A 144,179-nucleotide genomic window follows, 5' to 3' on the forward strand; every position below is an offset into this window, starting at 1 on the left:
TCTGACAATGTTTTTCCTTCATTTATTTTAAGATCGATTTACTATATTCTATTTTGATAGTGGCCTTATGGATTCATCGTGGTCAGTAGATACTCCAGAGTATTTTATCTAAGTCTTTGGCAGTCTAAGACAACTTTGGCATGGAATTAGGATTTCCTCCGATAGTTGCGGTTACAGAGCACTGGCTTGAAGTTAACGAGCCTTTTTTTGTAGAAAAATATACCACAATTGCCAGGTATGATCGTCCAAGTTCGGCTCATGGAGGCACCCTGATTCTCTCTAGAAATAATGATTTTTCTCTGGTAACAAAATATGACTTTTTGTTAAGTGAATCCTTCTTTGAGTTTTCCTTAGTTTATAATAAAAATCTTAATCTTTACATTATTTGCATTTATAGATCACCTGATTCTACCGTGGAACTATTTTTTCAGAACCTGCTAAATTTGTTAGATGACCTGCCTCATAAAAGCAGAAAAATTCTATGCGGTGATTTTAACATTAATTATGCTGCTGCTAGTGCTACCCAAGTGTCCCTGGCAAACATATTTGAATCGTATGGTCTCTCAATGCACGTTGATTCTCCTACAAGGATTACAAAAACTACATCTACCATAATCGATTATATTGTCTCAGATTTCTCACCCCTTGATGTCTGCTCTACAGTTATTAATGCGGGACTATCTGATCATGAAGCAGTGTATACGAAGTTTAACATCTTCAGCAAACCCTCCTCAAAAACCCGACGTTTAGGTAGGATATTTTCCGCCCGGAATTTTCGTAAATTCCAAAATTTATGCTTAACTTCTGAGTGGCAATTTCCTTCTATAGACGTGGACTATAATTTCAGTGTTTTTCTAGATAAGCTTCTCAACATCTTCAATAAGGCATTTCCTTTAATTCCTATTAAGCCAAAACATCGGAAACCTTGGGTTACGAAAGGTATTCGCATATCAGCTAAGAATATGCGTTCACTACTATATATCAAGAAATTTACTACCAATGTTGCTGTCACTGAATATATCATGAAGTACAGGACAACATATCTAAAACTTGTCAGGTCAGCTAAAAAAGCCTATTATCGAAATCGTTTGGGAAGCTCTAAAAGTGTTGCAAAAGAGACTTGGTCTATAATAAACGATCTTCGAAATAAAACTCACACAGCTCAATCATTTTCCCTTCGAAATCCTGAAAGTCTAAACAACTACTTCGTTAATGTGAGTAAAAATATAACATCAACAATTTTGCCGCAACAAAATCCTATTTCCTATCTTCCTAATTCAAGACAGGTCTCGAATTCATTCTTTTTACGACCAGTCGATAACTCTGAACTTATCCAAACAATCAATTGTATCAAAAGCAAATCATCCTGTAGTACTGATGGACTATCTATAAAAATTTTCTCTAATCTCACAGAAAATGTGTTGGAAATCCTCCTCTCACTAATTAATGATTCCTTCGAAAAAGGTAAATTTCCAGAGTGTCTAAAGACACCATTATTATTCCTCTTCATAAGGGTGGCGAAAAATCTGATGCCTGCAACTATAGACCTATTGCCTTACTACCGGTACTCTCCAAAATTATTGAGAGACTCATTAAAACTCGACTTATGTCCTTTATCGTTGATAACAACATTTTATCACAAAATCAGTTCGGCTTTTTAACAAATAAATGTACCACTGATGCCATGTTTTCTGTACTACATGAGGTTTACCAAGCACTAAACAATAATCTTTATACTGCCACTGTTTTCTGCGACTATGCCAAAGCTTTTGATTGTGTAAATCACGACATCTTGATTACAAAACTAAATTTCTATGGAATTCGAGGTATTTCTTTGAATTGGTTCCGATCCTACTTGAATAATCGGAAACAACTAGTTAGAGCAAATGATACAGACTCTAGTCTCAAAAACATCGTATGTGGAGTACCACAAGGTTCAGTATTGGGTCCTATACTGTTCCTTATCTTTATAAATAACATTACTAATTTAAAAATCAATGGGAAAATTTTTCTTTTTGCTGATGATACCAGTATCACTTGGAGCAACTCAACTATTGCATCTCTTCATGAAACTATAACTTCGGATCTACTGACGATAAAGACCTGGTCTGACTCTAATTTACTCTCTTTTAACGTAAATAAAACAGTAGCATTATCCTATAAAGGAGCTCTTCAACCTTTGCCACTTCATAACAGCCAGATCAGTACCGTTGATTCTGTAAAATTTCTTGGTATTTTTTTAGACAGCAACCTCAAATGGTCCCTTCATATCGATTCGTTAAGTAAGAAACTCGCCTCAGCTTGCTATGCAATACGATCTGTCTCAAGGGAACTCAATTTAGCATCTTCTAAAATAACATATTTTTCGTTGTTCGAGTCTCATCTTCGATATGGTCTTCCTTTTTGGGGTTCTAGTACAGCTGCTCAATTTGATGTCATTTTTAGATTGCAAAAAAGAGCAATAAGATATTTGTTTGGCCTCAGAAGATCTACACATTGCAGAAGTTACTTCAGAGATCACGAAATTTTAACACTTCCATCTTTATATATTCTAGAAACGGTTTGTTTAATTCGTAAACACCTTCATGTCTTTCCATCAAGGCCCAATCATCTTTACTCCACCAGAAATTCAATCTTTGATATTTATTTACCGATTCCATCCACTGAGTAAAGAAATCTATATTATATTCCGCAAAGAAACTGTACAATCATCTTCCGTTACAACTTAAATCTGCAACATCTTTCCCTAAGTTCCGAAAAATGACAAAAGCCTATCTATCCAAAAGACCATATTATTCAATAGAAGAATTTCTTAATGAATAACTAATAAAATTGGGTTCCATGCGCAGTAGCATAAACTTGTCAGTTCCTTATGTTGTACCTATTTTATTTTATTTGTTGTATGTTCAATTTGCAATTTATATATATTTTGCAATAAATTGTTTTTGTCTTGGCTTTTATATCTTATACTGTACATTATTGACGATTTATCTAATTTTAGTAAATTGTAGTTGTTATTTGTTATTTATATTATGTTTTTCTTTTGACTGTATGTAAGCTTTGTCCATAAAATTGTAAAAATTTTCAGTGGCAATAAAGCATATTTCTATTCTATTCTTATTCGTGTACAGCAACCCCAAAAACACAACAGTAATCCGCTTGCATCAATTTAATACCGAAAACTCTCGAAACCATAGAAGATGACGTGCCTTAGGCAGCAGGTACCATAAGCCAGAAGAGGCAAATACGACACCAGAAGTACATTAATATCCAATCAAACCAAAAACAACAAAAAAGTACCACAAGAGGTGGCCGTTACTTGTAACTGTTACTTATAGCTGTTACAACAAAAACTGTTACTAACAATAAAGAGAGGCTATTGCGAATATCTGGTGAGTTACAGGGTGAACTTCTGGACAGCTTCTTGGGTAGTGGTTTAGAGGCAGCTTGCTCCATAGATAGGTCGCGTGGGTCGTTGGCGCCTAACGAGTGCTAAAACTCTTCCTGTGAAGGACAAGACCTCTTCGAGCCTGACGAGGTTCTCTTCGTCGGTATTAGGTCTGCCACCGGCTAGCAGGAAAAGACAAAAAATATCCGTTTATTTAAACACATCCTCCCCATACATAGACGTACACCTCATGAGACAGTTCAGGCCCCTGAGATGGAGACTCCATCGTCTCAGGGGGCTATCCCTCTCAAATAGCCGATGAAACTGAGACAACCAGCGAGGAAGAACGATTCCTTAAAGATTTATCCGAATCCCTATCTACTGCATATGGGAAATATCCACTTATCATGCCACGCATTTTCAAAATGCTGCATCAGAATATTTCAACTCCTTCAGAAGCTGGACCATCATCTGATGAATCATCTATATCTACATCCACCACTACTGCCTTACAATTTAGATATGAGGAAACGTTTCCAGTCCTCTCTCCTATTCCAGAGGTCCTCTCTCCAACAAGAGAGGCCGCAACCTCCAAAGGAAAGTCAAAGGAAACTAGTCCTCTAGCCAAGGTCAAAACACCAACTAGACCTTGAACTCGTTCTAGGTCTAGAGCACCTTCTGGTTTGCCTAAGAAAACCAAACCAACCAAATCTCGCAACTCCATTCAGAAAGCCAAAAAGAGCACTCGGGCACAATTTGGCAAATCTGAACCATCCTCCACTAAATCAACAACACAATTAACCGTATCTACCTCTAAAATCTCAGCTCCTAATCCAGTCGCCGTGGAGGTCCCACAGACCTCAACGGCCACAAAGGACACCAGTTCGCCTCAGGAGATGCGGCCTTCGCACTTCTACTACAAAATATTGAATATTCCAGACACATATGACACCCAATGAAGCTCTTTCTACTGGTTAATACCCATGAGCTTCTAAGGGGTGTTATGATTAACATTAGAATGGTCCCTAAGGACAAACTGGCCTACCTTGAGACCAACCAATCGGTCAATCTCAAGGAAGTGACCAAAAGATTACAGGCTCGAACTGGTGAACCTACCATTTGCATCGAGTTGAAAACTCACCGCCCACTCGGTCCACCAAAAATCCATAGACGTCAACCAAACTGTCTGAATTTTAACAAGTAGTCACCGACATCGATCCGAGTATCTCCGATGAGGAACTAGGCCAAAGCCTTAAGGAAATTAATTTTCCCTACAACAAACTCCGTCGAATTGTCTCCAGACAGTTCGATAAACCTACTAGGCTAGTCCGGCTTTTCCTCTACTCCGAGGTGCACGTCAAAAGCGCTCTGGCCAGCGCTATCGTTATAGACGGACCAGACCTTGCGAGGCACCTAGGAACCCCACCATCGTCCGGCGAGACAAAAGAGTGTGACAAAAGACAGGTGACCTGCCCTTATTGCGGAAGTGGCGATCACAAGTATTTCGAGTGCAAAACACAATCTAACCCAACCTGCCCGAATTGCACGGGCAAACACCCTGACTGCCACCCGAGTTGCCCTAAAAGGCAGGAACCCGCGACTTCCTACAAGGAACTCAAACCTATTGTTGCTGAGAGGAAGAGTCCTCCAGGAACACTCACAGACGATGCTAAGCTGGTAATGGAATTCATCACCATGCTTTTGCTAAATGTTCTTCCTGGCAGAAGGGACACAATTGGCAAATATGCACCCGATCTCTGCTCAACCTTCTTTGGTCACCGTATGTTCAGGTTAGAAATAACCTTTGTTCCCGTTCACTAGTTGTGTCACATTCAACTGTGTATTGGGTACAGTCAACTGTCAGGGTATTGGCAGAAAAAAAATTAATAAAACTACTGCTCTTTGACAATAATAAAGAAATCCTTTCCCTCACCGATACCCTGTCAAAAACCACGCCTAATTTTACAGGCTACACCTCTTACCACCTTCCTAAAAGCCAGGTTAGTCATGGAAATACATAACAGCATATCTACCTCCACATGTCCAATTTCATGACCTGGATTTCATGGCAGTTGACATCTATGTACAAAATAACATCAAAATTAAGATAATCTCCTACTATAAACATCCAAATCAACCCCTCTCCGACATGCTTTTCAAGTATGTTTACACGCTCGATTCAGCAGTGTTAATGGGTGATTTCAATAGCAGGCATACCCAATTCGGTGATGCTCTTAACTAATCCAGCAGGCAGAACGCTCACAAACCTACTTCTTGATCTGCCAATATCCAGAATCACCAACTATGATGTCATGTTTTTCCGACCGGCTGGAATGTCCATTGTTGACCATATCCTTTGTACAGACGCTGTTCTGGGTATGTTCGATGATAAATGCTTCATAGCGGACTCGATTACCTCTGACCATCTCCCATTGTTAGTCAAAACTAACTTCACAGAACTTCCACCAATAAGACCTGTTATATATTAGACAATGGTGTGGCTGCACAGTAGAAGAATTATTTCGCGCAGCAGCCGATAGAGAGAGATTTCAGGAAATTGTAAACATGATGACGGCCAACGTCTGAATACAGACACGGCACCTAAAGAAGAAGAAGACTGCAGGTACTGCATACGGTAACTTCTAAGTGGATAAATAACTTCTTGTGGAGCTGAATTAGTTTTTTTAAGAACTTCAGCACATTCAAGTAAATCTTGTTTTTCAAACATTTTAAAAACAGTCGTTTTACTCCTCCTCAAAAATGCAGATGTATCACAGCCAGATTTTGCGTGTAAAAATAGTATATGATTTGCAAAAGTAGATAAAATTTTCGATGAATATATTTCCGATTGGTGTTGAGTTTTTCCAGGTTTAAAAAAAAGATAGTTTTTTTGATTGGAGTTCGACCAGTGAGTAATACGAGCAAGTCTATATCTTCACCTAAAACAATAGTTGTATTTGTTAAATTGATTTGCTCTATGGCTGTTTCAATTATCATTACGTCAGCATAATTATTTACCGATATATTTTCAGCAGTATTTTTTTTCAACAGCATATTTTCAACATTTTGCCTAGAAAGTTGGCTTGCATTATTATGTTCAAACTCTTCTGAGAAAAGAATAGGTAGGGTGCTTAGATTAGCCGACGTACCGATAGAACGAGTTTATTCCGACAAAACCCATCTTTAAAAATTGAATAAGATGCATAAGTAAGAAGAATTATTATGAGTTAATACTTTGTAAAATCAATTTACTACTTTTGTTAAGAATAAGCCGTAAAATTGAAATAATAATTCTTATTAATTTCGCGTTACATTCACTTTGTAAAGATTTTTTTGTTGGCACAGTAATATAATACAGCTTAGCATTGCATCCCTCGGTAGACCGCAAGCTGCATAGTAGAAACATCATATTTATAATATCTTATATTATTACGTGTAATATAAGTTAAGTTGACCGATAGAATATTATGTTTACTTGTATTACAGCTTCAGTGATGTATATACGTGGTGTACTAATACATATTATGTATGACGATTAAAACTCTTTCAACTCTTTGAATCGTTGTATCTCAAAAACGGTGGCTCTTACGAAAAAAAGTAATAAAATATTTTTTATAGATAATTATCTAATCTACATTTTGTGTTAGAACTAATTTTATGATAAAACTTTAAAAACCGTTTCGCTGAAAATCGCTAAAAACTATACTTAATGACCTTTTACCCTGCATAATTTTTTAGCTAGGGTCGGATTTATGAGGACTGTTTAGATTTCATTTATGATGGTATTTTAAACAATCCTGCCAATTTTTAGCTTGATGGTAAGTATTGTAACCTCACTCCTATTTTTGAGTCTAACTAGACCGGACTATGGCTGGTTTGGACAAGTTCACGGCAACTTTCTCTCCTTCACCTCTATAGCTTCTGTGCTAAAACTACCACCTTCTAAACCCCTGTTTCACTAGCAACTTTGCTCCTCCACTCTCTTCATCTAACATTTACAAACAAGTTTACTCTAATCGCCCTTACACTCCTGAAAATGAGTTTCCTACACCCTGAAGAGGCTCAGGCTTAAACGGGGTATAAATAACGTGTTTCGTTCGTACAAATAAACATTGCATTTCGCGTAAATTCAATGCTCAAGCCAGCTCCTGCCACCCACTTGCCTCTTGGAAGTTTGAACATTTAATTTAAGCGAAAAGAAATGATTTTTTTTTACTTTATTAACGCATCTATCACGCAGGGTCATTAGCGTATTTTGATTACTGTTACAGTTGATATAAATAATGTACATAAGTTTACAATATGTGTATTACAATGTGTGTTTGATCAATTGAAGTAGTTGGTAATTTATAAGTTAACACTAAAAGTAGAAAATATAAGGAAGTTGGAAGCCTTTGAGTGGTGGTGCTATAGAAGGATTTTGAAAATACCATGGATCCAACGAGTTACAAATGCAGAAGTGTTAAAAAGGCTGCAAAAAGGATTGCGAGGTGATAAAGAACGTCAAAACAAGAAAGCTAGAATATTTAGGCCGCATTACCAGAGGTGCGAAATATGAGATATTAAGGCTCATAGTCAAAGGTAAAATAAAGGGTAAATGATCTATAGTTAGAAGAAGAATTTCCTGGCTGAGAAACTTAAGAGAGTGGTATAATTGCAGCTCAGTAGATATTTTCAGAGCAGCCGCCAATAAGGTACGGATAGCTGTGATGATAGCCAACCTCTGATAGGAGAAGAAACTACAAGAAGAAGTTAAGAAAATATTTTGAGTAGGTATCTGTTTTCTTCTAGGGCATCATTTTTTAGGGAGTTGGGTATGTTATATTTCCGTCGTTCACTGTTTACTGTTCACTGTTTTACCGTTAGAACACTGTTGCACACTTCACACAATAGTCTGTTTTTGAGTTGTTTTCTTCTGTTTTTTATTTCTCTGTCTTCGTTCTTGACGTATCGGTGTATATGTTGTAGGTATTGCCGTGTTTGATATATTAATAAGTTTCGGTAGATGCGTCGCTATCTAAGTCTGTTTCTAGGTTGCTCTGTTTTAGTATTTTATTTTTTATTCGAGCGCATTTGACTTTAATTTTTCGGTCCTTCACGTAAGGGTTTATTTTATTTAACAGATCTGCGATCTCTGCTGTTTCTCCTGCATACGTTTTGGCGATACTCAATGGATCTGGTGAGACATCACAGTTTTCAATAAAATCTATTACCTGTTCGTAAGTTAGAGGGTAGTTAGAATTTGGGTTATCATATAATATTTTATTCTAACTTAGCATTTCTTCTATTGTTTTTCTTGTTTTCATATTTTGATCTGATTTGACTTTCTTATCTTTTTATTTTTTGGTGTTATGAAAGTACATATGTTCCTCTGTAGGTGTAGTAGCCGATGGAGAGGTTTGCGATATTGTAACGACATTGCAAATCTAAAGATTACATATTTTCGTCGTGTAAATTAAAACTTTTTTGTAAACAAAATATACTAACTGCTTTAGATATAGTTAAAAAAGAGGCCATGATTAATTACAATAATCAGGTTTTGGAGAATAGGATATATCGTCAAAATCGTGGATTTAATGTAAATTGGTATAATAAAAGTGACTGGTTAATCGGGTCTAAAATCGAGGAAAAAACTTTTTTGCTGGCCTTGTTTATTATTTTCAGCACAAACTGAATATACTGGTCTAAAATAGGATATTCAGATTTATAAAAATTACCTCGTTCAACTGAAAGACATTACAAATCTAAAGATAAATCTAAAGATCACATATTTTCGTCGTGTAACTTAAAACTTTTTGGTAAACAAATTATTGTAACCGCTTTAGATACAGCTCAAGAAGAGACCATAATTATGGGCCATTCCACGAACATACGCCTGTTTTGGATTACTTCGACAACGAATATTTTACTGGGCAAAATAAGAATAACGAAAGTAAATTGCAAATTACATTGTTGTTTATTGGAATAATTATTAGCGCCATTTACTTTCGTACTTCTTATGTTACACAGTAAAATATTCGTTGTCGAAGTAATCCAAAACAGGAGTATGTTCGTGGAATAGCCCATACTTACAATACTCAGGTTTTGAAGAACGGGATAAATTTAAAATGGCTTATCGATGTAACAATATATTTGGCTTCCCAAGAATTAGCTTTCCATTTTCCATGATTCCATGAATCGCGGCAATTAAAAGGAACTTTTAACGATGTAAGGTAAATATGACTCAAAATTCGAAAAATTTTTGAACGGTACTATTTTTTCAGAAACATCAAATACAATACAAAACTAGCTTATAGAAAGTGTCAAACATAACTCACGATAGCATAAATAATGAAATCCAACAAATTTATGTTTTTGTATGGGAGATTGATGAAACAACAGATATTTCTTGCAATTCCCAACTTTTAATCGTTTTCAGATATGTTAAAGATGGTAAAGTTGTAAAGCCATTAATGGTTTTTTGATGTTTCATATGGGCGAACTGAAGACGATTTATATGATTTTTTAGTCAATAAATCCGACAAATTTTAGGCAAAAACTAATTGCGCAAACCAATGATGGCGCTGCCGTCATGGCTGGTCATTTAAATGGTTTACAAACTGAAATAAAATCCATAGCACCTCATGCACATTGCCATGCCATGCCCCCATTAAGCAGAGCGTATAATTACAAAAGATTGCCGCATGTGCTTCTCAAGTTTGGTTGGCCTTACGGCTTTCTTTTCTAAACAGACTAAAAGAAGTCAGATTATAAGCATAGCAGCATAACTTTTGCTGCTACGTGTTGGAATTCTATATCTAGAACAGTATTTTCAGTGCACACATACAAAGCTAAATTAATCGATGCCTCTAATTTTATTTTAAATAGTGACGATTTTAAAAACAGCGATCGAAGTATCAGGGAGACAAAATGTTTCAAATGTCTTTTAAAAGATCACAAAATAGATCGACAGACATTGGTTACTCAAAACGACGATTAAATAATTTATCTGAATTTCGATCATTAAGAAAACAAGATCAATTTTTTGATAACGTTTTTGAGTTAATTGTTAAATGTTAAACCCCCTTTGAAAAAAAAAAGAAAACTATTTTGGCCTTACCCGATTTGAAACAATGTTATAAATATATTTACATAGAGATATTAGACACCATCAATAGGCGATTAAAGTTTGATTTGGCGATTTACAAAATCTAAACTATTTTGATTTATTATTATTGATTGATGAAACTATATAATGATTTATTGACTCAATGTCCATTTTTTGGTACTATTCAATTAAAAAATTAATTAACTGTATTGTACAGTGGCCCTCAAATGTTTGAAAATTGTAGGTCTCCTTCTGGTTTTTTAATGTTATGTTTAAAAATTATTTATATGAATGACTTATATTAAAATATCGGCTTCAGTAGAAAGAAAATTTTCAGCGTTAAAAAGTCGTAATTCGATGAGCCAAAGTAGCTGAATACTATCTCTTCTTTCAATCGAAAAAGAGTATATTAAAGAAATAATAAATAATTAAAAATCAACATTTTTTAATATTTTCAAAGTGCAACGACTAATAATAGTTCATGCCAGTGGGAACACGGGATTCATTAAAAATGGATTATTAATCTTCAAGTCAGGTACAAAATTAGGAGATTGCCACTCTGAAATGAATTCAGATAATTATGGAAAGTAGTTGCAAGAGCATTTAATACCTAATATTACCTGCTAACTCAGTCAAAAATGTGCGACAGAGATGATTCGATTCATTTTTTTAAGTAATAGATCTCGGTGCAGCATCCACGTCCTGTGACGTCACCGTCTATAGTGTAATCGGGTACAAAAACCACGTGGGAGTTAAAGTAACTGTATTTTATACATACTTTAAGAGCCCCCGTAAACTGCAGACTTTTTATCGGCTGATAGTTTAGTAGGGTTGGGCTGTTAGTGCGCATACCGAGTCAACTAAACAGTCGTGTTGGTGAAGGGGGCGCAGACTAGCAACAACTGTCGACCAACTATTCTCGAACGATTTACTAAAGTTCGTATTTGACTGTTGAAGTGAGTGGTTGGATAATGAAAAAATTGTCCAGAAATGTGATTATTACTCTCATACAACAGAGAAGAACCCCAAGAAAAGATTCCGAGAGTATTTGTGCATCAAATTCTCAGTGATAGATTATTGAGTGGAAAATTTAACACGTTGCATACTAAATTACTTGACTGCCCAAAAAGTTTTTCGCCTTTTATCGGATGAGCATAGCCAGCTTCAATGAACTGGGCATGCTAATTGGACCAGTTATAACCAAGGAGGATACCAATTTAAGATTATCTATACCTGTGGAAGAATGTCATCGATGCGGAATTTGAGAGAGTAGTTTGGCTGCACCACTAATGAACTTTTTAGGTCAGCTGTAAACAAAGTCAGGGTAGCCTTGATGATTTCCAATCTCCGATAGGAGTGGCACAAGAAGAAGATACCTGTGGAAGAGATTGAGCGTTACGATAAGGTAAGATAAACTAAGAATATTTCATTATTTATTTAAATTAGTTTATAAGTCACATGTCGGTCTTGACGGTCCAGTTAGCTGGGGCTCAGTCGATCGACAAGTTTAGTGGATTTGCGATTTGCGGTCGCTGGTTCGAGCCTCAGCTAGGTCATGAAATTTATAAAAGGCCAACGCCGTAGTATAAAACTCAATAGAGTCTACGGCTTGGTCTGGAATAAACTGGCGTCTGATCGGCCTATGGAGGAGCGGTACGGGAAGGGATAAGGGCTTCCGGCTTGGTGATACTCCTCCATAGATCCCTACCGAAGGGCGTTGACGCCTAAGAACGGTGTATACATATAAGTCACATAATGTTTGAGACTCATCTGAGAAGGGTACTCATTTGGATAATACGACTGGGATGCGTCGCTGAAGTTTCCTGGTGACGGATTATTTCGAATAGCCGTGATTGTCGGCAGCAAATTGGAGGATGGTGTAGACCTAAATATAGAAGCCTGAAAGTATTGCTGTGGTGGCATGTTGTTGGTCCCTCGATGATTAGGAACAGACGACAGCGGTTGTTGTACTTGGTTGTACATGAAAATAGGCTGAGAAGATTGGCCACACCTAGCTAGCCTTGTCTCTTTAAACACATTCAGTATGTTTATTTTAGCATCAAGTTTTTCATCTGGCGTTCAATTTTGCAGTGAAGGGACTAGAGACAAAGCAAAGTTTACATCTTCATCGGGGTTATTAGATTCATTTAATTCTTTTAATAAAGAATCATCCACGTCCGTAGTCTTCAATGCGTTAAGCCTCTTCTTCTGCTTACGAATAGGGGTGGTGGAATTAGATGGTCCAGCTTGATTATCATCCTCATCACTTTCTTGAGAATTATTGCCCTCTTCTTCCAGGTTACCCTCGCTATTTCGATTTTCCATACATGCAAGTCGAAACAATAATTGATCACAGTAGACGTATTTACGTCTCTTGGTCGCAGATTGTCCCGACTTGGTATTCTTTTGTGTGGTCAATTCTCGACGAAAGCAAGTCCTTAAAGTAGCCCATTTTTTGCACTTCGCGACCTGAAAATAAGAAAATAAACTGCTCGTCAAAAGTTAGGGATATAGAAAATTATGCTGATTTTCATAGTTGATTTTTTCGCGAACAGACGGATTCCGCTATTTTTTTATTTTAGCCTTTTCTTTAGTATTTACACAGTTGTGCAAAGGTTTACTCAAACTTATTTTTTGTACTTATACCGAGTGGAAGAAAAAATATGTTTTTCTTGTGTTAAGTTTGAGACACCCTGTAGGGAGAAAGCATTTGGAAAACTGAGAGAAACTTTTAAAAGTGAGTTACCCACATGTCTAAAGAGAAAGGTATTCGATCAGTGCGTCCTCCCAGTCTTGACGTACGGATCAGAAACACTTACCTTAACTAAAGCCTCGGCTACCAAACTAAGAGTCATGCAGAGAAGAATGGAGCGGTCAATGTTAGGAATAACTCTGCGAGACAAAATCAGAAACGAAGAAATCAGGAGAAGAACAAAGGTGACTGACGTCATCGAGAGGATAGCCAGGTTGAAGTGGAGATGGGCAGGACACGTAGCCAGAATGATAGATGGGCGATGGACAAAGAGGTTATTGGAATGGAGGCCAAGAGAAGACAAGAGAAGCGTCGGTCGACCGCCTACAAGATGGACTGACGACTTGAGAAAGGTAAATAAAAACTGGATGAGGGCGGCGCAGGATAGATGGGGTTGGAAACGAGGGGAGGAGGCCTATGTTCAGCAGTGGACTTTTGAGGCTGGATGATGATGATGATGTAGGGAGAAAGAGGTACAAATGTGAGTATACATCAGAATAATATTGTAGTCTTATGTTTTGTGAACATGCTGTTGTTTGAATGTCCCTGATATCTTTAGAAACAAAAAAAATAGACGGTTCTGTAATTTAACATGTGTTTTAACCGAAACAAAAGTTTGAGACACCGTGTAGGGAGAAAAAGGCACAAAGGTGAGTATACCCCGAAATTATGTAGTCTCATATTTTTTGAATATTTTATTTTTTAATTTTTCTGATATCTTTAATAACAAAGAAACTAGACGGTATTACACTTTAATATGTTTTTCTATGTTCCACATGTGTGATGTGACGCATATTGTCAGTTAAAACACATATTAAAGAGTAATATCGTCTAGTTTCTTTGTTATTAAAGATATCAGAGAAATTAAAAAAAAATAAAATATTCACAAAATATGAGACTACAACAAAATATCGAAGTATACTCACCTTTGTGCCTTTTTCTCCCTACAAGGTGTCTCAAACTTTTGTTTCGGTTAAAACACATGTTAAATTGCAAAACCATCTATTTTTTATTTCTAAAGATATCAGAGACATGCAAAAAGCAAAATGTTCACAAAACATAAGACTACAATACGATTTCGATATATACTCACATTTGTACCTCGTCCTCCCTACAGGGCGTCTCAAACTTAACATAAGAAAAACATTTCTTTTCTTCCACCCGGTATAAGTACAAAAAAAAGTTTTAGTAAACCTTTGCATAACTGAGTAAATCCTAAAGAAAAGTCTAAAATAATAAAAAAAAACATTAGCGGAATCCGTTAATCTGTTCACAAAAAAATCTACTATAAAAATTCAGCAGAATTTTCTATATCCCTAACTTTTGACGAGCAGTATATGGTATTTGGGTCGAGTCGAAGCAAGCGAGGAGGTCGCACGTATTGATGTGATTCGGCGGTAAACAACTCGGATTCGGGCTTTACCACGAAAACCATTTAGATATGTGATGTAAATTGATTTAAAAGTGATTTAGGATTGATTTAGGATTATTTAGTGTTGTGAATGTTGTTTGTGTACAAAGGACACAGAAGGATTTTGATTTAACATTTTGCGAGCGGTAAGTGTTTTTTTAATTAGTAATGGTTTTATAAATTTGACCTAGTTGAAATCGGTGTCAAATTCCTCGTGCATAAACAATTTGAATTAAACCTTTACTGTAAATAGCAAATTGATTGCAAAACATATATTTATTTTATAAATAAAAACAAACAACATTCAGATAGAAATAGGAATACCAGTAAAATACAGTCAAACAATTAATTATAATAGTAATTGAAATTAAGATGACGGACAGTGGCAGCGACACTTATTTATCAGAGGATGGTAAAAGGAAAGGAAATGAATTTCACGGAATCTTTAGTAAGAGCAGAAAAGTATATCGATCTCCCGATACAAAGAATGCTGGAGGTAGAGAGAATGAAATTACGGAACTGATGAAAACGTTAATAACTGATAATAAAAAGAAAGATAAGGAACTAGAGGATATAAAAAACATGGTAGGTGAGTTGGTAGGAGAAATGAAAGAACTCAGAAAAGAGAATAGCGAGTACAAAGAAAAGATTAAACAAATAATTCAAGAAAATGAAAATTTAAAAAAGGAAATGATGAGTATGAAACAAAAAATGGATAAATTAGAGCTAACTTTAGAAATCTGCCAAAAAGAAAGAAAGAAAAATAATTTAATAATGAAGGGTTTGCCAATAAGTACGTCTGATATGGAACAGCTTAAGAATGAAATAGGAAACTTTTTAAATAAAGAGCTACGAATAATGGCAGAGTTAAATAAGGTACAAAAGATCAACGACAATATGTGCATTATTGAGTTTAGTAAGTTTGAAGACAAACTAAGAGTACTAAAAGCAAAAAGTAATCTTAGAAGTTATAGACAACACCGCGTATACATTGAATGCGATTTAACACTTAAAGAGATTGATATGCAGAAAAATCTTAGACATATAGCAGCAAAAGAAAAGGCAAATGGCAAAAGAATAAAAATGGGTTATGGTTTTATCGTTATTGAAGACACCAAATGGAGATGGAACCATAGTACGAATAATATAGAAATAGTCAGAGATAATGTAGCAGCAACTGGTTTAAAAAACTACTAGTTAATGCAAATTCGAGGATGGATATGGATACGAACATGGCACAGATTATGGACATGAGAGAATATAACAAAATCGATGCGACTCTTGACAAAAATATGCAAAAACTAAACCGTAAAAATACAGACAATGAAAGAACTATGAATGCAAAAAATGAAAAACAAAATAAGTATTGGAAAATTGGGTTGTGGAATATACAAAGTCTAAATGGTAAAGAAGAGGAACTTATTGATGAGTTTGAAAACACAAAAATGGATTTTTTAGCATTAACTGAAACAAAGAGAAAAGGTAGTGGATGTATTAAAATGAGAAATGAGCACTACATGATTTTTGGAGGTGTTAATGAGTCAGAACGTGCGAGGGCAGGAGTTGCCCTAATGGTTCACAGAAATGAGCACAAAAATATCACTAGATGGAAAAATATTTCGGAAAGACTCCTTAGAATAGATATGAGTAAAAACGAGAAGACAACAATTATTGTTGGGTATGGACCATCGGAAAATGAAGCCAAGGAACTCAAAGATAGCTTCTGGGAACAATTGCAGGACGAAATGGACCAAATAAATCATAAGGTCATAATAGTAGGCGATTTTAATGGGCGAGTGGGGTCAAGCAATGAATATGACTACCCTATAGGACCTTATGGAGAAATGGTCAGGAATAATAATGGACAAAGAGTCATCGAGTTTTGCATCATGAATGATATGCAAGTTAGTAACACATTTTTTCAACACAAGGAGATTCATAAATACACACGAGTGATGGATTCGCGGAACGAAAAATACGTTATTGACCTAGTATTAGTACAGAACAGATACAAAAATGAAATAGCGGACGTGCGTGTTAAAAGAGGCTATGAGATCAGCTCGGATCATTTTCTCGTTGAAACTAAAGTAAAGACAAGGAGAGAACAGGCATTTAATATTAAAAATGAAGAAAATCGCTACGAACAACCAAGTATTAAAGTATACAAACTTCAGTCTGAAAATATTAGGAAAGAATACTGTCATAAATTAAATGAAGAAATACGAAAAACAAATTGGAAAAATGAGGAGGATATAGAAATATTATGGAACATTTTTAAGGAGCTGGTGTACGCAACTGGGAGTAAAGTATGTGGGGTAACGAAAGGAAGATATCTGAAAGGTACAGCTTGGTGGAATAATGACATAAAATTGGAAGTTTCGAAAAAGAAAAAATTGTGGAAAAAGTATATAAGCAATAAAAGTGAAAGTAATTATCAAGAATATAAGGAACAGATAATACTGGTTAAAAATAAAATTAAAGAAGCTAAGAATCGACAATGGGAAGAATTTGGAAATAAAATGGAAAGTGATAGTAAGGGGAATGCGAAGTTGCTTTATAGGACTTTAAAAAATCTAAGACAAAAGAAATCAAACGGATTAACAGGTTTAGAGGACAAAGATGGTAACATATTATTAAAAAATGAAAAGATTACCGAAAGATGGCGAGAACATTTTATGGAGTTATTAATGGGAGACAACAACGAAATAGAGAATGACAGGGAGGAGTACAATTTAAATGAACAACAAGATGATGATGACATAACATACGAAGAATACAGGGAAGCAATTTTAAAATTAAAAAATGGCAAGGCTGCAGGACACGATAATATTAAGGCTGAGCTAATTAAATATATGGAAGGAGAAGGATTACAATTACTATGGAAGATCATAAGGAGCTGTTGGCGTACCGGATGCATACCTAGAGATTGGACGCTTGCAACTATTCTACCATTACACAAAAAAGGCGATAAACATAAGTGTTCTAACTATAGAGGAATATCATTGTTGGTAGTTGCTAGTAAAATCTACGAAATAATACTAGAGAAAAAGCTGCGAGAAAAGATCGAGGCCACACTGGATGACAGCCAATGCGGCTTTAGGCCAGGGCGAGGTACAACCGATCTCATATTCACGGTGAGACAGTTATCAGAAAAAGCCCTAGAGCATAACAGTAAGTTGTATCTCTGTTTTGTGGACTTGGAAAAAGCATTTGATCGGGCGCCACGTAACAAGATCTGGGAAATATTAAACCGTAGAAATGTGAAACCGAAGTTAATCCAAGCAATAAAGAGTATATATAAATGTACACGTAATAATGTAAGAACGAACAATTGCTCAACTCTTGAATTCTACACAAGGACAGGTGTAAGACAAGGTGGTGTTCTGAGTCCTTTGTTATTTATCACTCTAATGGACGAAATTGCAAAAGAATGCAGGGGTAAGGTAAAAAGAACTAGGGTTGGGGTGTATAAACTTCAACAAGTTTGCGTGTCAGAGTTGATATATGCCGATGACCTGGTTATTGTGGCAAAATCAGAAAAAGACTTGCAAGTAAATGTGAATGTTTGGAATGAAGCCTTTAAGAAATTTGGGATGAGAATAAATATTGAAAAAACAGAAGCTTTAGTAATATCGAAAACACAAGAAAATATAAATGTTAAGTTGAATAATGAGACCATTACACAAGTTGAGGACTTCAAGTATCTAGGATCAACAATGAATGGGCAAGGAAATATAGAACCAGAAATAAACAGCAGGGTAATGAGTGCAACAAAATTATACTATGCACTAAATAAAAGTTTTATTAGGAAGAAAGAAGTAAGCCTGAAAACAAAAATGAAAGTATTTCAAACCGTATACGAGCCGGTGCTACTCTACGGTAGTGAAACGTGGACAGTGAACGACAACATCCGTAGTAAAATCCAAGCATGCGAAATGCGATATTTACGTGCGGTATCCGGGGTGACCAGACGTGATCGTATAAGAAATGAAGACATACGTGAAAGGTGCGGTGTTGGAAGGACCTTAGACAGACTTGAAACGAAACAGTTATCGTGGTTCGGACATATGGCGAGAATAAGTGAAGGTAGAACTGTAAAGAGGGTATGGAAAGCGGCATCTGACAACAAACGAAGAAGAGGCAGGCCAGCAAGAACGTGGAATGCAAATATTGGAAAGGCTTGCGGAAAAAGAAATATTGGGTGGAGAGAAGCAGAAAGACTAGCTACCGACCGAAAGGCATGGAGACGTCTCATTTCTCCACTTACCTCGACACCGTAAGGTACAAGAGGACGGCTTAAGTAAGTATGTTTTTCTATGTTCCACATGTGTGATGTGACGCATATTGTCAGTTAAAACACATATTAAAGAGTAATATCGTCTAGTTTCTTTGTTATTAAAGATATCAGAGAAATTAAAAAAAAAATAAAATATTCACAAAATATGAGACTACAACAAAATATCGAAGTATACTCACCTTTGTGCCTTTTTCTCCCTACAAGGTGTCTCAAACTTTTGTTTCGGTTAAAACACATGTTAAATTACAAAACCATCTATTTTTTATTTCTAAAGATATCAGAGACATGCAAAAAGCAAAATGTTCACAAAACATAAGACTACAATACGATTTCGATATATACTCACATTTGTACCTCGTCCTCCCTACAGGGCGTCTCAAACTTAACATAAGAAAAACATTTCTTTTCTTCCACCCGGTATAAGTACAAAAAAAAGTTTTAGTAAACCTTTGCATAACTGAGTAAATCCTAAAGAAAAGTCTAAAATAATAAAAAAAAACATTAGCGGAATCCGTTAATCTGTTCACAAAAAAATCTACTATAAAAATTCAGCAGAATTTTCTATATCCCTAACTTTTGACGAGCAGTTTATAATCATAAGAGGTCATAACCATAAATTGAAAGAGGAGGCTTTTAAAACTACTGTAAGGCAAAACTTTTTAGTTAAGGGGAAAGGTGCAAAATGTCGCCTGTCAAAATTTTCAACGCGTTTTAAATGTACATATTCATTTTTTTTTCAATAGAAAACTAATAAATATTTTTGAAAAATTTAAACGCAGTATGAAAGATTACCTTATTACTGAGAGCCGAAAGTCCCTGAAATCTTCTATAATGTTTATTTTAATAAGTTACAGTGGTGAAAATAAATGAAAAAAATCAGTGTAATTTTTAACCCCTAACTGGTAACCATACGTCTCACAGACTCCGCACGTTAATTAACGCGTCTGCGTTTCTCGAAACAAATACGTAGCAACCTGTAATTCGGTGTGCCTTCCTAGCTTTTAGAGTATATTCGAACGTGTTAATGAGAGGTACCTCGCTCGTCCCGTTTTCGAAATATTTACGTCGCGGAGTCTACTAAACGCAAGGTCACCATTAGTGTTATTTTAATATGGATAGTTCTCGTAAAGCTGTAAGAGTATTAGACAATGATTTCGAAGAAGTGTGCACAAAATGGTATAATGAGGCGAACAGTGACATTAGTGATGATGATGTGGAAGAAGGATATTATATAGAAAGTGATGATTTTACGGACAGTGAACAAGAACTAAGTGAAAATGAACAGCAACAAGACTCAGAAATGATATCTAGCGAAGATGAAGAAGAGTGTCAATTCCAGCAATTATTACTATGGAAAGAATAGGTATAAGTGGAGTAAAAGGAGCCAACTAGAAACGTCCGTATGCCTGCTCACAATAGTGTTCTACTCCCATCAATCCGTTCAAAAGTAGAAAAGTCAACGAGTCCCGTTTATTATTTTAATAAATTGTTTTCACCAGATATGTATAGTCTTGTTGTCAAGAGAACTAACGAAAAACTCACAACTTTTCGGTCAAAATATCAACAATATAAAAAAGACAAATCCGAGTTGGCTGATACTGACGAAATAGAATTGAGAGCTTTCTTGGGACTGCTTCTTTATACTTATATTTATAAGTCAAATCATGAGGATGTACGAAGTCTGTTTGCTACGAACGGGAAAGGACGGTCTATATTTAGAGCAGTTATGTTGCAGAAACGTTTCCTGGCCCTGATGGCCGCCTTAAGGTTTGACGATGTCTCGGACCGAGTACAAAGAGCAAGGGATAATTCAGCTGCTGCTATCCAAGAATTCTTTGACTTATTTGTAAGCAATTCAAAAGATGCATATACGGTTGGGAAAAATGTGTGTGTAAACGAAATACTGGTAAGCTTCAGAGGCAGATGTCGCTTTAAAATGCATATTCCCAGCAAACCCTGTAAATATGGGATAAAAATCTTATGTATGACTGATGCACGAACTGGGTATTTACATAATGCTTACATTTATGCTGGGAAAGGTTCAGATGGATTTAGCCTCACAAATGAAGAAAGAAGAATGAGCATACCTACTCAAGCAGTTATAAGATTAGTCAAACATCTTTACAATACCAATAGAAATTTAACTGGCGACAACTTGTTTAATTCAGTTGATTTAGTACATCATCTTGTAACGATGAGTGCCATCGTTACGATATTATTATATGTATTCCTATAAGCCACCTAATAAGTATGCAACCAGTTATGCGTTCGTGCTTAGAACGGGTTACCTAGATTTGTGACCAAATATAATATAAGGTTGGTACTCATCATCATCATCATCATCAACCCGTACGCGTCCACTGCTGGACATAGGTCTCCCTCAGCTCTTTCCATCTTTCTCTGTTTTGTGCGGCTTGCATCCAGTTGCCGACAATACGTTTCAGATCGTCAGCCCATCTGGTTGGTGGTCGTCCTCTGCTCCGTAGTGCTTCTTCTCGTGGCCTCCACTCGACAATACGTTTTGTCCATCGGTTGTCTGACAATCTGGCGACGTGCCCTGCCCAATTCCACTTAAGCGACGCGATTCTTTCGACGGCGTCCGCTGTTTTTGTTCTACGACGTATTTCTTCGTTTGGGATTCGGTCCCTCAGGGAGACACCCAACATCTGGCGCTCCATAGCCCTTTGAGTAATGCGAATCTTGTTCACTACCTTTTTTGTGAGTGTTAATGTTTCCGCTCCATAAGTGAGTACAGGCAATACACACTGGTCAAAGATTTTCCTTTTTAGGCATATGGGTAAGGTTGGTACTACGCTTGGGGAATTCTGGTCTTAGCTTGTGGCTGTACGGCTTCCGACGGAGGGGCATGTCATATCGCCCATCGGAGAGGATTGTCACTTCAATTTTCAATCTGGTTGGATGAACAAGTAAATTTTTCCGTGGTCACTGTTTCAAGAATACAATATTTAGTTAAAATATTCATTTATTATAAGATTGGTTTATTTTGGAAGGAGCTATTTTTTGTTTTGGATTTGTGCGGTGAGAGGAAGAGTTTTATTTCCAAGTTTCCTTTTGGAAAACAGTGGGTAAGTCGGCTATTAAGTATTCTTGTAAAAAAAAAACATGGTTCTCATTCTCAATACAATACTTATAGTAATATTATAATTGTTATTCTATGAATATAAAACATCAGGTCTTAACGAGTCAATCTCACTATCAAAATCATGTTTCTACAAGAAAAATTCTTTAAAATTAAATTTCCAGTTCAAAATAGTTTCTGAAGTAATGACACTTTTCATTTCCTTTTAGTATCTACGTCTATAAAGTAATCCCTTATTGCAATATATACATATCTTCTTGGTTCATATGTCCTTCCATTTCTTTACATTTCCATTTTTGTTCAAGGTTAATGACACTTACTTCTAAATGTCAATAGCTCCTCTTTTTTCGGTAATTTTTTCTAGAAATTTTTATAAGGTTTTTATACCTTTCTTATATGCCCTGTTTTTTGTGTACTTAAGGAACACCAGCTAATAGGAGATTCTTATGCTTTTAGCCACGGAAGAAAATAAGAAGATGGAAAATTAAGTCAATCATACTTTAATTTGTTTTTTTGGAATACATAATCATTTTGGGGATATTTTGGATGGAATGTGGATGTTTTGTTTGGTTTTTGTGGAATAAAAGTTGAGTTTTCCGATACTGGGCAGCTACCTGCTTGCCGTACCTTCCTGTTGGTGTGGAGTACCTCCCTAGGGTTGGGAACCAGAGGATACCTTATTTGGCTCTCCCCTCATCATCTTCACCGAAGGTTGGAAGAAGCAATCCGCCTACTTTTTGTAGGGACAGGTTTTTATATAACTAAATTTGCATGTCAATTTGTTTTAATAATAACTTCCAATTTTACTATTTTTTTTCTCTTCGTATCAATAACTTTCAAATCACTCTAATAATAATATACCCTCATTGTTTTTTCTTAACCATAATTAACATAATATTCAATATTTTTCAACAATTTTTATTATATTTCACCCTTATTTAATTTATTTAAAATAGCCTAGGATTTATAAACCATATGTAAGATAATGTGCACAGTATCTAGGTCATATCCTATTTAATAATAGTTATTCCAGTTGTCGGATGTTGTCACCTCCGATTAGATACGGTATTGTCAACCAATATTGTAACCCTCATTAATAATAAGTTGTTAAGGTAAATACCTATTCATACTAAATTCATTACATATTTTTTTTCTACTGTAAAACCTGCATTATCGACAGCAGTGTACTAGCCTAGTACGTCGGATAATTAGCTAGTGTAAAAATTGTATATAGGGTATATAGGTTTTTTTATTAAATGTGGTTGTACATACTTATATATGTTTTATTATCCTACCATTTTAATAGTACCATTTTAATAGTATCAGTTAGGTACAGCAATATAGGTCACGTGGAGAAGAATTTATAAAATCCTTCCCTGGCGCTCAACACTACTTCTGAATATCTTCTTGGTCAGTAGTTCCCTTTCTTTTCATTACTCCTTATATTCATTTATTTTCTTTATCATTCCAGTATTTCATTAGGTACCGTCTTACTAGGGCGTGCAAATACGGCCTGATCCTTCCCTGAGCCCTACTGTTTAGTCTCTTCAATTTCCAGCTAGCCTATTTTGAGGAAACTTCCATAAATAAGTAATTATCCTTTAAAGCTATATCTATTCTGCCACAACAAAACCTCGTTTTTGTTACAATTGACGCTCGCCAACGTGGAGCCCGATTTTCAGTAAGACAGTACCTTTCTTTATTTTGTTGCTTATTGTAAATTTTTCTAGTAAGTATCTTTCTGGTTCATTGTTGTATATTTTGTAATTATATAGAGATATTTTTTTTTGATTCCTTTTGTACGTTATTTGGAAAATACACTAGTGCACTTGTATTGCTGTATTGGTACTATTTTAATTTATTTAAAATAATAATTGTAAATCGTGAGTAGGATAATATTTGAACAGGTATATTGGTTGACATTTCGGTCTGGTCGGTTTGGTGATACCTGGATATTTATTTTGAAAAATTTTGAATGATTTATTTTTTTTTGATATCTAGGTACATTACTACTTTTGATTTAGGTGCAGCCACAATATACTACAGTTAGTTAAATTTTTGCTTACCATACCTATATATAATTTATAAAGTTTTCATTTTTTTTATATACATTTTCGTTTAAACAGTTACTTAAATTATTTTAAATATCTACCCCAAATATATATCTCGGTTATATTTGGTTTGTCGGTTTATTCGGTCGTTAGTTTAGCAGCTCGTCGGTTGAGCAGCTTGTTTAGTAGATAGTCGGTTAATTTAGTCGTTAGTTTGTTGGGTTGGGTTCGGTTTGTCGTTGTTGGGTTGGGTTTATTGTTACTAAATTTTTCCTACCACCATGTGTACCTTTCAGCCAGAGCATTTGTTAGTTAAGGAGGTAGATTATGAGCTGAGGATAAGGGAAATAGAGGTTGAAGAATCCGCTAAATGTGATAGAAAACGTAGTCTATTGCGTGGTGCTCTTAAACAAGAGCAAGGAAATAGGAGTTTCCGACAAATTTCAGCTGCAGCTATTCCTTTCCTGGAACAACAACAGGGAATAAATGAGACACTAGAGGATCTTACGCAAAAGATAAATAATTTTAGAGGGACTGTCCAGGATAGCATGTATTCTAGATACATTTCACGTCTTGCTCATATCTCTGGTCGTGTCCACTTATTATGTTGCTCAGATGAGGAGCAACAACTTTACAAACGCTCTATGTCCATTAGGATTCTCAGTCTAGAAGGTGAACTCGATTCTCGAGTAAATCCTCTAGCCACGTCCACTCCTGTTTCTTCGGTTCAAGCCTCTAATTCCTTGTTACATCCCCAGCCTGTGCAGGTACATAAGTGGGGAGTTTCGTTTTCTGGTGAAGGTCATTATGACCAAGTAATTTCATTTTTAGATAGGGTAGAATGTCTTCGTGTTTCGAGAGGTGTGAGTGAGGAAGATCTTTTTTCGGCTTCTGCCGAATTATTTACAGGCCATGCTTTTACGTGGTTTATGAACAACCGTGGTAGCTTTACCACTTGGACTGATTTGGCTCAGAAACTAAAATCTGACTTTCTGCCGTACTCTTTCCAAACTGATCTCTTAGACGAGATCAAGAACCGCAAGCAGAAACCGGGAGAATCAGTGACTATGTTTATTAACACCATGTTGGGTATGTGTAGTCGTTTAGATACTCCTTTAACAGATTATGCAAAAATAAAGATAATTTTAAAATGTTTGTTACCCTTTTACCATGCCCAATTGGCACTGGTTGATATAGCCACTATAGAAGACCTCACAGAAAAATGTAAACGCTTAGAGGAAACTCTATCTTGGTCTCTTAATTCCCCTACCACTTCGCAATTCAATTCTGGTCCTGTTGGTTTTAATTCTCAACCCTCAAGAAATCGTTCTTGGCAATCTAGACCCCATACACCGAATGTGTATGTGACTACTTCTTCTTTTTCTTGCTGGAATTGTCGGGAAGCTAATCACGCATTTCGTGATTGTACCAGACCCCAAACGCGGATTTTTTGCCACGGTTGTGGTTGAGACAACACATTAAAACGTAACTGTTTTAAGTGTTCGGGAAACGAGCATGTAGAGGCTCGTACCCTGAGCGTTCCTCAAGCAGCAGCACCATCAGGGAACATGACCGCAGCTGTAGACGAAGCTTCAGGTCCAATACCCGCCAGCAGCTCGAACACCTCTCAGGAAGGAAGAAACACTTCCAACCGGAGACCAGCACGCCAACCGAAATCAGGGAAAAAGTAATTGTTAGTAACACTTCAGTTGACTCGTACGGTTCGCTTGATCGTAGATTATCCCCTCCAGTCTTAAGCTGGAATTTTAGTAATAAGCATAATCAAGACGAGGAAACAGTTCCAAATTCTATACCAGGTTGTACGTTTGTAAATAATAATAATATGTCTATGTTAATACCAGATAATTTTGAAAATAAATCAGATATTTTGGATTTTGATATAAATTCGTTATTAGTTAGGAAACATAATGATAACCGACCTTATCTTGAAATTGAAATTTTAGGACAATCTTGTTTAGCTCTATTAGATAGTGGCTCGAACATTTCTTTAATAGGTTCGTATTCGCTGAAATTACTAGAAAATACTGATATTAATGTTGTGCCTATTTCTTCTTTACAAGTCTCTACTGCAGATGGTGCAATCCAGTCAATTACAGGTAAATTTGACACAGAAATCGTAGTTGCCAATATTCGGAAAATGATTACATTTTATGTTATCCCTTCAGTTAAAAATTCTATAATTCTTGGCATGGATTTCTTAAATGCATTTAATAGTACATTAAACTGTTCAGATTTTTCGTTATTTATATCTTCCTTTAATGTCGCAACTGTAAGTGCCATTCGTGAGTTCTCTAGTTTGTCTAGCTTAGAACAAAACCAGTTAGAGAATATTATCTCTAAATTTTCTTCTATCTCTTCCAAAGATAAATTAGGCCGTACACATTTAATATCTCATACTATCGAAGTGAACACTTCAACTCCGTTTAGACAATATCAATATCCCATACCTCAGGCATGGCAAGCAGATTTAGGTAAAGAAATTGATTCGATGCTCTCTCTAAACATTATCGAACAGTCAAATTCTTCGTATTGTTCGCCGTTATGGATGACAAATAAGAAGGATGGATCATTCCGAGTATGCTTCGATGGTCGCAAACTTAATAGTATCACTACTAATCGAGATGCTTATCCCATCCCTCGGATAGATATAATTCTTAGCAAACTTCAGAATGCCAAATATATCTCTTCGATCGATTTATCCAAAGCCTTCTTACAAATTCCGTTAAGCGAAGAGAGTAAGAAGTATACTGCTTTCGCTGTCAGTGGTAAAGGGTTATTTCAATTTGTCACAATGCCTTTCGGTCTAGTTTCAGCTCCACAAACAATGTGTCGTCTAATGGACTTGGTTATTGGTCCACAACTTGAACCATTTGTATTTTATTACTTAGATGACATTATAGTTGTTACTCCTGATTTTTCCTCACATATTGAGATATTAGAGAAGTTATTTTCACGCCTTAAAGAGGCTAATCTCACTGTTAATTTAGAGAAATGTAATTTTTGTCGTCCTAATTTGAAATTTCTAGGATATGTTGTTGATCATCAAGGTTTGAGAACAGACCCTGATAAAGTAACCGCTATTAAGGACTTCCCCATTCCTAAAACTACTACACAATTACGTAGGATCTTGGGCATGTGTGGTTACTATCGTCGATTTGTGCCTTCTTATTCTACTTTATTATCACCCCTTACTGACCTCCTTAAGAATAGGAAAAAGGGCCAGACTATCACCTGGACTCCTGAAGCCGATGATGCTTTTCATCGCATGAAGGAAGCTCTTACCAGTGCTCCGGTCATGACTTCACCTGATTTCAGTGAACACTTTTACCTCATGACGGATTGTTCAAACACCGCTTCAGGTGGCGTACTCTTTCAGATGAAAGATGGTTCTGAACACCCCATAGCATATACTAGTAAGAAGCTTAATAAGGCTCAGAAAAATTATTCCACTACAGAGCGTGAACTCCCTGCTATTATTCATGGCTTGGAGGCTTTCCGCTACTATTTAGAAGGTCGTAAGTGTACCCTTATTACTGATCATAGTTCTTTACTCTGGATGCATTCTATGCGTAACCCATCCCAACGTTTGTCTCGATGGATTTGTAAGTTGTCAGCCTTTGATTATAATATCGTCCATCGTAAGGCAAATGGGGTTGTAGTAGCTGATGCTTTGTCTCGAACGTTTGATGTCAATCTTCTTGACTTATCCACTTTAGTTCCGGATGCATGGTATCAGAAAATGGTGGAAAAGGTTACCCAAGAACCTGATCAGTATCCTGATTTTAAAGTAGAAAATAATATCCTTTATAAGCATGTTGTTAGTTCAGTAGAAGCTTTGTCTAATATGTCTGATTGGAAGATTGTTGTCCCAACAGCAAACCGGGATGAAATTCTTCGTACATTTCATGATAATGTGACATCTGGTCATTTTGGTTCTTATAAAACATTTAGTAGGATAGCAGAATTATATTATTGGCCTGGCATGCGCACCTATATCAAGAAATATATTTCTAGATGCAAAGTTTGTGCTACTTGCAAGCCAAGTACTATGCCACAAGCTGGATTAATGGGTACTTTTAGGAACATTGACTTCCCATGGCAGATGATATCCATGGATCTGATTGGACCATATCCTCGTAGCTACAATGGCTATACCTATTGTTTGGTGGTTGTGGACTACTTTACAAAATTTCCACTAGTTTTTCCTCTTCGGAATGCCACTGTCCCTGCCATTGTGAAATATTTGGAGGAACAAGTCTTTTTGTTGTTTGGTATTCCCCAAATTGTGTCTTGTGACAATGGTCCTCAATTTGTGTCTAAGGCTTTTAAAGACCTTCTAACTAAATACAAAGTTCAGAAGATCTTTTATAATGCTGCATACCATCCGCAAGCTAATCATAGTGAGCGAGTGAACCGCAGTATTGTAACAGCCCTTAGATCATACACATATCCAGATCACAGAGCTTGGGACCAGTATATTCACTCAATAGCTCAAGCCATAAGAACTTCGGTCCATGAAGTTACTCAATGTTCTCCAGCTTATTTAAATTTTGGTAGGAATATTGCTTTGTCTGGTGATTATTTTGGTTTAATTTCGGACAATTCCACAAATCTCCCTCAGATCTCTGAGAAGCTTCATCGTTTAGATGATATTCAGACTTTGCCTCCAATATTTGCAGACATCAGAAAGAAGTTAAAATCTTCTTACCTTAAGTCACAGAGTCAATACAATTTGAGGAAAAGAGATTTGCGATTCTTTGTTGGTGATCGGGTATTAAAACGTAATTTTGTTAAGTCAAGTAAAGGTGATGCTATTTCTGCCAAATTTTGTCAGAAATATGTCCCATGTGTTGTCAGTAAAGTAATCTCTCCTTTAATATATGAATTAAAAGATAGTTCGTCCAACAGGAAACTTGGTCGATTTCATATAAAGGACTTATTACCAGATAATACTGTCAACGACTTAGAAACTTCGTCATCAGAAGAAGAAGATTAACTTAACAATATTGATCAAGTTAATTCCTCTTTCTAAACTTTAGAAATACTCGATTGTTCAATGAATAGGTTAACGATTGGATTTTGATTTTAGTCACCAGATAGGGACTCTATGTTTTATCTATTATAGTAGTCTTTCTAGCTTTCCATATTCTATGTATCTGAGATGTCATTAGTTTATTATTGAGATTTAGCTTAGATGGGCTTAATATTGAACTGGTATGGAACTGTTAACACCTTGTATGTGATTATGCTTATATATGTCATCACTTGTAGATTAGTGTATCTACCAAATAGGTTTAGTTTTGTGTTTGATTTTGTAGTTTCTACTGGAAAGTTAATGGAACAGTGCTTAGCATGATTCCTTGGTACATTAGCTTAATTTGTCTAAAGAAGTCATTGTGATATTTGTTTGGGTAAATGCAATTTTAGTATACAGTGTGATTCCAAAGTCATACTTCATGTGTCCAAATTTTGATAAAGTTAATTGAGATTAAATTTATGACAAAGACTATGAAACCATTTCATTATTTCTTGTAGTGAACATTTCTTAGGAAAGTGGTTTGCCTAGCTTGGCTATGCAAATACGTGGGTTCGAGACTTGTTGCTTATCGACTGTGCACCTGATAGGAAGCAGATTTCATTGCTCACAGTTGTCTAGTTCCAAGCCATACCTCAATTAGTTCAGATGCGGAATCTTTATGATAGAATGTTTAATCATCATTTTAATCATGCACTAGGCATTCTTATTCGATTTTCAGTTTACATTCATTCTGAAGAAACTTAGTCTTAACTTGTATGTTTATCTATCCTTCTTAAGTTTTACTATTTTATTATTCTGATAATGATGGTAACTTCTTTACTATATTGAAATATTGTAGCTTTTGTATTCACCGAGGGATTATTTTGTTCAAGCATCATCTTTCCGAGGAACTAAATTTTTTTTTGTTCATATGTACCTTAGGGTCAGGATCAATATCCTGTTCTCTGTGAGTAACTAGGGAACATTTTCTTAATCTGCCGTTTCTTTAGAAATTGATTTACCTGTTCTCTAGTATTTCCATAATTGGATTTATTTATAAGAGTTATTAATATGTGACTTCTTGAATTCTTTCATGAGAGATGACTTCGAAATATTGGTTAGCTTCTTCTGGCCATTCTTATCAATCTGTTGTAGCTATAGCTATAGTTAGAGAATCCCAGAGTAAGCTAACTTCTGTTAGGTCAACTATTCGATTAGTTACCCTTAGATAGATCTCCCATTGAATCTGATACAAATCTGATGATCAGTTGAGTTAGGGTCATGGTAACAAATATGTAATCATCATTAGTACATTTAGCGCTAAGTGTAGCATTGCTCAATTAAATCTGCCTGATTGTTCCACCTTGGATATGCTTCCCTATAAATCTGTTGTCCACTGTCGGATCAATTTAGGATAAAAGTCTTGCTACAATAAATTTTCCCCTTTCTTGTTAATGACTCTTATATTTAGGTTAGGTTATACTGTGGTCTATTTTTTTTGCATGTTGAGAATTGGCTACGAGATTTCTACGGACTGTTCACTTTGGATATGCTCTATTTAAATCTGTTGTCCATCGATAGAACAGTTTGTACTACTCGTCCCATTCGACATTTTTTTGATTAGAATTTATCTGAATTATGAAATTTAGCAAAGGGTTATAATAAACCTTAACTATGTATGTTGGTACCATATGTGATATATTGGTCATTAAGACAACCCCATTTACATGACTCATAATTTGCGGTTAGGTATAATCGATCGAGTCAGCTGTAAGTGTGAGTAAGTTAGTCGTCGTATAGGTTATATTAAGTTTTGTATTCGAATATTGTGGTTATGGTGTTCTTGTTGACTATAATTTGGGGTTTTATATAAATCTACTAAATCAACTGGAACACAATTTGGTCTTTAGGATATATATCAGAGGACTGGTCCTACGAGTTTGGACGATGTCCTACGATAGGTTAGTTTAGAGTAGTGAAGTAATCATAGGTTCGCACTATATTTTTGCTATTTGGTTTGTTCACGCCTGTGTTGGATCCCACAGCGTGTGATTTTTCTCTATGAATACTTGCATTAAGTATTTATAAGTATATATGGAAAAAAATTGTTCCTAAGATCAATTTTTTTCCGAGTAATGGGGGAATGTAACGATGAGTGCCATCGTTACGATATTATTATATGTATTCCTATAAGCCACCTAATAAGTATGCAACCAGTTATGCGTTCGTGCTTAGAACGGGTTACCTAGATTTGTGACCAAATATAATAGAAGGTTGGTACTACGCTTGGGGAATTCTGGTCTTAGCTTGTGGCTGTACGGCTTCCGACGGAGGGGCATGTCATATCGCCCATCGGAGAGGATTGTCACTTCAATTTTCAAACTGGTTGGATGAACAAGTAAATTTTTCCGTGGTCACTGTTTCAAGAATACAATATTTAGTTAAAATATTCATTTATTATAAGATTGGTTTATTTTGGAAGGAGCTATTTTTTGTTTTGGATTTGTGCGGTGAGAGGAAGAGTTTTATTTCCAAGTTTCCTTTTGGAAAACAGTGGGTAAGTCGGCTATTAAGTATTCTTGTAAAAAAAACATGGTTCTCATTCTCAATACAATACTTATAGTAATATTATAATTGTTATTCTATGAATATAAAACATCAGGTCTTAACGAGTCAATCTCACTATCAAATTCATGTTTCTACAAGAAAAATTCTTTAAAATTAAATTTCCAGTTCAAAATAGTTTCTGAAGTAATGACACTTTTCATTTCCTTTTAGTATCTACGTCTATAAAGTAATCCCTTATTGCAATATATACATATCTTCTTGGTTCATATGTCCTTCCATTTCTTTACATTTCCATTTTTGTTCAAGGTTAATGACACTTACTTATAAATGTCAATAGCTCCTCTTTTTTCGGTAATTTTTTCTAGAAATTTTTATAAGGTTTTTCTTATATGCCCTGTTTTTTGTGTACTTAAGGAACACCAGCTAATAGGAGATTCTTATGCTTTTAGCCACGGAAGAAAATAAGAAGATGGAAAATTAAGTCAATCATACTTTAATTTGTTTTTTTGGAATACATAATCATTTTGGGGATATTTTGGATGGAATGTGGATGTTTTGTTTGGTTTTTGTGGAATAAAAGTTGAGTTTTCCGATACTGGGCAGCTACCTGCTTGCCGTACCTTCCTGTTGGTGTGGAGTACCTCCCTAGGGTTGGGAACCAGAGGATACCTTATTTGGCTCTCCCCTCATCATCTTCACCGAAGGTTGGAAGAAGCAATCCGCCTACTTTTTGTAGGGACAGGTTTTTATATAACTAAATTTGCATGTCAATTTGTTTTAATAATAACTTCCAATTTTACTATTTTTTTTTCTCTTCGTATCAATAACTTTCAAATCACTCTAATAATAATATACCCTCATTGTTTTTTCTTAACCATAATTAACGTAATATTCAATATTTTTCAACAATTTTTATTATATTTCACCCTTATTTAATTTATTTAAAATAGCCTGGGATTTATAAACCATATGTAAGATAATGTGCACAGTATCTAGGTCATATCCTATTTAATAATAGTTATTCCAGTTGTCGGATGTTGTCACCTCCGATTAGATACGGTATTGTCAACCAATATTGTAACCCTCATTAATAATAAGTTGTTAAGGTAAATACCTATTCATACTAAATTCATTACATATTTTTTTTCTACTGTAAAACCTGCATTATCGACAGCAGTGTACTAGCCTAGTACGTCGGATAATTAGCTAGTGTAAAAATTGTATATAGGGTATATAGGTTTTTTTATTAAATGTGGTTGTACATACTTATATGTTTTATTATCCTACCATTTTAATAGTACCATTTTAATAGTATCAGTTAGGTACAGCAATATAGGTCACGTGGAGAAGAATTCTTCCCTGGCGCTCAACACTACTTCTGAATATCTTCTTGGTCAGTAGTTCCCTTTCTTTTCATTACTCCTTATATTCATTTATTTTCTTTATCATTCCAGTATTTCATTAGGTACCGTCTTACTAGGGCGTGCAAATACGGCCTGATCCTTCCCTGAGCCCTACTGTTTAGTCTCTTCAATTTCCAGCTAGCCTATTTTGAGGAAACTTCCATAAATAAGTAATTATAATTTAAAGCTATATCTATTCTGCCACAACAAAACCTCGTTTTTGTTACAATCTACAACAACATAAACTCACTTACATTGGCACAATGCGAAGAAATAAAAAAAATTCCTCCACAGTTCCTTCCGCGACCAAATCGTAATGAAGGCGACACTTTGTATGGATTTACCAAAGACCTAACACTTTTATCCCGTACAACTAAGAAAAATAAAGCTGTGATATTAATTTCTTCCGTGCATCATTCCATAGAAGTAGATGCAAATAATGGACTACCAGAAATAAATTATTTTTACAACTTGACCAAAGGGGGTGTAGACGCGTTGGATGAAAAGTGTGTAAAATATTCCTGTAGCCGCAGAACACGTAGATGGCCCGTGGCTATTTTCTATAAAATAGTAGACGTACGTGGAGTAAATTCATACATTGTTTACTTCGATTCCCGAAAATAATTGGACTAGATTCAAATTTACAGAAACCCTGGCCGATGAACTCGTTTCCTCACATTTGCATAGAAGATATGAAATGCCAACATTACAAAGGCAGCTGAAGGAAATGATCGGAAGTATCCTTGATATTCCCGAAAATAAGGCTAACGAAGAAAAAAAGCTTGAAATAAGAAAATATTGCTAGATCTGTCCATCCAAACTAAGAAGAAAGACTGCATATTTATGCACAACGTGTCAAAAACCCATATGTTTGCAATGTTCTCGAAAAATTTGTATAAATTGTACCAGGGTAGAATAGATTTTTAACGTTTTTTGAGATTTGCAGGTTTTGTGCAGAATTGCAATTATGTTGTTTTTAATAATTTTTTATATAAAATGTACCTATTTTTAAACATACATATACACACACCCAAACTTATATGGAATCACCATGTATTTCAAAGTAATATTTATTTCTTTTGAAAAAACTTGTTATTGTTGCGAAGATTAAAGGTTTTTATTGAAAATAAACAAATATATAAGACAATCGGATAGTACAGCCCGGTACGGTATAGATTACTTGCTTGAGTTGCAAGTTGAACGAAAATAAATAAACTAACTTTTGCGTCCAAAAACGAAAATATGCCTCATGTAGGGTTATAGACTTACAACGAGGAAATATTATTGGTCTTGTGGAGAAAGTAATGTTCTCAGATGGACATAGCTGCAGAGCTAGGCGCAATACAGGGCGTTCTGTCCAAAACATATGCTAGGTAACAGGAACTAGGAAAGCTCAAAAATAAACCAAGGGAAAGTCGCCAAAAGTAATAACGGCTCTCCACAATCGTTTAATTGTCTAATCAGCTGGAAGACACCCAACCATTTCTCACCAGCAGCTTTTGGAAGGTACAGGTGTAACTGTTTCACTTGAAACGATAAGAAGAAGAGTTCGTACCAAGAAGTATACACCAGGAGACAGTTATGAGGTCCCGAGTTATCCAGGCAGCACAAGATTGATCGCCTAAATTGGTGTCTTCACCACCAAAACTGGAACATTGAGAAATTACAAAATGTGCTATTCTCAAAAACAGTCAGGATTTAATGTAATCAGATGGAAAATCAGATGACCCACGAAATCGTGTACTTAGAGGTCGAGGAAGACAAGCAAGAACAAAAACTGTCAGATCTGTTCACAAATATACAAGGGGAAGTGTAATGTTCTGGAAAGGAATTGTGATCCGTAAAAAAACTCCTTTAATTTTCATCCAATCAACTTTAACTGCTCACAGGTATGTTGATAACCTGTAGTCAGGCTCTTGAGAGGTGCAACAGGAGAAAATTTAATTTTATTGCATGATAATGGACCTCTACATACCATTAGAGTGACTAAAGGCATCATTGAAGCAGAAGGTATCCCTTGTTTGTAGTGGTCTGCTTGCTCACCCGAGCTTAATCCTATAGAGTATTTGTGGAATATGCTTAAAAGAAAAATTAAAGCTCGCAGGGATAATCCAGAAAACACCGCACGGCTAGTACAAGCTGCTTTTAAAGGATGGAGCAACCTACCACAACAAAATGTTGATAATTTGATTAGGAGCGTACCCACGCAAACTGAAGCTTGCATAAGGACTAGAGGTGATAACACTGACTACCACAAAATACAAAAAAAAAAAAATAAAACAAGTTAAACATCATTCGTTTTACATTGAAATTTTGTATGCGATTGACTTTAAAACAACCACTTTCAATTTGTTTGTTAAATACTTTATTGTTTTATTTAATTGTTATGTATTTGTTATTAAATTGCTTTAAAATAAATATTGTTTGACTTCGTTTGTTCGTTTTTTCAAAATCGCACGGAATACTAAGAAATATCAGATGATTCCATATAAGTTTGGGTGTGTATATTATATTTGTTTGTATATGTTTAATTTTTTTTGGAATATGACTTTAAAATTTTTGTGTAATACAGCTTTTTTAGCCAGGAGGCTATCAGACTCATGGTCACCATTTATGTAATTAAAAATAGAGTCACCAGTTAAGGGTTAATTGCAAATATTTCATCAAAAAAACTTCTTATTTATTCTAAGGGACTATCGACACTTGGAAATAACGTAGTCTTTCATTCTGCATTTAAATTTTTCAAAAATACTTATTAGGTTTCTCAGGATTCAAAAAAATAATACATTTAAAACACATTAAAAATTTTGACAGGTGACATTTTGCGCCTTTCCCCTTAATCGAGAATTTGACAAATGAAACAGTTTAAGTAATGACATAGTAGAAGCTACTAGTTTAAATAGTTTCAAAAACAAGTTTCATGAAAACTAACTGGATATTGTTGTGGTATAATGTTTGATTTTTTTTTTATAAAAACGGTTATAAAATGTAAGGATATATTTTATGTTTTCTCTTCATGAGAATAAATTTTGTAATCTTATTTATACTTTCTACTTTTTGAATCTTTTTGTAATTTGCTATTCTTATAAGAACTTTTTCTAAAAACCAATTCTTTTGGACCAATTCACAAACCATAAGACTACAATACGCTTCCGATGTATATACATTTGTACCTGGTCCTCCCTACAGGGTGTCACAAACTTAACATAAGAAAAACATTTCATTTCTTCCACCCGGTATAAGTACAAAAATGAAGTTTGATACAACCTTTGCACAACTGTGTAAATACTGAAGAAAAATCTAAAATAATAAAAAAAATACGAGGAATCGTTTAATATATTCACGAAACAATCAACTTGAAAATGAGCATAGTTTTCTATACCCCTAACTTTTGACGAGCGGTTTATTTTTAAGTTTGGGCCACATAAGCTTTGCTTTGACTCGGTATCATTTTATAGTAATAATAATTGATAATAATTTATAATAGATTTTAAAATTTATTTCTTTGCAGATATCTAGCTACCGGAGCTAGTTTCAATGCATTGTCTTTTGACTATCTGATGGGAGCTTCTACAATACGAGATATTACTAAAACTACATGTGAGCAAATATGGAATAGGCTTCAACCATTGTACATGTCAGCCAAGCAAGAAGGCGACTGGATTAAAATAGCAGACGAATTCTATAGTCGCACAAATTTTCCCAACATCATTCGAGCAACAGATGGCAAACATATCCGGATTAACATGAAGAGAAGTATCCATATTAGAGTGAGCTGGGTGTTATTGCGGTATTGTTAAACTATTTTATTGAAGCAAAAAACTGTGATTTATATTTTATAGTTTACATTTACATCTCTTGACTGCGATAGCTAATTCTGAATGATTATTTTAATGTAATTTATATGGTGCTACCTTAATATGTTTTTGTCCTAATTGAATCTTTTTTAAACTATCCTACCTCTATTTAAACTTTGCTTGGTCTCGTCCACCTCAGTAGTTACTTATCAAATAATAACGGTTATTGCTATTCATCATTGTTTTTAGACATTTCCTCGTCGTTTCAATCCCCTTCGCATTTTAATATAGTTTCAGTTTTATCTTTTCTCGGTTCAATCATCTTAAAAATTAAATTTGACGTTTAATCTTCTTTTTTCTTTCCTTAGTCTGTGCGGTCTTCTAGTTACAAAGTTTACCACCTTTAATGACACTTCATCCTAGAGTACTACATGTTATGTCATCACTGACAGTAATTTGACATTTCACCGGAAAGTTCCTACACCTGATCTGTCCACAAGATGGTTCCTCCCAATGTGGAAGTTTTACAAAAATAATTTTATAGTCAAATTATAACATATTGCTAAAAAATCTTAAAAAACACGTAATAATGAAGTTTATAGAACAATAGATAATGTAAACTAGTGGATTCTTCCTCCTTCCTGGTCTAGTAAGTTCATTAACTGAGGTGGGCGCTGTCACCACATGCTTATAATTCTCATATTACATTGTGGGTCAGTCCTTTGCCTTTGTTCCTGTATTTTAAGCTGATGATGGCTCGTGATGAGCCGAAAGGCGTCTTTGTATGACTTTTTAACATAAAAAAATTTTGTGGTACTTCTTCGAGTTTTTTGTACTTCGATATCCGATTAAACAGCCAAAACATTCCGGTTCATCATATTTTAACTACAAAAAGTTCTTTTCTTGCGTGTTAATGGCTTGGACAGACGCAGATTATAAATTTGTATACATTGACGTTGGTTCTTATGGAACAGCTAGTGATTCGGAAATATTTAAAACATCAGAAATAGTTAAAAGGCTTTCCAAAAACCGATTAAATATTCCCTCCGGAAGGTAATTGCCTAATGATGACGACGGAGATGTTATTCCATTCTCTGTCGTAGGGGATGAAGAGTTTGGACTTGGGAATCATATATTAAATCCTTATGCAAAACGAAATTTAAACTACACCAAACGAATTTTCAACTATAGATATACAAGAGCTCGACGAATAGTTGAGTGTACTTTTGGGATTCTCGCTAACAAATGGCGTAGTTTTCATCGGCCAATTGAGGTCAATATCGATTTTTGTGTCCGAATTATTCAAGCTTACTGTATCCTGCATAACTATCTAAGAATCAAAGATGGAATAAATTTCGCAGAAACTCTCTACAGTGGTACCATGAATAACTTAACTATAAATGAACACAACTGGGGAAGAAATAATATGAATAACGTGCGACAGTACATGTCGTCATACTTTATTTCTCCTGGAGGTGCAATTCCGTGTCAATATAACAAAGTGTAACAATGTAATAATATATAAATGTAGTATGTAATATATATATAATCAGTATGACGTGAATAAAATAAAAATTAAAAGCAATAGTTGCATACCTTTCTTTATGTTGTCCGCGGCACTAAGCTCATTCCAATCAACGAAAACTGCTTCACAAACTTCCTCCCAAAAATTTTTCTTCATATTCGCGTCCGAGTACTCTTTCAAACTTTTTTTTATAAAGCGCAGGTCTTTGCTAGACTTCTTCTATTAATTTCACAACGCAGTTTTCTACAATCAACGATTGTGAATTAAACGCCATTTTGTCTCAAAATAATCCAAAAATATTCGCACAGCACCAGTATCTTACACCAAAGCTGGGAGCAAACTGAACTAATGATATGTACTAACTAAATGGCTGCATCTATTATTTTCAACTACTTTTTAACCCCTTCCAAATTTTAGGTAATTAATCTGGAAATACCAAGCAGTAATTTACAAAAGTATCCCTAAACCAGTGCTGCAAAAGGTTGCAAAGGTATAATTGTATAATGCATCGTTAGATTTTCGATACGATATTATGATTTCGAGTATAGAAATATAAAATATGAATACCTCGTTGTATCGATACATATCGAACATCTCTGTTTCTTATACGTTGTTCTGGAAACGAGTTATTTATTTTGTCTCACTAAAAGTTTTATATTTTCATTTTTCTAGTTTCTATATCGGTAGATTTTTGTTTCATTTCGGTATATCGTTAAACTGGAGCCAACTGGAATCAAAGAGCACAAAATGTAATAGATAACGAGCCCCGTCCAGAAATTGAAATCAGGAGAGGAGTTAGGCAGGGATGTATTATGTCTCCATTACTCTTTAATGCATATAGTGAAGCCATTTTTGAAGAAGCATTACTATTTCAAAGTGAAGGAATAATAATTAACGGAAGATCTATTAACAACACAAGATATGCAGATGACACCGTGATTATGGCAGGCTCTGGTCAACAACTCCAATTACTACTAAACAAAACAGTTTCCGTGAATAATATGGACTAAAGATGACCATATAACAAACATATAAAATAAACCAAATACATCAAACCAAAATAAACCAAATACATCAAACCAAAATAAACCAAACAGACCAAATACATGATAATATCTAAGAATAAAACAAACATACAAACAAGCATACATTTGGGAAATGTGCCGATATAAAGGGTGTTACGGTTTTTTTTTTGTTTAACCTCCACAATTCATTTATATGTGTTGGACTGAAAGATATTTAAATGCTTTAAAACCCCTGGTTACGCCTATGGTAGATATTTTAAAACAGATGCTTCGTTCGCAACAGGTTGTGTTCTGTTGATTTGATTTAGGAATGTCTGAGAACATAGAACAGTGTGTGTCTTTTTCTGGCTCACGGTCTTTGTGTAGGTTCTTGTCTCGTAACTGAGTCAATCTTGGTGTACTTCGATGTTCGTTTGGGGATCGAATGACATTGAGGTAAGACGGATGACATTCGGTCTGTCCATCTTGGTTTTTGGTCTTGACGACAGTGCTCGGTGTGTTGGCTAATTCTGTTTCCATCGGTTAGAAAATACGGTCCAAGTTTGTGAAAAAATTAGCGTCTGGAAGAGTTTTGCCAGTGACGGATTTGGGGCCGTATATTTTGTAGTGCCGGTGGAAATTTTAATCAGTTACGAGCATAACCTCAACAACCTTCTCTGTTGGCCGCATAACAACCTCAGGTAAATAACTTTAAAGCTATATTAGGCTTATAGCCTCTATTATTTCTTCTGTCTCGTACAGTCCCTGCTGACAGTGTATTTTCTCTCCTGGGTAGGCCAACTTCCTGGGGACACATTTGGGGGACCAGTGGCTGTCCAAGCACCAGTATCCAGTATCAGTAACCAGCGCCAGTAATCAGCACCAGTAGCCAGTCCTAGTAACCGACACCTACAAGTACCAGAGTAAGCAAGGACAGAGAAAGTCAGTACCCTTAATATATCTTTCTTTTATACATACCATATTTTTTTATACTCCATACTGTGTCTGTACCTACCATCTCTGTACAGATCTAGGTCCTCCCTCTACCCTCATTTGTACACCTGGATATAGCTATAACCAAGTATTTACAGGGTGTATATTAAACTGTACTTTGTTAATTCCACGGGTAGACCTACAGAAGTAGGTATTTGACACTATTGTTTGTTTTTTTACCAAGAGGAGTGATTCAAATTTACCGCGCCGTAATGCTTGTTTCTAATTGGTCCAACGGCAGGCGAGTTTACTCCACTAAATTATGACATTGACATTTCTGAAATTGACACTATTATTTAAAATTCAAAAATTATATCGAGTTTTTGTGTTTTTGCGTTATTCCTATAATTTTTTGATTTTTCGTCTGCATTTATATAAAAAAGTTCTTTTTAGAACTATTTAGCGTCATATTAGTGTCATTACGATAAAAATATGGATTCAATGCCGAGTACTAGTGGTAATGGCCCTTCTCCACCTAAAAAACGCGGAGTGAATTTGGGTAGACATTTATCATCAAATGAAAAACAATTCATTATAAATATGTACAAACAAATAAAAATTGATGATCCTGGAATGAAAATAACAGCCATGGTAGCAAAAATAAAGCAGGGAACAGGTAAGTTTTTCAGAATACCGATTGTTAAAATCAAAGACTTACTAAGTAATGTTCTAATTTTAGGTGTTGCGAATTCAACGATTTACAGAACCATTAAGGAATATAAGCAAACTGGAACTGTAAGATGTCCTTAAAATATTGGCGGTAGACCTGCTGTACTTTCAAGATATGATGAAAAAGTTAAAATATCTGTACGACAGATAGTACACAGCTTCTTTTTCAAGAACGAAATGCCCACTTTAAATAAAATTTTAAGTGAAGTTAACAACCGCCCAGATCTTCCAAACATGTGTCGTTCAACATTATATAAATTCTTGAAGTAAATAAATTTTAAGTAAGTAAATATGGGTTAGCCACAATTAATAGTAAATAATAAGTGCAACCCAAAAAATATTCATATTATGTCTGAGTTAGGCAATCAATTAGATTATATTTTTTCCTATGTTGTAGACGCTCTAAATGCAAATTGTTTCATTTGAAAGCTGTATAATTATTTAAACAATCTTTATTTAATTAAATAGTCTTTATTTCATCAAGGAAATAAAAACACAGATGACATAATATATTCTTCGGAAGCGAAATCAGAGCCGCTAAAACCGATCAGTCCCCGCCTGGTAAAAAAATCAACAAAAATTTTTAATTTGTTTATACAAAGATTGTCTAAAGAATTAGACAACATTCAAATAAGAATATTTGTATTTATAACGTTAATAAGGTACACATGTGGTAAGTTTTTCTAAAAAACATTCTACAACATAGGAAAAAATGTGGTTTTATTGTTATAAATAAATTAATTTATTATAACAAAACTAAAGCATATTTTGGATTTAATTATGCACTATTTAGGTGGCTCTACTCGAGTTACCTCAAATTAAAAAAAAATGAAGAAAATTGCTCGATTGGAAGTCGAGAAAATGCATTTTTTTATATATACCGATTTTGAACTTTGAAATTCACCTTTCTTCAACCTACATTTTTTTGTATTTTTATACCAAATAATCGCGGAATATCAATTGTTTTTATTATAATAATATACCTATTTTATGAGTGTTTTAAACATGAAAATTTGTATGGAGAAAGATAAAGGTAAGGTCAAAATATACATTTTATTATCTTGTAGGTACTTGAAGAGAAGTCGAAGAAGTCATCTTATCGAACGTGATGATATCATAAGATGGAGACGTCGTTACCTAACTTCTATAAAAGAATACAGAAGTCAAGGTAAACCAATTTATTACCTTGACGAAACATGGGTAAATGACGGTCACACCAAAGAGAAAGTGTGGGTAGACAGCGATATAAAAAACCGTAGACAGGCTTTTATTGAGGGTTGTCTACTGGTTTGAGAAATCCATCAGGAAAAGGAAAACGCCTCATAGTTTTACATATTGGATCAGAGTTAGGTTTTGTTAATGAAGCACTTTTACTTTTTGAGGGAAGAAAGACAGAAGATTACCATGAAGAAATGAATGCATCTGTTTTCGAAAATTGGTTTAGTAATATCCTGAAAAAATTACCAAAAAACGCTGTTATTGTAATGGATAATGCAGCATACCACACCCGAAAATTAGAAAAATTTCCGACATCATCAAAAAAGAAAGATATGCAGGAATGGTTAAAAATAAAAAATATTCCTTTCAATTTGGAGATGGTTAGGTCAGAATTATTACATCTGATACGATTAAATAAAAATGAGTATAATATGTATGTAACTGATGAGATGGCTAAAAAAAATGGTCAAATTGTATTGCGGTTGCCTACATATCATTGTGAGTTGAATCCCATTGAGAAAATTTGGGCTCAAGTGAAAAATGAAGTGGCATTAAAAAACACAACATATAAACTGAAAGAAGTAAAAAATCTTCTGTTACAAGCTCTGGACAATGTAACTCCAACACATTGGCAAAATTGTGTTAAGCACATCCTGAAAGTAGAGGAAAAAATGTGTAAACTAGATGGTGTCATGGATGGTGTCATAGAACCACTAATAATTTCAATTGGCAATGATGACAGTGACACCAGTTCCTCAGAAGATGAATAATTGTATGTTCAATACAATTTATTCATCTTTTCAGGAACTTCGCTTCAATGTAATTTTGATTTATTTGAATTTTAACCACAATTTAAGTTTAAAGTTAAATTTATTTGAGATTTAAATTTTTAAAAACAAATCACATGGTATGATTTTTTTGATGGATATTCTTAAGTTGATTTTATGTTTTCGAATGAACTATCTTTCAATAAAGTCGTCCCAGGAACGCAACTCATAGATAAGTATTGGCAACATCGTTTATTTAAAGTTATTTACTTTAAAATGGATAATATAATGTCTGAATTGAGGCCATGAGAGCCAGAGTGGCCTAACTGATATTTACATTACTTTACATAAACAAAGAAAACGATCAGAAGCTGACAATGTTCGATTGTTTTAGTAATTGTATGTTGACCAAGAATCATTATTGGTCAACATACAATTACTAAAACAGTCGAACATTGTTAGTTTCTTATCATTTTCTTTGAATGTAAATATCAGTTAGGCCACTCTGGCTCTCATGGCCTCAATTGTTAATATAAATGAGTCAGATAAAATTAAATTAGAAGTTTTTTTTACCAAGCACCAAAAACAAAATGTTTTGCATTTTGATAACGACTTGCGAAGTGGAAATCGAACGTATCGAAATCAAAAATAAATTTAATTGCAAACTAAAATTGTGGCTTTATTCCCACCTAAAATAGTAAATTGCATCAGATGCCACAAAAAAAATACTCTCTATCTCTGCTGGACATTAACTCTCTCCCTCCAATTCTGCACTTCTATACCTACCATCCAAATCTGCACTTTTATACCTACCATCCAAATCTGCTTATTACTTTGAACCACATCTTTCATGATATTTCTGGTCTGATTTTCCATATTATTTGTTATTCTTTTTCCACTCCTAACTCCACTAAAAATTCCCTGCAGTACTTTCGTTTTCTAGATGTCTATTTTCATTTCATCTTTCTTATTCATTGTCCAAGTGTAACAAGCATACAATGCCACTGGTCAAATAACTTTCATTATCCCATTGCTCTGCTTCCTTTTAGTAGTATCTTTTCTATTTATTTTTCCTCTTCCCCTTTATCAATTATTGTCACTCCCAAATATTTGAATTTGCTATATTCTGTTCTCCTTTGTTTATGATCATCCTTTGAAGTTTTGTTGTTTGGTGCAATGACAATTGGTTTCTAATAAGCATTCATCAACTACGAAATCTAAGTTCCATAACTTTCCTTCCTCCTTTTTTGCATGCTCTATAATGTACATAGTTTCCAATTTTCTGCAGTGGCTTTCGATAAAGCTTCCTGTAAAATTCTTCTCACATCAACTAAGTTGTATGCATTGTTGTTTCTGGCTACGTCACCCTTTACTTGTGCCCATATTAACTCTTTAGGTTAGTTAAGTTGACAATTATATGAGGGTAAACGAAGTACAGTTATTCCACCATCTTTAGCTTTTTCATCGATTACATATTTTTATACTTTTGTTTGTGTTGTTGAACGCTATTCATGAGTTCTTTTTTAACCATCGTATTATCAAATGTCATCTCTTTTCATTTTAACTAATTAAGTATCTAATGCCTACATAAATCCAAAGTTGGTAGTTTTTCAATTAAACGAGAATGGTTACTAGCATTATCCATTACTATGACAGAATTTTGTGGTATGTTACTAACCATCTGAAAGAAATATTCTTGAAATAGCTCTATTTCCTCGTGATAATCTTCGGTGGATCTTGTAGTAAATTTTAATAAACCACCATTTATAAATCCTCTTTCAGATCCAATATGAATAATTATTGGTCTACCTTTTCCAATAGGTGGGTTCAAACCAAACGAATATCCTTCCATAAAATCCTGTCACGAATTGGTAATATTGTTATCAGCCCAATATTTTGAAACAGTTGTATTGTAATGTAATAGTTGTATTCTTGTGTACTTTTATGCAGGTACCTCAGCGTTGATTAAATTTTATTCTGAGATGAGTACTATCATTATTTTATTACTTATTTTGTTTTTATATATATCCTAAAATACTTAATATGTATCAGACCAAATTTTGTAGCTACCATTACTTAACACTTGCAAATATCTAAATTGACGAGGGGTAATATTACTTTTCGAAATTGATGTAAAAGTAATTTTATTACTTCACCTTTCAAATTCCTAAACAGCTTCACTTTTTTTATTTGTTAAGAGGACTATGTCATCTGCATAAATAGTATATTATGTATTGCTGTTTACATGTGTAATTAATTTTATATTGCTTTGTCAAATAAACACTTATTTAAAAGGAGAAAAACTCGTACTCATTTATTTTAACATCAAATATAAAAAATACATGTTGAGAAGTAAACTAAAAAAGAAACTACATATATCCCACATTATACAAGGATTCAATAATGTATTCTCAGAATAAATAAACAAATTCTAGTTGAATATAGATAGAAGAGAAAGACAGATTACTATATAAATTCAAAACATATATAGTGAAAGTACAATAATAGACTAGCAGTAGACAAGTAGTGTTACTTGGCGAAAATAACAGAAATTGTTGCCAACAGGGGATCATTTTCTCTCTACTTCACAAGTACCGGGTGGTCCAATAAGCCGATCTCTCGGCTATATATCAGACACTATTCATGTTATAACTTTAGGAGAAAAAATTTCCTAGTAAAAGTGGCCAAGTGAAATCGCTGGAAATAACTTTCAAGTTTCTGGGTTAACCGCTAGGGGGCGTAACCTGTGAAGAAAAATTCGAAAACCAGTTTTTTGTGAAATATGCCCAATTATACCAAGTGTTAAATAAGTAAACTAGAAAGAGGCCTAAATCTGCACAAAGTTGTTCAAGTACTTTTTTTTATTTTTTTCAAATAAAGGGTGGGGGTGAGTGGGAAAGTATTTGTGGATAAATACCTATAACTTTGGTTTGGATCAACCGATTTTAACGAAATTAGTGTCATTAGAAATGAGTGTGGATGAATTAATTTACATCTACTATAAAACAATTGCATTTAGTTTTAATTGTCATAGGTAGAGGGTACTTTCGAATAGAAGAAATTAGAATTTGTTTTTCTTCAAAATGTTTAATGGAAACACCTATTTATTGTAAATTATAATGGAACTGGATTAAATTCGTAACAAAATGGCGCAAACCGCATGTTGATAACTTTTGTCGAACTCGAGATATGAATAAAAACGCATAAACATAAGTATGATATTGACTCACCCTGTATTATAAATTAAATTAAAAAATAAGTCAGTAGGTACTTTCAAATTGTTTTATAGCAGAAGAATCTTAAGGTTGATACCTATTTTGACCATTGTTATTTCATACGATTAAACATAGTTTTTTCGAAACTAAGTAGGCTACAATTAATTTGACGGGGAGGAGTTCATATTGTTTATTTATTGACAGCAGTCAAAACATTGTTAAGAAGTGTTATATTATAATTCGAATTGAAGATTGCACTTTTTTCAATACATATTAATATTGGTAATATTCGTAATTAATTATCAGTACTAATAATTCGTGATGAGTATATCAAATGCAGAATTGTATGATATGATTGGAGTTTATTTCGAATGTCATCAAAATGCCGCTATTGCCTCACGTATATATTCTGTAAGATATCCTGACAGGAGACATTATGGCAAACAAGTATTTGAAAAAAAGGCAAGAAAATTAAGAGAAACTGGTAGTTTGCATCGTCCTTGTTTTAAACGACGTAGTAGAGGTATGACCGAAGATAATTCAATCAATGTTCTTGCTTTAATTCAACAGAATCCACATATAAGTAGTCGGCAAATCTCTATAGAATTAAATATACCCAAAACTATTGTACTAAGGATTTTAAAACATCACAGGGCCTCGATTTTTGACCCTTCGCTTCGTTATCGAACGTATTCGCTTCGTATCTGTTTAGTATACGTAGCGCATACGTTCGATAACGAAGCGAAGTGTCAAAAATCGAGGCCCAGGTTGGTTTTTCATATTATAAAGTGAACGTTTAGGTCAGAAACTTGGAATTCCCTTTAAACTTTAGGTTCAACTGTTATTTTAATATCCCGATAAAAACGACAGCACGGCGCTTTTACCCTTTTATCCGTCTCTTAAAAATACTTATGCACGATTTATCTTGTGAAACAATTGTGGATTTTTCAAGATTTTTTGAGTTTTAGTAAATATAGTGGTTTCTTTTTCACCAATACTTATTGTTCTGTTTTTTAGACTGCATCCTTATCATGTAGTTCTCTACCAAGCTTTATATGAGAGAGATTTTGATGCAAGGCTGGATTACTGCAATTGGATGTTAGGTCTACTAAAAGAACAACCGCATATCATGTCAAAGATTTTGTGGACAGACGAGGCTACGTTTAATAGTGCGGGTGGTGTTAATCTGCATAATATGCATTATTGGACTGACGAAAATCCGCACTGGATACAAGAGGTGCAGCTTCAAGGTAGATGGAGTCTTAATGTTTGGTGTGGTATAGTTGATGGAAAGATCGTAGGTCCATATTTCTTTGATAGAACTTTAAATGGCCAAACATATTCGGATTTTCTGGAAAATCAGTTGCCTGTTTTATTGGAACATATTTCCTTACAAACAAAAAGATATAATATTACATACAACATGACGTGTCCTGCGCACTTTTGCAGACGAGTTCGAGATTATTTGTATGCAAGTTATCCAAATAAATGGATTGGAAGGGGAAGTATATTTTCATGGCCAGCTAGATCTCCAGACTTAACATGTCTGGATTTTTATCTGTGGGGAAGATTGAAGGACTAGTGTACCAAACTCGACCAACCAGACGAGACGACATGAAACAGCGCATTATAAACGCAATAAATAGTATATCAACAGCTGAGATTTAAACAGCTGTTATGTCTACGCGCGAAAGATTACATCTTTGTGTAAACAACGATGGAAAACAATTTGAACATTTAATTGGACAATAGGTTTTAATGATAGAGATATTTGTATGATATTTCTTTCACATATTTAATTTTAAGTTATAATAAAGGGTGCGTCAATACTATACTTACTTATGTTTATGCGTTTTTATTCATATCTCGAGTTCGACAAAAGCTATCAACATGCGGTTTGCGCCATTTTGTTACGAATTTAATCCAGTTCCAGTGTAATTTACAATAAATAGATGTTTCCATTAAACATTTTGAAGAAAAACTAATTTTAATTTTTCTTTATTTATCCAGAAATACTTCCCCACTCTCCCCCACCCTTTATTTGAAAAAATAAAAAAAGTACTTGAACAACTTTGTGCAGAATTTAGACCTCTTTCTAGTTTACTTATTTCACAATTGTATAATTGGGCAGATTTCACAAAAAGCTGGTTTTCAAATTTTTCTTCACAGGTTACGCCCCCTAGCGGTTAACCCAGAAACTTAAAATTTATTTCCAGCGATTTATCTTGGCCACTTTTACTACGGAATTTTTTCTCCTAAAGTTTTAACATGAATAGTTTCTGATTTATAGCCGAGAGATCGGCTTATTGGACCACCCGGTACAAGTTAACAAATAAATCCGATAGTATGTTTGAAATGGATTTTCTTCAAAATAAAGTTTTAAATAAAAAACTTCCCAGCCACGGCTCATGAGATTGGGTAATTGTTAATCTAGATGTAACAGGGGTTTCTTTAGCGAAATTACATGTGGACAATCTACTAATTTGACTGTTTTTTTGTGTTTTTTTCTTTTCTCTTATTGTTTATGAATCAACATACAGAGTGCAAATACATAATTGTACAAAATTTGGGGTGCACCTATTTTGGGATACGGAGATTCCATATTTGATATTTGCAATGTTGCCAGAGTTGCCGTTTTTCTATATTATTATATTAGTAACATTGGTTTTTCAAATCCATCACCCAGTATATTCAGTCATTATTGGAATATCCTATTCAATACGAGTTCAACCATATGTAACACTTATGATTTTATGTATTCATAGATAAAACAGTGCAAAATACCTATGCAGATTTTAATAAATTTAAATATTTAAGTGTAGAATGCTATGATTTTGACATTTGTTCACCATTTACATTATTAACTAAAACTGACAGTAGTTGTGTTTTGAAAAGTTGTGCAAGATAAATTGCTTCTCTAAAATGGCTCTTAACGAAAATGAACGAATTACTATTCTAATGATGAGAGGGTACGGTGACAGAAAAATATCTTATTGTGAAGTAGCCAAATTGTTCAATGATACTTTCCCAAACCGTTCTCCTATTCATAAGGCGACGGTACAAAAAACTGTAAAGCGATTTGAGGAATCTGGAGAAGTAAAAGATAGATACCGATCAGGTAGACCGAAAAGAGTTATAAATGACAACAAAGCTTTAGAGATAATGCAAAGTTTTGTTGAAGATCCACATACATCCTCACGCAGGGTTGCACAACTGTAACGGTCCCAATTTAGCGTCGTATAAATATATCAGGTCCAATCCTGTAGTGACGAATAAATTAGGCGTATGGTATTGCGTGATTCTTTTCCCACATTACGATATATTTTCCGTTTGCCCAGAAGTAGAGCATTTGTTTATCTCCGGTGAGTTATCAAAAGTATTTAATGTTTTTTTGAGACTGAATTCTGTTCACTAGAGCCGAATGTTTACATAAATAAATTCCATAGTAGCGATAAAATTCTCAAGTGTCTTTGAATTCTAAAGATTAGTCGTTAGAGCTGAGCTAGCTTTTTGGCGAGAACCGAAAAAACTGCTTACGTAAAATGAGTATTTTCTGATTGGTTTACAACTCTTAGTGGGATGTTCTTAGGAACATACCCTGGCTTTTATTGGATAAACTATCTGATGATTGCTAGAATGGGAGGTAAATTATGTGTTTCAGAGAAGGAATCTTATCTAAAATTGGGACGAGAACGAGGAGTCAAGATCTAGCTACGAGAGTGTAGAGTCACGGACCGATTTGGTCTAGTGAGTTATCAGATGGAGTGATCTCCTATTCAGTATGTTTTCTTGGTGAGAAAACAAACGTTGTTTATAGTGAATACCACGATAGTATGTTTTGTGTCTAGTTGTCTAGTGTATTAGAAGGAATACCTTCGTTGTGTTGTTCTTAAGAAGAAATTAATACAAGTTCGCGGAGCGAGTTTCTCCAACTTTATAATAAGATAAAAACTCATTTTTTTAAAACAAAATTTTATTATGTTCAAATGAACAGTGTTTACGTCGTTCCAATGTGGAATCTTCAATAACAACCAATAATTAGCAGTTACCTTTTTGCTAAAATAAAGAAAAACTTTGGAATTTTATTCTCATATTATAAAATGTGAAATAGTACTCTAGTTCAAACAATTGGAAAGTGTTAAGTGAAAAGTGTTGGGCAAGAACAGTTCCAGTTGAGCTAAACCAGATCTATGTTAGCTCTAATCATCAATGCAGTCCAGGTCACCAGGTACTCATAATAAACTGTTTATTCTTTCTTTCGAACAATCATACTCACGAAGGACTTAATTTTGCTAAATCATTTCAATTAATTTGTACTTTAATTTTTTTAATAAACGACTACTATGTTATGTCTTTTATTAGTATTTTTTGCACACTTCATCTCTTATTCTTATTGTTGGAGAGGAGTACAGACAAATTTACCACCGCAATGGTAAGTACCAACCTACATCAGATGGAACGACATTACAAGTAACTTTCTTTAATTTTGGATAAGCACATTGCAGTATTCTTATTTTGATTTATTAATGGCGCCCAATATCTTTTAATTATAAATGTTATTTTAAAAACCCACCCCTTTAATCTGTGAGACCGTAGCTTACCGGGGCATCCCGAAAAGTAGCACAAAAGAACATCACGCCTATGACCTACATAACTACACTGTTTGAATATATTTTTTTATTTAACGCTACTTAATATTTTACACAAATGGCGTTATGGCAAATACTTTTTTGTTTATTTAATTTAACGTGTCTAGGCTGGCTACACAAATGTCTCCCATTCGTGGGGTCACACAAGTACATGATGAAGTCGTTCTTCAGTCTTACGTGTATTACGTAAGAATAAATTTAAACCATACAAAATTAGCATATTGCAAGAATTAACTGAAGATGACTTCGATCGTAGATTACAGTTTACTGAGGTAATGATGGATAAAATTTAAAATGATGAAAATTTCGTTAACAGAATATGTTTTTCCGATGAAGCAATCTTTACACTGTGTGGAAGTGTAAATCGACAGAATTTAAGGTACTGGAACGACGTAAATCCACACTGGATGCGTGAAAACCATACTCAAAGACCACAAAAATTAAATGTATGGTCAGGTATAGTAGGTACTCAGTTAATTGGACCATTTTTTATCGAAGGAAATTTAACGTCAGATAGTTACGAAATGTTACTTAGAAATGAAATTGTACCTACACTGAGAAACTTGTTTGGGGCCAATTTTAATCAGATATGGTTTCAGCAAGATGGAGCTCCAGCTCATTTTGGTGTAAATGTTCGGCGTTATTTAGATGAGATATTTCCCGGACGATGGATTGGTAGACGAGGTAGAATTGAATGGCCTCCACGTTCACCTGATTTCAATCCTAAAGATTATTTTTATTGGGGATACTTGAAAAATTCAGTTTAGAAAACTAAACCAGCAAGTCTTGCAGAGCTAAGGCAACGAATTATCGATGAATCTCGAATAATTTCTAGACAATCATAGAGAAATGTGGTAGGCGCATTCTACTGTCAACTCACAAATGGGGCACATTTTGAACACTTGATAAAGTAACCATTATGTTAAAAAATGTTGTAATCTGTCAATTGTTACGTTTTAATGTAGTTGAAAATAGTTAGTATTAAAAAATTTATTGAGACAATTAGGCGTTGCCAGACTTCTGTTTTATGTATTTAAGGCCTTCCAGACAACATAAAATTAGAAATGTTACATATGGTATTGAATAGAAGATTCCAATAGTGACTGAATATACAGGGTGATGAATTTGAAAAACAAAAGTTACTAATAATATAAGAAAAACAACAAATCTGGCAACATTGCAAATATCAAATATGGAATCTCCGTATCCCAAAATAGGTATACCTCAAATTTTGTACAATTATGACCAGCAACTTTACGAGAGAATTTGCCATTTTCAGGCTTTTGGGCCACTCTGTATGGTTGTGACATGATTTTAAGTAGGTTATATTTATTTTTAAGTAGGTTAAATATTTTATTATTCCATTTTTAACTACTTTTATTTGCGTAATTTTTATTACTTTTGACAGTTGTAAATATCAAATATTTCTATATGTTCTAATTTACCTATTTTTGTATGTTCTATTTCAGTATTTTATGTGTGATTGTAAAAAAAGGTTTTACCGTTTAATAAATAAATTCAGCACTCAGGTATTTACATCTCCATGTGGAGTGTTAAAAAATAAAAAAGAAGTCCTTATTAAAAATCTCACAACCATAATGCCTTCAAATAGATTACAATTTTGGCAAAACCTTGAGGAAGATAAGGATTAATAAGATAATTTCTTTGTATACTTATTTAATTTTTTGCTTTTGTATTAAATTTTGTTTGTTAGGGTTTATTCGGTCTAATAAATGTGGTTTTTTTATTAAATATATGTAGATTTAATAAATACCGTTTAATAAATAAATTCAGCACTCAGGTATTTACATCTCCATGTGGAGTGTTAAAAAATAAAAAAGAAGTCCTTATTAAAAATGTCACAACCATAATGCCTTCAAATAGATTACAATTTTGGCAAAACCTTGAGGAAGATAAGGATTAATAAGATAATTTCTTTGTATATTTAATTTTTTGCTTTTGTATTAAATTTTGTTTGTTAGGGTTTATTCGGTCTAATAAATGTGGTTTTTTATTAAATATATGTAGATTTAATAAATTATTCAAAAACTTATTTTGTTGTGTAATTATATTTTCTACAGGGTGTCCCGGAAAATAGTGCGTTCCTTCAAGGTATGTCAAAAAAGTCTGATAAATTTTTTTAAGTTAATGCATTTGATTAATGTCCACAGAAAATCAAATACAGCCGGCAACGCTGCGTTCCTTCTTCTGTGTTAAAATAATTTTACTGTAACTCAACTATCATGAATCATCGACCATAGGCATAATATGTATTGATAAAATACTGATAACAGTGATAGAAAAACAGCATAATATTCGTGTTTATTAAATATCTAATAAATAAGGTTTGTATAGTGTTTTAATTTACATGAAAAATTTATGATTATAAATAATCCCAGCCCACAAATTCATACATTTGGCAATCATGAAAGTTAAACACACCATTCGTAAAATAAACTTTATCTGCACACAACACTTTACACAGAAATTCGGGTTCTCTGAAGATTTTGTTTTTCTACGAGATAAATAGCCTTGCTGTAAATCTTGCACTAAACGTAATTAACCTATCATGATACTCGCGATCGAAATCATGACAATATCACAACAATACGATGTGCCTATTCTGGGGTTACAGGTGATTATGACACGACTGTTTGTGTTTACAATTATTGTATATCTTTATCTTCACTGTGTCAAAATAAATAAAACTGCCGTGTTGCCAAATGTAAATTTTAGTAAAAGACAATATTTTATTTTTTGGGGCAACAGATGACTTTAAAAAAAAATTATAAGAAAGTTTTCTTTTAAATGGTGCATTCTACCCACACCTTTAAGGAACGCACTATTTTCCGGGACACCCTGTATAACATTATGCTAAGAAAAAACACTGCATATACATCTGTATCTTGAAAGAATAAAGGCCAATCTCCAAAAATTGCGGTTTTTAGCTTATGGTACTGTCACGGTCCCAGGCGGCCCTGTCAACGGCAGAACTTTCTGGCGACCAACTGTCTGAGGGCGAGAGGAAACTTGTTTACGATCTAGAAGGCCAACGAATACACCTTTTTTATTGCTCTGTAAATAATACTTACCTTTCGATTTTTCTGGAAATCAGTAGATTAATTTTATAACTATATAAAGAGACATTTTTGGAATTAGGTTTAGTCATAAATTTGTAGCCGTCGCGAAGTAAATTGTAAATAAATTATAATAAAGCCGTGGTTATTTTGTAACGTATAAAATTAGTGTAGTATTTTCTAATAAATTAATTAATGTTAAGTGTTTATCGTAGTTTGTAAAATAAAAGGTATAAATTCATTGTTTTTCATTTGTTTAGTTGTAAGTTACTGAAAATAAATGAAGTCAACTAAAATTAAACTTAGTGCCTAAAAAAACATAAATAATAAAATAGTAAAGTCAACCGCGTAAACAGACAGTTTTATAACAGTACCAATATTCATGTCTTTTTTCATACTTTCAGTAGTAAAGGGGCCAATCTCCTAAAATTGATAATTTAAAAAATAAACATCTGTTTTAACGGCCAATGTGCCAAGTAGCTGAATTTTATAAAGGCCAATGTGTCACTTTGGTCGTTTCAATACGCAGGATAAGCTAAGCCAATGTGGAGATTGACCCTTCTACTTGTTTCACGCACGCGGTCGCATAACCTTACTTTTATGGAAGTCGGTTGCTTCTGTTGTGTGTTCTATTTTGTGTTTCCAGTTTATAATAATTGCGTTAAATATGTATTCAGACATGACTCGGATGATACTTGAAATGACAAAGAACCAAAGTATGTCAACAAATAACATCTGCAAAATTTATTAAATTACAGAATCAAACCTAAGTGCAATTGTTGTGAAAGGTATTAACCCAAGTGATGCGACGTTTTCGTCAGATGAAGAGTTAGCATCCTTAAGGCCCCTTGAAGGTGTAAGTATTATTTAGTTTACCACAGGCTAATAAGGTTGTTACAACTCTGTAACATATCGTTAAATTCACGGCTCTCTTATTCACTTAAGATTTTGACAATTCTCACTTGACATATAATTAAAATAGTTATTTATGAAACAGTTCGTGAAGTATGCTTTTTGCGAACGCAAGCGATGTTTAGAGCACGAGCGACAACGGAGCGAGTGCAATACATCGCGTAAGTTCGCAAAAAGTACTTCAAGCACAGTTTCGTACAATATTTTATCTACGATAAACAAATAAAAAAACTGTAACTCTTCGTCTTTGGAATTCATTTCTATTCTACAATTTTTAGAACTTTGACATTTAAAACTCATAACTACTTTCAAACCACAAAACTGTCAAAAATTTTGTTGTAAGTCATTGTAAGACAACGCGTTAAGTTAAGAATATTTGATTATATGAAAGTGTGCCAAAACCCCATTGAAAGCGTGCGAAAAGTAAATCCCATTTAAAATACATTGTTACTTCACGCACACTTTAAATCCTTCACGCTCTGCTATCTATAATGACAGTTTTCACAAACTAAAAGCTTATACATAATATGACATAGTGTAGACAAAATAATTTTTGATGCATAGCAAATTAGTCTATTAAATTTAGTTATTTTAGTATTTCAGTAAAAACGTAGTAAAACGTAGAGCAGCGGTGCTCAAAGAGTCGATCGCGATCGACCGGTCGATCGCCAAAGTTTTTGAAGTCGATCGCGATTCACGGAAAAAATAAAATTTAATTACATTTGTATTTAATACAAATGGCAAAGACGGGAAATGCGCTGACTCACTATACGTGTATGAGCGAAATAAAATATGCGATCTCCTCACCCAAAAGTTGCAATAATGCCGATTCGGCATATCAGCATTCACAGATAACTTAAACTGGTAGTGTGCTGTATCGGCATTGTGTGGCTGTTAGTCAATCATTAGTCATTCATTACCAAAGTATTTTAAAAACCAGTCAAAGATTTTATTATACGTTAATATTTGAAACTCGATATGAGTGCGGCGAAAAAGAGTAAAACATATCATTTTAATAATGCCTGGGAAGAAGAATTCCTGTTTACCATGGTGAAAGATGTGTGTTTGTCTTGTTTGTCGATCTTCCGTTGCTCTTCCCAAACGCGGAAACTTAGAACAGCATTATAAAACTTTGCACAAAAACTATGAAAATGATTTTCCGCAAAACAGTTTGTTTAGAAAACGGAAAGTGGAAGACTTGAAAAGTAGTTTGAAGGCGGAACAATCAATGTTCACTAGACCTGTTAAACAATCAGTAGCTGCAACGATTGCGTCATTCAAAATTTCTTATATACTGGCACAACATAAAAAACCGTTTGAAGATGAAGAGGTAGTGAAAGAAGCATTCACTTCACGAATAATAAAAGTAATAAACTATACATTAATATTCTTAAAAAACACTTACTACGAAACCAAAATGTAATTATTATATTCTTAAATAATACAAATTATTACAAAATAATTATTTAAATGATTGCTTGTTTTAAAAATACATTACAAGAAAGTAAAAATTTTTATAATTATTATTAAAGTTTAAAAAATAAAATAACTCAATATGTAATTATTATTTGGTAGTTAAAAAATGATTTTAAGTAAAATGATTTAAAAGATAAAAAGAAACACACATAATTTTCAGGGTCAACTCCTAATTGCCTGAAAATTTGGATTTAGATTCTACCCATCCCCCACTTCAAAGTTGAATTTGTGCCGTTGATTGCTTTTACTTGGAGGGTGAAAAAATATACGTTTAAAATAAGTCCGGAAACAGATCTGACTAACTTTAAGCAACTTTTGTTCTATAGAGTTTTTTTAACTTAGGTACTAGGTTAATTCAGTAGTAGGTACTAGAGTCACTTGCGACTAAAAATGTTTACTTTTCAATAAAAAAAAAACACGTTTTTCGGCGGTTTTTCGCAAATACTTAAAAAGTAAGTATTTTATCGAAAAAATATTCTTAGAAAAAATGTAGCATATAAAAAAAAACGAAAAAATGGTATATTCTTAGTCTATAGAACCAGTAAAAGTAAATTTGTAGCTCATAAAAAAGACGATCTTATCCTTCAAATTCCAAATCAAATATTTTAACGTGATACATAGTACCAAAAAATGAAGCTCTTTTCGGGGAAAACCCATTAAAATTTTTTTAAAGTGTTTACAAAAAGGTTTGTTATATTTGTGCGATCTTTGATGTTAGGATCTCAAATAGGGGCTGATTCTTTGTTTTCTAAAGGAGCTCTGACACCGGTTCCATAAAAAACTCAAACATGAGCAAAAAAGGAATAGAATAATTAAATGAGGCGCAAAGAGGTCCACTTACCAATTCAATCCCTGCATTTGGTCTTCAAGAGGGCCCTCAGCTGCATTTAACACTGCACCAAGTCCATACACGAAAAAAGCCTTACCAGCTAGGCTTTTACACCGGCAAACGAGCGAGCCGTTGGTTGAGTTTTTTATGGAACCGGTGTCAGAGCTCCTTTAGAAAACAAAGAATCAGCCCCTATTTGAGATCCTAACATCAAAGATCGCACATTTTGGTCACTTCGAACGTGGATATTGTTTTTTTGAGGTGTTTTGATAGTCGGTTTTTTAAAGAATTTAAACTTTATTGCTTTTATAATTAATTGTTCAATTATTGTTGGGGTGGCTTGTTTTTCCTCGCTTGTATACAATATTGCTTGTTAACAATTAATTTTGAATAATATAATAAAATTTGCATTTTGAAATAACGCCCAAAAAAACATTGCGTACAGTTTTTGCTTCTTTTCTTGTGTAGCAGGTAATGTCAATTGGTTGACCTTGAATGAATTTACAGGTATTCAATAGGTACGTAGAATTTTGTAAGTTTCGAATTTTAAAATCAGTTTGCGGCCGCTTGATAAAAATTCTTGTTTTTTGATAAATTATTAAATTTAATTGTTTAGGTCATTAGACTTGTAAAATATTAGCTATTTGAATTTATTTATAGTTAAAATTGCGTTCTCTTTATGCCAGTGGCAGCTTGACCAGGGGATCGTTGATTATTTGTATTTTTAATTTTACCGTTGATTACGTTAAATAAATTTTTATTCTTTTTCTCCACAATGGCTGACAAATTGAAAAAATATACCTTTCAAAGGAGAATGGCAATGAACGATTTAGAAACGTTATTGCGTTTATCCCATTCTTCTCTTACAGAGGTTCATAAGCAGTCGCTTTTTCGTGTTCGGTACTCAGAGTTAGACGATGTTTTGGAGAGTTTTAATAAAAATCATCAAAACATCGTTACAAATCTTTTGAACTCTGAACCTACGGATGCTCAATTAGATTCTGAGGACATTATTCGTTCCCAATTTTTAAATGATTATTATCAGATCAAGGCTAATTTCGCGGATCTCTTTGAAAATGATGATAATAGTCAAAAAAATGAGCAAAATATCGCCGCTTCGAATGCAGTACAACCTCCTAGTAATGTTCGCTTGCCGCAGTTAGAATTAGTTAAATTTTCCGGTGAGTTTACGTCAGCAATTACTTTTTTTGACTTGTTCGATGCGCTTGTGCACCGTAGACCTAACGTTGATGATACGGAAAAATTAACGTATTTGATTCAAAGTTTAGAAGGGCCTCCTTTAAGGTTAGCTAAATCCTTGCCTTTAGCTAGAGAAAATTATGTTAGGATTTATGATAAATTAAAAAATAGGTATTTAAATAAACGTTTGCGTGCAATGGCACATTGGTGCAAAATTGAAGAAGCTCCCGCAACTATGTTTAAGAATTCTGATAGTTATAGTAATTTAATTGATACCTTTTCGGAAAATTTATCAGCCTTAGAAAATTTGGGTTATAAAATTTCGGATTTTGTGTTAGCTTACAAAATTCTCACCAAGCTTGACGTGGAGACTCACCAACGTTTTGAATTATTACATGGGTCTAGTGAAATGCCTACTTTTATTCAATTATCTGATTTCCTAGAAAGTCAATGCATTTCGTTTGACTCATCTTTGTTGTCGCCTTGTTCTCCCAAGGATTCTAATAGAAAAAATAAATCGCCTTCTAAACACAATGCAAATAAAAATGGTTCTAAAGTCAATAATCGCTATAGTTTTTTTTTCGAAGCCTAATGCGACGACTTGTTTGTTATGTTCTGCCGATCACCATTTAAAAGATTGTTCTTTATTTTTAAATAAATCTCCTTATGAACGGTACAACGCTTGTAAAAGAATGCGTCTTTGTTTTAAATGTTTAGAAAAACACGATTCTCGTAGTTGTAGTGTCACCTCTCGTTGTGGTCATTGTAATTCATCCCACCATAGTCTTTTACATTTTAAAAAGTCTGAAAGTGCCACTCACGGCGCTACTTCTGTTGCTGCCGCTCCGACTACTGCTTCTTCTGATGCTCAGGTTAATACTGGAACATTGAGCTCACATGCTGCATCATTAGGTAGTGTTACCTCAAAAAACTCGAGCGTTTTGTTAGCTACTGCTGTGGTAGAAATTATGGATGGTTGTGGATTGTATCAACCTGTTCGAGCTTTAATTGATGGGGGCAGCATGACCTCTTTTGTATCTCAGTCTTGTATTCGTCAGTTAGGTATTAGACATTCTTCTGCTACCTTATCGGTACAAGGTATTAGTGCTATAAAAAGTACAGTGGTTGGTCGAGTTGATCTTCAGATAAAACCTGTGGATAGAGTGGATCCTATTTTTAATTGTGAGGCGTTTGTGTTGCCAAAAATTTGTGAGGACCTACCCGTTGTCAGTTTGGATGTTGGGCATTGGTCTTATATTGCTAATTTAAAGTTGGCAGATCCTCGGTTTCATCTATCTGGTAAGGTGGACTTATTGCTTGGAGCTGATATCGTTTCTCAGTTATTATTAGAAGGTAAAGTTCAAACTCCTAGAGGTATGCCTGCTGCTCTTAATACCGTTTTTGGCTATGTCCTTATGGGTCCCTGTAGTTCGGTTGCTATGACATCTGCCACCTCGTTGTTTTGTCACGTGGATCAAATGGTTTCGTTGGAGGAGTCTGTAAAGCAGTTTTGGAGTTTAGAAACTGTTCCTGAAGTAGAATGTTCAGCTCCTGAAGATATTCTTTGTGAGAAAAATTTTGTTGAGAATGTTTGTCGAGACGGCTCTGGTCGTTATACCGTTGCTCTACCTTTCAGGGAATTATCTCCTGTTTTTCTAGGAATGTTTGAGTTAGCTGTAAATCGTTTTCTTTCCTTAGAAAAAAGGCTTTTGAAAAATCCTAGTGTTTATCAGGAATATTGTACCTTTATGAAAGATTATTTGGATTTGCATCATATGGAGCTTGTGTCAGAAACTTCTCGTCCATTATCTTGTTACTATATTCCTCACCATGCTGCATTAAAACCTGATAGTTTGACTACCAAGTTGCGAGTTGTATTTAACGCTTCTGCTCGAATTGGAAATCAGAATTCTCTTAATCAGTGCTTGTTTACTGGAAAGAAACTACAAGATATTTTAACTATTTTATTGGGTTTTCGACTTCATAAATATGTCTTATCCACGGATATTAAGCAGATGTATAGGCAGATACGAGTTGATAAAAGTCATTGTGATTATCAGAGGATTGTTTTTAGATTCTCTCCTGATGAAGAGTTACAGGAATTTCGGCTATTAACAGTAACTTATGGTGTATCGTCTGCTCCTTTTCTTGCTTTAAGGACTTTGTTGCAGCTGAGTGAAGATGAAGGTAGAGAGTTTCCCCTTGCCGCTGAAGTTTTGCGTACGAGTACTTATGTTGACGATATAGTGTGTGGTGGTGATACCTTAGAAATTGCGCTAGATCTTCGGAATGAGTTGATATCCTTGTTATCTCGAGGTCAGTTTGAATTGCGTAAGTGGTCGAGCAATGATATGCGATTATTAGAAGGTCTACCGGAGTCGCATATTGGTAAGAAACCTATTTCCTTTGATGATAATAGTTGTTCGTCACCTCTAAAAATCCTTGGACTTGTATGGAATGCACAGTTGGATTGTTTTTCTTTTGAAGTGACAGCTCTGGACAAATCTTGTACTAAGAGAAGTATGTTGTCTGAATTGGCCCGAGTGTTTGATCCTGTAAGGTTTCTAGCTCCCATGACTTTGTTCACGAAGCACCTTATCCAACGTTTATGGTTGTCCGGAATCGACTGGGATGACTCTCCTCCAGACTCAATTTGTAAAGTTTGGAACCAGTATAAGGAACAACTGTTATCCCTTGCACAGCTTGAAATACCTACGTGCATGTTCGTGTCCAGGTATATTTGTTGTGAGGTACATGGGTTTTGTGACAGTAGTGAAAAGGGTTATGCCGCTGTTATTTATTTGCGTTTTGTTCTACCAGATGGTCAGGTTTGTGTCTTTTTTGTTTGCGCGAAGTCAAAAGTGGCTCCCATAAGAACTGTAAGCATTCCACGTTTGGAGCTGTCCACTGCAGTTCTACTATCTAAACTCATGCAGTTTGTAGTCAGAGTATTCGATCCTAAACTTAAAATCGCAAAATTTGTAGCTTGGTCCGATTCTCAGGTAGCTCTAAGTTGGATAAAATCCTCTCCTCATCGTTGGAAAACTTTTGTTTCTAACCGGGTTTCATATATACAGGAACGCCTTTCTCCTAATAGTTGGTTTTATGTTCCTTCTGCTCAGAATCCCGCTGATTTGGCTTCCAGAGGTGTTTTACCTGCTCTAATGTTGGAGCAATCTCATTGGTTTGCAGGTCCTGAGTTTTTGTATAACACCGATCCCATTCCAGACGCTTCCTGTTGCTTTTCTGAGTGTGCTGAAATGCTTGATGAGGAGCGTACGGTAACTTTGGCTTGTGTTAATGATGATAATTTTCTTGAGAATCTATTGAATGACATTTCCGATTTCTCGTTTATACGACGACTTATAGCTTGGATCTTGAGGTTTGCTTGGAATTCAAAATTCCCCAATGATAAGAGAGAATGTCCCTTAAGTTCAAAGGAACTTTATAAGTCGTTGATTATGCTAGTTAAATATACTCAACATCGATATTTTGAAAGGGAGTTCGAGGGAAATGTTTTTTCCAAACCTTTGCGAAAGTTGTCCTGCTTTATCGATGATCAAGGAGTATTACGGGTTGGCAGTCGTCTTAGATATTTGTCTGTTTCGATTGATAAGAAATTTCCTTGCATCCTACCTCGCGAAAGTCCATTAACTTATTTGCTGATTGATTATTACCATAAACGATGCTGTCATGCTGGGCTGCGTACAGTTAGTTTTTTGCTTGCTCAGTCATTTTGGATTTTGTCTCCTAAGCGTGCTATACGCTCGGTTTTGTCAAAATGTATACAGTGTTGGAGGCCCAATCCTAGAAATTACCAACCTCCAATGGGTAACTTACCCCTAGTTAGAATTTCCCAGGTTAAACCCTTCCTGAATTCAGGTATGGATTTTGGTGGACCGTTTTATGTTGTGATGAATCGCTATCGAGGAGCTAAATCTTGTAAGGTGTATCTTTGCCTCTTTGTTTGCATGGTCACCAAAGCTCTTCATTTAGAGTTAGCTAGTGATTTATCGAGTGAGACTTTTCTCTCTGCTTTGCAGCGTTTCATAGCTCGTCGTGGTAGGGTTGATAATTTATATTCTGATCGTGGCAGTAATTTTGTTGGCGCTGCTAAATACCTTAACCTCATGAAAAATGCTGCTTCAAATGAAAATATTTCCTTCCATTTTAATGCTGCATCTGCTGCCCACTTTGGCGGTTTATGGGAGGCGGGAATAAAGTCAGTTAAGACGCACCTAGCTCGCGTTATAGGCGATCAGATCTTGTCATATGAGGAACTAAACACGGTCGTAATTCAGATTGAATCGTATCTGAATTCTAGGCCCTTGACCCCTATAAGTTCTGATCCTAATGATTTGTCAGTTCTAACGCCGGGTCATTTTTTAAATCTAGAACCTCTTTCGGCTGTGTTTGAACCTCTTGATGGAGCGTATATTCCTGCATCTCATTTGATGAGATGGAAGTTAATAAATCAAATGCATAAAACTTTTTGGGAACGCTGGAGCAAAGAATATTTGCATACTTTGCATCAGCGTAGTAAATGGACTTCATCCGATAATTTAAAACCTATCGAACTAGGAACGATGGTCCTTATAAAGGATGATAATATCCCTCCGTCGCAATGGCGTTTGGGACGAATATCCCAAGTATTTCCGGGACAGGATGGAATTATAAGAGTTGCGGATGTTAAGACCACAAAGGGAATTCTTCGACGCCCCCTGGTCAAGCTGTGTCCTCTGCCTATCTAAATAATTCCTTAGTTTTTTTATTGATCTTGTTATTAGTATGATATTGTTTAATTTTTTTTGGGATTTATTCCAAAGTGCCATGATTTAAGTTATTTTTTTTTTGTTTATTAGCTTGTAATAGTTTTAAAATGCACCATTCAAAGCTGCATTTTGGTGGGGGAGAATGTTGTATTTTCATTTAAATTTGAATTAACTTATTTACACGAGGAAGGCAAATAGTCCCAACTCTAGTTATTTTGCCTTTTATCGCGATAGAAAAGAGGTTTGCTTTAATGAGTGCAAAAACTGGAGCCTAGTAGTGTTCGTCAAAAGTAAGAGAAGCTAGTGCCTCTACAATCAATGGCTCGCAAGTTGCTCTACAATCAACAGCTCGTAAGTTGCTCGACAACCAACGGCTCGCTAGTTTGCCGGTGTAACAGCCTAGTTTGTAAGGCTTTTTTTTGTGTATGGACTTGGTGCAGTGTTAAATGCAGCTGAGGGCCCTCTTGAAGACCAAATGCAGGGATTGAATTGGTAAGTGGACCTCTTTGCGCCTCATTTAATTCATCATTTTATTCTTTTTTTGCTCATGTTTAAGTTTTTTTATTGAACCGGTGTCAAAACTCCTTTAGAAAACAAAGAATCAGCCCCTATTTGAGATCGTAACATCAAAGATCGCACATTTTGGTCATTTTCACCTCTTGAAGACCAAAATGTGCGATCTTTGATGTTACGATCTCAAATAGGGGCTGATTCTTTGTTTTCTAAAGGAGTTTTGACACCGGTTCAATAAAAAAACTTAAACATGAGCAAAAAAGGAATAAAATGATGAATTAAATGAGGCGCAAAGAGGTCCACTTACCAATTCAATCCCTGCATTTGGTCTTCAAGAGGGCCCTCAGCTGCATTTAACACTGCACCAAGTCCATACACAAAAAAAGCCTTACAAACTAGGCTGTTACACCGGCAAACTAGCGAGCCGTTGGTTGTCGAGCAACTTACGAGCTGTTGATTGTAGAGCAACTTGCGAGCCATTGATTGTAGAGGCACTAGCTTCTCTTACTTTTGACGAACACTACTAGGCTCCAGTTTTTGCACTCATTAAAGCAAACCTCTTTTCTATCGCGATAAAAGGCAAAATAACTAGAGTTGGGACTATTTGCCTTCCTCGTGTAAATAAGTTAATTCAAATTTAAATGAAAATACAACAATATTTTACAAAAGTTATATACGGGTAGGAAAGACAACGGAACGAATTTTCGAACGTTTAAACAGACGACATCCCAGATTTACCAATTTCTGGACAATTGATCCAAAGGCTAGATTCTAACAACGAAACAGTTGTGGATTTTCAAGTTCTCAATGAGAGTCAGAATGAAAAAACAGTGACCTCGAGTATGATGGTTTGGAGAATTTGGCTGGTTATATCTGCCATAAATTGAAGGACTCCAGTATTCAATCCGAAGATGTTTCAACGTGCACGTGGGTTGATCATTTGAGTAAGTGTGGTTTATGTAAACCATCAGACACTCTCTTGTCATATATTAAGTAACTGGAGACAATTTTTCCTTCCACATGAATGGTGATTCCATTTTGGTAACTAAAAATTATTTAGAAAACCTTATGTCCAAAAGTGTAACTGTAGACTGTTCTAACAAAGCGAACAAGTTATTTTTTAGGTCTCGGATGTACTTCCGAATTAAAGAATTAAACAAGTCTCTTAACAACCTGACATTGCGTAAAAGAAAATTATGAAAACTGCTACATAGTTGCTGTATGTACGTCTATTTCACATGCACAAAATTTAAATAAAGTGCATGGCATGAAAACTGCAAAACTTATTTTTGTCTTTTCCAAGCCTCTTACTTAAATCTGATGAAATACATTATTTAAAAAGTAAAAAATTTTGTTTTTTTATCAATCCATTAAATTTATGGTTTTATTTTGGGGCTTTTCTTCCCCTTGGTAAAAATTATATTTACTAATGTGTAGGCCACTAATCAATTTTTGCCAACTAACGAAATATAATAATTTTATTAGATATCGATTATATGAATATTTTTATTTTCCGGATACCAATATAATCAAGAAACTGGGAACTAATAACTAAAAATCAATTTAAATAAAAGTAAATAGTTTAATAATTTTCCTCTAAACTATAAAAATCACTTAGTTTCTTTTAGTCATAATTCATTCATTTGTACTATTCTCAAATTTCATTCGCGTTCGTATTACGAACGCATAGACGGGACTATGCTTTACTCTGTTGCTGACGTCATGCGCCAATCGGACGAGCTTACGTAACTAGAATATCAGGGTGTGCATATTTCCGGGTCCCGGTGAATTCGTATCTATTTTAATCCCCCATCCTAATTACAGGCCAACTGGCAACTCTGGTGCGCAGCTAATTTTTAGATAACCCATTAACTACCGGTGAATTGGTAACTTTCATTTTTTAAGTATTGTTGATAATCTAATATCGGGATTCCAGGTATTTAGCTGCACTCCTAGAAAATGGAAAAAATTGCACAGGAAGTGAAACCGATGATGAAACGAAACGCAAAAGAGAAAACTTGGATGATTGTTTTAATAGAAGTAAAATTAAAAAATGGTCACCAAGCACAGCAGGCAACGAAAACAAGGAAGACATGGAAAATGTTATGATTACAATAATGAAAGAGCTAATGAATAAAAACGATGAAATGCTTTAGGAAATAAAACAAATCAGGAAAGAATAACAACAAACCAATAAAGAGTTAATGGATGTAAAGCAGAGAATCAAAAACTAAAAAAAGAAGTAAAACAGCTACATGAAAGAATGGAGCAACTGGACAAATTTAGCAAAAAGAAAAGCTTGATCGTAACTGGGTTGAAAGTAGAAACAAATGATTATAAGAAATTAAAAGAAGAAATGGAAAATTTCATAGCCCAAGAGTTGCAAATACAAATAAAACTAAGAAGTGCAAAAAAAAATAGGAGAAACAGTATGCGCAATAGAAACAGAAGCCCTCACGGATAAAATGGAAATCCTAAACAAGAAACGTAAACTAAAACAGCATAAAGATCGTATCTATATAAACAACGATTGGGCATCCAAAGAAAAAGAAATACAAAAGGAAATAACTAAAATAGCAAAGGACAAAAGAAGCAAAGGTAAGCAAACGAAAATCGGCTACAAGAAATTAATAGTGAATGGCAAAATCTAGATATGGGACGAAGAGAGAGAACAGCTGATAGAAAATTCAAAAAACTAATAAACGAAGAACAGCGGCTGAAATATGATATTGACATGGCAAAAAAAGACTCGGAAATGCAAACGGTTAACGAAAACAAAATAACGCACACAAAATAAAGAAATAATCTCAATAAGAAGAAAAGAACAAAACCTATTAGAATGGGATCTTGGAATATTAGAACCATGCTGGCAGTAGGTAAGATGCAAGAAATAGCTCTTGAAATGAAAAAATACCAACTAGAAATCATAGCCCTACAGGAAATACGATGGAAGAAAGAAGGAAAAATTGAGAAAAAAAACTTTAGCATGTATTATTCGGGAGAAAACAAACAGGGAACGAATGGTACGGCATTTATGGTGAACAAAAAAATGAGGGAAAAGTGATACAATTCAAAGCAGTTAATGAAAGGATATCTTACATAAGAACATAAACAAGCCAACATCTCGATAGTCAATTGCTATGCACCCACCGAAGAAGCAAACCAAGAAGATAAAGCAGAATTCTACGACATCCTGGAAGAAACCTGTGAAAATATTTCGAGGAATGACATATTAATAATATTGGGTGATTTTAATGCAAAGATCGGAAAGGAGGACTATAATCGTAATGTAGCTGGCAAAGAAACCATTCATGAAACTACGAATGATAATGGAGGAGAAATCTGCAACCTAGCAGCAGCAACAAACACATATATAGTTAGTACTGGGCATAAACATAAAAAAGAACACAAAATAACATGGATGATACCAGGAAGAATGGATGGAAACCAAATAAATCATACTCTAATTTCGAAAAAGTGGACACAAATAGTACAAGACGTAAGGTCATATAGAGGGGCAAATGGAGGCACTGACCACATATTGTTGATAGCAAAACTTAAGATGAAAATAATCAAAGCAAATAATCATAAGGAAGGAAAAAGGAGGAAATGGAATATAGCCAATCTGAAAACGCAAGAAACAAAGCAACAATATACAGAACAACTGGAACAGAAATTGGGTCAGTACAAGCACATAGAAATAGAAGGAGAATGGAAAAACCTAAAGAACAGCATAATAGAGACAGTAGAACAAATAATAGGATTCCAAAAAACAAAGAATCTAAAGAATGGTTTGATGAGGAATGTCACCAAAAAAGTCAACTGAAGCACCTCGCAAGAAACAAATGGCTACAAAGTGCCGAACAGGAACAACTGGACCAATATAGAAAAGAAAAACAAGAAGCATTGAAACTCTATAGAAGAAAGAACAACACATGGATCTCTGAACAAATGCAAGAATTAGAAACGAATAATAAAGACAACAAGAAATTGTTCGAATAGATAAAACAACAATGGAGTACCAAGAAATCTGTCACAAAAATAAACAAAAAAGATTGGGGAAAACATTTCACGGACCTATACAAAAACGACAATAAGGCATATTCAGAGGATGAGGATATAAGAGATAACAGAGATGAAGAGGAAGAACTTATCAGGAATTCATGGAGGTATTCAAACAACTAAAAGTAAACAAAACGCCAGGGCCAGATGAAATCAACAACGAACTGATCATCAACGGAGGAGAGGAGCTCACGAAGCGAATGCACAAGTTAATGGTTACAATTTGGAAGGACGAAAGCATGCCCATAGAATGAAAAAACGGACACATCGCACCAATCTTTAAGAAAGGAGATAAAACTAAGTGCTGCAACTACAGACCAATTATGCTACTAAATACAACGTATAAGATATTGACGACAATTATAAGAAACCGACTAAATCAATACACAGAAAAAATTATAGGACCATACCAACAGGGTTTTAGAAAAGTAAGATCAACAATAGATGCAATACACGTACTGACACAAACAATTGAAAAAAGCTATGAACATGACATAGAATTACACATACTATTCATCGACTTCTAACAGGCCTTCGACAGCATATACATACAACAATTATTAAAATAAATGAAAAAAATGGAGATACCGGCAAAATTAATAAGACTATCTAGAATGACAATAAAAGACTCAACAGCAAAAGTTAAAACAAATGAGGGCGATACAAATGACATCAAAATAGAACTTGAAGTAAGACAAGGAGACAGTCTGTCAACGACAAACGACACTATTTAATATCGCTCTAGAAGGAGTAATTAGTGACACAGGGCTGAAAAAGACAATCATTCAAAGCTCAACACAGATCATAGGATATGCAGATGACCTGGAACTGGTAGCACGAGATAAAAAAAAAGACTAGAAGAGGCACTTTTAACCCTGGTAAGAGAAGCAAAGACGAGAGGATTAATAATCAATCAGAATAAAACAAAATATCTTATAAGCAAACGAGACAATGTAAACAGAATAACAGAAATAAAGATAGGTGAAAATACATTCCAGAGAGTAGATTGCTTCAAATATCTGGGGGTGATGGTGGACGGCAAAAACGGAAGGAGTATAGAGATAAACGAAAGAATTAAAGCAGGTAATAGAGTATATTGGAAATATCACCAATTACTCAAGGACAAAAACCTGAGCAAAAAAACAAAATCAAAAATATACACAGCAGCAATCAGATCAGTGATAGCCTATGGAGCAGAAGTAATGTGCCTTACGAAAAAAGACGAAGAAATGTTAAGAATAATTGAGAGAAAAGTTATGAGAAGAATACATGGCCCAGTAAAGACAGAAACAGGGGAATATAGAAAGCTGATGAACCATGAAATAATAAATATAAATAAAGGAGAAGATATAGTAAAATTCATTAAAGCACAAAGGCTCAGATGGTTTGAGCACACACAAAGAAGAGGGGTAGAAGAACTGATCAGGACGATAATGAACTGAAAACCAGTAAAAAATAGACCAAGAGGAAGACCAGAAATAAGATGGGAAGATCAACTGCTAGAAGATATATCAAAGATGGAAATTGCAAACTGGAGAAAAAAGATTCAGGACCGGAGAGAGTGGAAGAAGATAGTAGAGAAGGCAAAAAAAACATCACAACCTATGAACTACGACCTAAAGGAAAAGCGGACTAATTTACCGCGTGAAATGGATTAAAAGAGCTCATATTTGAGCGAACTATACTCTTACAAGAGTGAACGGTCCATATAATAATTCCAGGTATGTACCTGTATAAATTACCCTCTTTGAAGTTGGTGTAAAAGGTATTCATCATTTATGTATTGTCTTTTGGAAGGATTACTAGAGAAAATCCAAATAAATTTTGAAAAAATGGCTGAAATCGCTGAAATTCTTGTAACAGATTTCGTAATGAGTGAACATGGGTGTAAGTTATTGGTGGTAAATGATTTTAAATTTCACTTAAAGAAAGTGCTAAAAAGTGGAAAACATTTATGGTACTGTTCTGCATCTGGTTGCCAGGCAAACTGTTATACCGACGGTTAGTTTTTTTAAATATTTTGAGTAGTAACTATGTTGGTTATCAACAGTTTGATGTCAAAAATGCACATTTTGCCATTTTTTGTCTACCAGTAAGAAGAAAAACATTCAAAACAAAATTTAAGATAACCGCATTATAGCGCATGTAAAACAATTTAAACAAGGTTTTATAAATTTCGCTATACTTAATTGTTGCTTATAAAACTATAAATTAAGTCAGTTTAACGTTAATATAACTTATGTAAAAATACAACTTATATCTCGATATTACGTGAAATAGCTCAAAGCAATGAGTAAAAATACATGGTTTTTACGACACTCAGTGTAACTACGTAACAATTGTTTTAGTTTCTATATGGACGGAATAACAAAATTTATGTAAATCTGACCAATTTTTTCTCAATTTAATTATTTATTGACAATTTAAATTTAAAATAGCCGATTTTAAGAATTTTCGTCTATAAGTTACAATATTTTACCAAAAAACTGAAAAAAGAACCGGTTAGTTTATTGAAATAGCGTTAAAATGAGTTGAAGTAAAATAGAATTGGAGCTTTGTTTATCAATAAACATTAATGAAAAGTATACATTTGCGATAGGCTCTGTGTTGGCTTAATCCGTTACTATTCAAATTTATTTCTTACGTTTTAAGCTAACTACCTGAGGTACCCCTAAACCCTAAAAATGTCATCAAAACGACGATTTTGAAGCTCTTCCGACTGGATTAAAGAAGGTATTATCGATTCAAACAAAAGTTGTGTATTTTTAATTCTAAATTTCAACTATTTAATTAAAAATAAAGGGTTTCAGTTGATAATTCAAAGTTGCTACACCCACCGCTTTCGCAGGCAGAATAAGAACCCTGCTATTGCATAAGTATATAGATTTTGAAAAACCATTAAAAAAGCATTCCAAAGTTTTTTCGATATGCCGTCTAGTTCTCGAAATATTTGACAATCGCCTTTCTGGACAGAGCCCTTAAATAATGTAAATATTCTTATTCAAGCTAGACATAAGCCGAGTGAGAGAGCTGACCGTGAAATTCATTTGCGATGTTTCCAAATTTACCGGATCTCGGGTTGTCTGCAAAATATATATTTACCATATACACAACGGATCGCGCGCGCTGCCCTCTACAGCGGATTTAGTGGAACCACTGCAATATAAAATTTACCAAAAGGGGTGCAAAATGAGGTCCAGACAAAAATCGATTTCCTTGTACCCCAACCATTGTTACATCGAGATGTCACTATATACACGTGAATACAAGGTGAGATCCAAAATCGGATCTCGCCTTGCAAAATGGATCTCATCTTGTATAGCTTATGATACAAACGGATCTCGCCTTATATATGTGATATATATATATATATATATATATATATATATATATATATATATATATTGATACATGTATCCATGTGACTTCCAAAGTAGATACTCGTAATACGTTGTCACTTCATATATACCGTTATGACTTCCGATTTCGGAAGTCACAACGTTTTGCCTATATTTTTACGAATTTGGCTACTAAATGGTATCAGAACGCTTATATTAAAAATTTCGCCGGAAGTCATATCGTATCTCACATACTCATAAGATCAGATTTTAGTTCGACGGTATATCTCCAGCGCTAGTGTCGCACCCGTACTACTATACAGGTTATGTACACAACGCGTAGCGTCTTCCGTATACCACACCGCTCGATGTGACTTCCGTTTTTTGGCAACCCTGTGTAACGGTTTCCAGACATTCATTTGTTCTAGATTCGCGGTCCTAATCGTACTTAGTATTTTGTGTGCCTTTTGTTTTTTAAACATGAATAATAGCAGATCTGCTTTACTTTTAAAGTTAGCCTTAAACGAAGGTACAATAAGTGATTATAATATATCTCTATAATTATATATTATCTGTACTATAATAATAATATCGTATGGCATTTTTGCCGGGGAGATCCTTTCGGATAGTTCCAGCGCCAATTACATCTTTAACCCTGTTTCAAGTAACTAGTGTCGATGTACACTAGCCCAGGGGGACCGACGGCTTAACGTACTCTCCGAGGCACGGTGAGACGGCTCGTGTCATTATTGGAAATGAAAATGGTTTGTCTTTGGCAGGGATCGAACCCACGTCTACTGGCGTATGAGGCCAGCGTTTATGCCGTTACCCACGGCCGCTCATTATCTGTACTTATTTTAATCTATAATATTTTACCTATACATTTTTTTTTTTTTTTTTTTTTTTTTTTTTACTTCCTTGAACTTCTAATTCAATCTACACTCACCGGCACGAAAAACGGGCACCTCAAAAAATGGGTAATTTTTGATGTCTCGTATCTCCCAAACCTGTTGGCCGATTTAAGTAATTTTTAATATGTTATAGCCTTATTCTTTAACAATATCGCTATAATAATATTGTTGATAGACAGGTAAATTTTCATTGTATACCGGGTGTACCAATCAAACTGGGTTTTTCTTCTCAATTTTCACAACACCCTGTGGAATATTCTAGCCTTAATAAAATATTGAAATTAAAACCCGACTATAGCTCCAGGTTTTCTTAACATTGTTTTTTTATTCATTCGCTTACGTTGGATAATGAAAAAGTTAGGGACTCTAACAACTAGCCATGTTCTTTATCGATACAGGGTGTTTCTAAATAAGTGCGACAAACTTTAAGGAGTAATTCTGCATAAAAAAATAATGATCGTTTGGCAAAAGAATTTTACATTTGCAAGCATTTGCGGACATAGCTTTATCAAGTAAACGATCATTATACCCCTTAAAGTTTGTCGCACTTATTTAGAAACACCATGTATTGATAAAGAACATGGCTACTTGTTAAGTCGCTAACTGTTTTATTATCCAACATAAGCGAATGAATAAAAAACAGAATGTTAAGAAAACCTGGGGCTATAGTTAGGTTTTAATTTCAATATTGTATAAAGGCTAGAATATTCCACAGGGTGTTGTGAAAATTGAGAAAAAAACCCAGTTTGATTGGTACGCCCGGTATACAATGATAATTTACCTGTCTAGAAGCACTATTATTACAGCGATATTGTTAAAGAATAAGGCTATAACATATTAAAAAAATACTTAAATCGGACAATAGGTTTAGGAGATACGAGCCATCAAAAACGACCCATATTTTGGGGTGCCCGTTTTCGTGCCGGTGAATGTATCTATTAAATAATCTAAATTATTTTAAAAAATCTTATTAAAAGCTTAAATACAATAAATGTAGGTAAATGTTCTCATTTAACGAAATTTCCGAAAATTGCGTATTTTTTGACCCAAGTAGGCTGAAAAATCGATTTTATAGTTATTGTTATTTCGAAAGTAATAAAACGTGTAAAAAATTAAATGTACAATTACAATTGAATGGAATTAAATACACGAAAAAATGAATCAAGAGCGATAAAAAGTTTAAAGTAATAAATTATAGTATTACTATGAAATACAGTAAACTCTCTCTTAATGGGGTAGGCGCAGTCTCGGTCCAATGCTATGTAAATGCATTCATTTTTTTCGAATCCTGAGAAAACTAAGAAATACTTTTTAAAACTTACACCCACAATGAAAGATTACATTATTACGGAGGACCGAAAGTCCCTTAGAATAAACAAAAAGTTTCTTTTGAATGAAATATTCGAAATTAAAAATTACACTAACTTTTCTCTTGTTTTTTCATCCCGTTATCTTATTAAAATAAACATTATATAAGTTTTCAGGGAACTTCGGCCCTCGGTAATAATGTATTCTTCCATTCTGCGTTTAAATTTTTCAAAAATATTTATTAGTTTTCTAAGAATTCGAAAAAAATTAGTGCATTTAATTAGCATTGAACCAAGATTTTGCGCTTATCTCTTAACGAACACCTCTATACGAACGGTATTTAAAACAAAACTCATTTGCCGATATTGAACCTGTACTCTTCATAGGTAAAAATACATAGGTAGGTATTTTTTCCAAATATTTTAGAATACAAAACTACATATTATTATATTTTATTATTTCAAATTAATACAGAGATGTCGACGAGTGATATTTGATATCACTTTATCAGCAGTAGGTAATAAAAATCGGTGTAGGTCATTAAAAGAAATGTGACACCCTAAGGTTGCTCTAATAATATTTAACATTGATATGTTGTATGTTGTGACTAAAAATTTGAACGGAAATGTCTGCTTGAACATATTCCAATACCCAATAAAAATTTTATTTTCTTTAAAAAAAAATGTTTTGGATTCAAGGGCGACTTGACTGTATGCTAAAACAGTAATTATTATACAAACAAAACAAATATTCTGATTCGTTTTTACGATCTTATCGAAATAGTATTATAGTTCATTAACGGATTTGCTTCAAATTTTAAACAACGGATTGACGTGAAATTTAGAATACACAGAGGTAACATGTCAAAGAAAAAAAGTGAAAAGAAAACTTTGTCCTTGGGGTGAGTTTCTCCTCTTCTCGGAGGTGAAAAATATACGTTCAAAATAAGTTCGGAAAAAGATAAACTGACTAATTCTAAGCAACTTTTGTTATATAGAATTTTTTCACTAAGTTAATACTTTTTGAGTTATTTGCGCGAAAATATGTCAATTTTTCAAGAAAAAAACACTTTTATACGGTTTTTTTGCCAATAACTCAAAAAGTAAGTATGTTATCGGGAAAACCATTAAAAATATAGCTTATAAAGTAACAAAATTGATGTACGTATGAACTTTTAGAATCAGTAGAAGCAAAGTTGTAGCTAATGTAAAACAGGAAACAGGTTCATATTCGTCAAATTTAAAAACGAATGATTTCACGTGAAATAACCGAAAAATGATAGCAACCAAAAAATGATGCACTGTTCTGAGAAAACTTATTACAACTTTTTTAAAGTTTTAAAAAAATCTTTTTTATGTTTTCTAAAAAAGTTCTAAACATACGCTCAAAATAAAGTAGGTCCTATTTTTGTTAAAAAAATACGAAAAATCACCACCTAATTGGAATCTCAAATGAAATTAATACTTACCGCTTCACAAGTTATATACTTAACTTATGTAATATTTATATGATCTGTAATTTCATCGGCTTAAAGGGCTTATTTTTGAAAAAAATTGGTTTTAAAGTAATTTTTTTTTTTGAAAAAAATGTTTTTTTTAATGACATAAAATTTAGTAGTGATACCAAAAATTACGAATACATAGTAAGAACTGTAGGTTTTGCCTTTCTGAATATTTAGGATTATGTGTTTTTCTTTGAGACAAATATTGGTTAAGATATGGCTGTTCAAAATTGGCATACACAGTTGGTTAGTGACTAGTTTAATCCCTTTCAATTGCATCCCCTTCAAAAATAAGAACTTTGAACTGATGAAGCTTACAGATCATATTTATAAACAATACATACACAGTAAATCAACTTGTGAAGTGGTGACAATTAATTTCATTTAGGATGCTAATTAGGGGGTGAATTTTATGGTTTTTTACAAAAAAAAAAAACGGATCTTCATTTTGAGCGTAACTTCCTTCCTTAATTTAATGCTAAAAACTTTCTTAACCTTTTTTTTAAACACTAGAAAAAAGTTGTAATGAGTGTTCCCCAAAAAGTGCTTTAGTTTTTGACAGTTCACGTTGAAATATTCAATTTGGAATTTGGCGTGTATGAACCTATTTTTTATTAGTTACAACTCTTATTTTACTGGGTCTAGGGATCTCATACATAAGTACACCATTTTTTTCACTTTTTTATGGGCTATATTTTTCCTAAGAATGGTTTTTTTGATAAAATACTTACTTTTTGAGTTAATTGCAAAAAAACGTTAAAATGAGTTTTTTTTTGTTGAAAAATGAACATGATTAGTCGCAAATAACTCGAAAAAAGTGAAAACATGCTATAGAACAAAAGTTGCGTAGAATTAGTTAGATAATCAATTTCCGGACTTATTTTGAACGTATATTTTTTCATCCCGAGACGAGGTGAAAGTCACCTCCATGGCAAAAGCACACATCGGCACAATATCAATTTTCTTCCTTGACATGTTACCTATGTGTATGCCAAATTTCATGTCAGCGGTTTCACAAATTTCAAAACCCACAAATTTCAAAATTTATGGGTTTTGCAATATTTTACCGTCAGCGAACGGACTACTAGTAGAGGATCCGATATAAGGCTGATCTGCATCGATCTATTTAATGGATAACAATAATTATTGGATATGCAATTTAGTATGTTAACAATTATAAAAAACAAGGGGTGCATGATCTAATTTTCTTCTGACTATAATTAATTAATAATTAATAAATGACTTTTATCTACTCTATATCATACTATGTATAAGTTTTTAGTTTGTGAAAACTGTCATTATAGATAGCAGTGCGTGAAGGGTTTAGTTTAAAGTGTGCGTAAAGTAACAGTGTATTTTAAATGGGATTTACTTTTTCGCACTGTTTTTGACACACTTTTATATAATCAAATATCCTTTAACTTTCGCGTTGTCATGGTGATGACATAGTGAGCATAAATTACAAAAAAAAAATTTGACAGTTTTGTGGTTTGAAAGAAATAAGAATTTCTAAATGTCAAAGTTATAAAAATTGTAGAATAGAAATGAATTCCAGTGACGAAGAGTTACAGTTTTTTTATTTGTTTATCGTAGATAAAATATTGTATGAAACTGTGCGTGAAGTACTTTTTGCGAACTTACGCGATATATAGCACTCGCTCCGTTGTCGCTCATGCTCTAAACATCGCGTGCGTTCGCAAAAAGCATACTTCACGAACTGTTTCATAAATAACTATTTTCATAAATTAAAAAAAAATGTTTCGACCCGGGTAGATATTATTCCAGATTTTCAGATTTCAGCACAGTGTTAGATGGTTGAGGCATATATGGAGAGCAGGTAGAGCAACAACTATAAACTCAATTTTTACAATGGAAACCCGGAGCTAGAAGCAGGCGCGGAGGAACTAGAATAAATAGTTACACGAAGTAAAGGAAGATTTACATAGGGCAGGAATTAGAGACTAGCAGAAACAGACAGGATAGAAAGAAATGGAGAAACACAGTCAATAGTATCGAGTAGCAGACTGGGACTAATCTGCTTGAAAAAGATCTAGATAGCTTTTTAGCGGCTCATCCCCACCTGGGGTATTTAGCCATTTAATTTTCTTATTACATATTATTACTGGTACATCAAAAACTAAAAGGACGGTGTCTGTCATAAAATGTAAAATTCAAAATTTAATCAAGAAAAATAATAAATATTAAAATTTTCTATAAGTTCAAATTTATTTATTAACATTTTTGATATAATTTTCATAAATAAATGACTTACTATTAACACTTTTTTAATTAATTTCAATAAATCCATTTTACAGCAATAATAAAATATTAGTATTTGTAAAATAAATATCAATCATATCATAAATAACACAGGTTTACAAAAAAAAACTAAATTTCGGATTATTTGACGAAACCGTATGACAAGGGGGTTTTTGGGGTGGCTGATTACGAATCCGGGGTCCGCTCACCTCTATCACGTCCAGTAAAGGTCATTTCAAGGTAGAATCAAGATAAATCGACAGTCGCTCTGAAAATGTATATTAGGAGGTTTTTGGGGTCGCTGAAGACGAATCCAGAGTCCGCTGACCTCTATAACGTCTAGTTCAAGGTCATTTTATGGTCAAATCAACATAAATCGACACAATCGCTCTGAAAATATATACTGGGGGCTTTTGGGGTCGCTGATCATAAAAACTGCGGTCCGTTGAGCTCTACCACGTCATGTAAAGGTCATTTCAAGGTCAAATCAGGACGTGTCCACAAAATTGATTTGACTTTGAAGTGACCTTTAGCTGACGTGGTTGTGCTCAAGGGACCCTAGTTTTGTGATCAGCGACCCCAAAAACACACTAATATGCTTTTTCAGAGCGATTCTGTCGATTTATCTTGATTTGACCTCGAAATGACCTTCAGCTAGACGTGATAAAGGTCAGGGGATCCCGGATTCGTCCTAAGCGACCCCAAAAACCCCCTAATATACTTTTTCAGAGCGACTGTCGATTTATCTTGATTTGACCTTTAAATGACCTTTACCTGACGTGATCGAGTTCAGCGGACCCCGAATTCGTGACCAGCGACCTGAAAAACCCCCTAGTGACATGGGTTCGTCAAATAGTCCGAAATGTATTTTTTGTAAACCTGTATAATCAAAGAGTATCAATCTTTTAATTTAAATAGACAACTGTAAAACACAGACAACTGTATTCACAGTAAAAGTTTCAAAAGATCACACATTACGCTCAAAGTAGGAGGTAAATCTAGCAGACAAGTCGTTGTGACTTCCAAAATATGACAACACCGCTGGAAGTGACAACGCGCCTTGAACTACCCTATATATGGAAGCCATAACGTATGCTGTACGCTTCAGTATATACGTATATATATATACAAAATTTATTTTGGTAAATCCTTTCCCCTCAATAGGTAGTCCCATTTTATAAGCCCCCCTTTTACCAAATACACAATTTTTAAAAAATAATTCCTAGTAGAAAATGTGGAGGTCGGACAGCCTCTTCTGTATACCGGAAGTCACAACTTAACCTGCATATATATATATATATATATATATATATATATATATATATATATATATATATATATATATATATATATATATATATATATATATATATATATATATATATATATATAACGTTTTTATAAATTTTGTGGAACAATACGAGCTACCGATTTACAAACTAGTGTGTATTACAACGGATGGTGCACCATCCATGACGGGCGTTAACAATGGATTTGTTGCATTATGTCGAGCTAATGAGGACTTTCCATCGTTTTTTCATTTCATTGCATTATTCACCAGCAAGTTTTGTGTTCCAAAATTTTAAATATGGACGACATTATGAAGATTACAACAAAAATTGTGAATTCAATAAGAGCGCGAAGCTTGCAACGACGTCTTTTTAAAGCGCAATTGGAAGCTAGCGACTCTGCGAAACACACTGATTTACTTCTGCATACAGATGTGAGGTGGTTGAGCCGTGGAAAATTTTTAGATAGGTTCCAGGAGTTACTTCCCGAAATAATTTCTTTTCTAGAGGAACGAGGGGACGATACTCATCTACTTCAGAATGAAAAATGGCTCAGTGACCTAGCTTTCTTATCAGATTTAACAAATCATTTGAACGTCCTTAATTTGGAACTACAAGGTAAAAAACAAACAATTATCGATATGATGAGCGCAGTACATTTTTTGTCAACAAATTAAAATTATTAATTAAACAAATTAACAGAAAGGATTTAAACAACTTTCCATCGTTGAAAAAAAGGGTAACCGCTCATTTGAATTATGTCTATTACGAGAAGGAGCTGCAAGCACTTCATAGTGAGTTTGAAAGACGCTTCGCTGATTTTAAAAAACTGACAGATATTGTAACATTTATGTCTAATCCATTTTCTTGCGAAGACGTGGAAAAAATTGCAACTGAAATATCCGTTACTTTCAATATGGAAATCGTTTCCGTCCAAAATGAGGTACTAAAAATAATTTCGGATATACACCTTAAATCCAGAGCGACTGATACGAAATTTTGGTCTTTCATATCGTCTGAGAAATATCCATCTTTGAGGCAAGTAGCTCTGCAGCTCACAGCATTCTTTGGATCAACGTACTTGTGTGAGTCTGCATTTTCCCAAATGAAGGTAGTGAAATCAAAGTATCGTAATCGGCTAACTGACGAACATCTCTCATCATGCTTGCGTTTGGCCCTCGGTAATTACGTACCATCATATGAAAAACTTGTGGATGATATGCAGTGCCATGCATCAACATCCAAATAAAATTAAGATGAAAAACATGACTTTAATTCCAACTCTCTATATTTACAACTTTTTATCACATAGAAATGTGCAATAAAGTTTTTTATTTTCATAATTGTTTTTTTTACTAGCAGTCGATCGCTGGACGCTTGCAGTTTATGCGGTAGATACCACGTAGTATAAGTCCGTGCACCACTAACGTAGAGCATTCCTGGGCTATATACAAGGAAGCAATTTTAGAAGAGGCAAGGGAAGCTTGTGTAATCTGTAGAACCGACAAAAACAAGAAACAAACATCTTGGTGGACAGAGAATGTCAAAAATGGTATTAAAAATAAGAAAACCGCTTGGAAAAATACTTGGCCAATAGCAACGAAATTAATTACGAGGAGTACCAGAAACAAAGGAAAAAAGCTAAGGAACTAGTTGCAGAGGCAAAAAAAGTAAGTTGGGCAGAATTTGGAGAGAAAATGGACCAAATAGCAAAGAAAACCAAAAACTGTTTTATAAAATCCTTAAATCGTTCAGGCAGGACAAAAAAGAAACAAATACATATATTAAAGATTCAGAAGGAAAAGTGTTAACCGAAAACAAAGAAATAATAATAAGAAACAAAGAACTTCTGGATGCAACGCATACAGATACAGCGGAGGAAGAAGTAGGAAACATACTATAACAGGGAGAAACAGATGACATAAAATTAGAAGAGTTAGGGATGCTATTAAATGGCTAAAAAAAGTAAAAGCACCTGGGTTCGATAAAATATCGAACGAAATGCTAAAGCACATGGGAGATAAAGGAAAAGAAGTAATCTTGGAAGTTTTTAATGAAATATGGAAGACAGAGATGATTCCGAAAGATTGGGAAATGACGCTGATTTTGTCCATTTACAAGAAAGGAGACAAGAAATGTTGCAGTAATTATAGAGGAATCTCCTTACTATGCACGTCTATGAAAGCCTTCGAAAAAATAATTGAGAGACGAATGTCTAAGAAAATTGAAAGTTCGCTGCATGAAGCGCAAAGTGGATTCCGTAAAGGAAGAAGCACCCAGGACCACGTATTCACACTGAAACAAATAATAGAAAAAGTTAACCAACGAAACCAAACAGCGTCACTGGCATTTATAGATTTGGAGAAGGCTTTTGATAAGGTGAAGAGGGATAACTTGTGGGAAATACTAAAGAAAAAAGGTGTAGAAGACAAAACATTAACTGTGATTAAGAGCTTGTATAAGAACAGCAAGAATAGTGTCATTTCGAGAAACAACATCTCGGACATCTTTGTAACCAATGAAGAACTGAAGCAAGGAGGAGGGCTCAGCCCACTATTATTCAATATATTTATGGACGAAATCATCAGAGCATGTTCAAACAAAGCGAAGAAATTAAAAGTAGGGTACAAAAATTTACAAATAGTGAGGATTTCGGAAGGAGCATTCGCGGGCGATGTGATGGTAGTTGCAGAAGTTAACAAGACCTTCAAAGTAATATGGAAATCTGGAATGAAACATTAAAAAGATATGGAATGATTCTGAACAAAGACAAAACCAAAGTAATGAAGATAGGAGACGATCAAAAAATGAGCATTTCAATTGAGGGAAGAAAATTAGAACAAGTCGACATGTTTGAGTATTTGGGCACTAAGATGGAGGATTCAGGAGATGAAGAAATGGAAATCAATTCAAGAATAGAAAAATCTATAAAAACGTACTATTTAATGAACAAGAGTTTAATAGGAAAAAGAGAAATTTCACGGAAAACCAAGATGAATGTATACAAGACGATAATCAGACCAATCCTCACTTTCGGTTGCGAATCTTGGGTATTGAGAAATAGGCAGAAAAGTAAATTACAGGCCACCGAAATGAAATATTTGAGAAGAGTGAGAGAAGTCACGAGAAGTGACAAAATTAGAAATAATGTAATACGGGAAGAGTTAAACATCCAACCCTTGATCTCATTTATTGAACAGAAACAACTAAGTTGGTGGGGACATCTGCAACGTATGGAAGATCAACGACAGGTTAGAAGAGTATGGGAAGCCAAAACATGGAAGAAGGCAAGGAGGGGAAGACCTAAAAAGACCTGGGACAAAACAGTTGGGGAACTGCTGGTAAGAAGAGGAACCACTTGGAGTGAAGCAAGACGAATGGCAAAAAATAAAAAAGAATGGCGAACATTTGTATACCAGTGATGGTATACTGACTGCCACACACCATTAGATGGTATAAGTGGCTCCTGATTATATATACAGAGTGTAACAAAAATACAGCTCATAAATTTAATCACATATTCTCGGACCAAAAATAGTTCGATTGAACCTAACTTACCTTAGTACAAATGTGCACATAAAAAAGTTACAGCCCTTTGAAGTTACAAAATAAAAATCGATTTTTTCTAATATATCAAAAACTATTTGAGATATTTTATTGAAAATCGACATTGGCATTCTTATGGCAGGAGTATCTTAAGAAAAAATGATAGTGAATTTTAGACACCTCATAAAAGTTGTATGGAAGTTTTGTTCCTTTAAACCCCCAAACTTTTGTGTACGTTCCAATTTAATTATTATTGTAGTACCATTAGTTAAACACAATGTTTTAAAAACTTTATTGCCTCTTAGTACTTTTTCGAAAAGTCGAGTTTTTATCGAGATATTTTGAATATTTGTTAAATCCACCACATATTTGTACATGGTTAACTACGATTATGGAGACTTAGTAATAATATGAACATTTATTTATGATTTACATTTTTAGGTATATTTTGAACCATATTAAAAAAGAAGCCACATCTCGATAAAAGGTGCCTTATCGTAAAAATACAAAGAGGCAAAAAATTTTAAAAACACTGTGTTTAACTAATGGTATCGCAGTAATAGTTTAATTGGAACGTCCACAAACATTTGGGGGGTTTAAAGGAACAAAACCCCCATAAAATTTTTATGTAAACATATTAAAAAAGAAGCCGCAACTCGATAAAAACTAAAAAATACTAAGAGCCAAAAAAGTGTTGAAAATATTGAATTTAACTAATGGTACGCAAAAGTTTGGGGGGTTTAAGGGAACAAAACCCCCATAAAATTTTTATAGGGTGCACAAACTTCACTATAATTTTTCTTTAAGATGTTCCTGCCATAAGATTGCCACATGTCCATTTTCGTTAATAGTTTTCGATATATTTGAAAAAATCGATTTTCATTTTGTAACTTCAAAGGGCCGTAACTTTTTTATGTGCATATTAGTACTAAGGTAAGTTAGGGTCATTCGAACTATTTTTGTTCCCAGAATATGTGATTTAATTTATGACCTGTATTTTTGTTACACCCTGTATATTTTAGTATTTCAAAGTGTTAAAAAGTATTTGTGATACGAAATAAAATAATTTTATTTCTCCAAGATATTAAACCATTCAATTCAACACCGAATAAAACCTTGTTTCGACTCGACAAAATTTCATCTGAGTCTTTGGAGTCAACCTAGAAAGAATTAGGTTCTCGTCTAATGTAAGGAACAAGACATTCATCAATTAAAAGAATAAGTTGGTGGAGCGTTCCTGCATATAATTTGGTACCCCTGGTGGGACGATTTCAAAAAGAATCGTCAATGTACACAGAAGCAAGGCTTTTCAAGTAAGTTGAAATTTGTTCCCATCGCCATCGGCTGTCCCAATCCTGAGAGACGGCTTAGATCGCATCTCCAGCTACACGGCTCTCCTCACGTCACGCTGCACTGTTCACACTTCAAAACGATTAAGCCCAGATCACCCCAGACTGCGCCAGTCTAGACTGTTTGCTGTGTCTTTCCCGCTGCCCGCTGCCACGCTGACAATCTCCACTTCTACAAGCAACGCTTCATTCAAGCAGAAAAAAGTAATATCGCGGTAACAAAGCCTTCATAAACTTTTCGCTTATTATATTCAGTTAAATATTTACTCTATAAATTTTTGCTCACGTGTGGTAAGACAATTGACTCGTTATTTTTTAATTTTATTTGTCGTCTAAATATTTGTGCATTATTATTCACATTTACATATTATTCTAGGTTTATCCACGATCTCTTTATTTATTACACGAATCGTATTTACAGATTGTCATTGGTAATTAATATCTCTAATTTATAAAAATACTCATATATTTTAATTATGGGCCTATTAAAGAGAGAACGTGGTATATACAAGTCCACAATCACACGCATTTTAAATTGGATGAACAATTATATGGATACTCAACTAACGAATTTGAATTAAAACACCGAAGAACACATCTAATCAATGCCTTTAACAATTATAATGACATTTGTAATAAAATTGACACAGATGAGAATGTTTACTTGCATACCGAAAATAGAAACGAAATTGAACTAAAATACTTTTCTGCTATGTCACGATTTGACGGTAAATTGGCTCAATTATCAAAAGTTGAACCTCCTTCTCCTCTACCCTCTCAACACGAACACGCTAATCATTCCAATGTAAGACTACCTCCTATTTCTGTTCCAAGTTTTAATGGCGACTATAGTAAATATCTGTCTTTCTATCAACTATTTTCCTCACTTATAACTGAAATCCACAATCTTACTAAGGCTCAAAAATTGATTTTTACTTAAAATCTTCTCTCCGCGGTGAACCACTAAATTTAATTGATTCACTTGAAATCACAAATGAAAATTTTCATCTCGCCATAAAGATCCTCGAAAAGAAATAATATGATAATAATCTTGCTATAATAAATGAACATATTAATTCTATAATTTATTTCCCTACTCTATCAAGAAGTAATTATCATTCATTGAGTGAGTTTACAAATAATCTAAGAAGAAATATTGACTCCCTAAAAATTTTAGACGTTCCCATCGAATCATGGGATTATATTTTAATTAATTTAATTATACACAAGCTCAATTTTGACACTAAACGATATTATGGTGAAAGAAGAGATAGAGGTTGTAATCCCTCAGTTGATGAACATTTTGAAATTCTTAATGAACGCTGCAATATTCTTGCAGACCTAACAACTGAATCAAAAAGGGATAAATTACACATTAAATCTGACGCTACTTCTCTTCATTCAAATACCTCTGCACCTTTTCCCTCTCGCAATTACATCAAATGCAATTACAGCAACGATTCATCACACAAAATATACTCTTGCAAGCAATTTTCTTCTCTTTCTTCGGAAAGATATAATTTTCTAAGATCAAATCATATGTGCTTGAACTGTTTGGGTACAAGACACACCCTTGCTGATTGCTCTTCCCGCAGTTGTTCCATATGCTCAAAGAAGCATCACACCCTGTTACATCAAAACTCATATGTACAAAATACTAAACATTCTCCTCCTTCTAATACTTCTCAGTCCTAATTATCGCTCAAGTAACACAAATAACGTAAATTCTTCTAGACTTACACCCTCCGTGCAATCCTCTCAAGAAAATAACAACAGAAATCAATATTCTTCTCGTCCACATAATAATGCGAATTTTTATGGTCCTTCATACCTCTCCAAAAATGCTACGATCTCCACTGACTCATTTCAGTCAAATAATGCCGAAGCATCTTCTTTCAACAACTCTCAGGAAGATGAAAACCACTTTAACGTTGCTCTAAGCGCTACAAATAAAGCTTTTACACATTCTTCAGTTCTCTTGGCCACTGTTCTAGTACGGTTAATCGACAATTCAGAAAAACCCATATTAGCTAAAACAATACTTGATCCTGGAAGCCAAGTTTCTTTTATAACTAAAGACCTCTTAAGTAGAATTAATTCCGAAACTTCCCGAAGGGAATTACTAAATTGTGGCATTTCACAAGGTTCTCTTACTTCAAAATTAATGGCAAGGATTAAGCTATATTCACCTAATTTACAATCTACTTATCTTAACTTGGAATGTGCTGTCATTCCAAGAATAACTTATCCGCTACCACAATTCCACATCTACCCCAAATACTCTCAATATACCCAAAGATCTCACTCTCACTGATAAATATTTTTATCAAAAATTTAATATTGAAATTTTGATAGGAGCAGACTCTTATTACAACATTCTGCAACCTGGTCTCATAAAATTAGGACACAATCTCCCCACCCTTTTTAATACAACATTTGGATGGGTTATCGCGGGTAATCTTTTAAATAAAGTTCAGTTTAAAGAAAACATCTCTCTACTTGTTCAAACTCAGAACCCCCATTCCGCAGACTCAAATCTTGATGCCCTTGTTTCCAAGTTTTGGGAAACCGAAGAATGTTTAGACGAAAAACGAATATCTCCTGATGATGAATCAGCTGAATTAAATTTTAACAATGACCACAAAATTCTTCAAAACGGCCGATTTCAAATCAATTTACCTCAAAAATCACCATCCGAGCATCTTAAGCTTGGTGAATCGTTCCTCATTGCAAAAAAGCGTTTCGAATCACAGATTAATAAACAATCCTTCTTTATTCAAAGAATACAAAAAATTTATTGATTAATATATTTGCCGGAATCACGCCAAATACGTTCCTCTCACCTCTCACTCTCCAAAACTCTCTAAACGAAAATAAATGTTTTTTGCCCCATCAGTGCGTGTTAAAGGATTCACTAACCACTAAATTGCGAGTAGTATTTGATGGTAGCGCAAAATCTACTTCCGGATACTCTCTCAACGATATATTACTCACTTTGTTATCAAGTACAACCTGATCTCTTTGATATCCTATGTCGTTTTCGACAATTTAAATTTGTTTTCATCACAGATATAGAAAAAATGTATGGCAAATCAACGTCAACCCCGATCAAACATTCTTACAAAATATTCTTTGGAGACATAATCCCAGTGAACCCTTAAAATGTATTATACGAAATATGAAACACATCAAAGTGAAAAAGTTATCTCACGTATAGAGAAAGAAAATTATAAAAAAGACAATAAAATTCTGGTCTTAGTGTTCCAATGCCCCAAGGGGAGATCTCGGTCTTCTACTATAAAGCGAAATTGAACATTTTTAATTTAACCATATACAACTTTCAGAATAACTGTGTTGAAAGCTATGTTTGGGATGAGTCAACCGCCCGTAGAGGTGTGAATGGAATCGGTAGATGTGTTTACAAGTACCTTAAGAAAGTTTCAGAAACAGCCAACAATTTGAACGTTGTGTTCTATTCGGATAATTGTGCAGGCCAGCAAAAAAATAAAGGGTACCCCCCGTTAAGATAGGCAAAATGCCCTCATTCCCAGAATTCAATTTTTTAATTTTTTTTACGTTCTATGCAATTAAAAAATGAGATGACGCGGATTTTTAGCTCGCCACCCCCATTACCCCTCCCCCCACAGCCAAAAACGTAGATTATTAGATTTAATTTTTTTTAGTTGGGTTGCAATTGATATAAAAATTTCAAAAAATTCACACGTGTAGCTGAGGCTTTTACAAAACATGTCCATTTTTTATGGACCCATAGGTCGAGTGTACATAACTGTAGCAGTTATATACTGCTTCTTTAAAATTCCTTTAGTAATTTCCTTCGAAACGCCACTGCCTCTTGGTTTTATAGGCGAAATAGAAAATAGAGCGGACAAAGGTACTCGCTTGACGGGGACGGTCCGTAAGTTAGTCGTAGATCAGAGACTAATAAGACACGTAGATTGTTTTTGGTGAACGAATTTGGGCTGGGAAGAATCCCGTAAAATCGAACATACTACATACCAACAATGAACTAAATATACCAGTAAAACTTTAATACCGATTAAATGTTCGAGATGAGGATCTACAATAATTAAATAAATATCAGTTTTATTATAAACCACGCCTTACCGGCTTATTACTTGCCGAAAATAGAAATCTACGTGTCTACGCTCAGGTGAGTTTATAATTATTTCTTGTCATACTATTCGCTTTCTCCTATCCATCTATACGTATATATTTATTTTTGTTGCAATCGAACATAGTAAAACGTAGTTTCATATGTCTTTATATAATTTAACTTCCTTTTTTGTGTGACATAGTTTTTGTGTCATTTTTTTATAAGTACGGTAAAAAGTCTTAGGAAATTTTACTGAACGCGCAGAGGCGAAAATATTTTGAATTTGACAGCAGTATGTCATAAGGATTGACAGTCGAAATGCCATACGGATAATGTTTGTTTGTTGTGATAAAACAATATCAGTTTTGATCCAGTATGTTGAATATGTACTGTGTAACCATTCATGGGGACTATGGAATTTTATTAAATGTAATTTTTTTCGTAGATTCGTTCACCTCCCATCCACAATAACAACACATAACCCATTACCTACCTATATACTTGTATCAGCAGTTTTGCATCGGTTCAGCAGCTTTCCATTTTATTGCATTTTGTAGATCCCAGGAGATTAAATCTTAAGCAGACTTGCTTCTTGGATCCAGCTGTTGTCAGTTAAGCAGTGTTTTGATTTTTGTATTTGGATAAGTACATATAAATGATTCTAATAATTATCAGTTACAGATGTAAACCTTTTATATGCATATAATCAGGTCTTGGATAGTTTTTTCTAATATCAGAAATGGTTTTTGTGTTAAATAAAATAGGGGATTTCTAATAATAAACATTAAGTAGGTAATGGTTAAAAATAGTAGTAAATACAGTTATAAAATGATTTTAGATTCAAGTTATATTTAGCACATTCATAATATTTAAAGCAGACAAGTCTCTGATCCGACTCATTGTTTTGATAATTGCTATGTAAGGTATTCTTTTTTTTGATAACCATAGTGGTTCTGTATTTCGATTTCGTACCTTAGATAGTCTAGGATTATTTTAGATAAAATACTAACCCTAGTATAGGACTCTTGCTTTTCCCCCGGACTTTGTTTTGAATTTTGATACTAATACCTTTGCTTGGCCCAGTGATAGTGGATAATTGCTTGTTAAGTGGCCTTTGCGGTCCTGTTTGATCTTTTCACCATCCACTATCACTGTTATTAAGTTGCGTTATATGTAAATTGTTGACATATAACATATTTATCATTAATATATTTCTATGTATTAAGGTTGGTGTTTTATTTCAGTCTGTATCACTAGTATATGCGGTAGCAAGACAAGATTAGTATCTTTTTATTTCAGGTGATCGTATCTAGTGTCATTTATTTCTTCAATTCTTGACTTCAAAAAAATCTCGAACCTTTCCAACTTCTTGGTTCCGAGAGCCGAGGTGTTCGTTCGAGTTGGCGCCCTTTTTTCTTCTTCTTTCTTTGTTGTACCTCAATATTATTTTATCTCTAGCATTCTTATCTATTTTCTTTCCATTTTTGTATTAATAGTCTCATTTTCTTCCTAGTTACTATCATTTCATTACCAAATTTTCTTCTCATACCTCCAAAGCCAATATTCGGTGTATGGAAGCTAGCCCGAATACTCACTTGAGATTTAGTGACCCTCTGCCCTTTTAATTTTTTTGCCTGAGCTAAGCCCCTCTTCTTATCGTCTTAAATCTCTTCTCATTTATTTTTCCCCATTTTTTGTCAGTTCTTCTCTTCAAAATCTCTATACCCAGAGTATAGAGGTTTCAATTGGCTAGACCCAACGTGTGGCTTCTTTTACATTTTTGGCTTTAAAAATATTTTCTTTAACTTTTGGGTTTTATCTTGGTGATTTCAGTGATTGGGTTTGGTAGATTTTCACTTTAACGTTTAGTTTATGCTTCAACTTTTTTTTGACATTATCTTGTATCTATATCTTGACTTGTTTTGCTATAGTATACTGTGTTGACTGAATAAATTGCTTTGTTTAGATTCTGTGAATCACTGTTTTGGATTAATAATAAATTAAATTAAATAAACATTTAAATATCTTGAATTTAACTTTTTACAAGTCCGGAGTAGCATTAAAAGTAAATCACTACCTCGAATTAATAGTCTCTTGCAATTTTAGGTTTATCGGGAGGTGTAGCAGTACATTTCAGCGGATTTCACGACTGGACTAAACAAACAGACATTACTGGTATAGGTATCCACTCACAAATTTAAAACTTGAGGACAGAGAGTAAGTTAAACTTTTCCTACTTTATTATATCTCATTCTCAAGTGTATTTCTCAGTTGTGTAAAATGGCATCTTTTAAGGCAGAACATCTGTCAACCCCTGAATTGGATTACGAGTTGAAAATTCGTCAGTTAGCTGATCCATCGTTAACTACTGATAGGGCTAAAGTGATCGTTTTGACAGGTGCGTTGAAGCAAGCTTCAGCAAATCGGAGTCATGCTGTTCTGTCAGCTTTCCAACTAAATTTTAGTGAGGAGGTCCGTGAAATAGAAGCTACCCTTGCAGATTTGAAGACCCAAATTAGCTCTTTTGTTGGCTCCCATAGTGATGTTTTATATGGTCGCTTGACTTCCCGTTTAGGTCATGTTTCAGGTAGGGTTCATTTGTTAGAGTCAGTAACCGAGGAAGAGGATGCCATCAAGAAGTCTCTTAACTTCAAGATACTTAATCTGGAAGGAGAACTTGAGTTTAAAGTAACTCCACAGGCTCACTCCACTCCTCATAACCCTAGTGTTTCGGTTAATTCATTTCCTTTCTTTAAGTCAGCTCCAATTCATAAATGGGGTGTACATTTTTCTGGTGGTTCGAATGAAAATGTTGTTAGTTTCTTAGAGAAAATAGAATGTCTGCGTCTAGCGCGTGGGAACAGTGAAGATGAGTGCTTTTCATCAGCAGGTGATCTTTTTAAGGATTCAGCCTTTACTTGGTACCTCAATAATCGAGGTAGTTTTACTTCATGGCAACAGTTAGTTGCCAAACTTAAGTCTGATTTTCTTCCTTACAACTATGAAGATAACTTATTAGACGAAATTAAATCCCGGAAACAAGCTCCCCAGGAGAAAGTCACCATCTTCATCAATGAAGTTGTCAGTTTGTGTAAACGTTTGGAAGTCCCTCTTTCTGAGTCCCATATAGTGAGAATCATTAAGAAAAATTTGTTGCCGTCTTATCATCCGAGTCTGGCACTCACTGACATTCTCTCGATTGCTGACCTTACAGAAAAATGTAAGAGGTTAGAAGAAGTTTTGTCATGGTCTTCTGAACCTATATCTAGTGTCCCTCGTCGGTCAAACGTTAGAAATAACGAATCTTCCTATTCTGGTAGGCCAAATTATTCCCGGTCGGGTAATGTCTCTACTTTTAACTCCAGAATTACCTGTTGGAATTGTCGTCAGCCAGGACATGGGTATTTTGACTGTTCTGAACCGAGAGGGTTGTTTTGCTATGGGTGTGGACATAAAGGAGTCCGTAAGTTTGAGTGCGAGTTCTGTTCGGGAAACGACAGAAGGGGTGGGTCGTCTCCCCTGGCTCCCACTTCATCAAAATACAGGGAATACCCTAGAAAATCCTCAAACCCCAGGAAGCAGTTTCTCGAGTCAGGAGGCCCATGCCTCAACCACCCAAACATCCCAACCTCCACCGAAAGACAAAAGACCACGGAACGGCAGATACCAACCAAAAAGAGGACGTTAGTCGACCATGTCCTTTGTGATTCTTCTGTAGTTTCTCCAAGTAATCCCTTATCTTCCCTCATTGATATTGACATTAATTCATTATTAGTTAGAAAAAACAAGGATAATCGTCCATACCTTGAAATATCTATCTTAGGACATTCTTGTTTATCTTTACTGGACACAGGGTCCAATATCTCTATTTCAGGTTCTTTAGGTCTGGAATTTCTCCAGAATTCTAATGTTAAGATAGGAATGGATGAGAGTTTGCAAGTGACTACAGCTGATGGTCAAGTCCAACCAATTTTAGGTCAGTTCACAACTGAGATTTCTGTTAGTTCATGTAAAAGGATGATTACATTTTTTGTTATACCTTCTGTTAAGAATTCAGTTATCCTAGGGATGGATTTTCTGAAAACTTTTAATAGTGAATTGAATTTTTCTGAATTTTCTTTATCTGTCTCTTCTTTTAATATCTCTTGTGTTGATGCAGTTAAAGATATGAGTAGACTTAATGCTCAGGAGTTAGAGCAGTTAAATAATGTCATCAAATCCTTCTCTTCTATCTCTTCGAAGAATCAGTTAGGTAGAACTCATCTCATCGAACATCACATTGATGTGGGTTCGTCTAAGCCCTTCAGACAATACCAGTATCCATTGCCTCAAGCCTGGCATGAGAGCTTAGTTAAGGAGGTGGATGAAATGCTTAAGCTTGGTATTATCGAGCAGAGCTCGTCTAGCTTTTGTAGTCCCTTATGGATGACAAAGAAGGATGGGACTTTTCGTGTCTGTTTTGACGGACGTAAACTTAACAGCATTACGATGAATAGGGATGCCTATCCTATACCTCGTATAGATATCATCCTCACCAAGCTACAAAATGCTAAATACATTTCATCCATCGACTTAAAGAAGGCATTTCTACAGATCCCATTAAGCGAAGAGACTAAGAAACTTACGGCTTTTGCAGTAAGTGGCAAAGGATTGTACCAGTTTACTACAATGCCTTTTGGTCTGGTGTCTGCTCCCCAGACTATGTGTAGATTAATGGATTTGGTAATAGGTCCTGCTTTAGATCCCTATTGTCAATATTATCTTGATGATATTCTAGTCATTACTCCTGATTTCGACACTCATATCTCTGTATTGCAACAGTTGTTTCAGCGTCTCAAAGATGCAAATTTGACTATTAACTTAGATAAAAGCAGCTTTTGTCGTGATTCTATTAAGTTTTTAGGATATGTTGTAGATTCTCATGGCTTACATACTGACCCTGACAAGGTGTCAGCTATTCGTGATTTTCCTGTGCCTAAAAATACCACCCAGGTCCGTCGATTGTTAGGAATGGTGGGCTATTATAAAAAGTTTGTTAAGTCTTATTCTACCTTGTTGTCCCCTATCACTGATTTGCTTCAAAATAGGAAAAAGGGACAAAACATTGTGTGGACTCCTGAAGCTAATGAAGCTTTCATTAAAATCAAGGAGGCTCTCACCAACTCCCCAGTTATGGTAGCCCCAGATTTCACTAAGCCTTTCTATTTGATGACTGATTGTTCAAACACAGCATCTGGTGGTGTACTCTATCAAATTGTCGATGGAGAGGAACACCCTATAGCCTATACAAGCAGGAAATTAAACAAAGCACAGAAAAATTATACTACAACCGAAAAAGAGTTGTTAGCTATAATTACGGGTATTGAACATTTCAGATGTTTTCTGGAAGGTCGTTCGTTTACGGTCATAACTGACCATAGTAGTTTGGTGTGGTTACAGAGTATGAAGACCCATCTCCTCGTTTGGCTAGGTGGATTTTAAAATTGGCACAATATGATTATAAAATTGTTCATCGTAAAGCTGCAGGTGTAGTAGTCGCTGATGCACTCTCTAGAACTTTTGATATTAATTTGTTAGATTTATCTACTTTACAACCAGATGATTGGTATCGAAAAATGTATGATGTACAGAATGTACCAGGTAAATTTCCTGATTTTAAAGTTGAGCACGGTGTTTTATATAAACATGTTTTAAGTTCTATGGATGCCCTTACGGGAATGTCTGAATGGAAGATAGTCGTTCCAACAGCAAATAGAGCAGAGGTTTTGGCCACTTTTCACGACCATCCTACTGCAGCTCATTTTGGCTTCTACAAAACTTTCTGTCGCATATCTGAACTGTATTACTGGCCGAAGATGCGTCAGACTATTCGTAGTTATCTCGCTCGATGCAAAATTTGTGCTACGTGTAAGTCGACAAATCTTCCCCAACCAGGTTTAATGGGTAATTATCGACGGATTCATTTTCCATTCCAACTTATATCTTTAGATCTTATTGGTCCTTATCCTAGGTCGTATAAAGGTGCTCAATATGCCTTAGTAGTTGTTGATTACTTTACAAAATTTCCTTTGGTTCATACAATGTCTAAAGCAACTACTTCAGCGATCATTAAGTATCTTGAGAATGAAGTTTTCCTAATTTATGGTGTTCCACAAATCGTGTCATGCGACAATGGAGCCCAGTTTACAGCTAAGGCTTTTCGCGATCTCATGTCTAAATATAATGTACAAAAGATCTGGTACAATGCGAACTATCATCCTCAGATTAATCACACTGAAAGAGTTAACAAATCAATCGTGACTGCTTTAAGATCATATTCTTTTCCTGATCAGAGAGCTTGGGATACTCATATCCACTCTGTAGTACAAGCTATCAGGACCTCTTCTCACGAAATAACCAAATGTCCTCCATCGTACTTAATGTTTGGTCGTCATGTTCCTCTTTCTGGTGATTATTTTGGTAAAATCTCAGAAAATGCCACTAATTTTCCTGCAATATCAGATAAGTTACACCGCTTAGAAGATATTCAGCATCTTCCTGACATATATGTGGATGTTCGCAAACGTTTGAAAGCATCTTATGACAGAAATAAGTGCCGTTATGACCTGAGAAAGCGAGCCTTATCGTTCAGAGTCGGAGATTCCGTTTTGAAGAAAAATTTTGTCAAGTCAGATAAAGTGAATTTCCAATCTGCCAAGTTGTGTCAAAAATACATACCTTGCACTGTTATTAAGGTTATCTCCCCTTTGATTTATGAGTTGAAGGAAACTTCCACCGGCAGGAAACTAGGAAGGTTTCATGTCAAAGATTTACTTGAGGATAAGACTGTAGGTCCACATAACTTGTCTGATAATTCAGATGGTTCATCTTCAGATGAAGATTAAATCGTGAGGGACCAGTTTGTTATTTAAGATCTGCTTATTTATTTTGTTTACCTGGTTAACATCTGTTGTTGTGCCTTTTATCTTATTTTATCTTATCTTAATGTTGGTCAATATCTTAGTTTATGGACTTGTTCATTTTGCTGTTAGTTGTGTCTTGAAAGCCCAAACTGCCTATCATAGGAGTACAAGATGGATAATGGGAATTTTCCCCATCTTGAATTCTGAGTTAAATAAGTATTTATAGGGATAATTAGGAACACATTTCAAATATTCTCTTTGATTTTTGTTTTTGTATAGGTTCGAACCAAAGCCATAAAGCTTAGGCATTCACTTAACTGTGTCGGTGTTTTAGCGTGGGTTCAGGATTGATCACCCTGGACTTGTGCCCTTCACTTGGCTCAGGAATATACCAATACCTATCAGTTTTCCTATAGTGTCTCTTAGGTTGAAATTAGAATGTGTCATATAGAATTGGATCGTTCTGATATTCAGCAGTAAGTAAGTCTGTTTAACTTGGTTGTCATCCCCTATGCTGTTATCTTTTAAATGATTTGAGTTTTAACATATCGTATTACCTTTAGTTTGGTTACCTGTCTCTCTACCACTTGCTTGGATTAGTTGATGTGAGTTACCTTATTTGTCTCCCTACTGAGCATTATGTTAGTAGATGTCCTTCTACCTTAAATATGAAAAGGGAGATGTGAGTTTATCTTTACCTTTACCTGAAGTGAGTTTAGCTTTATCTTTACCTTGAGTTTATCTCATACCTTTACCTTGATGAGTTTATCTCTTATCTATATCTTGATTGAATATATATCTTATCTTTATCTTGATTATTATAAAGTCCTAAAAATCTGTCCTTCACTGTTCTTGTCGTGAGTAAAGAATTGGACCACGTCAATAGTACAGTTTAGGTATTACAGTTGGGATTTTATTATCTTCTACCTTTTGTGCATACCCTCTACCATGAGTAGATGCGGGCTTGCCAGTATCTACTTTTTAGCATACCCTATACCATGAGTATAGTGGGCTTGCTAGTATCTTTACCTAGATTGTGTCTTCCTATCGCTACGAAAGCAAGTAGACGTTATGGATTATCTTTTACCTTGGTTTTTAGATGTTGTTGATATCCAGAACCATATCATATATGTTTAGGTTTGTAGTAATGTAGTTTCAACTAGTCCTGATGAATTCGTCCCTCATTGAACTCTTGGGTGATTAATAGAATCTGTTCGCTCTAGTGTCAATGTTGGGTAAAGTTGATAGGATGTGTTGTAGTTTGATTGTTGTGTATATTGGTAATATTGTGTTAGAGGTTGTTAATAAACACCTGTAATTTAGTTTTAATGATGATTTACTAACACATGAGAATGTAGATAGTAATTAGTGTTAAGAGTTAACTTACTCTATAAGGTTGTATAATTATATTTAGAATGTAAGTGATTAACGCGTAATTATTTGTTTTTCTCTATCTTTGGGTTTACTAAATTAAAGCAAATTATCTTGTTGAATAACTTATGTCGGTCAGTTACACATCCCTTTTATGTTTTATACTTTCTGCAAACATGATTAAATATATCTCGCGTGGCCTCTATACTGTCTGTATGACTTCGTTCCTGATTTTTGTTCCGTCTACTCAGCAAATAGTATGGCTGTTGTGCCTACCATAATTATGGTTTTATACCACAACGTTTTCCTTTACCGTGTCCATCCTCAGGTTCACCCTAGCGTTAGTTCGCTCAAGAAAAATAAAAAAAAGGAAACTTCTGGGAGTTTTCCTTTTTTTTGCTGGAGATGAGGGAGAATGTAGCAGTTATATACTGCTTCTTTAAAATTCCTTTAGTAATTTCCTTCGAAACGCCACTGCCTCTTGGTTTTATAGGCGAAATAGAAAATAGAGCGGACAAAGGTACTCGCTTGATGGGGACGGTCTGTAAGTTAGTCGTAGATCAGAGACTAATAAGACACGTAGATTGTTTTTGGTGAACGAATTTGGGCTGGGAAGAATCCCGTAAAATCGAACATACTACATACCAACAATGAACTAAATATACCAGTAAAACTTTAATACCGATTAAATGTTCGAGATGAGGATCTACAATAATTAAATAAATATCAGTTTTATTATAAACCACGCCTTACCGGCTTATTACTTGCCGAAAATAGAAATCTACGTGTCTACGCTCAGGTGAGTTTATAATTATTTCTTGTCATACTATTCGCTTTCTCCTATCCATCTATACGCATATATTTATTTTTGTTGCAATCGAACATAGTAAAACGTAGTTTCATATGTCTTTATATAATTTAACTTCCTTTTTTGTGTGACATAGTTTTTGTGTCATTTTTTTTATAAGTACGGTAAAAAGTCTTAGGAAATTTTACTGAACGCGCAGAGGCGAAAATATTTTGAATTTGACAGCAGTATGTCATAAGGATTGACAGTCGAAATGCCATACGGATAATGTTTGTTTGTTGTGATAAAACAATATCAGTTTTGATCCAGTATGTTGAATATGTACTGTGTAACCATTCATGGGGACTATGGAATTTTATTAAATGTAATTTTTTTCGTAGATTCGTTCACCTCCCATCCACAATAACAACACATAACATTGGAGACCAACAGCATTACCTACCTATATACTTGTATCAGCAGTTTTGCATCGGTTCAGCAGCTTTCCATTTTATTGCATTTTGTAGAGCCCAGGAGATTAAATCTTAAGCAGACTTGCTTCTTGGATCCAGCTGTTGTCAGTTAAGCAGTGTTTTGATTTTTGTATTTGGATAAGTACATATAAATGATTCTAATAATCAATTATCAGTTACAGATGTAAACCTTTTATATGCATATAATCAGGTATTGGATAGTTTTTTCTAATATCAGAAAAGGTTTTTGTGTTAAATAAAATAGTGGATTTCTAATAATAAACATTAAGTAGGTAATGGTTAAAAATAGTAGTAAATACAGTTATAAAATGATTTTAGATTCAAGTTATATTTAGCACATTCATAATATTTAAAGCAGACAAGTCTCTGATCCGACTCAATTTTTTGATAATTGCTATGTAAGGTATTCTTTTTTTTTGATAACCATAGTGGTTCTGTATTTCGATTTCGTACCTTAGATAGTCTAGGATTATTTTAGATAAAATACTAACCCTAGTATAGGACTCTTGCTTTTCTCCCGGACTTTGTTTTGAATTTTGATACTAATACCTTTGCTTGGCCCAGTGATAGTGGATAATTGCTTGTTAAGTGGCCTTTGTGGTCCTGTTTGATCTTTTCAGCATCCACTATCACTGTTATTAAGTTGCGTTATATGTAAATTGTTGACATATAACATATTTATCATTAATATATTTCTATGTATTAAGGTTGGTGTTTTATTTCAGTCTGTATCACTAGTATATGCGGTAGCAAGACAAGATTAGTATCTTTTTATTTCAGGTGATCGTATCTAGTGTCATTTATTTCTTCAATTCTTGACTTCAAAAAAATTTCGAACCTTTCCAACTTCTTGGTTCCGAGAGCCGAGGTGTTCGTTCGAGTTGGCGCCCTTTTTTCTTCTTCTTTCTTTGTTGTACCTCAATATTATTTTATCTCTAGCATTCTTATCTATTTTCTTTCCATTTTTGTATTAATAGTCTCTTTTTCTTCCTAGTTACTATCATTTCATTACCAAATTTTCTTCTCATATCTCCAAAGCCAATATTCGGTGTATGGAAGCTAGCCCGAATACTCACTTGAGATTTAGTGACTCTCTGCCCTTTTAATTTTTTTGCCTGAGCTAAGCCCCTCTTCTTATCGTCTTAAATCTCTTCTCATTTATTTTTCCCCATTTTTTGTCAGTTCTTCTCTTCAAAATCTCTATACCCAGAGTATAGAGGTTTCTCAAATTTTTTTTTAACTTATATAAAGCTTATATCTTTTTTTTTTAGAGGGGGCTGCAGGTCCAATTTTTTTTGCATTTGCCATCTTGAAAAATCAGGAAAACTGTTTTTTAGGGGGTTTTTGGGGATTTTCTCCATTTATAGACTGCAACATGGGTCAACTCAAGGTTTTGTTAATAGATTATGTATAATTTGAAATAACTGAGTATTTTAGCATCACCACCCCGCCCCACCACCCCCTCCCCCTGCCCCCACAAAACGTCAATTTTTCTGTTTTTTTTTGTTGCAATTAATTTAAAAAAATTATGAGGCTTCTACAAAACATATCTATTTTTTATAGACCCGTTGGTCGAGTGTACAATGCATATAACCTCAAAATTTTCTTTTATTTTTTTAAAACGTATTTTTGACTTCCAATCGATATTTTTTTATAACGTCCAATGAATTGTACATCTCTCTCGCGGACGGCCGCTTCAATACGTGCTTAGCGCTCATTTTTAATTAAAATAATAGTTAGTAATAAAACAATGTCAAAAATTTCTTCCGGCTATTGCAGGGGGAGCTTTAAATTTTGAGTTGGTCACTTTATGACTTTCATAATAATAATTTTTAATCGAGGTATTAAGCCTTGAAAATGGCCATTTTCGCGTTTTTCAAATTTTAAATTACATGTAACTCGACAACAGTCAATTTTATAGAAAAATTAAAAGAGACCTTTTTTGCTCAGGTTGATCCAAAGAATCTAAAACAAATTTGTCCGAAGTAAAAAATTCATTTTTTGAATTTGTTTAAAAAATTGTTTAAGCAATTTTTCGACTGCGGTACTGCCTGGCACCTTGTAGATTTGTTATAAGGACCTGTTTTTGAGTAAGTTTGTGCACAAAAATGAATCGGAATAATTTACCTAACGGGACAAGCATACAGCGTGGACTATTTGCATTATTATGAGCCAAACTTAGATGGTTTGGAAAACAAAACATTAAACGATAGATACTGTTGTAGATGCAAGTTGCGCAAACGGCAACATAACCATAGGCTGTTGTTCGCATGTAGCTGCCATAATACAATATTTATCGCATGGAAGATATTTTACAAAAATCATTAAGCCAGCAGAATATCTTACAAAACTCTTTGACAATACAGATGCTATACCTATAGGTACCTGTAATAGACGAAGACAGCGATGAGCCTTTAGAACTGTAAAGTGTAATACCAACGAATATACTCTCCGAATACTCTACGAGTATATACGGAGCTATATATTCTTTGGTAATACTTTCCTTATTCTTTTTATGGTGTTTTACGTGGCAGTAAATGTAAAGCAAAATGACAGTATAGGCAGAGATATAGGTTATGTAGATGGTACAAGCCTTAGACAAGGAAAAAAGAGAGGACGGGTAACACTCATTTAACACACACGTTCCAAAAGTGAAGCCAGTTTTTGGTTTGTTTGTCACCAAAAACATGGCGGTCACGTCAAAAATAACAATGGGTTGCCAGTGGTGGGTGTTCGTTGAAGGTTAAAATTTCATAAAAAATAAAGTAAATCATCATCTAAAATTCGTAATAAAAACATATGTATGTATTAAAACATATGTACGTAATATGAGCAACTTAATTTAAACATTTACCGTACACAAATTCTTCATTTTAAATACATTTCATGTTTTCATTTTAAATACTCAATGCATAACAATACCCCAAAGATACGTCGATGATCAAAATCTCTGGTGTCAGTTTGGCTTCACGTTTGGTCATAGGATTACTCGTCCTCTCTCTTTCCTTGTCTAAGGTACAAGCCAGTGATGTGGTAGGGAGGTTGTTTTTAAGTTTATTCAATAGCAAACTTTATATAATATATGAAAAAATGTTTGTCCGACAAATATGTTGGGCATTTTAATAAGTCCGCATGTCAAATGACAGGAATTATATTGGTGGTAAATAGTAGTTTGATTTTTGCATGAGAGTTTAATGAAAGGCTAACAAATCAATTGGATGTTCTGTCCGACAAAATACATGGGACGTTTTCGTAATCTGACGTTCGAAACTTGTAACCTGTTCAACAATTAAAACTTCCCCTGTTTCAGTGTTCCGGTACATCTAAGTTTGTCCGACTAGACACTGTTAAGCTATTAACAAATTTTCAGTTTGCTATTAATAAACTTGTTTTTGATACACAGTATCCAGGCCTGTATGAGTAACCGCTCAAAAACCTTTAAAAACATAGTTTTTGGGGGGTTTATGCCCGGTTGCACCAACAGATCTTAAGCTTAAGTCGAGAATATCATAAGAATTAATATAATATAGTTATAATATATTACAATAAGAATACCATAATATAATAAGAGATATAATTGATAATAAGGTAAGAATCTAAAATTATGGTGCAACTCAAGTGATATTCAAGGAGGCCCTATTTATAAGTAGAGCTTAGCTAATCTGCAACTTAAGATCTGTTGGTGCAACCAGGCATTAGAGGTGTTTTGCACAATTTTTGAATATCCCTGAAAACTCAGTTATTTCAAATTATACCTACATCCTATAAAAAACCTTGAGTTAATCTATTTTAAAGTCTATAAAATGGAGAAAATCCCTAAAAACCACCGAAAAAAACAGTTTTGCGGATTTTTGAAGATGGCGCACCTTACGGAAAAATCTGAAAAAAGTCAGAAATATAGTTTTTGATAAAATACACAAAACACAAAAAAATTAGACATGCAGCCATCACTAAAAAAAGTTATACGTACCTATTAAAAAACAAAAAAATGAGGTTATAATATGTACACTCAACCTTCGGTTCCCTAAAAATAGATGTTCTGTAAAAGCCTCAGCTTTGCGTGTGAATTTATTGTAATTTATAATTTAATAAATTATTAACTATTCCAAATGGGAAATAAGCCACAATTTAACTAAAAAATGATTTTATTAACGTTTCGACGTCCACCACGGACGTCGTTGTCAAAATACAAAATATTAATAAATTAAACAAAAATGTTGTTGCTTGGTAAAAAAATCTTCGAATAATTTAATCTAATCTGACTTATTTATATAGATCGTCCCAAACCCTTTTTTCAGTGCGTCAACAGATTATCGAATTCTCTCTTTCGCATTACAGATGGAAAATAAAATCATTTTTTAGTTAAATTGTGGCTTATTTCCCATTTAGAATAGTTCATTACAAAAATTCCACAAAGAAATAGTTTCAGAACAACATTTATAACTTATTTGCAAACCAACTTAAAAAAGGAGGTGAAAAGAAGGTGGGGGAGGGGAATAGGGGAAGTGGGCTAAAATTGCAGTGAGTCCCAATTTTTTAAAATCATATAGAACGTACAAAAATAAAAAAAATATTCAGGCTCTATCGACCTCAAAAAATATAATTAGACCCGCAAAAACCCTTACAAAACTTTAAAAAAACATGGTTTTTGGGGGGTTTAAAAGTGTTTCGCCCAATTTTTGAATACCATAATATACTCAGTTATTTTAAATTATACATAATCTATTAACAAAACCTTGAGTTGACCTATGTTGCAGCCTATAAAATGGAGAAAATCCCCAAAAGCCCCCTAAACAAACAGTTTTCTTGATTTTTCAAGATGGCGCACCTGACGGAAAAATCTGAAAAAAAAATCAGAGAAATAACTTTTGATAAATTACACAAAATGCAAAAAAAATTGGACCTGCAGCCCCCTCCAAAAAAAAGTTATAAGCTTTGAAAAAGTTAAAAAAAATTTGAGGTTATGTACACTCGACCTCTGGGTCCATAAAAAATGGATTTATTTTGTAAAAGCCTCAGCTATACGTGTGAATTTTTTGAAATTTTTATATCAATTGCAACCCAACTAAAAAAAATTAAATCTAAAAATTTACGTTTTTGGCTGTGGGGGGAGGGGTAAGGGGGTGGCGAGCTAAAAATCCGCGTTATCTCATTTTTTAATTGCATAGAATGTAAAAAAATTAAAAAAGTTGAATTCTGGGAGTGAGGGCATTTTGCCTATCTTAACGGGGGGTACCCTTTATGATCTGTATGTATCTATACGCAGTAAAAACAATTGAAAATCTTAACTCAGTAACGCATAAATATTTGATAAAAGGGCAAACCCAAAACGAGAGAGATTCTGCCCATTCTCAAATTTAGAGAGAAATTAAACGTCAATTAAGATCCGGCCCTATGTATACACCTGACGCATTTATTGGTGCAGTAAAGGCTGCAAGGTCATACCAGAGAAAACCAAATAGATCACATCGCCATATCAAAAAGATGGAGATCATCTCTTCTTGATGTACGAAATAAAAGAGGAGCAGACATCGCAAGTGACCACCATCTGTTAATTGGTACCATTAAAATCAAGATGGCAAAAAACAAAAACAAAATCACAAGAAACACCAACAGACCCACATATAACCTGAACAAATTAAAAACTCTTCCAGGAAAACACATGTTTAGGGAGGAGCTTCAAGTAAAAACAAGAGAACGTGAAGTAAATAGCTGGGAAGATTTGGCAAATGTTCTGACAGAAATAGCTGAAGACAAACTGGGTAAAAAAGAGAAAGATAGAAAGGAATGGATATCAGATGAAACTTGGAATCTTATCGAGGAAAGAAAACAACGAAAAAAAGATATATTGCAAGCAAGAACTGTAGAAGGAAGAACGAACCGACAACAAGAATATGAAACACTAAATAAAGCAGTTAAAAGGAATGCAAGAAGAGACAAAAGAAGGTGGGCTGAAGAACTGGCAAAACAAGCAGAAACAGCTGCACAACACAACAGGACTAGAGAGCTGTACCAAATTACCAGACGATTAACAAAAAATGGGCCCAACTGTTCGAACATTGTAAGATCCAAGACAGGTGAATTACTTACTACAACGGATGATCAAGTAGAGAGATGGAAAGAGCACTTTCAGGAGATGCTAGGCACGCCCAGGGATAACGCGGATGAAATTGTCGAAAACCCGCAGAATGTAGACTTGCATATATCTTGCGAGTCCCCTTCCAAAATGGAGATAATAACAGCTATCAAATCTCTGAGAAATAACAGGTCCCCGGGAATCGATAACATTGCTGCCGAACTACTTAAAACTGACCCGCATCTAACCGCTGAACTTTTGCTCCCCATAATCCGAGAGGTGTGGGAAACAAACCGCATTCCAGCGGGCTGGAAAAAAGGTAATATTATTAAGCTTCCAAAAAAGGGCAACCTCACACTGTGCAAAAATTGGAGAGGAATAACCTTGCTTACCGTCATAAATAAAATTTTTACGATCATCATACATAAAAGATTAACAAACAAGGTTGAATTTCGAGCGAATCAAGCAGGTTTTAGACCAGAATCTTCCTGCATAGATCACATTAATACAGTGAGGGTAATAATGGAACAATCGGTTGAATGGAACACACCTCTATACATGGTCTTTGTCGATTTCGAACGTGCCTTTGACAGCCTGTCTCATGCTGCTCTATGGAAAATTTTAGAGCTAAGAAACATTCCTCATAAAATAATTTCCATTATAAAGTCACTGTACACTGAGGCGACGTGCAGCGTGACACACAATGGGGTCAACAGTGACGAATTTGACGTACTTACTGGAGTCAGACAGGGATGTGTGCTTTCTCCGTTTCTGTTTAACATAGCTCTGGACTATGTTCTCTCCAAACTAGACTTCGACACAAAAGGGATACAATGGACGTTAACCACACGCCTAAGTGATCTGGAATACGCCGACGATATCTGCCTGTTAGGACAAAGGTTCCAGGATGTGGCCAACCAATTGGAAACACTATCCACTGAGGCCAATAAAATAGGTTTAAAAATCAATATTGGTAAAACCAAGTCGATGAGAATAAATGCAAGGAACAACACGCTATTTAATATCGACAACAAGCAGATTGAAAATGTGGAGAACTTCACGTACCTTGGAAGTGTCATAACAGAAAGCGGAGGTACAGAAGACGATATTCGTATGAGGATACGAAAAGCTCAACAAGCTTTCAGCATTCTTACCCCTGTTTGGAGGTCTGGAGAATATACTACAAGGACAAAGATCCGAATATTCCAGTCAAATGTTATGTCTGTTCTACTCTATGGATGTGAAACCTGGAAAGTGACAAAATACCTTACAGACAAATTGCAGGTCTTTGTTAACAAATGTCTACGAAGAATTGTTCGTATTTTCTGGCCAAACACCATCAGAAACGAAGATCTGCTACACCTGACCCAACAAAAGAGGGTAGAAAATGAAATCAAATACAGAAAGTGGGGGTGGATAGGTGGATAGGATCACTCCGAAAAGATAGTTCCAGTATTGCAAAAAATGCCCTAGAGTGGAATCCCCAAGGAAAGAGAAAAAGAGGTCGCCCAGCACAAACTTGGAGAAGATCCATCATGGACGAGATAAGAAGTCAAGGAAAGTCTTGGAATGAGGTGAAGGCCCTAGCGCAAAATAGAACCCGATGGCGCGTTTTCACTGAAGCTCTATGCTCCACTTAGGAGTTCAAGAACATTATATATATACAGTGCTGTTTTTGTGACGGTACGCGCCGGTACGCCGTACCGGCACCTTTTGGGACAAAAAAAAAACAAAAAAAAAACAACAAATATTTTGTAACTTTAGGTGAGCCATTATGCGATTGATGCGATGTAGAACTTACAACTTTGTATTTAACGCGAGACAGGTGGGATCACGATCGGTAGAATTCTATTTTGCTGACGTCACAAAACGAATTTTACAATGCGAGAATCGACGGTTGCTAGGCAACCTGACGTCAGCAAAATAGAATTCTACTCATCGTGATCTCACCACTGTACTTTCTTCTACCCTCCCCGCAGTCTCCGCGTCTAATTATTTTACCCAGCCCAAAAAACGAAAACTAGATGAACAATCTCAAAAATGCTTAACATCGCCAGTGATATTGAACCAAACGGCTTCACTAGTGTCTAGTTCATCCAGCGTTAATTTGTCTTCTTCTGTTGATGGCGGCAAAGAAGGTGATAAGCATTGGCCAGACTGTTGGACTTTTGAACAAAGGAGTGAACATTGTAGGGAAAACGATTGGCTTATTGTACAAAACAAAAAGTTAGGGTATGACGTTTGCGGAAAAGTTGGAAAAAAATGGTATGAAAATGGCCAAGCAGTGGACTGAATGTGATGTTAGTAGTTTTGGAGAGAGTCGAGCTCAGCAGCAAACTTCACTAAGAAAAAAGATATTTGATTACAAAGTTAGTGCTGCTCATGAAGCTGCTGAGCTGCTGTTAAGATTTTTGCAGATTCACAGAAAGAAACTTAAGAAAGGTTTTTTTTTAAACAGTGTCAAAAGAAAAAGAAGTAACGGCGCGAGTTTTTCGAACTGCTTATAAGGTAGCAAAAGAAAATCAATCTTTCAACCACTTTTAGGCGGAAATAGATGTTCAAGAGCTAAACGGGTTAGATATGGGCAGAATTTTATATTCACGGAACGCTTGTGCTAATATGTATAATTATTACTCACATAAGTTCAGAAATGAAGAAACAAGTTGTACAGGAAATAGTAGAAGGAACTGATAAATTTGCGGTTATTATTGATGAATCAACAACATTAAGTAAAAAATCAACATTGATTTTGTACCGTAGAGTGTGCCTAAAAAAGTTTAATATGGAGACACCTGTGAACTTGTTTTTAGACCTTGTGGAACTGGAAAATGTGCCGTCTCGTGAAATTTTTAATGCTGTTATGAAATGCCTTGAAGGACACAAAATAGACGAAAACGTTTTAAAAAGTAGACTTGTTGCTTTAGCATGTGATGGATCAGCAGTGATGCTTGGAGCGAAGTCTGGGGTTGGTGTACTGTTGAAAGAGAAGTTTCCATCTATTGTTATTTGGCATTGCTCTAATCATAGATTTGAGTTGTGTGTGAGTGACGTGGTAAAGAAAATGGCAAGTATAAACCGGTTCAAGGGATTTATAAACAAACTATACGTACTGTATCACGCCTCGTCCAAGAACAGTCGGGAGCTGCACGTATGTGACGATGAGCCTGGTGTACAACTGTTAAAAATCGGTAGAATTTTGAACACGCGGTGGGTCGCATCAAAAGTTTTCGCACAGATTCGGCCGTTTGGGAAAATTATGAGGTCTTAGCCAACCATTTTGCAGCAGCCAAAGTAGATCAGACGCGTGGTCCTTTGGAAAGATCCAAATACGAAAGCCTAGACAGAAAGTTTCATTTTGGATTTGGGACTGATGTGCGACGCACTGCAAGAACTGTCTGATGTTAGTGAGGAGTTACAACATGGAGACCTTGACCTATTTCGAGCTAACAAGAAACTTCAGATTTTGATTAACACGTTTGTTTCTTGGAAAGGCAGTCCTGGAATGTTTTATGCGCAAGCTGAGACAGCTGTCAACAACAGAAGTTTTATGTAAAATCTAAAGAAGACCCCATCAATGCTGTTGTGTTTTATGACCACCTTGCTCAATCAATCGAGAAGAGGATGCTCAGTGGAAACGATGCAGTGTTGGCCAATTGTGCCCGCATAGTTGACAGAAGCACGGCCTAAAAACATTAAAGACAATACTTTTGGGGAAAGAGACATTGAAGCGCTCGCAGTTCGTCTACAAGTGAACAAGCGAGAGGCAATTAAATCCTTCAGAAAATATGTTTTTGACAATTGTAGAAATTTGGATAAAATTATGAGAACAATTAATAGCTACCCAGAAAATTTGCTACGTTTGACAACAGCTTTAAAGACAATACCAATATCTTCCAGTGAGTGCGAAAGGGGATTTTCCCAAATGAACCTGATAATTACTGTTGGCAGAGCTTCCCTACTCACAAAAACTGTTTCTTCATTAATGTTTGTGAAGTTAAACGGCCCACCTCTTACTCGATTTGAACCCTCGAAGTACGTGAATTCGTGGCTGCTTCGGGGACGGCACTCAGCATTGGACACAAACAGCAAGGAAAGAGGCAGAGAAGAGACTTGCGACAAAAACTTCTCCAAACTTTGGACAGTTCTATAAACTGTAAGTTATCAAATTTATTGCTTTTTCTTGTAAAATGCAGCTATGATCTAAAAACTTACACTGATTAATTTGTTACTGAATACTGACTAATTTGTTACTTTTGAACTGTTATTTGGAAAATTATGCAATAAAACATGTAAACTAAGATTTTGTGCGTTTTTTATAATATGCCCTTGAAATGTGTACAAGATTAAATTCCTACAGTAGGCCAGTTAGCAAATACAGTTTTTTCCAGTAAAAGCAGACATACCTGTTAAGAAGTTTAATAGGAGTAAAAAATTTCAAATTTTCTGAGAAAAATAATCTTTGTACTCTTATTTTATCAATGATGTAGCCAAGTAGAGATGGTCTTAGATTTTTTATAGTATTCAGGTCAAATTATACACAAATTCTTAAATTTGTTCTTGCTCCCAAATAGCTTTAAATGCCCTTTTTGAGGCTAAATTTACAAAGTTTTCCCGGGGCCTGACCCCTCTTCTGAATACCCCCAGGCTGCCGGAACATTGCGTACCGGAACCTATATTGTTACAAAGACAGCACTGTATATATATATATATATATATATATATATATATATATATATATATATATATATATATATATATATATATATATATATATATATATATATATATATATATATATATATATAGATACAAGTTTTTATTGAGGTTGCAGTCAGTGTAAGTCATTACATATTGTCAGTCAATAATACCAAACTACTTTATATATATATATATATATATATATATATATATAAAGGCTGCAAGGAAGAAAAGCGTGCCTTCCATGTTAATGAAATGTGTTTCGCCGATGTTTTTGACTTGAAGAGCTTATGCAATCAAATTAAGTTTTCTTTACTGAAAAATGAAAATAATGAGACAGTAAAACTAGCAGGTTTAAAGGTGATTCAACTTAAAAAAAAGCGAACCCGATGCCATATTTTTTAAAAATTCATACGCTGACAAACAATTTAAGAAAGCTATAGTTATTAATAAAAAGAAAAAGAGCAACAATTTGGAATTGAGAGATGCATACAGCGCAAGACCAGGTAGGGGAAGGACGGGGAAGATGACGCAGCGTCTAAGATGACGCACCTCTGTATTTTATCAAGTACTTCACTAAATTCAGTTTTTATACCCGTGGCGCCCTCCTTTAGAAACTACTATTACTTTAAAACTTCATCGGTCAGCTTTCGTACTGTTTAGTATCTGTGAGGCAGAGTAACGCGATACACGTTGATTTCTTGTTATTTTTGACACTGCGAATATTAATGGTAAGTTGTTTAAAAATGGTTCCATTGGATTTTCTTCATATTCATGGGAGTAGGTGATATTTATTTTCAGTTAGCGAGGATTTATCTGTTAAATATTTGATGATGGATAATTTTGATAACCATTTTTTGTAGGTTATGCTGAACAGGCTAAGTTGACGCAGACTGCGTCATCTTTGCTGTTATAGTGCGTCATCTTTGCCTTTTCAGTTCATTACCTTAAATAACAATGGAGTATAGAATATTTATTATTTAGTGTCTATTTTGCATTTTGAGGCATCTTTTTCTTTTTTAGAAATGGGAAAATATATACGAAAAACACAGAGAGGATCATTTTCTGCAGCAGCTCTTAATGCAGCATTGAATGCAATTTGTAGAGATGGTCGTAAAATTCGGGAAGTGGCAAGGGCATTGTCAATACCAGAAGCTACATTGAGGAGAAAACTTAAGGTTAAAAATTTATTAAAGGAAGTCAAATCAGAGTCTCTTGGTAGAGCCCCATTGTTTTCGGCACATCATGAAAAGGAGATACTAGATCATGTTCTCAAGCTGGCCAATTTATTTTTTGGTATCACTTGCATAGAGCTGAGAACCATGGCATTTGCTTATGCAGAACGCAATGAAATTAAACACAATTTTAATAAGAATAAACAAATGGCTGGAAAAGACTGGTATCTAGGATTTATAAAACGAAATCCTCAAATTTCCTTGAGAAAGCCAGAAGCTACAAGCATTAATAGAATAACAGCCTTCAATAAAATAGAAGTAGACCGCTTTTTTAAAAATTTGGAAACAGTGCAAGAAAAATATAAATTTCTGCCAGATCGCATTTACAATGTTGATGAAACCGGTATATCTACGGTTCCTAAAGAATCATGTAAAAGACTTGGACCCAAAGGAGTAAAGCAGTTTGGAATCATTTCTTCGTGGGAACGAGGGAAGAATATCACGGTAATAATGGCGTTCAGTGCCTCCGGTAACTACATACCTCCATTATTTATATTTCCCAGGAAGAGGATGAGCCCACAGCTTCAGAAAAATGGACCAAGCGGTGCGATTTACAACTGCACGGATAATGGATGGAGTAATACGTCTATGTTTTTATTATGGCTGAAGCATTTCCAAAAAAAAGTCCTGTCTAGTCCAGATAATCCCGTGCTGTTAGTATTAGATAATCACTCGAGCCATATTTCACTGGATATTTCTAATTACTGCAAAGAGAATGGGATTATAATGGTTAGTATTCCACCCCACACATCCCACAAATTACAACCTCTTGATGGGTCATTTTTTTCTGCATTAAAATATGCGTATGGTCGCCATTGCAATTCCTTTCTAAAATCTAAGATCAGCAACTCAGAGTTTGAAGATAAAATTACTCCATATGATGTCGCCGAGATTTTTAAGTTAGCATATGATCAGGTGGCAAATATTGATAAGGCCGTTTCTGGTTTCGGAACGTGCGGGATTTTTCCGTTAAACTCTGATAAGTTCACATAAGATGACTTTTTTCCTGCTGATAATTTAAACAATGATAGCTTGGATAGAGATGTTTCTCCTGAACCTGCACCTCAGGGAACACCTTCACTAATAACAACACCATCTATAAGAGAACCAGAATTACCACGTCCATCAACCAGCCGACAGTCTCCTGAAAGTCGTCACACAACCCCCACAAAACAAAATGAAATAACCAAACGTCCACATATTTCTCTTTCACTTATTTCTCCAGTTCCTTTGCCCAATAAAAAAATTAAAAGAAAATATGGACGACAAAAGCAACATTCTGAAATTCTAACAAGAACCCCTTTAAAAGAATTCTTAGAAGAAAAAGAATAAAAAAAAAAAGAAAAACTGGCGAAGTCGGAAGAAGGAAAGAAAAAAGTAACCAGACAAGTATTGGTTAATGATGCAGGATTAAAACTAAATAAAAATAAAGGGAAAGCCAAAGTACAAAAAATAATCAAAAAAATCTTGGAGGATAGCGATACTGAAGAAAGCGATTTTGATGAAGAAGGTCTTTGCAATGACGATGAGTTGGATGACATAATCAACGAGGGAGGTGAAACTGATATCTGCATATTATGTGGAGACTTCGGCAAAAAGACGGAAACATGGTTCAGATGCACAAGTTGTGGACAATGGGTGCATAAAGAATGCAGTGGAGCCAAAAGTCCCGAAAACTACATTTGTGACTTTTGTTAATATGTTAAAAAAGCTTTGTTTACATTTTCTTACTTTCAGTATTAAAAAATAAATTTTCTTTTCATATCACTTGCGCTTTTAATATAGATACCTACATGCGCCATCTTCACCATCACTGTGCGTCATCTTTCCCTCGGTGGAAGGTAAGATGGCGCAAAAGCGTTTTTTTTAAAGCCGCATAAAAAATACTTCCTTTTATTGAATTTAAAAATAATCCTAGAAATTGGTTATAGAAATGTCCAAATTACAGGCTCGTAGCATTCAAAGTTAGCTTAAATATTTTTTACCCTTAAATAAAATGTATTTTGCTTAGGTGCGTCATCTTCGACGTCCTTCCCCTATGCCTGATAAAACGGATCTCATGGATTTGGTTAATAAAAACCTAATCCCAAGATATCACAGGCCATTTTATGAATCGTTGTAGTTTTAAGAGTAACGTTTGTTTGCTTGTTTTGACAAAGACAATATTTGAAGTGTTACATTCTCGTAATTTAATGAAATTAGTTCGTTTAGAATTTTAGCTTTTGCGCATTATTAAATAACTTTAAGAAATAGTTTAAATTTAAGAATTGTACTTTAATTTCGCCTTGCAATTCTAATATTGGTTGTTTTAGTTACCCTTTTATAATAAAGAACATATTCTCAAATCTAAAAACTTCTTCACGTACCTAGGAATGGATCTGGTCGCAAGCAATGAAGAAGAACCGGAAATAAATAGAAGGCTTGTGCTGGCAAATAAAGCCTATTTCGCGATGGGTCACATATTCAAATCGCGAGACGTACACCGGAAAACAAAACTCCGGGTCTATAAAACAATAATCAGGCCCATAGTAAGTTATGGCTGTGAAACATGGGTGGTGACACAGAAATCTGCCAATGCATTAGATGTGTTTGAAAGAAAAATATTACGTAGGATACTGGGCGCAATAAGTGAAAATAACAACTGGCGAATAGGAATGTTCACAAAAAATTAAAAAGTCATTTCAAACATGTAAAACGATTAAGAAACACCCTAGGAATAATTGTCCAAAATTTCAACACAATTGAAAAAGCCTTTCTATAAAAAATCTTTATTAGAAATCTAGCATTATTTTAAATTTCAAGAACGCTTCTCTATTGGCCTGACGTAACTAGTTGCATACCCCAAGCGCGCGCCATTCTCATAGTGTTACTGTTTACCTGTTTGACGTTTCAGGTCATTTTATTTTATTCTCTTCTTGTTTTATCAGGGTTAAAGTGGAGTTTTATAGTGAATTTGTTTAGTTTAAAGTGGATAGACTGTTTGTAAGGACATATTTTGGGTTTTACAAAAATAAACAAATAAAAGGGAAGAAGGTTTTCAGAAAGCCGATTCGTATAAACTACCGACTGTAGTGTAGATGTAACAATGGTGTATGATTTATTGGCATCTTGTAAAAAAATAAATCTACCACAGCTTTACTGAGTGTATATTCCATATAATTTAATAATTTTCCATGTCTTCTTTAAGCTAAAAAAATGAATGCTTAATACTCCACAAAAAAAATAGAGAAAGTTGTATGCATGCATTGTACGCATGCATATTGTATACATACATTGGCTGGTTATTCCTTTACCTTGGTTAGGTGTATTAAAAATATTTTTATTCTTCTTCATGTGCCTTGTCCATTGTGGACGTTGGCTATCATCATGGCAATTTTAATTTCATTTGAGGCGTTTCTGAATAACTCGATCGATTTTTGTCCAAATCATTGGCGTAAGTTTTTAAGTCATGCATGAGTGTCTTTTCTTCCGGGTCCGCGTTTGCTCTCTATTTTACCTTGCGTTATCAGTTGGAGTATACGATATTTATCATGCCTCATGATATGACCGAAATATTTAAGATTTCGTTTCTTAATTGTAAAAGAGATTTCTTTTTGTTTTCCCATTCGACGCAATACCTGTACGTTGGTGTGGGTCGCCCAGGATATTTTGAGGATACGTGGGTACACCCACATCTCGAATGCCTCTAGCTTTTTCATTAATGTTTCCATTATTGTCCAGGCCTCTGCGCCATATAGCAAGACCGGAAATAATAACATTTTAGCAGCCGCATTTTTAGTGGGAGAGATATTATGTCGCAATGGGTGAAAATATTTCTCATGCATGTTGTTAAATGTTGCTATATCCTTTTCAACTCTAGATCTTATTTCGGTTGTTTCGTATTTCGAGTTGACAACTGTTCCAAGGTAAAAAATATTTTTGAGCTTGGGTATTATACATTTTCATTTCAACCAATCTTTTCACTAAATTATTAATGATTTTAATATAATATAAAGTCATACCTACATCCACATGTAGTTATTTCAAGGTTTACTTTTACTGTATGTATTATTAGAATCCCGTTTTTAGGAATATCCCAGTTTAAGGAATACAAATTTGAGGTCCCGAAACTTTTTCATTTACTCTTTAAAGGGGTAGGTGCAAAATCTTGGTCCAATGCTATTTAAATTCATTCATTTTTTTCGAATCCTGAGAAAACTAATAAGTATTTTTGAAAAATGTAAATGCAGAAAGAACAATTACATTATTACCAAGGGCCGAAAGTCTCTGAAAAACTTCTATAATGTTTACTTTATTAAGTTAGTTCTTTAAGTTAGTTATTTTAAGTTCTAGCTGCAACAAACCATTTCTTTTTCTATTTTAAATTGGCTGGAACGGTAATAAAAATCTTGTCAGACCTGTTTTTTTATGTATTTACACACCCAGGAACAAAACACCACTTATTTGGCTTTATTTTTAATAATTAAATACGTAAAAAACTGCGCACATTCAAATACACTGAGTAAATAAGTATACAAAACTAGTCGTCGATCAAAGACGTTACGACTGCTGACGTCACAGACCGTAGCCTCGCTGCAGGGTACCGTTTTTCTAGCCCCCAAGAAAATCAACATTATGAACTCATTTATCTTAAAAAATATACATTTTTAAACAGTTTTATGATTGTTAGGTTTTTATATACCTTGTAATCTATTGAATTTAACTATATTTAAAAATTAGTGAACATCCATATTAGGTATAATAGAGAAATATACGAGCAATATAGCGAACCAACTCTAGCACAATACACTAAACTGCAGAGATTACGGTGGGCAGGGCACGTGGTCCGCATGCATGAGAATACAATCCCCAGAAAATTGCTAAATGCAAGAATGCAGGGAAAAAGGATGCCAGGAACTTCCTGGGAACGCGTTCATGGAAAAGAACAGCGGTAAATCCAAATGATTGGAGAAGTTTGTTGAAGGAGGCCAAGGCTCGATTTGGGCTGTAGTGCCATTGGATGGATGGAAAATCTTTTATTTCGACAACATTTGTTTATTGTATAACCCAACAACATAACAAAAATAATATCATCAACAACGTGACAAGTCAGTTTGTAACATTCATCTTATTACATTTTTGCAGGAAAAGTGTGACATATTGTCACCTTTTTCGTAAATATGCAAATTTTTCTCTAGATTTATTACATCGGCAGGCCTATCTGGCGTTTTCAAAGACGTAAGTAGTTAACACTTATAGTTAATATTAGATGGACATAAAATGCATTCCTTTGGAGACAATAATTTTTTGTAAGTTAAAAAGGAGGCTCCTGCAAAATTGTACTTTTTAACTTAACACCTTATTGAAGCAAAGAGGCGATCTATTTTTCGGCCATAAACAACAACTATATTAATTTTCTTTTTTTTTTTCTAATTTTTCAATTATATTTTTGACATCTTTGAATTCTGCTATAATTTCTTTATTCTCATTCTTAAGTTGTTTGTCTCTTGTTTTAACTTATTATTTTAAACTTATAGATATTTTATTTTTTCGTTAAATACTTGTTGTTGACTTTCATTTCCTTCACTTATCCATTTGTTTACTTCACATTTCCTTCACTACCATTATATATCCTCGTACTGTTATTTATTATTATTATTGTGGTAGTGGCTTGTATGTAATTTCAATACAAAGGCCTACTCACGTTTTTTTTGTTTTTCTAGATTCTAGCGAAATGTAGAACTTCGTTGATGGATGGGATATTCAACTCCTGTCCAGAAATCTTCACCCAGATGTACACCATACACGGAGTCGTCATGGACAGGAAGTTGTTGCCGTTGATTTTTGCATACCTACCAGCAAATAATCAACTTACCTATAAGACGCTGCTTACCTACAGACAGTCAAAGAAAATCTGCCATTACCACAGCCAAATGCGCCAGAAGAAGTATTTCCTCAATATATTATCACCGATTTTGAGAAGGCCGCCATTTATGCTATTAGAGACGTTTTCCCCGGAGCCGAAGCTAACGGCTGTTTGTTTCACCTGAAACAGTCGATCTTTCGCCGAGTCCAGTCCATGCCACAAGTATTAACGCTGTGAGTTACATAAATACATAATCGAAAACCTCTTATACCCGAAGGTGTCGAGGTGTACCTCTCTTAAATTTTTTCTACAAATGTACGCCACTTTTTTCTGTCTCTAGCTAGTTCCCTCGCCTCATTCTATGTCTTCCCTCTTTCTTCGAGAACCTCGCTTATGCTATTGTTTCATGTTTTTCTTGGTCGTCTTCTACAGTTTTTCCCTATTTTACTCGCTTCCCATATCTTTTTCACCTATCTAGTTTCGTTCATTCTGCTGATCATATGTCCCCACGATTTCAGTTTCTTTTCTTCTGCTTTAGCCTTAGTGTTTTCGTTCCTAGTTCTTGTCTAATGTCCCCGTTTCTTCTATTTGTTCTTCTAACACACAGCACTCTCCTCAAGCATTTCATTTCACTTGCTTGTAGTCGCTGTGTTTGTTTTTCGTCGAGTATCCAGTTTTCTGCCCCGTAGGTTAATACAGGTTGGTACACTGTTTGGTATACGATCATTTTTGTTTTTGTTATTTCTTTTCTGTTTAAGAAGTTTTTGTATAGTGCTTGATATATTCTAGTTGCTGAATTTATTCTGACACCAATCTCGTCCTCTTGTGTCCCTTTATTATTCAAACTTATCCCTAGATACTTGTATACTTCCATCTGTTCGATTATATTTACTTCAATGTTAATGTTTATTTTTGTTTATTGTTACTATCATCATTTTAGCTTTCTCGCAGTGAGTTACTGTAATTTGTTATTTATGAAAATAATTCATGAGCATATACAGGGTGATTCATTAAGAATGTCCAATTTCTGATTCGTAGATTCTAGGCCTCAAAATATATTTAACTTAAATCACTTAACTAAAATGTGGCTAGGTGATGAGTTACATTTCCATTATTTAAAAATTAATAAATATTTTTACCCAGTACTTTAAAACTATTTGACATATCCTTGTCATACTTGGCGGAAAGTGTAGGTACTAAACACTTTACTAAATTATAATTATGATAAATAAACGTTTCTGGCTAATACCAGGCATTATTCTCCTTGAACGTGCTGACACAGAGATGTTTGGATGTTAACCGTCCTCTTTACGTCTGTTTTATAGACTAAAATAAAGCGACGAAAACTAAAAACCTAGATGAAAGAGATTTAAGACTAATAACACACCTCTATTATAATCAGCGAGCAATAGTAAGAATTGAAAAAGAAACATCTGAAGAAATGGAAATAAAGAGAGGAGTCTGGCAAGGCTGCATACTATCACCTCTATTATTTAACGCTTATTCTGAAGAAGTAATGCGAGAAACTCTGGAAGATGAAACAGTCGGCAGAAGAGTAAATGGAGTCGTAATTAACAACATCAGATATGCAGATGATACAGTAATAATTAGCCGATAGTTTGCAAGACCTGCAAAGACTCAAGAGTAAAATAGTAAGGTGTAGTAGGGAGTACGGACTCTCTCTTAATATCAAAAAGACAAAGTTTATGAAAATTAGTAAAAACAACCATAATACTAACGAAATCTTAATAGTAGAGGGCCAACAGATCGAAAGAGTAAAAAAGTACACTTACCTAGGAACACTTATAACAGAAAATAATGACTACACTGCAGAAATCAAAGTCAGAATCGAAAAAGCACGTTCTAATTTTATGAAAATGAAACAGGTCCTATGTAGCAAAGATTTAACATTAGCTCTTAAAGTACGCCTAACAAAATGTTACGTATACAGTGTACTATACTATGGAGTGGAATCATGGACGTTAAATGTAGAGACAATGAGACGACTTAACGCCTTTGAAATGTGGACCTATAGAAGAATTATGAGGGTTTCCTGGGTAGATAGAGTTACGAACAACGAAGTACTGAGAAGAATAGGTAAAGAGAAGGAAGTTGAACTTACAATTAAAGAAAGAAAACTACAGTATCTCGGACATGTGATGCGGGGCGAGAAGTATGGCATCCTGCGACTCATAATGCAAGGAAAGATAGATGGCAGAAGAAGCATCGGAAGAAGACGAATTTCATGGCTGAAGAACCTGAGAGAATGGTTTGGATGCAGCTCAAAACAACTACACTGCGCGTCATTAAAAAGAGGCCACCTAAAATTGTTGGCACTTTTAATTTTTCCGAATCCTACAAGAAATTGACTGCCATTTCATGTAATGTTTACGAATTTGTTCTAAGAACTATTAGAACATTTATTCTCTAACACTACACGAAGTTGCACTCAATTTTTTGTGGGATTCGGAAAAATTAAAAAATGCCAAAAATTTTAGGTGGCTTCTTTTTAATGATGCGCAGTGTATTTAGAGCCACTGCCTCAAAAATTAAAATAGCTATGATGATTGCCAACCTCCGTAGCGGAGATGGCACCTGAAGAAGAAGAAGGCTACTACCAGAGACGTATGACAGGGAAAAGTGAAAGGTTGACCCTTTCCAAATTCTACGCCACTGATGGAATTGCTATTTTAGCATAATTTTTAGATTCTACAATACTTCTCATGTAAATAATATACTTTTTATAACCATAAAATCATTAGATATTCGAGATATTTAAAGTTAAAAATGAAGGGTCACAATACATTAATCAAAATAGCTGTGGGATTTCATTTTCCATTTCAAATATCTCGAAAACTAATGCCTTTTTCGTTACGAATGAAGGGTATATTAATTATATCGAAAGTATTGGAGAATCTAAATATTGTGCTAAAATATCAATTCCGCCATTGCCGTTTGGGAAGAGGTAACCATTTACTGTCCCCTGCCGTACGTCTTTGATAGTAGTCAGAAACGTTTGCTTATCATAATTTAGTATAGTGCATAGTACCTACACTTTCTGCCAAATATGACAGGGATACATCAAATAGTTTTAAAGTGCTGGGTAAAAATAGTTATCAATTTTTTAAATAAAACTCAGTAACGAACCACATTTTATTTAAGAGAATAAGTTAAATCTTAATATTTTGAGACCTCGAATCAACAACTCAAGAGATTGGACATTCTTAATGAATCACCAATCTTATACGAATTTTTCTCTATTTTACAGTTACAATCTGCAGACGGATAATGGAAAGAGGGTCCACAAAGCCGTTAATGGGCTGGGGTCATTAGCGTTTCTACCAGTCGCTGACGTCGCCGCTGTTTTTGACGAAATAAGAGCAACATTCGAAGATACCCATTGCATTCAGCCTTTGTTTGAATACTTCAGGAGGTACTACATTCAAACGGATGGACTTGGAATGGGATTTCCGACAGCCTTTTGGAATGTCCGCAACCGGTTTGATAATGGTATACCGCGCACAAATAACAGTAGTGAAGGTTGGCACTTTAGGTTTAACTCTCTACCCTCCAATGTGCATCCAACAATAAGGAAAAGTATCCAGAATTTGCAATGTGAATAAAATCACATGTTTATCGAATATGAAAAGTTGTTAAAAGGAATTAGGGATAATGGTAAAGTTAGCAGACGGAGAATCAAGAGTCAGCTGAGGTTAATTATTGCAAATCAGGAAGCTGGAATATATGAAACCAACATGGATTTTTTGGATGTTTCGCAGTGTTTGAAGGGATATTTAACTGTTAACGTTTAATTTTATTTGATACGCTTTTAAGAAGATAATTTTCACGTATATGATTTTTGTTGACTGACTATTTTATTATATATTTTGTATTTTAATTATAGTGTATTTATATTAGATGCATTAATAAAAATATTAGAACACATTTCATTCTGTTTTGTTTTTAATCCAGTTTGACACACGTAATCATACCTTTTAAAATTTCATATAATCATTCGTTTTGACAGATGAATAAACGGCCGTGATAAACCTGGTTTTCCATCACGTATGAAGGAGCACATTGTTTTTTCCTTGCTGTATGTTGGAAACGACATTAGATATCAAATATAAGATCATTATAAGATTTTGTATGTATCAAAACAATTTTCCACTAATTTCAATTCCAAGGCCAGAACCACAACCACGCACCTCGATGTGGCTAAAGCTACACAAAGCTTTTCAATTATTTTGACTTTTTAGTTTAGTGTTTTTGGGAACAAATTTATGGGAACTACTACTCGATATGTTTGTGATTCATCCAAAAGCTGCATAGATCACCTTTTTTATAATAACAAGACCAAAAATGAAAAGGATATCGTAGCAGCTGTATATGAAACATTTATATCTGATCATAAAGCGATTTTTGCATTTATCCCGTTGTTTCCAAAATTAAAAATTCAGCATGACCGTACTATAACACATATAAACTACAACAACTTAAGACAAGACTTACAGAAACATGACTGGACACAATACAAACACCTCGATGATGATTGTTAGATTTTAAATCTGGTATGGACTGTAATTATTTGCGCTGGAACGGATATATTGCATTAAGAAAACTATATTTAAATTTGAAGTTTATTCTGACAACTTGGTAAAAATTCAATTATTTCTATATTGTTTATCAAGGTGCATGCATCACCATGCAAACATAAATCTTCTTTTTATTTTCTCTTCATCTTCTACGAAACTGTCACATAACAAAAAAAGTCAAAAAGTTCCTAACATACTCCCCGCGTTGAAGTACACTTCAAACAAGTCCACGACACATAATACACTTGGGAAGTTGTTATAATAGTTAGAGGATCACTGAGATTCTTCTAAAGGCAATTGGGCTAGATGTCTGGAGGATCTGGTGATGATGCCTTTCGAGGTTTTAACTTGAACAACCCTGATTTTTCCATCTTTTCCAGGAAATACCTTCTCTATTCGTCCTAAAGACCATTTACATGGAGGTAAACTTGAATCATGGATAATCACTAAAGCACCTGGGTTGAGAGGTTTCGATGAATTCTGGTTCCATTTATAAGACTGGTGCAATTGGCTGACATATTCTTTTGGAAAGCGAGCCCAGAATCGTTGATGAAGTTGCTGAACTTGTTGGAAACGATTAAGTCTGTTTGTAGGAATTGATAGAACATTGGGTTCAGGAAGTGAAGTTAAAGGACGTAATGTCAAAAAATGGAAAGGAGTTAAGGGTTCAAGGTCAGATGGATCTTCTGAACTAGCAAAAAGTGGTCTTGAATTTAAAATACACTCTATTTCGGTAAATAAAGTAAAAAATTCTTCATATGTTAAATTAATATTGGTAAGTGTGCGTTTCATATGAAATTTCATTAGTTTTATAGACGATTCCCATAAACCGCCAAAATTTGGGCTATATGGTGGAGAAAAATGCCATGCAATATTTTTAGTTAAAGCAAAATTGTGAATGGTATGGCTATTTGTTTCCAAAAAATGATAAATAGACTTTAATTCTCTATTGGCTGATTTAAAAGTGGAACCATTGTCGGAGTAAACATTAGTGGGAATACCCCTGCGAGATATAAATAGTTTAAAACATGATAAGAAAGTCAGTTGTCATATCAGTTAATAATTCTAAATGTATAGCTTTTGTAACAAAGCAGACATATATGCAAACATAACCTTTTAGAATTTTGCTTCCTCGTCCCTTTTGGGGGGGGGGGGGGGGGATTCTCCCCCCCCCCCCAATAAAGATTCAGTTGGAAAATTTATTAAGAGAATTATAAATCCCGACTCCGACTGGAAAAGAAATAAAATTTAAAAAAATAAAGTTAAAAAATAAAGTTTGGGTTGAATTTCTTTCATTTCTTTGAATTCGTTTTCTATGTGGCAATGCCGCGCCGCCGCAACCGGCAACGCGTCAATTAAATAACTTGCTACGCCTACGCGTGCCGCGTGCCCTGGTTGAGTGATTCACAATTTGTTACACGTTAGGGGAATCGCCGAAAATATATTTTGTACTCTGTTTGGTGTAAGCTGTAAGCCGGGTTCAGGTTTTATTTGGTGTTAAGTGAATAAGTGCGAGTGACCGAATGGGTTATAAAAACACATTTTAATTATTAGTGTTAATTTACTGCTACACTGGTAAATTATATTAAATATTATTAATTACAATTTGTTTGAAGCAGTTGCGTGGAGCTGCAATTCATTATTCGAGTATTAATTAATTTGACTGAGTAAATGCAGTTTGGAAATTTTGGACTTTTATCTTTGGTAAGTAAAAATTAAATTGGCTTCGCTTTGTTGTTGAGTTTAAAATTATGTAAGAATTATCTAAAATATTAATTTTAAATTTTTATTTTGATGTGATGTGAAAATATTGATTTCACTGGCAACGGTTTTTAATTTGTAGGCATAATTCTACTTGCGGTAAACCATAAATTAAAAGAAAAATGAAACCTAAAAGATACAAAGTGCAATGCTGCGAATGTAAATCTATGTTTAACAATGATTTTAAAAGTCAACATGAAAAAGTTAAACATGGTGGAAAAAGAGTATCCATACAAAATATTGGGGCGCCTGCAAACCCATTTGAGGCTGCGTTAAAGAAACGGAAATATGAGGCAGAAACAGAAACTATAATTGAGGTAAGATAAAACCGAAATATTTATAGGTGTATATAGGCATAATAGAAAAAGTTTACTGCAATATCCATATAATTTTTTAAATATTTTTTGGTATAATTTGGCCTAATAATAATCCTTTTACTTAAGGCTACTTCTACTGCTTCTGACACCGATTCCGTTCGAATAAGCTCTAACGATAGCCCCTACAAAAAGATCAATGGGAGTGAAAATACTGATGTTAGTGAAAATATGGACCTGAATATGCCAAGTGCCAGTACTACCATCCCCAGTGATATAGACGTGGAACCAGACGTAATCTCTATAAATACTGACGATGAAGCAACCCAATGCTTATCAAACACTATTTCTTCTGATCAACCAGGTGAAGAAAAATGTTTTATATCACTGTTAGGAAAATTTTCGTATCTGTTAGACTCTTTAAATGAAAGCAAAGGGCTGTTAGAAAAATATCATAAATCAGAAATTTTAGATGAAAAAATGACTACAATTGATATTTTAAATTCCGTGACAGAACTTAGGCAGAATTGCAACTCAATAATAGATATTGCCAATGAAGTGCTAGCAAATTTAAACAAAGATAATATTTCTTTTGAAATTGATGACCAAAATAGTCTTTCTGATAATATAGTAAATCATGATCCTGCAATGCGCCCTTCTAAGTTAAGTACTAATCAAAAAAACTATCTTATTCGTTTGGGACCCCATCAACCTCGCTTAGCGGCATTTCCATCAGATGGAAAGAATAGGTTTAATGCCCAATGGTATAATGAATTTGAATTTTTAGAATATAGTACCATAAATGACTCTGTTTTCTGTTTTGTTTGCTGCTTATTTCCAAAGGGTATAGGGCGGGAAAAAGGGGAAAGCTCTTGGGTTGAAGGAGGTGTAAAAGGGTGGGGAAAAATGAAAAGTGCTGGAAAAAATAAATTGGGCAAACTTCAACAACATTTTTCATCCATGGCTCATAAAGCGGCATTGTCCGATTATTGTAATTTCTTGATTACAGAAAGGCATATTGATGTTTTCCTAGATAAAAATAAGAGAAATACATTAATCGAACAAGAGAAAATCCATAGTCAAAATAAGAGAGTTTTATGGGTTTTAATGGATACAATCAGAACATTAGGCATTCTAGGATTGGGTTTTCGAAAATCTGATTCGGCTTCCGAAGGAAATTTTGGACAAATTGTAAACCTTATATCAAGACATAACAGTGTCGTGAAACAATGGTTTGACGACAGAAAATTGCGCCCTTATCATGTGACATACATGAGTGGTGAATCTCAAAATGAAATGATCTCTTTAATTGGATCAGAGGTACGTAGTTTGATAATTGAAGAAATTAAAGAATGTTTATTTTTTTCGATAATGGCTGATACGACACCTGATTTATCCCATAAGGATATACTCTCCCTGGTAATACGTTATGCCGACAATAAGGGTAATATTCACGAAAGGCTTATTAAGACCGTTGAATGTTGCGATAAATCCGGACTGGGTATGGCCGAGTTGTTAATTAAATGCCTAAGTGAGTTGGAAATAGATAGTTCTAAACTTGCTTTTCAATCATATGATTTTGCTAGTAACATGTCCGGTCGTTTTAATGGCGTACAAAAAAAAATTACAGATATCGTCGAGCACAATGTACCTTACATTCCCTGTCAAGATCACAGGACTAATACAGTGCTTGAACATACTTGTAACGTAAGTGCATTGATTAGAAACTTTTTTGACACTCTTGAAGAACTTTACGTATTTTTTACATCAAGCACAAAAAGATTTAAACACCTGCAAGAAAAAATACAAGAAATAGATAAATCAGTTCAACTTAAAAACCTTTCAAGAACCAGATGGACTGCAAAGGCAGACTCAGTCAGAGCTCTTAACCAAACAGTAGATCAAATTATTGAAGTTCTATCAGACATTTCCAAAAATAGAGAATTTGATGGTTCTACAAGAACTAAAGCATTGGGACTTTACAAAAAGATTTTAAATTTTGACTTCATAGCTAGCTTCTTTTTTCTAAAAAATATTTTACCAAAAATTAAAATTTTAACTGAAACGATAGAAACACCTACTTTAAATATAATAGACTGCATTAATTTGATAAAAACTACTGCCCTTAATTTAAGAAATACCGATTATGACCATAACAGTTTAAATAGTCTAATTGAAAGTGCCATAAAATATGCCGAAAAATTAAATATTGATCCTTATTCTGATTTTTCGAAATATCATAGACGAAGGATTATGCCAAAAAAAATTGATGAAAATCGTGACACTGAAGTCGATATGGATTTAAAAACTTTTTATAGGCGAGATTTCCAGGAAATTTTGGATACCTTATCAAGTGGTTTAAATGATAATTTTGAGCATATCAAAAAATCAATTGAGCCACTGTATTCAGTTTTAACATTTCCACTTGATAAAAGAAATATTACCTTAACGATTTTAGGTGACATTGTTGCCATGTTTCCTCCAGGTTCTAAAAAGCCTGATGTCCATCCTTTACAAGGTGAATTAGAAGTTTTATTTGATATGAACTCTAAAGTAAGTTCTTTTCCTGAACTATTATCTAATGTAACCAAGTTAAAAGATAATTTAAATCAAGCATTTTGCTTTTGTATGTTTGTATTGACTGTACCCTATGGTGTTTCAACCAACGAAAGGAGCTTTAGTCAATTAAAAATTATTAAAAATGTGTTAAGAACAACAATGTCTGATGAACGGCTTGATAATTTAATGCTATTAAAGTGTGAATCTGACATGGCGTTAAAATTAGATTTAGGTTACACAATTGATAAGTGGGCAACTCTAAAGAAAAGGCGAATAATTTTAAAATAACATTTTAGGGCTTCAATAAAATGGAAGAATACGTAATATCGTCCTTTTTTGTAAATAGTCTTTCAGGTAACAGGATTAGGACAAAAAATCTCCAGAGTTTTTCTTTTTTATTTTTTTTTAAACTGCCGACGTTTCGACTTTATTTAAAATTTGTAGTCTTTTTCTTTGTCCTAATCCTGTTAATCTAAACAACTACTTATGTAAATATAATACGTATGAAATAAGGTAATGTTATAAAAACGCTGTGTATTTATTTTATGTTTTGATTATAGTAAAGTTATTACTTACATAAAATATGTTTATTATTATAATAACTAATTATTCTGAATTTTGGAAAAAGGTGTACCTATGTAAATAAAATAAAGTATGAGAGTTGGGAATATTTTTCATTCTCCCCCCCAAAAAAAAGCTCTCGCGACACCACTGTATATGGATAAGGTTGGAAGATAAGGGTGTTTGGACTGACTGCTTAAGTTCTGGTATTTCTTCTAAATCTCGAAGTGAATTAATCGGCAAATTATTGGGATGTTGTCTCAAAAAATGTGGCCCATGAAACCAAAGGTTGGATTCAATGAAACATTCAGGAAGAATTCCGCGACTACCAATATCTGCCGGATTTTCCTTAGTGTTGACATAGTGCCAACTGTTCACAGTGGTGAGAGACTGGATTTTAGCTACTCTATTAGATACAAATACCTGTAGCTGGTGCGGCTCTAGTTTCAACCAACATAATACTATATTTGAGTCAGACCACATATAAATTGGAACATTCATAACTGGTAAGGCTTTTACAACCTTATTAATAAGTTGAGAACCTAAGAGAGCTGCACATAATTCAAGTTTCGGGATTGTTAGTTGTTTGAGAGGTGCAACCTTTGTCTTTGAACATAAAATATGAGAATTGTACTCATTATTTTTACCAACACTGGATATATAAATGCTACTTGCATAAGCTTTTAGGGAAGCATCACAAAAGCAATGGATGCCAATGATTTGACTGTATGGTCCAACAACGGATCTTGGAATACGTAATGAATTTAACTGAGGCAACTGGTTATATAACTGCCTCCAGGATTTATTTAATTCTGGAGGTACAGGTTCATCCCATGGTTTTTGTAGTTGGAACAATTTTTGAATAATTATTTTGGCAAGTATAATAACTGTACTAAGAAGACCCATTGGATCCCAAATTTTAGAAATAATGGATAAGATTTGACGTTTAGTAAATAAAACAGGCAATTCACAAAGTGATATTTTATAACAAAGGAGGTCTTGGCGACTCATCAATTGAATTCCAAGAGTTTTGGTACTCTCAGAGTTTCCAATTTCATTGATATTATTGGAAATATCATTTTTATCAATGTGAGTATCAGGAGTATTAGAAATACTGCTGGCTGCAGTATCCATGGAGTCTCTTAACAAATCAGCTGGAAGCTTCAGTGGAAGTTTTACTATAAATTGGCTACTTGCGGACCTGGCAGTGCTTTTTTGACATATTTCTTCATATTTATCATCATCTTTCGACCATGGTGTAGAATCTTGCAGTTTTTCCATTTGCCAGAAATGTTTTAACTGGTCATCTTCGGCGATGACTCTGGTGAAGTTACATGACACATGAGTTGTCTGATAGGGAACAACTCCATTTACAATCCAGCCTAAACGTGTATTTTGAAAATTTGGTAAACCTTTTCCCAGGTTGATTTTGCCATCAGTAAGGAGATCCCAGAATAAATTGGCACCAATAATGGCATCAACATTAGTGGATTCATTAAATAAAGGATCAGATAGCTGAATATTAGATGGGATAACAAAATTTGAAGTATCAAAACTAGCTGACGGAATTTGGTTTGAAATGACTGGTACAACATAAAATATGGATGTAATATTAAAGCTATTGAACTTAGACAACAAAGAAATTTGGCATTTCTTTGTGATAACTGACACTACCTGGTTTATACCACTAACAGCAAGGTTAGTTGGAATCAATGCAAGATTTAATTTTTTACAAAAGCTCTCGCTTATCATATTTATCTGAGCGCCACTGTCTAGAAGCGCACGACATGGTATTCATTTATTATCACTTGACCTGACATTAAAAACAACTGTTGACAAAAGAACTTGTTTATTTTGCAAATCTACTGCTTGTGCAGATAGCTGGTGAGTTGCCATTGGTGGCATATTAACATTCTGTATACTATTTACTGATGTTTCATATGGCTGGACATTGTTGTCAGAGTCCACTGAAACATGTTGAATGTCATCAAAGTGTATTAAGGAATTATGTTTTAAATGACATTTCAAACATGGTTTTAGTGTACACTCTTGAGCCCTGTAGAATATATATAATGATTGCCTTTACACAAAACACAACTCTTTTTCTGTGCTAAATTTACTTGGACTGCTCTCTTATGACCTTCACGGTTTGTATATTTGTAATTAGAATTGGAATTATTATTATTATTATTGTGATGGGCATTATGAGAACTTTGGTCTTGGATTTCTTCCAAAGTATCTACTTTCGTTTTTAAGAAATTAAAGAATTCCATTAAGGTAGGGAGTTCCTCTTTGGTGCGAAACTCTTTCCATTCTCTATAACTCTGTTTATCAGAAATAATGTTTATTAACAATAAATCACTTAGGCACTCTTTTGTTATCTGCAAACTTTCAATTGAAGTGACACTATCTGACACAATATCTAACAATTGTCTTAGATGCTTTGGAGACTCTTTATTAATTGACTCTAAACTAAAAATGGTTTTAATGTGTTTGTTTACTAATAACCTTTTATTGTCAAATCTCTGACAGAGAGCATCAAAGGCAGTTTGGTAATAGTCACCAGAAAATTCAATTTTATCTATTATACGTTTTGCATATCCATCCACATATTGTCGCAAAAGCTGAAACTTATGACTGTTTGACAAAGGACTGTTACGAATGACACTAGTAAACGTGGATTTAAATTCTAACCAAGTTTCTAACTCCCCAGTGAAGACTTTGATTTTCATTTTTGGTAACAAAAGGTGACTTAAGGAGTCTACTTGAGGAGTAGAACTCAAACTAGTATCATGTGAAGACTGAAATGTGTTACTTTCAATATAACCTTTCAAAAAACCCATAGCTTTAAAATACCTATTTTCAAATAATTCATTTTCCTCATACTGTTCTTTTAATTTGTCTTCCGGTGTTAAAATTTCAATTTGCAGTTGAACATCTTGAAATTCTTTTAATAGACTGGCATTTATTTCATATCTTAATTGAACTTCTGAAAGAAGCGGTTTACTACTTGGCGTAGCAGCTTTTATTATATTAATATAAGACTCTAAATTTGTCAATTTTCCCTTGTAAGAACCCCTTGTTCTTATATGATTGGCTAAAGTCATTTTTTGGCGATTTATGGCAATCCCACAAACTTGTTAGCAAATTAATATTAATGGAAATTAAATTTATTCTATATTAAATCAAAACAAAACTTCAAAATGCACTGTTTTGCTTAATTCAGAAATAAAAATATAGGTTTATGATATAATAGCAAAAAAGGACAGACTTATCTTCAAGTTTTGGACGTCGCTTGGTGCACGGTACCTTGAAAATAAAGGAATATATTGGAATTACTTATATCTTCTAGTCTTGGAAGTCGCTTGGTGGACAATAACTTGAAAATATACCAATATATGGTAACTTCAAACCCACTTGGAAATGTGGCTGTTGGCACCTTTCTTAATGAATAAATCCTTAATTCGACGATGTAGGACCAAAATACGGCTCGAATGACCAAAATGTTAGATTTTAAATCTGGTATGGACTGTAATTATTTGCGCTGGAACGGATATATTGCATTAAGAAAACTATATTTAAATTTGAAGTTTATTCTGACAACTTGGTAAAAATTCAATTATTTCTATATTGTTTATCAAGGTGCATGCATCACCATGCAAACATAAATCTTCTTTTTATTTTCTCTTCATCTTCTACGAAACTGTCACATAACAAAAAAAGTCAAAAAGTTCCTAACAATGATGACGTGGACCAAAAAGCAACGTTAATAACAAAAGTACTAAACTTATACATTGAAAAAAACACACATAGTACACAAATACAGCGTAAAAACATTAAAAGAAAACAATGGATAACTAAGGGCATAAAAAACTCTATTGAAAAAAGAAATAAACTTTACAAAGAATTTAACAAAGATCGTACAGATAATGCAAAAAAAAACTGGAGTATCTAAACTACCGCGCAATTGTTGACAAAACTATTAAGGCAGCAAAACTAAATTTTTATGAAAAACAAATAACAGAAAACAAAAATAGTTCCAAGCACCTGTGGACACTAACTAAAGGTTGTGGTAATCAGCAAAATAAAGAATTAATAGAGAAAATAATTTCGGAGGATGGGACCGCAGTTAAGGATCCATTACATATAGCAAAAGAATTCAATAACTTTTTTTGTAGTGTTGGAGAAAAACTGGCAGAAAAAATAGATGTCTCGAATAACCCTACATTTAATAAAAATCAGTTCCGAATTAACAACGCATCATTCTTCTTAACACCCGTAACAGAACCAGAAATAATAAATTTAATAAAAACATTAAAAAATAAAAAAGCACCAGGTATAGATAAGATTAAATCCGAAGTAATTAAAAAAATTTCTGAAACAATTGCACCTTATTTAGTAGATTTAATAAATTCTATTTTTAAAACAGGACAATGCCCAGTTGAATTTAAAAAGGCCATTATTACTCCATTGCACAAAAAGGGAGACAAGAAATGTTTATCAAATTATAGACCAATCTCACTGCTTTCAACAATTTCAAAAATCTTTGAAAAAAGTGTAAAAACACGATTATCCGCTTATTTAAATAAATATAATATTTTGTCAAAATCTCAGTTTGGCTTTCGAGAGAATTTTTCTACGAATGATGCTATAATTACTTTGGTAAACCAAATTTACGATTCAATAGACTCAGCCAAACCATCTGTATGTATATTTCTGGATCTTGCCAAGGCCTTCGACACTGTATCTCACGGTCAGCTGTTGGAGACCTTGGAGGATATAGGAATTCGCGGAGTACCTTTAAACCTGTTTAAAAGTTACTTAAACGACAGAGAACAAGCTGTGAGAATAGGAAATTCGGTGAGTAACAATAATAAAATTAATTTTGGAGTGCCTCAGGGTACCGTTCTAGGGCCAATCTTGTTCTCTATATATATTAATAATTTATTTCACTTAAAAACTAAAGGAAACATTGGATTTGCTGATGATACAGCAATATTTTACCAAGGCGATACGTGGCAACAGTTAAAAGAATTAATAGAGGACGATTTTAAAAACATTTCTGGATGGTTCGACTACAAAAAACTCACAATTAATTATGAAAAAACCTTTTTTATTCCCTTCTGCAGCTATAAAAATACTTTACCCGAATTTACAGTTCTTCAGACCGATAAAATAGGAAATAAAATAATAAAATTAAAAAATCATATTAAATACTTGGGCATAATTACTGATTCTCACCTTAAATGGGATATGCATATAAATGACGTAACGAATAATTTCAGGCCACTATTGTATAAATTAAAGTATATGAAAACTATTTTAAAAACAACTCACCTTAAAATTGTATACCAGGCACTCGTTGAATCCAGAGTCAATTATGCAATCACCTCATGGGGTTCTGCCTTGAAAACTCATCTAAAAAAATTAGAAATAATACAAAAAAAAATCCTAAAAATAATTTATAATAAAAACAACACTTACCCATCAGACTCCCTATTTAAAGAAACAACACTTTTGGATATCAGGCAAACATATTTTCTTAATGTCGTTTTACATATTTATAAGAATAACTCCATAATTCATTCAACTCAACATAACTATAATACAAGATATAAACTTGACGATAACATACAAATTGCTTTAAAAAATAAGACCATAGGACAAAGATCATTAAGCTTTCTAAGTATCATAATTTTCAATTTTTTGCCAGTTACATATAAAATGTATTTAACGACCATTAACTCAAAAGGTCTTTTTAAGTCATTTATTAAATCATTCATTTTAAACACTGAGAGGTCTGTTATTCATTCTCTAATTGAAAGAGATGCAAATTAAAGTAATTTCAACCTAATATTTTATAGTAGTTATAACTGTTTTAAATTTTACTTGTTTTTTTTTAATTTAGGCAATTCCTTCGTTTTTCTTTTTTTTTTAATTAATAGTTTGGTAAAAAAAATATTAATAATATACATATTGTAGAAACCATTACAATATAATCTGTTTGAACAAAAAATACCCCATGCGCATCCTACGGGACATAAATGGGATTTTTTGTTTATTTTGAAAAAGCATTAATGTGACATGTATGAATTGTAAAAAATATATAAATATTAGGACAATGTTACTAATAAAATTTTCCATAAGTTATATTTATTTAAAATAATTAATAATTTCATATTCTTTTTTACTTTGTAAATGCTATATAACTTTTGGTTGTAATATAAGACAGACTTTTATTTTTGATTATTGTAATATTATAATTAATTTAAAGGTAAACTTCTTTAATTATGTTATACAACATATTCATGCATATGTAAAAAAAAATGTAAATGTAAAATAAAATAAACTCCTTATTATATGAGGTTTTTAAAAAACGTACTTTATTGAGGATCTGTGTGCATCCATAAAAAACTTTTAAATTTATCCAAAAATTAAACCAGACATAGCTGCTCGGAGAGAGGCCAGATGGGAGAAGGTCTAGAGGAAGGTTTAGAAAGAAGTGGAAGGATGCAGTCAGAGAAGATTTAGAGAGGATGGGAGTAAAAAAATGGGAAATAGTGGCACAGGACCGACAAACATGAAAGGTAATAGTAAAAGCAGCAAAGATTCTCGAAGAGTTATAACGCCATTGATAATGATGATGACTAAATAATTTTGACGTTAAATTTACAAAAATGAACAGGTTTTTTTTATTATAATCAAGATTATCGTTTTCAGGACCAGCAATTATCATCACAAATAGGAAATGTTTTGAACAGTGTTATTCGAAGAAGAGTGAGCAAAAGATTTAAGCGAATAATTACATGATTCCCAGAGCCTTAGCTAATTCCCCATATGTTGCACGATTTTTGAAAGAACTCACAATTGGAATTCGATATTTGGTAATCGAAATTACATGCCATGCTTAATTTTAATTGCTAATCATTATTTTCGTACCGAAAAGCGGTTTAATGGTGATTGCTATAATAGCCCTATACATCTATACACTAATGGAACGCAGATAGAGCGTGTAAACAGTCTTGCTACCTAGGAACTATTATAAATGAGCAGTGGAGCAGAAAAGTTGAAAATGGTGGAAGTACTAAGCAACAACGGTTCTCCTTTAAAATCAATACGACGGCTAACGCTACAGCGGAATTCAGTCGCAATTTTAAATTTACACCACTATTGACCTCCCCTGAAGATTAGAATTATAAAATTTGGGGCAGTTCGGAAACAAGATTAAATCAATAAATATGCTCCCCCACCCCTTTAATATATTCCCGCTTAACTCTGAAAATATCAACCGCACGAAAGAAATTGTCAAAAAGAAATTGTAGGAAATCATATTTGAAACAATTTTAAATATTCGTAAAAAAATGAAAAGTCCAAAATTATGTAAAAATGAATTCTCTTATTTTTGTGTAGGTACAGTACGACAGGGATCTCGTGAAATAAAGTTGTCACCGCGCATAAAACTGGGTGAAAAGTGGGGGTTTAGCCACGTCCAGTATAGTAATTCGTGCGCCAGACGTTCTACTGTGATCTGTTCGATATTTTGACAGTGTTGCATTATTTCTTTTCATTTTAGTTGTACTCGTTTTATGCAAAAGTTCTTTTCGGAACTCTGCTAACATTAAAAACTGTAAAGGTAAGTAGAAAAATTGTAATCTATTATATACATATATTAATAAAAATCAAATGTATTTCTTTTCTGCATATAATTTTTTTTTTCATTATGAGATACAAATATTGTAGCGTTTTCTCTTCTCTTCTATTGATTTCTTCTTCTAAAATTGATTTCTTATAAAATTGGAAATAGCTTCAGAACAACATTTAAAGATCTTGTTTCTTCTATTATTAGATACTTCTAAGTATGTAAAAGCTTCAACTTATTCTATTTTTGGTCATTCTTTGGTAATATGTACACAAATTCCTCTCTTGTTTCTCCTATCTGCATAACTTTTGTTTCGTTGATATTTATCTTCATTCCATTTTCGTTAAATACTTCTTTCCATATTTCCAAATTGTTCTGAAGTTCTTTTTAATTTTTTTGCAATTAGCACATTGTCAGCAAATGCTCCTTCTGAGATTTCTTTTTGTAGATTTCTATGCCCCACATTCAATTTTTTATTCCTTGTTGTGCATAATTTCTTGTGTTTTTAATAATTTTTTCCTTATAATATTCTGAATATTGTTTAAGCTAAGTGCTCCTCCCTGTCTTAAACCTCCATTTATTGTAAACGTATGTAATGTTAAATAATTATTACCAATTACGGCATTGTTGCTCTCATTGTATATTTTTTTGTATCATTTTTAGTAGCTTGTTGTCCATTCCTTTTTCTCCTAATATTTTCCGTAGTTTCTGTCTTGGTACGTTATTTAAGACTTTTTAACCCCTTCGTGCCGGACCGTCATTCGGCAAGTCGGCTTCTATATACGGATTCGACCGTTTACCGAGCGGCTTCGCGCAGTCGGTTAAAATACAGTATCACACTACAACTAATTAAAGTTAATGTAATAATAACACTAATTTTCTAAATAAAACTATTTTTATTAAATTTATTATTCGACATGGTATGTGAGTTAAATTCAATTTTATCCATAAAATACCATTTTAAACAAAAATTATTAAAAAAGATAAACAAGATAATTCGGATGGAATTCCCCAGATTATTTTGTGCTTGATATCGTCCCAGTCTCCTAATCTGGGAAATTCCATCCGAATTATCTTGCAAGGGATAGTAAGGTAAGTTGTAAACAGCAGCACAGTACCTTCCCCTCCCACACAATCCCATCAGTCAAACATCCAACAACCTTATCACCAATCAAATTAACTAAACCTAATCTCCTTCTGGACATCACCCACTTTTGGGCGTGGTTTTCCCACTTTTAGATTTGAATAAGGTAATTCGGACGGAACAAAAATACCGCCTTATGGCGAACGAAAACTCATGATGCACCCGTGTGCATCACCGTACTGACCGGACAGTCAAGCATGATGCACACGGCTGCATCACCGTACCGAAGGGGTTAAAGGTCAAGAAATGTATATTTTCTGTATATTTCTGTTTTTTTGTTCTTCTTGTCTCCAGGGTTCTGTAGAATGACTTTTGGTTACTTTTGCTATCTTCTTCCATTTTGTCTCTGAATTTTCCCAATTCTTTGCTGCTATTGCTCATATTTTTACATTTTTTCTTTCATTTTTATAGTTATTGCAGCTCTCGTTTGTTTTATCTTTCAGATATTGTTTCCATGTTATTTGCTTCCCTTTTACTTGCTATTTATTTTTTCGAACCACTGCGTTGTCTGTTTCTTTGTTGAGTATTTTTACTTATTTCACATACTTCCTTAGCTGACTCCAGTAGTAGATTCTTATAGTTCTTCCATAGGTTGTTTACATCATTATTACCTTCTGTTTCATTTATTGTTGTAAGCTTTTCGTTTAAGTTTTTCTGTATAATAGTTTTAATATAAAAAGTAGCTATACCTAAATTATTAGTGTTATTTAATTGTAGCATGGAGTTTAAGAGCAAATTATCCGGACGGGCTATTAGTTGTCAAAGCCGAGAAATAATTGCTAATGTGTTAGCCTTTATGAAAAAGGAAGCTGAAGACGATGTCACAATACCTCATCATCGCATAAAAGCGCATGTGGCAGCAGCGACAGGTGTTTCCGAAAGTACAATTTACAGAGTCTCAGTTGAACAAACAAAAATTGAAGGCGGTATGTAATATAGAAAGTAGTAAAAAAAATACCTACATAGTTCAAGCCAAACCCTTCTGTCAGTGCGTCATTAATTTTGCATGACCTTTTAGTCAAATCTGACAAATGCCGATTCAGAATTCGATAAACTATGATACACTGAAAGAAAGGTTTGGATTGAACTATATTATATTTTATATGATATCCATAGCAACGTCTATACTCTAACACTAATGGAATATATTTACCTAATTGCAGGACAATGCTCATCGTTTTCCTCTCCCAGAAAACATATTGTAAAAGAAAAAAAGATGCAGACTATTGACGACGTCGACAAAGGGGTTTTAAGGCGTATTATTCATAATATGCATATAAGTAATGCCGAAGTACCTCAGCTGAAGAATATTCTTTCTAAATTCAAAGATGCTGTAGGATATCAAGGTAGTCGAGAATCTTTAAGATTAATTGAGTAGGGTCATTCCAAAGTGAGTCTTATCCATTTTTTATAAAAATTAAGTTGGCACTGAATATCGCTGTAACATTGATTTTGACATACTATTATAACAAAATACTGTTGCAAATCGCTTCTTGTTCTATATAAAATAAGTCTAAATATTTCGCATCTTTCCAAAATGCGCGTTATCCACGAGCAGTGTCATCTCAAAGCGAACCTTATCCTTTCCAGCCAATGGCTGCCTCCGATTTTTAGCCACGTGATCGGTTTGACGTTTTAACTTGCGTGATTAGATTAGGTTATTTTACTGTTTATTATTGAAAGAGTGTAAATTCTTTATACTTATTACCTACACTATTAGTGAAGTAAAACCTAATTATTGTTCTTACCGACAAAGTACGTGTTTAATATGTTAAACTGTTATGGAAGAAGCACCTAAATAAGTACTAAAAGGTTGTGGCAGAAAGAAGGTTTCTAATCCAAAACTGTGGGCAAAAATACAAAAAAAAATAACAGGTAAAGATGTTTTATTAGTTTACTGTCAAAGCTGTGCTATAAATAACTAGTAATTCGATAAAACTGTTTATTCAAGTATTATTTTTTCTGTATTGCTTATATCAATCCAATCAATCATTTGTTTCAGATATGCAGCAAAGAGAGATTACTGCGAAAGTTATTTTCCAGAACCTGCTGAATTAAGAGTTTAATAACTGAAAAATGTGTTTAGTGTTTTTGTTTTTTAGCTTATGTGACCATAACATTATTGTTATTTTAGCCAAAATCTGTTTTAGGTATAAGTTTTGTATCTGTTTTGTTTCGAATAAAAATATTCGTTCAAACTACTTCCTTTGTCTACATTATTGTTATTCCAAAAAGCGTCTTATCCACTGCGTTGTTCCAAAGTGCGTCTTATCCAAATTATATTTAGTTTTTTTGAGCTAATGACGCAAAAACGATTTGAAAAACCTTAACGTATACTAATGTTATGAATTATTAATGAACACTAAAAAGTTTCATACAGAAAGAACCATCTGATAATAAAAAAATGTTTTTTTCTAATTCTTCAACATTTTTCTCGAAGGGATAAGATTCACTTTGGAATGACCCTACTCAATTATAAGAGACATTGGCTTCCGTTGGAGAAAAACAAAATCCAATAGAAAACTTCTAATGGAGAGACATGACATCCAAAAGCTTTGTATACACTATTTAAGAGCTATTAATAGGTACCGAGAAGAAGGTCGTCCTATAGTGTATATGGATACATACATCCACTCAACACATACCACACGCAAAAGTTTGAGTGATGATTCGAAGGAAGGTGTTAAGCAGCCCACATCAAAAGGAAATCGTCTAATTATTGTGCATGCTGGTGGTGAGTGTGGTTTTATTCAAGGGGCTGCTTTAGTTTTCAAATCTGGTGTAAAAACAGGCGACTATCACGACGATATGTCATTTGAAAATTATAGTAAATGGTTTGAAAACAAACTAATACCAAATCTTCCTCCACAAAGTGTTATAGTGATAGATAATGCACCTTACCACAAAAAACCTGAGAAAAATTAGACAACTAACCTAGCTTGTTCTGACACTTCATCATTCCCACAAATTTTTACAAAAAAACACAAAGGTAAAAACTGATACCATGAAATAATTAAAAAATCAATACAGTTAAAATAAATTAAATTAAATGCAGTGCTAATTCCCTCATTATCTGTTGTATCGTCTTTTGTCCTGTGTGTTTTCTGTTTTATTTAATTGTGAGGTGAATTTACTTAATTAGTCATTTATTTATTGACGAAATTTATAACACAATGTAGGTATACCCTAAAATATAATTTACTACTAATTTTTTTCTTTTATCTGGTTCAATAGATTATTAATATTTATCCATTGCTTATATCACTACAACACAGTTTCAATTTACAATCAATTACTTCTTACTATATTTTAATTCCTATTTTCTATCTATTCCAATTCTCCACCCTTTAATTTATGATGGTGTTTCATTTACCTACATTGTTGTCATTTAATTCATATTCACATTTATTACTATTTATTATATGACTGCTAATACAGTATTTTAGCTATAATTTTAAGCTTTCCGATCTACCAACTCTTAAAGATCAAGTACTGACCCTAACTATTTAGTTTATAATTGCACATCTAGTTCTAACACACACATTAAATACTCGCCCCACTCTTTGGTCCGAACGTTGTCAATCTTACATTTACTAATAAATAGAATTCTTTTAATAGTTATAAATAAAATAAAAAACAAAACCTTTTAATACATAGAAATAAAATCTTTAAAATCAACACACATTGAAATTGTATATACAGGGTGAGTCATGAGGAACTGTACATACTCCTACCTCGTATAGAGGCCCCTATGGGGAATAACAAATGACCATTAAAAAGTGTCTGCTCCCATGTTTAATAATATACAGGGCGAGTTTCGCATTTCGACAGAAATTTGTATTCGTCATAATTTTTGAACGGTCAGATCGATGTGTCTCTTATTTTGGTCAATCGTTACACTATTGCCACCTAATCAACTGATTTATTCAAACTAGAAAAAAATCAGGTCCGGCTTTAAAAAAATTAGTTCGTTTGGGTCTTAGAAAAAATTTCACCCTGTATAAGCTTTTTGAAAACTCTAATATGAATTTTACAAATTAGACAAATAGGCAATTAAAATAACATATTTATTTTTTTCCGCACACGATTGCTTAATTTTTTATAAAAAACTCAAATTTGATTATGAATTAAAAGTTTGGTAAAGTGAACCATAGATTTAACAAAATTAACTTTTATTACCAAAATTAATTTTTTTTGAACAAATATTTAATTTATGTTACCACCAATCAACTGATTTATTCAAACAAGAAAAAAATCAGGCCCGGATTTAAAAAATAAGTTCGTTTTGGTCTTAGAAAAAATTTCACCCTGTATACGCTTTTTGAAAAGTCTAATATGATTTTTACAAATTAGACAAATATGCAATTAAAATGGCATATTTATTTTTTCCCCACACGATTACTTAATTTTTTATAAAAAAAATCAAATTTGACTATGAATAATTAAAAGTTTGGTAAAGTGAACCATAGATTTAAAAAAAATAACTTTTATTACAAAAATGAGTTTTTTTTGAACAAATATTTAATTTATGTTATCACCCAATCAACTGATTTATTCAAACTAGAAAAAAATCAGGCCCGGATTAAAAAATTAGTTTGTTTGGGTCTTAGAAAAAATTTCACCTTGTATACGTTTTTTGAAAACTCTAATATGAATTTTACAAATAAGACAAATAGGCAATTAAAATGGCATATTTATTTTTTCCCCACACGATTACTTATTTTTTTATTAAAAAATCAAATTTGCCTATGCATAAAAAGTTTGGCAAAGTTTTTGCATAGATTTAAAAAAATTAACTTTTTTAACAAAAATTAATTTACAAAAACAACGTTTTTCTTAAAATTAAAAGTTTTACCATTTTTTTTTTCTATAACACGTCTAGATCTAAAACTTCCCATAACACTTCTTTTGGACTCTATAGTTTAACATAGACGTGATCAAATTGATAAATTTTAAATTTTTCCACCTAATTTTTGCGATTTACAAGGTTGCAACTTTTACAAGAAGAAGACTGAAAGTCTACAACAATTTTCATAGTCTTCACAATGGTAAGAGGTATGTGCTGTAAAAATTTCAGAAAAAAAAATTAAAATGGAACAGAGTTGTAGCGAGTTAAACCGTGAGTTCATTTTTTTTTTTTTAGATTAAAATTCCGATTTTGACCAAATTGATTTTTTAATAAAAAATTAAGTAATCGTGTGGGGAAAAAAATAAATATGCCATTTTAATTGCCTATTTGTCTTATTTGTAAAATTCATATTAGAGTTTTCAAAAAGCGTATACAGGGTGAAATTTTTTCTAAGACCAAAACGAACTAATTTTTTAAATCCGGACCTGATTTTTCTCAAGTTTGAATAAATCAGTTGATTGAATGGTAACATAAATTACTTATTTGTGCAAAAAAATTAATTTTTGTAATAAGTTATTTTTTTTAAATCTATGGTTCACTTTACCAAACTTTTAATTCATAGTGAAATTTGATTTTTTTATAAAAAATTAAGTAATCGTGTGCGGACAAAAATAAATATGCCATTTTAATTGCCTATTTGTCTAATTTGTAAAATTAATATTAGAGTTTTCAAAAAGGGTATACAGGGTGAACTTTTTTCTAAGACCCAAACGAACTAATTTTTTTAAAGCCGGACCTGATTTTTTTCTAGTTTGAATAAATCAGTTGATTAGGTGGTAATAGTGTAACGATTGACCAAAATAAGAGACACATCGATCTGACCGTTCAAAAATTATAACGAATATAAATTTCTGTCAAAATGCGAAACTCGCCCTGTATATTATTAAACAAGGGGAGCAGACACTTTTTAATGGTCATTTGTTATTCCTCATAGGAGCCTCTATACGAGGTAAGAGTATGTACAGTTCCTCATGACTCACCCTGTATGTCATTCACTATTTTTAACTACACAAACATTCCCCGTGTGGGTCACGGGCCACTAAAGTATGCCCACAGTTTCCTCCTGCTTGTCGTAGAAGCCGACTAAACGGAGAGGCGGTCGCTCTTTTGTCCGGTCGCGGCCGCTAAGTTTTGTGAGGCGGTCGCGACGGGGCAGGAGAGTGACCGTTCACCGGGGTGGTGGGCGAGATTGGCACTCGGAGTTGGTCGCCGGATGCCACTGCCGCACATCAACCTGGCGATGGATCTGCAAATCCCAGCTTGTTGATCATTACCTTCTCTGTTACCTATCCTAAATCCAATGACCTTACCTACCCACAGGAGACAACCTGCCACGCAAAAAAAGAAACCGAAGGAGTAAACCTGCGATAAAAACTCCGGAAGTCAAGGTGTGAGAGACCGTGCCGACGACTGAATGGCCACACGACACGTGGTCGAGAACGGAATCCCTCAGGATACCAGGCGACACCCTGTTGTAAACTAGCCTTAGCAGGGTAAGGGCGCACTGCCCTGCCGGACTGTCTTTCGGCCCTACTCGTGGGATATAGATGACGAAGAAAAATAAAAAAAAAGAAAAAATCAGAAAGGTATAGGAAGAGCGGAAAGAAGAGGGAACCCTTGGGTGAGCCCTCTTCGTCCACAGCGGCGGAGGGAGCTCTCCCGGAAGGATCGATGGATGAGGTCAGAATAGGTGTGACACAGACATCTGTTGAAGTTAACAATGAGGAGAGTGGATCGGAAAACGGCTTTGTCGATCTATCGACGACCGAGTCGAATCAATCCGTCTCTGAAAGTAGCTCCAGCGGCCTGTCTACCGAGTGGACAGTAGCCGATAGAAAACGCAAGAGGAAATCCCATGCGCGGAGTAAGGTAGCCCCCGGAGAGGATCGCCCCCGTGCGAATCTACAAAAGGTAGATAAAGATATGGCTAAACTAAAGGCGGCCGTACTAGAGGTGTTGGTTCTAACAAAGGTCCACGTAACAACTAAAGTTGAGATAAAGTCTGGTATCAGAGGTTTAAGGAATCTGATGTATACATTAGAAAGGGACATGTCCCAGTTTAAAGCGGCAATGTCGAAGGAGCCCCGTGCGTCGGCGTCGGCCATAAAAACGGCCAACGTGTGCAAGAAAACTATCGGTACACAGACCGATGTCACAATGGTCCGGACACAACAGAAAAACATGGGTGTGCAGGTGTCCCCCTCAGAGGACCCTGCGGAAAGCGAACGTCGGGTCCAGAACATTAAGACCCGAATGGCTGAGAGCAGAACCCCTGAGGAGATCACGGATCTCCTCAGCGAGGATTGGCCAGAGGCCTTGTTTACCAAGGTGTCTGTAATGGAGGGTATCCCGCTGGACTGTAATGACGATGCGGCTGTGTATATTTCCGCCGACCAGGACGACGAGAAAGTTCTTGGACGCTTTAAAGAGAGGTATCCAGATCTCATGGTTACTCCGGTAGCTGAGGACGAAGAAGGTGGAGTTGGTACAATGTTCAACTCTGTGAGCATTGTTGATGGTGATGGACGAAGGGCTTGCACTGAAAGGTGCATCCATAAGCTTATACCCAGCAACACGGATCTGCCTGAGGCGGTTAAGTTCTTGGCGGCAAGCCGTAAACTTCTAAATAGGATGGGCCACCTTGACAGGAAGAGCGTAGGGCTCTTCGCTCCGACGTGTTTGGGGACAGATCTTACTCGAAAGCTTCTAGAGTCGGCAGCCGAGGGTAAGGAAGTTAAAGCCGCGGTATATGGACCGAGGAAGAGCTGGGCGAGCATGGTAAAGCCCAGAGAGAGCAAAGGAGTGGTAGTGCTAACCAAGGCGAAGGATAAGTCCTTCGACGAACTACTGGGTGAGTTACGCACAGACCTTTGCGGCAGGAGCGACGTTGTTGTTAAACGTCTTAGGCAGACCAGAGATTGCATTGTATTGGAACTAGGAGGAGGTAGAGAGATGGCGGAAACGGTGAAGGGCATCGTCTCAGCTAGGCAGGGCACGGTCACAAGAGCCGTGGCGAAAGGTGGTACAGTCAGGCGTGAACTCTTTGTAAATGGAGCAGATGGTCTAACCAAAGAAACTGACATTGTCAGCGCAATTGAGACTTTTGCGGGACGGAACGGAACGTGTCAGGTCAGGGGACCCCTTCGTAAGGCGGAGACCTCAACGCCACAGTTGAGGTCGATGAAGACATTGCAGCGCGCCTTATACGGATAGGCTTTATTAGGGTGGGATATACAGGGTGTCCCAAAAGTAGTGGAACGGTCGAATATTTCGCGAACTAAACATCGGATCGAAAAACCGAAAAATACGTGTTCAATCATTTTCAAAAATCTATCCAAAGACACCAAACACCAACCCCCACTACACCCCCTGGAGGTGGGGTGGGGGGTAACTTTAAAATCTCAAATGGAAACCCCTAGTTTTCCTTGCAGATTTGGATTCGTTACGTAAAAGTAAGCAACTTTTATTAAAGACATTTTTTCGAACTGTGGATAGATGGCGCTATAATTGAGAAAAACCATTTATCCTGATACCATAGGTAAATTATAGAAACGGTCTAATATCTCGAGAAATACACTTCCAAATGAGAAACCAAAAAAAAAGGTTTTTAATACTTTTCGAAAACCTATCGAATAACACTAAACATGACCCTCTAACCCACCCCCTGTAGGTGGGGTGGGGGGTAACTTTAAAATTTTAAATAGCAGCCCCCACTTTTTATTACAGATTCGGATTCGTCATAAAAAATTAAGCAACATTTATTCGAAACATTTTTTAGAATTGTTGATAGATGGCGCTTTAATTGGAAAAATACGATTTATTAGCGCCATCTGTCAGCAATTTTAAAAAATGTTTCGAATAAATGTTGCTTAATTTTTCATGACAAATTCGAATCTGCAATAAAAAGTGGGGGTTGCTATTTAAGATTATAAATTTACCCCCGACCCCGTCTCCTGGGGGTGGGTTGGAGGGTCGTTTTTGGTGTTAATCGATAGGTTTTCGAAAAATATTAAAAACCTGTTTTTTGGTTTCTCATTTGGAAGTGTATTTCTCGAGAATATTATACCGTTTCTATAATTTACCTATGGTATCAGGATAAATCGTTTTTTCCCAATTATAGCGCCATCTATCCACAGTTCGAAAAAATGTCTTGAATAAAAGTTGCTTACTTTTACGTAAAGAATCCAAATCTGCAAGAAAAACTAGGGGTTTCTATTTGAGATTTTAAAGTTACCCCCCACCCCACCTCCAGGGGGTGTAGTGGGGGTTGGTGTTTGGTGTCATTGGATAGATTTTTGAAAATGATTGAACACGTATTTTTCAGTTTTTCGATCCGATGTTTAGTTCGCGAAATATTCGACCGTTCCACTACTTTTGGGACACCCTATATATCCTGCACAATTAAGGAGAAAATCCGTATCGCCCGGTGCTACAAGTGCATGGAGTACGGACATCTCAGGTCTGAGTGTAAAAATGAGGTCTTGAAGGGATGCATCCGGTGTGGAGAAGAGGGACACACCGTGAACGATTGCCCAGAAGAAGGGCACAAATGTATTAATTGCAAAGTCACGGGACATCGGGGCAACTCAATGGAATGTCTGAAATTCCGACAACTGGTCAACACGGCCAGGGAGGAAACGGAAAGGAGAATGAAGTCTTAGGACTGGAGTGGTCGAATGGATGCGAGAGTCAATTTGACAGAGCGCGTGTATGTGAGAATGAATATTCTGTATATACAATGGATACCAGAAAACAGAGACCGGATCTGAAGATACTCCAGATTAACGTGGGTACGGCGAGATTAGCTCATAGTGTCGCCGTGGCTTCCGCCGCGGAGGGAAACTTTGACGTCCTAATCGCGGCGGAACCGAACCCCACGTTGGTCGGGAACCGAGGATGGATTGCGGATGCTTCGGGTAGGGTTGGGATATATTTCTGCAACAGACACCTACGTGTGTATGATGTGGTCAAACACGATGGATATCTGGTCGCTAAGATGGAGAGAATGAATCTGGTCTGTTGCTATATTTCACCGAATATAGCAATCGACGCATATGAAAATAAGCTGGATGAGATTATGAATGAAGTGAGACGATTGAATCGGGAGTGCGTGGTGCTTGGGGACTTCAACGCGAAATCGGCGGAATGAGGTTCTCCTATCACCAACACTAGAGGTCAAATGCTGAGCGAATGGATTGGAACCCTGGACCTTGTTGTACTCAACAGGGGTTCAGAACCCACGTTTGTGAGAGGCAATTCTGTGACGGGTTCGTACATAGACGTTACCTGTGCGTCCCAACGTATATCTAGCTGCGTGAAGGAGTGGGCGGTGCTGCAAACCTATACGGGTACGGAGCACCGCTACATTGGGTTTTCGATAACTGGAGTGGGCGTCGCTACTGGAAACAGAACCTCTCAGGGCCCGGGAGCCCGATGCGGAATACAATCGACTAACTGGAGAGTGTTTGATGAGAGTGTTAGGTGGGAAGTGGAAATGGTTCGAAACCTTCCGCCCTCGGCGGAGGAACTAGAACAAGTTGTGAAAAGTGCAATGAGGACCAGTAAGGTAGCTCCACAGAGGGTAAGGATAATGCCTTACTGGTGGAATGCTGAGATTGCGAATGGTAGGTCGGAATGTGTGGCACTGCGTCGAAGGGTACAGCGTGCAAGGAAACGTAGAGCAAACGCTGATGAAGTGCTACAAATGGAAAATGAATATCGTGCACAGAAGAGGGAGCTGAATAGGTTGATACGCTCTAGAAAAAAAGAATGTTGGAGGGGTCTGTGTGACGAGCTGGACGAGGACGTATGGGGACAAGGGTATAAAATTGTAATGAAGCGTTTCGGCGCATACCCTCTTTACGAAATGCCGCTGGATAAGAAGCTATCGGTAACACGAGT

General features: G+C 34.5%; 3 protein-coding genes, 2 long non-coding RNA genes and 1 pseudogene across 5 annotated transcripts; all 6 read left to right on the top strand.

The window, feature by feature from the left end:
* The first annotated feature begins 21,740 nt into the window (after positions 1-21,740).
* Positions 21,741-23,306, top strand: LOC126892719 (uncharacterized). The gene is made up of 2 exons (XR_007700978.1): positions 21,741-22,021; positions 22,492-23,306. It is a non-coding gene; the product is annotated as an uncharacterized LOC126892719 (long non-coding RNA).
* An 8,249-nt stretch (positions 23,307-31,555) lies between these two features.
* Positions 31,556-32,957, top strand: LOC126892720 (uncharacterized). Its single transcript, XR_007700979.1, has 2 exons — positions 31,556-31,681; positions 32,142-32,957. It is a non-coding gene; the product is annotated as an uncharacterized LOC126892720 (long non-coding RNA).
* A 7,844-nt stretch (positions 32,958-40,801) lies between these two features.
* LOC126891199 (uncharacterized) lies at positions 40,802-43,071 on the top strand (annotated as a pseudogene).
* A 14,930-nt stretch (positions 43,072-58,001) lies between these two features.
* On the top strand, positions 58,002-59,018 carry LOC126891200 (uncharacterized). Its single transcript, XM_050660382.1, has one exon. It carries the CDS (start codon positions 58,002-58,004, stop codon positions 59,016-59,018), a length of 1,017 nt encoding a protein of 338 aa, XP_050516339.1.
* A 62,256-nt stretch (positions 59,019-121,274) lies between these two features.
* LOC126891201 (uncharacterized) lies at positions 121,275-124,313 on the top strand. The gene is made up of 2 exons (XM_050660383.1): positions 121,275-121,469; positions 121,596-124,313. Exons 1-2 carry the CDS (start codon positions 121,275-121,277, stop codon positions 124,311-124,313), a joined length of 2,913 nt encoding a protein of 970 aa, XP_050516340.1.
* Positions 124,314-135,898: 11,585 nt separating this feature from the next.
* LOC126891202 (uncharacterized) lies at positions 135,899-136,294 on the top strand. Its single transcript, XM_050660384.1, has one exon. It carries the CDS (start codon positions 135,899-135,901, stop codon positions 136,292-136,294), a length of 396 nt encoding a protein of 131 aa, XP_050516341.1.
* Positions 136,295-144,179: the final 7,885 nt, after the last annotated feature.

Source organism: Diabrotica virgifera, chromosome 9 (assembly GCF_917563875.1).
Source record: "Diabrotica virgifera virgifera chromosome 9, PGI_DIABVI_V3a".
Lineage (NCBI taxonomy): Eukaryota > Metazoa > Arthropoda > Insecta > Coleoptera > Chrysomelidae > Diabrotica > Diabrotica virgifera.

Bases quoted from the DNA above. Each gene is read 5' to 3' on its own strand.
- LOC126891200 (XM_050660382.1), top strand. From the start codon at position 58,002: ATGGCTGACAAATTGAAAAAATATACCTTTCAAAGGAGAATGGCAATG.
- LOC126891201 (XM_050660383.1), top strand. From the start codon at position 121,275: ATGAAACCTAAAAGATACAAAGTGCAATGCTGCGAATGTAAATCTATG. The intron at 121,470-121,595 runs GTAAGATAAAAC...CTTTTACTTAAG, and splicing joins AAACAGAAACTATAATTGAG to GCTACTTCTACTGCTTCTGA.
- LOC126891202 (XM_050660384.1), top strand. From the start codon at position 135,899: ATGGAGAGACATGACATCCAAAAGCTTTGTATACACTATTTAAGAGCT.